Source organism: Pongo abelii, chromosome X (assembly GCF_028885655.2).
Source record: "Pongo abelii isolate AG06213 chromosome X, NHGRI_mPonAbe1-v2.0_pri, whole genome shotgun sequence".
Lineage (NCBI taxonomy): Eukaryota > Metazoa > Chordata > Mammalia > Primates > Hominidae > Pongo > Pongo abelii.
This window is the reverse complement of record NC_072008.2, coordinates 76,357,237-76,489,085: the sequence shown is the minus strand read 5'-3', so window position 1 is coordinate 76,489,085 and position 131,849 is coordinate 76,357,237. Positions and strand designations below refer to the sequence as shown.

At 44.3% G+C, this 131,849-nt stretch overlaps 3 protein-coding genes and 1 pseudogene across 7 annotated transcripts; 2 read left to right on the top strand and 2 right to left on the bottom strand.

The window, feature by feature from the left end:
* The first annotated feature begins 24,836 nt into the window (after positions 1-24,836).
* CXCR3 (C-X-C motif chemokine receptor 3) lies at positions 24,837-27,436 on the top strand. Its single transcript, XM_002831789.3, has 2 exons — positions 24,837-24,910; positions 25,891-27,436. The coding sequence occupies exons 1-2, from the start codon at positions 24,899-24,901 to the stop codon at positions 26,983-26,985; spliced, it is 1,107 nt and encodes a 368-aa protein (XP_002831835.3). The 5' UTR covers positions 24,837-24,898; the 3' UTR covers positions 26,986-27,436.
* Positions 27,437-29,768: 2,332 nt separating this feature from the next.
* Positions 29,769-65,173, bottom strand: GCNA (germ cell nuclear acidic peptidase). Of its 3 annotated transcripts, none has more exons than XM_024241167.3 (13): positions 64,617-65,173; positions 62,105-62,165; positions 50,832-50,878; positions 50,423-50,456; positions 48,615-48,661; positions 48,207-48,240; positions 44,931-45,019; positions 38,495-39,415; positions 37,420-37,486; positions 34,038-34,182; positions 32,336-32,474; positions 30,795-30,999; positions 29,769-30,492 (listed from the first exon to the last, which is right to left on the bottom strand). In XM_024241167.3, exons 2-13 carry the CDS (start codon positions 62,161-62,163, stop codon positions 30,372-30,374), a joined length of 1,908 nt encoding a protein of 635 aa, XP_024096935.2. In that variant the 5' UTR covers positions 62,164-62,165; positions 64,617-65,173; the 3' UTR covers positions 29,769-30,371. The 3 variants fall into 3 exon arrangements, with proteins under 3 accessions (XP_024096935.2, XP_024096934.2, XP_054400679.1); XM_024241166.3 differs by lacking the exon at positions 64,617-65,173 and adding an exon at positions 62,920-63,070; XM_054544704.2 differs by lacking the exon at positions 64,617-65,173 and adding an exon at positions 62,987-63,045.
* Positions 65,174-67,247: 2,074 nt separating this feature from the next.
* On the bottom strand, positions 67,248-111,743 carry OGT (O-linked N-acetylglucosamine (GlcNAc) transferase). Of its 3 annotated transcripts, none has more exons than XM_024240359.2 (22): positions 110,034-111,743; positions 107,033-107,183; positions 105,324-105,567; positions 98,808-98,876; positions 95,417-95,533; positions 88,809-88,888; positions 88,045-88,240; positions 87,339-87,479; positions 86,653-86,753; positions 86,328-86,481; positions 86,137-86,238; positions 85,760-85,939; positions 84,001-84,159; positions 83,749-83,838; positions 81,548-81,673; positions 80,431-80,601; positions 80,203-80,319; positions 79,949-80,119; positions 78,686-78,838; positions 75,672-75,924; positions 75,308-75,431; positions 67,248-69,531 (listed from the first exon to the last, which is right to left on the bottom strand). In XM_024240359.2, the coding sequence occupies exons 1-22, from the start codon at positions 110,068-110,070 to the stop codon at positions 69,357-69,359; spliced, it is 3,111 nt and encodes a 1,036-aa protein (XP_024096127.1). In that variant the 5' UTR covers positions 110,071-111,743; the 3' UTR covers positions 67,248-69,356.
* Positions 110,451-115,938, top strand: LOC112130730 (suppressor of cytokine signaling 6-like; annotated as a pseudogene).
* The last annotated feature ends 15,911 nt before the right edge of the window (positions 115,939-131,849 follow it).

The following is a 131,849-nucleotide window of genomic DNA, read 5'->3' as shown; positions in this document are numbered from 1 at the left end:
GAACATTTATACATTGCTGGTAGGAATGTAAAATAGTACAATTTCTATGGAAAACAGTATGGAGATTTCTCAAAGAACTAAAAGAATCTACCATTCAATCCAAGCAATCCCACTACTGGGTATCTACCCAGAGGAAAAGAAGTCATTACATCAAAAAAGACACCTGCACACATATGTTTATCACAGCACAATTCACAATTGGAAGGATATGGAACCAACCTAAGTGCCCATCAACCAATGAGTGGATAAAGAAAATGTGGCATACACCATGGAATACTCAGCCATAAAAAACGAACACAATAATGTCTTTTGCAGTAACTTGGATGGAGCTGGAGGCCATTAAGTGAAAGCTAAGCTATAGGTACACAAAAACGTACAGAGTGGTATAAGGGACATTGGAGACTCGGAAAGGGGGATGGTGGGAGGGGTGAGGGATAAAAATATGCATATTGGGTACAATGTACACTACTCGGCTAATGGGTGCACTAAAATCTCAGACTTCACCACTATATAATTCATTCATGTTACCAAAAACCATTTGTGCCCCTAAAGGTACTGACGTTTTTTTAAAAAGAAGTCACAAGGGAAATTAGAAGATACGTTGAAGCAAACAAAAATAAAAACACAACACACCAAAACTTATGGGATGCAGCGAAAGCAGTACCAACAGAAAAGTTTATAGCTGTAAATGCGTACATTAAAGAAAGATCTCAAATAAACAGCCTAACTGTACACCTCATAAAACTAGAAAAAAGAGAACAAACTAAACCTAAAGCTATCAAAAGGAATGAAATATTAAAGATTAGAGCAGAGATAAATGAAATAGAAAAACAATAGAAAAAATCAATAAAACTGAGTTTGTTTTTTGAAAAGATCTACAAAATTGACAAATGCTTAGCTAGATTAAGAAAAAAAGAGGAAAGATTCTAACTAAAATCAGAAATGAAAGAGGAAGCCTGGGAGCAGTGGCTCACACCTGCAATTCCAGCACTTTGGGAGGCCAAGTCGGGCGGATCACGAGGCCAGGAGTTCAAGACCAGCCTGGCCAACATGGTGAAATCCCATCTCTACTAAAAATACAAAGATTAGCTGGGCGTGGTGGCGGGTGCCTGTAATCCCAGCTACTCCGGAGGCTGAGGAGAGAGAATCCGGGAGGCGGAGGCTGCAATGAGCCAAGATCATGCCACTGCACTCCAGCCTGGGTAACAGAGACTTTGTCTCAAAAAAAAAAAGAGAAGAGAAAGAAGAGAAGAGAAGAAAAGAAAGAGACATTATAACAAATGTCACAGAAATAAGAGGTTTTTTTTTTTTTTTTTTTTTTGAGATGGAGTCTAGCTTTGTCACCAGGCTAGAGTGCAGTGGTGCAATCGCCGCTCACTGCAACCTACGCCTCCCGGGTTCAAGCTATTCTCCTGCCTCAGCCTCCTGAGTAGCTGGGATTACAGGCACGCGCCGCCACGCCCAACTAATTTTTGTATTTTTAGTAGAGATGGGATTTCACCATGTTGGCCAGGATGGTCTCGATCTCCTGACCTCGTGATCCACCCACCTCGGCCTCCCAAAGTGCTGGGATTACAGTCGTGAGCCACTGTGCCCGGCCGAAATAAGAGGATTTTAAGAGAATATTATGAACAATTGTATGCCAGCAAATTAGATAACCAAGAAGAAATTGGTAAATTCCCAGAAATGCACAGCCCACCAAAACTGAATCATGAAGAAACAGAAGATTTGAACAGACTGATAGTAAGGAGATTGAATCAATAATCAAAAACCTCCTAAAGGGCCTGATGCAGTGGCTCACACCTGTAATCCCAGCAGTTTGGGAGGCCAAGGCTGGTGGATCCCTTGAGCTCAGGAGTTCGAAATCAGCCTGGCCAACATGGTGAAACCCCGTCTTATTAGATGGGAGCACAGAGTGGAGATAAGGAGACCAGTGAATTCTCCCTATCTACACTCTGGAAAAAGGGAAGTCTCCTTGCCTGTGACAGTTGTCCAGGCAAGAGATGCTGGGGGCTTGGACCACAATAGACTATGGACTGGAGGAGAGGTGAAGTTTTCAAGAGATATTTAGGAAGTAACACCACCAATAGTTTAGAGAGAAAGAAGAAGGTAGACGTGACAGATTTTAGACCTGAGCGACTGAGAGAATTATGGCACCACTAGCAAAAATAGGGAATTCAGGAAAAGGAAGTGATTTGCAGAGAGAGAAATTTTTGCCTCGAATACATTAAATTTGAGGTGAGTGTAGGAGAGCAAGTCTAGCTGCCCTATAGGCAATTAGAAGCACAGGTCAGGAATTCTAGAAAGAGGTGAGAAGGTACCAATTGGGGAGTTTTCTCTTTAGAGGTGGTGGTTGAAACTAGGGGTCGACAAGCCAGGTGCAGTGGCTCATGCCTCTAATCCCAGCACTTTGGGAGGCCGAGGTGGGCGGATCACAAGGTCAGGAGCTCGAGACCAGCCTGACCAACATGGTGAAACCCCCCCTCTACTAAAAATACAAAAATTAGCCGGACGTGGTGGCACGAGCCTGTAATCCCAGCTGCTCAGGAGGCTGAGGCAGGAGAATCGCTTGAACCTGGGAAGTGGAGAGTGCAGTGAGCCGAGATCATGCCACTGCACTCCAGCCTGGGCAACAGAGTGAGACTCCGTCTCAAAATAAATAAATAAAATAAATAAATAAATAAACTAGGGGTCAACAAACTACAGCCCATAGGATAAATCAAACCAACTACCTGTTTTTAGATGGCTTGCAAGCTGAAAACAGGAGATAGATAGATATATATAATTTTGTTTTTCTTGAGTCAGAGTCTCACTCTATCACCCAGGCTGGAATGCAGTGGTGCCACCTCAGCTCACTGCAACCTCTGCCTCCCAAGTTCAAGTGACTCTTGTGCCTCAGCCTCCCAAGCAGCTGAGACTACAGACACACACCATCAAACCCAGCTAATTTTTTGTATTTTAGTAGAGACGGGGTTTCTCCATGTTGGCCAAGCTGGTCTCGAACTCCTGGCCTCAGGTGATCCGCCTACCTCGGTCTCCCAAAGTGCTGGGATTACAGGCTTGAGCCACCGTGCCCAGCCAGTTTTTACATTTTAAATGTTTATATGAAGACCTACAGAATTGCCTTGATTTTGCCTGTTGGCACTCAAAGCCAAAGAGATTTACTCTCTGACATTTAGGAAAAGTCTGCCAAGGCCCCTTCAAAACCATGAGAGTACAGGTGCTCACCAAGTGAGTGGTGTCGAGGGAGGAGCATCATGCTTGAGGAAGAGAATAGACACAGGTAAAACCACAATAAAGCAGCAGCGGAGATCAAGGAAGGAGAGTGTCTCAAAAAAGACAGGTGGGCCAGGGTGGCAAGGGCTACACAGAGGATGAAGACTGCCGCCTGAATTTGGGAGCCAAGAGAGGTCATCATGTTAGTGATCGTTACGTTGGTGATCAAATAGAGTGGTGGGAGTAGAAGTCAGATTGCAAGGGATTCACAAGTGAATAGTCTGTGAGCAGGTTGAGGAGCGTGTATAGATTATCCTTTGAAAGAGTTTAATGGGCCAGCACGGTGGCTCATACCTGTAATCCCAGCACTTTGGGAGGCTGAGGCGGGCGGATCACGAGCCCAGGAGTTTGAGACCAGACTGCCCAACATGGTGAAACCCCGTCTCTACTAAAAAGACAAAAATTAGCTGGGCATGGTGGCGTGCTCCTGTAATCCCAGCTACACGGGAGGCTGAGGCAGGAGAATCACTTGAACCCAGGAGGTGGAGGTTGCAATGAGCCAAGATCGTGCCACTGTACTCCAGCCTGGGCGACAGAGTGAGACTCTGTCTTGAAAAAAAAAAAAAAAAAAAAGAGTTTAATGAAGGAATAGGTCAGCATAGGGTGGTAGCTGGCGTGGAGCTGAGGTGTCTATAGAATGAAGGAGATCTGAGTGTATTATAAGCAGAGGGGAAGGAGATGTAGAAAGAACAACTGAAGAGGCAAATGAAATGTAAGATCATAGTTGGGGCAAAGCCTGGAGGTAGCGCTCTGAGGTGAGAGTCAGAGGACACTGTTGGCAAGGAACGGGATCATTCTTCCTCAGCCATGACAGGAGGAGGCCAAGGAGAGGCAGAGAGGCTTTCTGGTAATGAGAGTGGTTCCACAGCATAAGAGGGAAGGACTTTTTCTCCTGCAAACTTGGACATTTGAAAGTTAAAACAGTAAGCAGGGGGTTATCTGGGCCTGGAGACCACCCAGAGACAGGGAGTGCAGAAATGCAAAGTAGCAGTGAGCGCACAGTGAAACGTCTGGCCACGAAGTTCTGTCTTGGCAGAGAGGTGACTGAGACCAGAAAAAGATGGTCTGGGAGAATGAGAATGGTTCAAGGGGCTGGAACCCAAGCTAGAGACAGAGTGAGTTTGGTGGAAGGAAGATAATTGAAAGAACCAGAGGTTGGCCGGGCAAGGTGGCTCACGCCTGTAATCCCAGCACTTTGGGAGGCCAAGGCAGGTGGATCACCTGAGGTCGGGAGTTTGAGACCAGCCTAGCCAACATGGTGAAACCCTGTTTCTACTAAAAATACAAAAAATTAGTCCAGCATGGTAGTGCATGCTTGTAATCCCAGCTACTCTGGAGGCTGAGGCACGAGAATCGCTTGAAACTGGGAGGCAGAGGTTGCACTGAGTCAAGATCAGGCCATTGCACTCCAGCCTGGGCAACAAGAGCAAAACTCTGTCTCAAAGAAAAAAAAGAAGAAGAACCAGAGGTTATACTCAAATAAGAGGATTTCCAAGTTTAAAATCTTGAAACGAAACAATGATTGAGTGAAGAAGGCATCCTAAGTGTGATTAAATGTGTGGGAGGCTGAATGAGAGTCAAGATGGAGATGAGTGAAATTGAAAGGAACAGTTATAGGGTCTCATTTAATCCTCATCTCATACATAGGCCATAGAAATGAAAAAACTGAGGCACTGAGAATTTAAGTAACCAGTCCAAAGTCACGCAGCTAGGAAATGGAGGAGGTGAGCTTTGACCAGATCTGTAACTCTCAGGTTGAGTTGATCGTGTCATGAAAGGAAGATGGTGCTTTGCCCTCACTGGAGATAAGATCTGGGAAGGGGGTAAAAAAAAGATGACATGGAGAGGGGAGGACAATGTACTGCAGACGAAGGCAGGTCGAGGCAGAATTAAGCACGAAGTTAGTTTAAAGACTGGGAAAGGAATAGAGAGGATTTAATATGTATAAACAAGTTCCTAAATTAGGAACTTAATTTTTTTCATCTCTTTTTCTGTGCCACATTTAACTAACATGGTTCTTTGGAGGTTATTAGTGTGCAGCACTTTCACTTCATCTCTCGGTATCTGCACAACAGTCTCTGAGGGTAGCTATTATTATTTTGCTCACTTTACTGAGGAAGAAACAGCCTTAAAGACTGTGATCTGTCCATGATCATACAGGAAGTGACAGATACAGGCATGCAGTCCAGATATCATGTTCTTTTGTTGATCCATCTGAGTGAAAGCGGGACTTACTGCCTGCGCGACCCCTCTGGTGTTGAAGTCATCTCTAAGTCCAGTCCCTTAGCCTGAGGTAACTGAGACCAGAAGGAGGTGATCTGGGAGAATGAGGAGCGGAGCCCCAGGGCCTGAAACCAGGTCCTTGGAGAGAATCACTGAGAATCTTACAAGACGGTGGGAATGTAGAGCTACCAGGCATAGCCTGTATCTTCAAAGAATTCTTTAAGTGGAGGAGAAAGAATTGTTTTAAAAATTACAATCCAGAAGGCTGAGGTGGGAGGATCGCTGGAGCCTGGGAGGCAGAGGTTGCAATGAGCCGAGATCGTGCCATCGCACTCCAGCTTAGGCGACAGAGCAAGACCCTGTCTCAAAAAAAAAAAAAAATTAAAATCCAGTATCCAAAATTCTATTCTATGCTGGTGCAGACTGTCCTGTGGGAGCCCAAAAAGAAGCAGTCACTACTGTATTGGAGGTTTGAGGCCAACTTCTGAAAGGAAGAGATTCCCAATGGATAAGGCAACTGAGTTAGGACAGAGCACATGGGAACACACGCACAGAGGCATGGAGAGGAGTCTGTTGACTCATTTGGTGAACAAACTTGGCAGTATGCTTAGTAAGCGGGACTCTTGTTAAAGAGCCAGGCCACTGGGGCCTTGTGTGTCAGGCTCAGGGCATCGACCTATATACACAGGGCCATGGGGAAGAGCACTGTCGAGTTTTGAACAGGGAAATGATATGATTAGATTTGTATCCTGAGCAATCTTTCCATATCAAGGCAAGACTGGACACAGGGGAATCAGGTAAGAGGAGCTGTCGCAGCGGGCTGATAGAGAGATGCCAGCTTGAGCCTCGGGAGGAAGGGCAGAGAGGAGGGAACCTATTTAAGAACATACGTTTCTGAGCACTTGTGCTGGTAGGGTTGCTGAATCATCGCAGAGGCACCTGTTGCCTAGATACTACCCAGCTGCTCTCCAAAAAGGCTGCACCAATTTACGTAGGAAATGTTCTTTAGAGCACCCCAGCTATTTTTCATTCTCTCAGTCCTCCCATAATGCTATTGCATATCAACTGCCCTGTGAAGGAGAATCATATTATCTGATGTGGATAAAGAAAATCAAAAGCTTCATGTTAAACTTGTGATTCCCCGTGTATCATGCACAGCTCCCCCCTGCTTTCTCTTCTACTATGCCCAGGCTCCTCAGTACATTGAAAGGTGTATCTTTCTTTATTGTTAGTCATCCCAGACTATAAATCTAGGTATACAAGAAACATTGCCTCTCTTTATTGTTTTTCTACATCAATCTAATTTCAATTCTGCACTCCGTCTTGGCAGAGTCTGGGAAATTCACCCTGAGTCATCCTCACATTTCTTGTTTCCCTGATGTCAAGAAGAGGTCTTGGGACCTTTCACAGTATCAGACATCTAGGGGCAGAGGGGTAGAGGGTCTTGTTGTCTGTAAGTCTCTGCTAAGCCATTCATTCTACCCTGTTCATTGCTGCTTTTGTGGCTGAGGAAATCTGCCAGGCAGCTGGAAGGCCTGCAGTTTCCGGTGCATCTCCCTGCACACACCAAGGGACCACTCCTCTTTGGGGAATTATCAGCTCCTCAGAGTGTTACTAGGAAGCAGGGCCCAGGGACCCACAGCTCTCTCTCTCTCCTCCCTCTTCTCCTTCTACCCAGGCTATATACCTCTCCTGAGGCAATAAGGCACATAGCTGGCTTCATTTTGATAAGGTGTCGGGAGAAAGAAGGAAACACAAGGAGGGAAGATACAGGCTTCAGCCTATGGCACCTAAAGGGACAAACTGATTGTCTACTAAAAATACAAAAAAATTAGCCAGATGTGGTGGCACGTGCCTATAGTCCCAGTTACTTGGGAGGCTGAGGCAGGAGAATCGCTTGAAGCCAGGAGGCGGAGGTTGCAGTGAGCCAAAATCGCACCACTGCACTCCAGCTTGGGTGACGGAGCGAGACTCTGTCTCGAAAAAAAAAAAGAAAAATAAAATAAAATAACATGCCAACATCCAATCTAATGTTAAAATACTTAGGCCAGGCACAGAGGCTCATGCATGTAGTCCCAGCACTTTGGGAGGCCAAGGTTGGAGGATCGACACCAGCCTGGGCAACATAGTGAAACCCGGTCTCCACAAAAAGAAAAAAACCAAGCTTAAAATACTAAAGTGGGGGTGTAGCCCAACATCATGTTTTCACGGGAAATCTCCCAGGGGACGTTGCCACTTTTCCTCCTAGGATAACGACCCTTTTCTTCCTAGGCCTGTGTGGTAGGCAGAATAATTCCCCAACTACCAAAGATATCCACATCCACATCCTAACCCAGAACCTGTGTGTGTGTGAGATTACATGTCGAAGGGGAATGAAGGTTGCAGATAAAATTAAGGTTGCCAATCAGCACACTTGTGACAGGTATCCCTTCCCTTGGATTACCCAGGTAGGCCCAGTATAATCTCAGTGTCCCTATAAGTAGAAGAGGGAGGCAGAATGAACAAACCAGAGAGATGGCAGTGTGAGAAGGACTTGGCCTGACGTTACCAGGTTTTAAGATGGGGGAAGGGGCCATGGGCCAAGGCATCCAGAAGTTGGAAAAGGCAAGGAAATAGACTCTTCCCTAGAGCCTCTAGAAGAAACACCAAGCCTGCCAACACTTTGATTTTAGTCCAGTGAGATGCATCTCAGGCTTCTTTTTTTTTTTTTTTTTTTTGAGTCAGATTTTCATTCTTGTCGCCCAGGCTAGAGTGCAATGGCAGGATCTTGGCTCACTGCAACCTCTGCATCCTGGGTTCAAGCAATTCTCCTGCCTCAGCCTCCCCAGTAACTGGGACTACAGGTGCATGCCACCACAACTGGCTAATTTTTTATTTTTATTTTTAGTAGAGACTAAAAATATTATTTTAGTTTCACCATGTTGGCCAGGCTGGTCTCGAACTCCTGACCTCAGGTGATCCACCTGCCTCAGCCTCCCAAAGTGCTGGGATTACAGGCTTGAGCCACCGCACCCAGCCCGCATCTCAAACTTCTGACTTCTAGAACTATAAGATAATAAATTTGTATTGTTTGAAGCCACTAAATTTGTCATAATTTTTTACGGCAGCAGTAGGAAATGAATACAAGCTACAAAAAGAAATCATGGTTTTTAATTTCTTCTTATGATTTTCAGTGTAACTGTTTCCATTCTGGGGCTTGAAGGTAGCCCTGAGCATGGCTGGTATCCTGTTTTCTCCCACACCTTAGGGTGGTGGAGGATGGGGTTAGGACACATGGTCTGCCTCTGGCCCTGGCCTCGTGGGCTTGTAGAAATCCATGTCTCCCCTTTCCCTCTAAGCCATGTAAAAGCCAAGTCTTGACTAGAGATGAGCGTTGACAGCTGCTGGATCTACAAATAGGTCCTCCTTCCAGGCCTGTGGCGGGATTGCACATCCCAGGGAATCTCTTTAGAGTTAGGTGTGGACATGCCGCTTGCCTTTGCTAATGAAGCTTTAAGACACAGTGTACAATTCATCTCATTCTCATGCCACTGCTGCAGTGAGCATGAGAGAATGTGCCAAGATGGGGCCACTTTCAGTGCCTGGGTCCCCAGGTGACTACAGTAAGCCAAGCCTTCACTAACCTGTGTTGTACATTTAATGTGAATAAAAAATAAAGTTCTGTTTGATTAACACTCTGAGGTTTGGTACTTTCTGTTTCACAGCATAGCCTAGTCTGGCTTGGCCTGACAAATCTGGGTCTTTTTTTTTTTTTAAGAGCCAGGGTCTCAGTCTGTCACCCAGGCTAGAGTACAGCGGCACAGTCATGGCTCACTACAGCTTCAAACTCCTGGGCTCAAGTGATTCTCCTGCCTCAGCCTCCCAAGTAGCTGAGACTACAAGCACACACCACCACACCTGGCTAATTTAAATTTTTTTTTCTTTTAGAGACGGGCTCCCACTATGTTGCCCTGGCTGGTCTCAAATTCCTGGGCTCAAGCGATCCTCCCGCCTCAGCCTCCCAAGTACCTGGGACTACAGGCGTGTGCCACCACACCGGGCTCTGGGTCTTACCAGATTCTCTGTCTCCTAGTCAGCCTCTTCACTCATGTGGCCACGAGAGGCAGGGCTTGAGCTTTCCTCATTTCAGACACAAACATGTGCAACACAAACTCTGGCCCCAGCCTCACAATAAAAAGTGAGAAAAAAATATCTGCCCGGTTTCTCTCCCCAGGGAGCTGGGAGGCTGAGGGAGGTAGGCCCTGCACAGGACCCAGTAGAGAAATGAAGGAGCATTCCTTTACGGAAGTGCCAGCCTCAAAAGGGTGGAAGTAAATCCTTCGTGAGGGCTCATACCAGTTAGCCTGACTCTCACATGTACATTTAATACTTTGGCACCAAAAGCACTGGCCCATTCTAAAGGTCAACTTCTCTTGCAGAGAGCCAGAGGAGAGATACTGCAGTCCCTTGCCTCCAGCCTCAGCAGTCATGACAGGGTTATCCCAATCCCCCTGGGGCAGAAGGGAGTAGACACCGACCACTGGGCCTAAACCAGGGGCTTCCCTTTTAAAAAAACAAAAACAGAAACTAACAAACAACAACAATGGAAAACATCTCTTTCTTCCAGGCAACTCCTGGCAGCTCTTGCTAGTCCCCTACGTCTCCGCCGCCCCTGGTCCTGTAGTTTCCATGTAGGGGCTAAGGCTGTGGAACATCAGTGGCTCCAGGGACCCTTTTTCTCTTGTGATTTTCACTGCCCCTCATGCTTGCTGAGACTTTCTCCCCAGCACAGCCAGTGCTCCTGGATCTTTCACATTCATTATTATCTCACTGAGAAGGTCAAGAGGGTTAATTATTGATGTCAACGTTATGAAACTTGTTACTACTCTTAAAGATGATATTAACAGCTGTTTTGAAATTCTCATTGCCTCAGCACTATGGTCTAGTGGCTTTCCACTCTTGATGTGCATTACAATTACCTGGAGAGCTCTTGAAAACCACCCAGAGCCAGACACTTTCCCCGGCCTAATTAAACGAGAAGCACAGCATCCTCATTGCTCTCTATCAGGCATAATTACCTCTCCATGTCTTTGTGCGCTGTGGGTCCTAGTCCTTGACACACAAAAAGAATCAGCAGCAGCACTTGGTCAATATCCAGCCTCATCTCTCCCATCTTGAGGAGGGTCTGACAAGTGTAGCATTCTTTGAAATTTCCGAGAAATTGTTTCTTCCTGTACTCTATTCCCATCTCCACCCCATTCTTTCTAAAAGCCCATTTTCCTCAAGCCAACATTTCTCAGAATATATTCTGTAGAGAGAGCAGGGGAGCTGGGAAAAACACAGTAGTTAGTGACTGTGGTTGGCTGATAACGGCTCCCAAAGATAAGTCTGGTCCTAACCCCTGAAACCTGTGAATGCTGCTTTATTTAGGGAAAAGGGTCTTTACAGATGTAATGAAGTTAAATACTTGGCCATGAGGAGACTATCCTGGATTATCTGGATGGGACTTAAATGCCCTCACAAGCGTGTCCTTATAAAAGAGAGACAAAGAGAGAGCAGACACCCGGAAGAAGGAGAGCTCCCATGAAGATGAAGGCAGAACCTGGAGTGATGATCTCACAAACCCAGGAATGCCAGCCAGCAGCTGCCAGATGCTACAAGAGGTGAAAAATGGATTATCCCCTAGAGCTTCTGGAGGGAGCATGGCCCTGCTGACACCTTGATTTTGGATTTCCAGCCTTCAGAACTTTGAGACAATAAATTTCTGTTATTTTAAGCCACCCAGTTTGGGGTGATTTGTTACGGCAGCCTCAGGAAGCTAATACAGTGACCAAATGAGTTTGGTGACTCTGTCTATAGCAGAATGTCCTGAAAACTTTCCTATGCTGATGGGCATTGTTTTCCAAATACAGGCCCCAGACAAGTGCTCCACAGAACACACCCTGCAATAGGTCACACCTTAGCCAGGCGCCACGAACCAAGCTCCCAGCATCGCAGCTTGTATGTATGCAAGACCTTTATGCATGAGACTATTTATTCATTTTCTAACTCATTCAAATAAAGAATTATTTGTTGAATATTTATTTATTTATTTTGAGGCAATCTCACTCTGTTGCCTAGGCTGGGGTGCAGTGGTGCCATCACGGCTCTTTGCAACCTCTGCCTCCCAGGCTCAGGTGATCCTCCCACTTCAGCTTCCTGAGTAGCTGGGACTACAGGCTCACATCACCACATCTGGCTAATTTTCCGTAGAGATGAAGTTTTGTTACCAGAAAGGGGTCCCGATCCAGACCCCAAGAGAGGGTTCTTGGATCTTATGCAAGAAAGAATTCAAGGTGAGTCCATAGAGTAGAGTGAAAGCATATTAGGAAAGTAAAGGAATAAAAGAATGGCTACTCCATAAGCAGAGCAGCCCCAAGGGCTGCTGGTTGCCCATTTTTATTTTTATTTATTTTATTTTTATTTATTTATTTATTTATTTTGAGACGGAGTCTCCCTTTGTCCCCCAGGCTACAGTGCAGTGGCAGGATCTCGGCTCACTATGACCTCTGCCTCCCGGGTTCAAGCGATTCTCCTGCCTCAGCTTCCCGAGTAGCTGGGATTACAGGTGCCCACCACCATGCCCAGCTAATTTTTGTATTTTTAGTAGAGACTGCATTTCACCATGTCGGCCAGGCTGGTCTCGAACTCCTGACCTCAGGTGATCCGCCCTCCTCAGCGTCCCAAAGTGCTGGGATTATAGGTGTGAGCCACCAAGCCTGACCCTATTTCTTGATGATATGCTAAACAAGGGGTGTAGATTATTCATGGCTCCCCATTTTAGACCATATAAGGTAACTTCCTGACATTGCCATGGCATTTGCAAACTGTCACGGCGCTGGTGGGAGAGTAACAGTGAGGACAACCAGAGGTCACTCTTGTTGCCATCTCAGTATTCATGGGTTTTAGCCGGCTTCTTTACTGCAACCTGTTTTATCAGCAAGGTCTTTATGACCTGTATCTTATGCTTACCTCTTAACCTCTGACTAAGAATGCCTTAACCTCCTGGGAATGCAGCCCAGCAGGTCTTAGCCTTATTTTACCCAGCCCCTATTCAAGATGGAGTTGTCTGGTTTAAATACCTCTGACAGTTTCACCATGTCATCCAGGCTGGTCTCAAACTCCTGACCTCAAGTGATCTGCCCGCCTCGGCCTCCCAAAGTGCTGGGATTACAGGCATGAGCCACTGCACCCAGCCTATTTATTGAATATTTAAATAAATAAAAATGTATTCATTGAATGAGCACCTACTATGTGTCAGAAATGATTCAAGGCCCTGGTGACATAGTGATTTAAAAAACCCAAATTATATATCTTGTGAAAAGTATATTCTAGTGGAATAATCGATCAATAAGCAAATAAGCAAATAAGTAGCAGGTGGTGATGAATGCTATAAAGAATATAAAATGGGCCAGGCATGGTGGCTCACACCTGTAATCCCAGCATTTTGGGAGGCCAAGATGGTTGGAGCACCTGAGGTCAAGAGTTTGAGACCAGCCTGGCCAACATGGTGAAACCTCATCTCTACTAAAAATGCAAAAAAAAAAAAAAATTAGCTGGGCGTGGTGGTGTGCACCCGTAGTGCCAGCTACTTGGGAGGCTGAGGCAGGAGAATCGCTTGAACCCAGGAGGCAGAGGTTGCAGTGAGCCAAGATTGCACCACTGCAGTCCAGCCTAGGTGACAGAGTGAGACTGTCTCAAAAAAAAAAAAAAAAAAAAAAAAAAATATATATATATATATATATATATATACACACACACACACAACACACACACATATATATAATGGGCCAAAAGGATAGAGAGGGATGCAGGGTGTATTTTACAGTGGGTGATCAGAGAAGGCAAGGCATTTCACCAGGTTATTTACCCAAATTAATCTCATGTAATGCTCTCAACAACCATTTCATCATTATCATACAAAGTAGGTGTAATCTCTACTTTGTACACAAGGAAACTGAGGTTCAGAGAAGTGAAGTGATTTGTCCAAATCACACAGCTATGAATTGGTCGATATGGGATTGGGATTGAGACCTAGGCGGGTCTGACACCAAACAAAGCCCATTTACTACTACCATGCTACACGGTTCCTGTACCCGATTGGACTCCCATTGGAATCCTCTAGAGCCTGCCTTGGCCTTTCTACTACAATTGTTCACTGATTCCCATTGGAGTTTGGGAAATCATTGACTAATGATTCTGAGGGTAAGAAAGCTGGAGGCAGGGGATCAGATGGCAAAGGATACTTCTAGTCAGAGACTTGCCCTGCAGAATCGCTTCAACTTAGTTCTATATTTGGAAAGCAGTCATAGGGTACTGAAACTTCCTGCTTCCTCCCCTGGGTCTCCTCATCTCTCCTTTGTGTCCTGCCCCGTCACCTGGGGCCCTCAGGCAGAGCCACAGAGTCCAGCTAAAGAGACTTTTTATGCCTTTGTGGCTCTGAGCTGCATCTCTGAGTCCTGGATGGTGGGTGGGACTCAGGCAGACAGACCAGCCAAGCAGTGGAAGCTTGGAGCAGGTCTACAACAGCATGTGGCCCAGTTCAGCTGGAATATAGGATGCTCAAGACAGACTGGAGAATCAGGTTGGCCTGGAGGCTGGGGCCAGATCATGGAAGGCCTTAATGGCCAGGCCAGGAGAACAGCCTCCATTCTCTTGGCTGGTGTTTGCCAAAGCGTGTCCTGCAGACCACTCGTGTTTGGGGATAGTGATAGCAGTAACAGGAGGGGATCTTTTGTGAGAAGGTGAAGGTTCCTTGTTAAATAAGTTGAGGCTCAGTGAAAGTGAACAGATTCCTTTTGTGCAGGGTTTCTCTGACCTGGCATGAGGGTCAGAGGGCAAGCCAATGGGTCACGGTGAGTGCCATCCTCACGGCGAAGATGGATGGAACCCCGCTAGAGGCAGACTGGCCTGGGGGTGGCCAGTCAATCCTGTGGATTCGGCTCTTTATCGCCTCCTCTTTCCGCTCTCTGCCACCCTGCTACCTCCACTTCAACTAACATCCTCCTACCCTCTAAGTGGTCTCCCTGCACCTACCTGCCCCCATACCATCTCCCCTCTCCCAGACTTGCCTTTCCCTGCCCGCACCACAGCCATCCTCTGAGACCATCCCATTACCCTACGCCTCTTCACACGAAAGCACTTCCCTAGCTATTTTATAAGCTATGGTAATGGCTAAATACTCCAGGTAATTAGTTATGTGAAAGATCACTACTCACTAGCAAATATGCTAAAAATTCATCTGGAGTCTCACGGAGGGTTTGTCCTCAGCCATCCTTGAAAAAAAATTGACTTTTTATTTTTATTTATTTATGTATTTATTTTGAGACGGAGTTTCACTCTTGCTGCCCAGGCTAGAGTGCAATGGCACCATCTTGGCTCACCGCAACCTCCACCTCCCGCGTTCAAGCGATTCTCCTGCCTCAGCCTCCTGAGTAGCTGGGATTACAGGCATGTGCCACCAGGCCTGGCTAATTTTGTATTTTTAGTACAGATGCGATTTCTCCATGTTGGTCAGGCTAGTCTCGAACTCCCGAACTCTGATGATCCGCCCGCCTTGCCCTCCCAAAGTGGTGGGATTACAGGCGTGAGACACCATACCCAGCCTTAACTTTTTAAAAATATCGTTTGCTTTTTTTTTTTTTTTTTTTGGAACTAGACAGAGCTTTACCGCACTGTTAGTTTCCTTGGTAACCACCTCTAGTTCCTGACCCCTAGACCTCCTGTGCTCAGTCCCTAACTGCAGACTGTCTGAGGCGCTCCCACACTCCCCGGCTCCAGGAAGATACCCTGCCGTGGTTCTCACCCCAGTCCCTGCGCTATCTCAGTGCTCCACTCCAGAGCTCATCACCAGGTCCCGGACTGGGTGTCCTCAGCCCCTAAATTCACATCATGGTCTTTTCAAATCCAGTTGGGGGCAGGAAGGGTATTCACAAGATAAAACGTATTCCCAGAGACAGAAGGGTGGGCTGGTTAGGAGTGTGGACTTTGAAGCCAGAAGGCTTGGTTTGAAAGCCAGGATTTGTCACTTACTAGCCGTTTGACCTTGGGCAAGTGACTTAGCCTCTTTGAGTCTGTTTTATCATCCTTAAAAGAGAAATAAAAATAGAACCTTTCTGAAAGAGTTTTCATGAGAATAGATATGTGTAAAAGTGCTTTAAGCAGCACCTGGCACTTGGGGAGTGTTCCTGGTCAATATTATTGTTGTGGCCATCCATCTGTCCGCTCATCTTCAGATGTTTTGGCTTAGTCAGCAGTTAGTCTGGGATTTTGTGAGTGAGGAATTCCTGAGTGCCACAAGCGAGAGCATGTTTTTAATTTGGTGTCTCCTCAAGCTTTTTTTTTTTTTTTTTTTTTTTTTTGAGACAGTCTGGCTGTGTCGTCCAGGCTGGAGTGCAGTGGTGCGATCTCAGTACACTGCAACCTCCACCTCCCGCTTCAAGCGATTCTCCTGCCTCAGCCTCCCCAGTAGCTGGGATTACAGGCGCCCATCATCACACCCGGCTAATTTTTTGTATTTTTAGTAGAGACAGGGTTTCACCATGTTGGTAAAGCTCGTCTCAAACTCCTGATCTCACATGAGCCACCCGCCTCGGCCTCCCAAAGTACTGGGAGCACCCAGGCATGAGCCACTACACCCAGCCCTAGATTGACTCTTAATCCAGGAGACAGAGAGGTGAAATAACCTGTCCGAGGTCACATAGCTAGTAAATGGCAAAGCCAGGACCAGGAACCCAATCCAGACAGCCTGCTCCAGGGTCCGTGTGCTTACCCACTCTGCTGCCCTGCCTTGCATGGGACTAGCCATGCTCTGGCCAGACTGCCACTGATGCCTATGCCTGTACAGATGGCTGGCTGCCTAGTTGGAGAAATACGGGCTCCACTCTAAGAGGAGGCAGGGCCTGGGCCATGGCACCTCGGCACAGGGCATGTGGACAAAGTCCCCAAGGCCGACGTGTTGACGTTGGGATTGTAGAAAACGATTTTTGGCTGGTTGAGGAATTTTCCAGAAGGCCTGAGAGTCCAAGCAGGTAAAGTCCAGCCCAGAGTCGGGCCCACCATTAAGAGGCCTCGGGCAGGTCCTGAGAGGGCAGCTTCAAGCAGTATTGGGAGTCTCAGAAGGTACGGACCCAGGGAGGAACGTTACTTGGCAGCTTTGCTCAGTGGAGTGTCTTTGGGTTGGGCACAACGGTTTCCAGGGTGTGCCTTTCCCTGTTCCTGGAAGCCCAGCAGCAGCCAAGAGCCCCAGGCCATGCCCAGTCCAGACTACCTGCTCCTCAGGAAGGGGCCTTAGCCAGCTGTGCAGGCCCTCTTCAGTTTGGGAAAAAGAACTTCAGGCTCTCAGTTGGTGACACCTTCTGAATAACACAACCCCAAATCCCTTCTATTCAGCCAGTCTGAGCCAAGGATGGGGTCACCCCGGGAGCCTCTGGTGTGGCCTGTATTCCTTGAGGGGCCCTGAGTGGCTTGGAGAAGAAGCCCTCAGGCTGCTGATGCCTTGCAGCTGGAGGGCAGGCAGGCTTCCCTCCCTGGTTCAAAAGGCTGCAGGGGAAGTCAGGAGGAACTTGGCTGAGAGGTTGGAGGTAGCCAGACAGTGAGAAAAGGGAAGAAGCCCAGGACTCTAGAAGCACAAAGTGAGGCCACAAGCAGGAAAGGTGGGGACCAACTGAGTGAGGGAGAGGTGCTTTCCTGGGACTGGGATGAGGCCAGAGGCCACTGCCAGAGAAGATGTGTTCCCAGGCAGGCTTGACCCCACCTTCTTCTCACACGGCCTCTAAGCTGATTCAGGGAATAGCATCCGATATAAAACCCATCCTGCCTGAGATTCTTTTGATATATATATATTTTTTTTTTTTTTTTGAGACGGAGTCTTACTCTGTCACCCAGGCTGGAATACAATGGTGCAGTCTCAGCTCACTGCAAGCTCCGCCTCCCGGGTTCAAACGATTTTCCTGCCTCAGCCTCCCGAGTAGCTGGGACTACAGGCACGTGCCACCATGCCCGGCTAATTTTTGTATTTTTAGTAGAGACGGGCTTTCACTATGTTGGCCAAGCTGGTCTCAAACTCCTGACCTCGTGATCCGCCCACCTCGGCCTCCCAAAATGCTGGATTACAGGCGTGAGCCACCACGCCCAACCTAACTTTTATTTTGATATAACATAAAACTGATTAAGTTGGTGCAAAAGTAATTGTGGTTTTTGCAATTAAATGCGGTTTCTGCAATACTTTTAATTGCAACAACTGCAATTACTTTTGCACCAACCTAATACAAACAAGTTGCAAGAATAGTACAAAGATCTCCTTTATGCACTTCCTCCGTATCACCAGTTATTAGCATGCCGCCCCATTTGCTTTATCCTTTGTGCATTCTCTCTTGCTCTGCATATTTGGTTTCCAAGCCACACAAAAGTAAATTGCAGACATCATGACCCTTAACTTCTAAATACCTCGATGTGTATTTCCTACAAACAAGGACATTCTCTTACATTATCCAAATTAGCTAAATAGCAGGAATACAATCTAATCTCCAGGCCATATTCAAATTTTACCAATTGTCCCAATCTTTTAGCTTAATTTTATTCTTTTATCATTATTATTATTATTATTTTGAGACAGGGTCTTGCTCTGTCACCCAGGCTGGAGTGCAGTTGTGCGATCTTGGCTCACTGCAGCCCCAAATTCCCGGGCTCAGGTGATCCTCCCACCTCAGTCTCCCGAGTAGCTGGGACCAAAGGTGCGCACCACCATGCCCAGCTAATCTTTGTATTTTTTTTTTTTTGTAGAGACAGGGTTTCACTGTGTTGCCCAGGCTGGTCTCAAACTCCTGGGCTGAAGCTATCTGCCCACCTTGGCATCCCAAAGTGTTGGGATTACAGGCGTGAGCCACAATGCCCAGCTTATTCTCCTTTTTTTTTTTTTTTTTTGAGACAGAGTCTTGCTCTGTCACCCAGGCTGGAGTGCAATGGCGCGATCTCGGCTCACTGCAACCTCCACCTCCCAGGTTAAAGTGATTCTCTTGCCTCAGCCTCCTGAGTAGCTGGGACTACAGCACCTGCCACCACGCCTGGCTAATTTTTGTATTTTTAGTAGAGATGGGGTTTCACCATATTGACCAGGCTGGTCTTGAACTTCTGACCTTGTGATCCACCCACCTCGGCCTCCCAAAGTGCTGGGATTACAGGTGTGAGCCACCGTGCCCGGCCTTATTCTCCTTTTTGATGACTGTTTAATCACACAGCTAATACATGAATGCAGTCTCTGAATAAAACAATACAGACAAGGCAAAAGTAGTCCTCTTTGAACAGTACTCTCGCTCCCAGCCCCTCTCACCTTACACAGCGTCCCTGTAGAGTATAATGGGGGAAGGTGAGGAGCCTGTGCCACTAACTAGCTGTGTGACTTTGAGCAAGTTCCTTGAACTTTCTGTGTTTCTGTCATCTGTAAAATGAGGATGATGATGATAGTAACGGCCACACAGTTACTACATAGTTGTAGATATTAAATGAATTCATCCCAATAAAACCCTGAGAACAGTGCCTAGCACGTAGGTAATCAATAAATGTCCATCAGGCGAGGTGGCTCACGCCTATAATCCCAGCACTTTGAGAGACCGAGGCGGGCAGATGGCTTGAGTACAGGAGTTGGAGACCAACCTGGGCAACGTAGCGAGACCTCTGTCTCTACAAAGAGTTTAAAAATAATAATAATAATAAGTTGGGCGTGGTGGCACATGTCGATAGTCCCGGCTACTCAGGAGGCTGAGGCAGGAGGATCGCTTGAGCCAAGGGAGTCAAAGCTCCAGTGAACTATGATCACACACCCTACTGGGCAACAGAGTGCGACCATGTCTCTAAAAAACAAAAAAACAAAAACAAGCAAAAAAAAAAAAGAACCAAAAAAAGCCCCAAAACAAATAAATGTCCTCAGTTCTTATGACCCTGTTTGACCTCACCCAGTGGGGAAACCCAAGGAAATGCAAGAAGCAAACTTTATCAACACTCCCCTCTATGGCTCCAGCCCAGCCAAGTGGGTGTCCACCCTCACCACACAAGATGCCTGATTAGGGCTGTGTGATGAGAAAGGTGTGGCTCCTGATGAGTCCTTGAGCAGCAGGATGTTTGGAGGGCGGGCAGTGTCACACAGCCCTCCTGGCTGACTAGGCTTGGACAGATCACTTCACCTCTCTGAACCTCCATTCTGCAAAATGGGCGCAGTAGCCTCTCCCTCTCTGGGTGGCTGAACGGTTTAAAGGAGATCGCATGTATGAAAGTAAAGCCTTGCAGAACGGAAGTCGTTTTATTTAATAGTTCCCAGGGAACTGCCAGAGATAGGATGACAGGAAGGTCATTGTGCTTGGTGGTGGGGCTTGGGTCCTGAACTGCTTTCCAGCCCCCTCTACCCTCCTGCCGTCACAAGAACGTTCCGTTCTAACCAGTCTGACCACCCCTGGTGTGAGGAGCTCCTCCTTACTTCCTTGTCTTGGCACCTGGTGTTCCCCCAGCCTGAGAACAGCCTCGTCTCCCTTTGCCATGTGACAAACAGCAGCAACGTCCTCCAAGACCCAGCTCAAACTTCATCTCCCCTGTGAGGCCTTCTCCATTCCCCAAAAAAGCAGTGTCCCCACAGGTCTGGGAACTCACCCTCATGGGCTGGGGCTGTCTGTCCCACCTCCTGGGCTCCCAAGGCCCCAGCCCACAGCCACCAGCACTTAAAATGGACTTGCCTCCCAGGAGGGCTCAGAGCTGCAGGACATGGGCAGAGGAAGAGGCAGTCCCCAGGCCCCAGGTCTCCCTGTGACTTCAGCTCTCTTTCAAGGGAAATTCAGGGCCAGGAGAAGGAAGCCCAGGGTCCCGGCACTGTCTGGAGCAGATACACACCCCTGCCCAGGGCTTGGACTCTTCTTGATTTCACGTAAGAGAGTCTCAGCCCCAGCCTGGGCTACACGGGAACCTCAGGCCTGACTGAGCCTGCTCCCCTAACAGCCTGGGGCTGGCGGCCGAGTCCAGTAGCTTTTGGAGTAGTACTCCAAGAGGCATTTGGAGGAGCTGCGAGAGAGGTTGTGAAGCAGCCGACTCTGACAGAGAGGAGGAGGAAATGGCTCTTTTCCCGGGCTGGCCGGCCTGGCAGACAGCAGTAGGGGCCCTCCTTCCTGTGAGGCACTGGGCCCAGGCCTCAACCTTTGAGCCTCCCATCTCCTCAAACCACAGCCCAGAGGTGTGAAAAAAAGAAAAAAACAGGGGGAGGGGTGGCAGAGAAGAGCCAGGTGCACATTTCACACCTTGACCACAGGTGGGGCCCGGAGCAGCTTCACTCTGACTAACTTCCTCCTCAGGCTTCCCCGCCAGCTGCTCTGGAGGGCGGAGGCAGGAGGCTCACTGGCCAGAACTCTGATTGCAGGCCCTTGGCCAGGCAGCTGTCCCCTAAGCTGGGCCTGATTCTGTCCTGGTCTGGGAACTGTTTGGGACCAGAAAGAACCAAATTAGACAGCTGGTCAAGGGTTTGGCTCGGCCCCGTATCACAGGAACCTTCTAAGACATATTAGCTGTGCACGACGGCAGAAGCCCACCACAGACTTGCAATTGAGAGGTTAGGAGGCGTCGGTTTGGAAAGTTCCTAGAGCGGGAGGAGACTGCTGCTCACTAGGCACCTACCCTGCCCCAGACACTTTCTACACATATCATTTGCAGTCTCCAGAGCAACCCTATCAAATGTATACTATCCTTAGACCCATTTTTCAGATGAGGAAACCAAGGTACAGAGATTAAATAATTTGCCTGAGATTACACAGCTGGGCAGCCAGAGGATTCGCCTAGGACTGGCAAACTCACCGTCCCCCTCCACCCCCAGTTAAGGCAGGGGGTGGCCTCTCTGAAAAACCAGACCTCCGGTCAAGTCCACACCTGTACGCCCCACAAGTGCCATCCTCTATCACTGGCTCCCTTGATATGAAAGGCTCCTGGTTGCTCCGGGTTTGTAGCCAACATCTCTCTCACTCAACATTCTCGATTGCACCCCTACTAAGCTATGGGCCCTGTGCTAGAAGCCTACAGCCTTGGTTATTCCTGTTCATCTTTTTAACAACCCTGCTGAGGAAACTGGCTCGACTCAGCTATGTAATTTGTCCAAAGTCACACAGCTCAAACAGGGTGGAGTCAGGGCTGGAACTCAGACAAGTTTAGCATTCTTCCCACAACATCGTGGCCTCACCGGGAACAGCTCAGCCCCATAGCCCAGCTTGGGCTATCAGGGTGTCCGAGCTCAGAAAGGAAAGCTCTCTGCTCCTTTCCAAAGCTCTTGCCCTGCCTTTCTCTCATGTGTCCTTCCCAGCAACCTGGAGTACAGTAGCACGATCTCAGCTCACTGCAACCTCCACCTCCTGAGTTCAAGCAATTCTCCTGCCTCAGCCTCCTGAGTAGCTGGGACTACAGGCGTGTGCCAGCCTGGCTAATTTTTTGTCTTGTTTTGTTTTGTTTTTTGAGACGGAGTTTCACTCTTGTTGCCCAGGCTGGAGTGCAGTGGCATGATCTCGGCTTACTGCAACCTCCGCCTCCTGGGTTCAAGCAATTCTCCTGTCTCAGCCTCCCGAGTAGCTAGGATTACAGGCATGCGCCACCACACCCGGCTAATTTTTGTATTTTTAGTAGAGACAGGGTTTCTCCATGTTGGTCAGGCTGGTCTTGAACTCCTGACCTCAGGTGATCCGCCCGCCTTGGCCTCCCAAAGTGCTGGGATTACAGGCACGAGCCACCGTGCCCGGCCTGGACTTTTATCTTTCACATGCACCAGTAACATTTCAACATCTATTTAGAGCAGGGCTCCCCAACCCGTGGGCCATGGACCAGTACACTGGTCTGTGGCCTGTTAGGAACCAGGCTGGACAGCAGGAGGTAAACTGCAGGGGGAGGGAGCATTACTGCCTGAGCTCTGCCTCCTGTCAGATCAGCAGAGCACAAATCCTGTTGTGAACTGCGCATGGGAGGGATCTAGGTTGTGCATTGTTTATGAGAATCTAATGCCTGATGATCTGAGGTGGAACAGTTTCATCCCGAAACCATCCCCACTCCAGTCCGTGGAAAAATTGTCTTCCACGAAACCGGTCCCTGGTGCCAAAAAGGTTGGGGACTGCTGATTTAGAGGACTCACATTGGGTTGTCAACTTCTGCCATCACAAGATATTTCCAAAACTATCATCTATTTTCCCCATCATTTCATAAAGAAAAGGCCCTTTTGATACCAAAAAAAGGGGACAAATAACATGATTGCTGAATGTAAGACAGACCTTTAAATGGAACAAATGTGGTTTTCCGTGGTCAATTTTCTCATTTGCAGAAGCCCATGGAACTCAAACCTCTTCACAGGTCAGCACTGGGAAACTGTGGTCCCAGCTCCCATCCCTTTTCCACCACCATAGGTAGCTACTGGCCAAGTCCTGCTCATCCTAACTGGCCTGGTTTCTGGAATCCTTCCTGCTCCCTCCACTGGTACTGCTCCTGACCTCTGCCAGGCCCTCAGTTCCCTCTGGCCTGAACCCTGCAGGTGACAAGCTGTTTAGAGCAAGGAGAGTCACATCTGTCCACAGGAGGGGAAGGGCCTTGATGCCTTGCAAGTATGCATCATGTGAGTAGGTGTAAATTGAATTCCAGGCCCTAGCCTGGAGGCTTTGGTAGGGCAGTCTGGCTGAAAACTGGCCCCAAGACCATGGGCTAGCACTTGCTTCTCTCTCTCTCTCTCTCTTTTCTCTTCTCTCTTCTCTCTTCTTTCTCTCTGTCCCTCCACCCCTGCTTTCCAACTAGGGGAGAGAGAGAAAGAGGAAATTGCTTGGGAGAAGCAAATTACGGGCAGCCTTGCCCACTGGTAATGAGAAGAGGGTGACAGGGAGGGGAGAAGAGGGCAAAGGGGAGAGCTGAGGGCAGGTGGGGAGAGGAACTGTTCACCACTCTCCACCATAAAGTGACTGATGTGCTGTACCAAGGCTGCCTTACAGCTTTTCCTTAAGATCAAGAGGTTCCTATGGCCTCCTTCCCAACCCCATCCTCCTTCTTGCCCCAGAAGCAACTGCTTTTATGAATTTGTGGTATCTCCCGTCCCTGTTTTAAACCTTGAGAACAAACAGTGTTATCCAAAACAACATGGTATTGATTTTGCAGTGGTTTTTAGAGTTTATGTAAGTGGCATCAAACTATACATGGCATTCTGTAACTTGCTTCTTCTACCATGTGATCGTTGGCTTTTCTAGATGCATCCATGTTAAAATGTGTAGCTTTCGTTCATTTGTTTTTAACTGCATGAATATATCATAGCTTATTCACTTAAAAGAAACTGAAGACAGTGTTCATGAGTAGGAAAAGGAGAATCAGACAGCTGTGGGATCAATCCTCACGCCCACCTTTAATTGCCGTGTCTGGGGAAGGCCTGTCCCCTTTCTGAATCATCCATGCAGATAACCCCGCACTTCACAAGTGAGTGGTGTGGTTGAAATAAGGCAGTGTCGGAGAAAGCACCTAAAGCAATGTCTAGCACATAGCAAGTTCATTACTGGTAGTTCCCTTTCCTTTTCCCCACTGATTAGCAGGGAGGGGTGGTGGTAAAAAGCTAGATTTAGTGTAACGGCTTTTTAAAAAATATTTTAATTCCTTTTTTAAGAGACAGGGTCTCACTCTGTCACCAGGCTGGAGTACAATGGTACAATTATAGGTCAAGGCAGACTTGAACTCCCGGGCTCAAGCAATCCTCCTGTCTCAGGCTTCCAAGTAGTTAGGACTACAGGTACATGGCACCATGCCCGGCTGGCTTTTTTTATTTTTGGAAGAGATGGAGCCTCGCTATGTTGCCCAGGCTGGTCTCAAACTCTTGGCCTTAAGTGATCCTCTTGCCTCAGCCTCCCCAGTAGCTGGGATTACAGGAATGAGCCACTGCACCTGGCTGAAATTTTTAAGAAGGTGGATCTCCTCTGCAGACTTATTGCTCTACCCAGCCTTTACAGTCATGCAAAGATCAACTCAAGGCCAGGACAGATGAGTTCCAATCTATGGAGCACTGACCCTACCAGTGCAGGCAGCAGGGTTGCCCTTCACTTCTCAGCTGCATTGCTTCCTCTTCAGACCTCTCTTCTCAAAGGACCTGCCCCCAGCCAGTCATCCTCTGCCCAGCTTTTCTGGTCCCAAGCTTGTAGCCAGCTCCTCCAGAGAGATTTCACCCAGTCACGGAAACTCTGCGGTCTAAGGTTTAGGGAGGTCTGGTAGAGGTAACTCCCTGGAAGAGGCTGCTGCTGAGAACTGCCTGAAACTCCCACTTCCTCTGTGACTGCAGGTTTCCAACCACAAGCACCAAAGCAGAGGGGCAGGCAGCACACCACCCAGCAGCCAGAGCACCAGCCCAGCCATGGTCCTTGAGGTAAGTGCTGCTGGCCAGCCAGGCCAGGACAGAGTTCGAAGTGGAAAACCCGGGGCACTAGGGGAATGCCAGGGCTGGCCCACAGCCCAGGGTCACCACAGGGTTGGGTGAGTAGGTGGAGGCCACATGGGTTGTGGCAGAAACAGCACTGGGGAATTGGGAACCCAGCTTGGCCACTGACCCTGGGTGCCTATCCTCTCCTCTCCTCTCTGGCTTTGGTGTCTCGTCTGCAAAATGGGGGGCGGGGGGCAAGTAGACTCGAAGGTTCCCTTCAGGAGACTTGGAACTTTAACTCTTGCGTGCTGGATTGAATTGGCACTGGGGAGACCTGCAGGTCCGTAGTGCTGGGGGTGAGGGGATAAAGAAGATTCCTTCTCAAACTCAGTGGGGGATTCCCCTCGTGGACAGCTAAATGGCCGTGCAAGCATCAGTGTAGGGAGGGGGAAGGACTGGGCAGACCGCATGAATTTGGGGGGCGTGGTGACTTGTAGAGAGGCCACACGGGGGGGGGGGGCAGGAAGTTGGGGTCCCCGGACAAGGGCCGAGGAGGGAAGAGGAGGGTCAGTGACTGGAAAAGGGGATTGTGGAGAGGAGCTGGGGAGGAAGGTGGTTGAACTATGTGTTGGGGGTGGGGCACTGAGGACGCAAGGCAAGCCGTGAAGGGAGAGCAGAGAGAGAGAGGACAGTGGGCAGAGAGGGCTCTGGGCACTGGAGGGACGCTCTTCTTCCTGCCCAGGGGTCCCTGGGCCGATGGGATCACGCAGAAGAGTGCGAGAGAAGCAGCCTTTGAGAAGGGAAGTCACTATCCCAGAGCCCAGGCTGAGCGGATGGAGTTGAGGAAGTATGGCCCTGGAAGACTGGCGAGGACAGTTATAGGAGGAGCTGCTCGGAGTAAAACACAGACTAAATCAGACTCAATCACAAAAGAGTTCCTGCCAGGCCTTTACACAGCCCCTTCCTCCCCGTTCCCTCCCTCACAGGTGAGTGACCACCAAGTGCTAAATGACGCCGAGGTTGCCGCCCTCCTGGAGAACTTCAGCTCTTCCTATGACTACGGAGGAAACGAGAGCGACTTGTGCTGTACCTCTCCGCCCTGCCCACAGGACTTCAGCCTGAACTTCGACCGGGCCTTCCTGCCGGCCCTCTACAGCCTCCTCTTTCTGCTGGGGCTGCTGGGCAATGGCGCAGTGGCAGCCGTGCTGCTGAGCCGGCGGGCAGCCCTGAGCAGCACCGACACCTTCCTGCTCCACCTAGCTGTAGCAGACACGCTGCTGGTGCTGACACTCCCGCTCTGGGCAGTGGACGCTGCTGTCCAGTGGGTCTTTGGCTCTGGCCTCTGCAAAGTGGCAGGTGCCCTCTTCAACATCAACTTCTACGCAGGGGCCCTCCTGCTGGCCTGCATCAGCTTTGACCGCTACCTGAACATAGTGCATGCCACCCAGCTCTACCGCCGGGGGCCCCCGGCCCGCGTGACCCTCACCTGCCTGGCTGTCTGGGGGCTCTGCCTGCTTTTCGCCCTCCCAGACTTCATCTTCCTGTCGGCCCACCACGACGAGCGCCTCAAAGCCACCCACTGCCAATACAACTTCCCACAGGTGGGCCGCACGGCTCTGCGGGTGCTGCAGCTGGTGGCTGGCTTTCTGCTGCCCCTGCTGGTCATGGCCTACTGCTATGCCCACATCCTGGCCGTGCTGCTGGTCTCCAGGGGCCAGCGGCGCCTGCGGGCCATGCGGCTGGTGGTGGTGGTCGTGGTGGCCTTTGCCCTCTGCTGGACCCCCTATCACCTGGTGGTGCTGGTGGACATCCTCATGGACCTGGGCGCTTTGGCTCGCAACTGTGGCCGAGAAAGCAGGGTAGACGTGGCCAAGTCGGTCACCTCAGGCCTGGGCTACATGCACTGCTGCCTCAACCCGCTGCTCTATGCCTTTGTAGGGGTCAAGTTCCGGGAGCGGATGTGGATGCTGCTCTTGCGCCTGGGCTGCCCCAACCAGAGAGGGCTCCAGAGGCAGCCATCGTCTTCCCGCCGGGATTCATCCTGGTCTGAGACCTCAGAGGCCTCCTACTCGGGCTTGTGAGGCCGGAATCCAGGCTCCTCTTTCGCCCACAGTCTGACTTCCCCGCATTCCAGGCTCCTCCCTCCCTCTGCCGGCTCTGGCTCTGGCTCTCCCCATATCCTCGCTCCCGGGACTCACTGGCAGCCCCAGCACCACCAGGTCTCCGGGGAAGCCATCCTCCCAGCTCTGAGGACTGCACCATTGCTGCTCCTTAGCTGTCAAGCCCCATCCTGCCGCCCGAGGTGGCTGCCTGGAGCCCCACTGCCCTTCTCATTTGGAAACTAAAACTTCACCTTCCCCAAGTGCGGGGAGTACAAGGCATGGCATAGAGGGCGCTGCCCCATGAAGCCACAGCCCAGGCCTCCAGCCCAGCAGTGACTGTGGCCATGGTGCCCAAGACCTCTGTATTTGCTCTTTTATTTTTATGTCTAAAATCCTGCTTAAAACTTTTCAATAAACAAGATCGTCAGGACCAGGGCATGTTCGTGCATCGTTACAGTCAGCCCACCTGGGCTCCAGGGGCACTTCCTGGTTCTCCCTGCCTGGCCCTGGGTCTGTGCCAGCCCATCCTGCCTTCATCAATGTCTGTCTGCAGCTTTGTCTCTGCCCTCGTGGGCACTCCTGTTCTACTCACAGGGAAACACCCAAGTACATGGGTGCAGAGTGAGCAGTTAGGCAGCTGGTTGGCATAATTGGGGAAGGGGCCATCAGACATGAACATGAGAGCTCTGCACTCCGGCAGCTCAGGACAGGAGGCAAGATGTGTGCGAAACTAGCGAAACCCAGCAGCCTGGGCCATGGGGCAAATAAGTGGCACAGTGAACCCAGAGCTCAGGGCACTGAAGGCTGGAGCCATTTGGGAAGGCTTCTTGAAGACTTAAAGGGCAAATAGTACTTCCAGGCATAAGGGAGGGCAGTAGCAACGGTGGGAAGGCTGAAAGTAAGACTGGAAGGTAATTTGGGATCAGGCGATGGTATTGGAGACCAGTCAGAAGGCCCTACTGGTTTTTCAGGTGAGTGATACAAGCGCTTACTAGGGAAATGGCTGTGGGCTTGAAGAAAAGCAAGGCCAGATGACTTGCCAACAGTCATTAGCACACAGCCACCTGGAGGCGGGCTGTGGGGAGCATTTTTCCAGGGCTATCAATGAGGCTGAAGTGAGGGAAAGAAATAACTGGGGTTTCCCAGAAAGGCAAGTGACAGGGCTGAGTTAAAACAGAAGGTGACAAGGTGGGTCTACTACACTATCAGTGTCCCCTAATTAAGTCACCAATGTGCTAGGATCATTTCACAGGCCAGCTGCGCCCCTGCTGAAACTGCAGAAACTGCCAGAGGTGGGAATGGGGAGGAAGAATCTGAAGAGTTACCTGGGGAAGCTCATCCCACCACATAAACACACCATCCCGCTTTGTGGCCACTAGACACTCCAAGCTTTTACAAAATGAAGAAAGGAAGGGAAATGACAGAACGCACCCTGCCTAGAAAAAGTATCAGGGTAGTCAAGATGCTTGTGGCCGGCTGAAAACGTGGCGCCCAAGATGTCCCCGGGCTAACCCCCAGAGCTTGTGACTATGTTACCTTAGATGGCAAAAGGGAATTGAGGTTGCCAATCAGCTGACTTGAAGAAGAGGCTCCTGGATTATCCAGGTGGGCCCAAAGTAACCACAGGGGTCCTTTAAAAGTGAAAGAGGCGCCGGGAGCAGTGGCTCACACCTTAAATCCCAGCACTTTGGGAGACTGAGGCAGGCGGATCACTTGAGGTCGGGAGTTCGAGACCAGCCTAGCCAGCATGGCTAAACCCCGTCTCTAATAAAAACACAAAAATTAGCTGAGCACAGTGGTGCATGCCTGTAATCCCAGCTACTCAGGAGGCTAAGGCAGGAGAATCACTTGAACCCAGGAGGCGGAGGTTAAAGTGAACCGAGATCGCACTACTGCACTCCAGCCTGGGCGACAGTGAGACTCCATCTCATGAAAATAAATAAATAAATAAAAATAAAAGTGAAAGAGAGAGGCAGCAGGGGAGTCAGAGAGGGAGCTGTTGCTGCCTCTGGAGGACGGGACCATGAACCCAGGAAATGTGAGCAGCCTCTAAAAGGCAGAAAAGGCTGGGTGAAGTGGCTCACGACTATAATGCTAGCACTTTGGGAAGCCAAGGCGTGTGGATCACTCGAGGTCAGGAATTCCAGACCAGCCTGGCCAACACGGTGAAACCCTGTCTCTACTAAAACTACAAAAATTAGCCGGGCATGGTGGCAGGTGCCTGTAATCGCAGCTACTCGGGAGGCTGAGGCAGGAGAATCACTTGAAAGCAGGAGGCAGAGGTTGCAGTGAGCCAAGATCGTGCCACTGCACTCCAGCCTGGGTGACAGAGGAAGACTCTGTCTCAAAAAAACCAGAAAGGAAAATACAAGGCAACAGATTCTCCCCCAGAGCCTCCAGGAAGGTACACAGCCCTGTCAACACCCTGATTTTAGCCCAGTGACACCGGTGATGAACTATCTGACCTCCAGAACTGTAAATGTGTGTTGTTTTAAGCCACTATGCTTGTGGTAATTTGTTGTGGCAACCATAGGAAATGAATACAACGTGGATCCCAAACCGCATCCTGAATCACTCCAAGAAGTAGGGAGGCTGCTAAGTCCTTATGGGCAGTCACAGAAATCCAGAGAGAAACACGGAGTGTGGCACGCTCCTCTAGATGAGTCCTGGAGGGCTTCAGATGTTCGGAGTTTTGGACAAAAGACCAGAGGGTCTGTTCTGCTCTAGGTGCAGGGATTCAATGAACAGACTTTGCTAACAAGCGAGATGCAGAAAACTTTTATTTTTTGATTACATGGCTCAGATAGTTTCAATCAATACCATCAGCAACGAATTTTATGAAACACGTTTGACTTTCCTGTCTACATAGATGTCACAGTAGCCCTGGTGTTTAAGTGTTGCCTCTCAAACTTGTCCTCTTTCTAGCATTCTCCTCTCTCTCAACCTGCCACTCTTGAAAACTCACTTTTCTTTTGCATTTTGTCCTACATGTGAAAAATATGGAACTCAAGTAAGACCCAAGGTAGATCCCAAGGGCTTCAGAAATACCCTGTTAAGGGCACAGAATGGTTAGCAATAGAGTCCCTGGTTAAGGTCAATCATCGTTAATAACATGAATCTTAAATTCTAATATTACTTACTTAACAGTACCTAAATTCTAATATTCCTAACTTCACTAAACAAACTTTTCTAAAACTTCTTACCAGTAAAGGATATAGCTCACATGAATATACTCTCAGATAACCTTAAGAATTCTTCATTGCCTTGTAATTCCTGCCAAGTGTTTTTATCACATCCCCAAGGCTAATCCTAGCCATCTCCTGCATAACTTTTCTATAATACTTCTGCACATACACAGCAAATGGTCACACGTGGGGCACAAGACGGGTCCCATCTTTCTGAGTTGATGGCACCATGACCAGAGACCCCTTGCATTTGGCACAGGTGAAGCGGCTGGTGTCCAACGATTTGGTGTAGCGGCCAATCCTGGGAAGGAATGGAACAACACACAACAAAATAATCAGTCACTGCACCTCAGCATCAGCTCTGAGATGTTGGCCTTGGGCCCAAAGCAATAATTTTCTCTGGGTTGTCAGAGACCCGGGCACCAAGTGGCAGCAGTGGTCAGGCCGGCTCAAATTATGGAAGAGAAAGGAGAAAGAGAACGTGGAAAGGAGGAGAGAGGTTCTCCTCCTCAGTTCAGACAGCCATCTACTTAAAAAATCACTGAAGAGCCACTTGGAGGCCCCAGCGAAACGTAACTGGGAAAAGTCTGAGAAGAGTCTTACCTCGTTTTGCACCCAGTACATTCATAATGGACCTTGTAGTTAATCTTATAGTTATGGCAACGGGTGACCCTGGGCAGCTCCGGGTGTATCCTGTTGGATTTCCTGGCATAATACTTCCATGTGTCACCATGAGAATCATGGATACCATCAATCAGCCAGGAGGCAGCATGGCACATTTCATGGATCAAGGTATCCCGGATTCGGTCTTGAAAGAAGAATGAAAAGAAATTGTGAGCACTAAAACCAATCCTTTTTTTTTTTTTTAAGTAGAGATGGGGTTTCGCCATGTTGGCCAGGCTGGTCCCAAACTCCTGACCTCAGGTGATCCACCCACCTCGGCCTCCCTAAGTGCTGGGATTACAGGCGTGAGCCACCACACCCAGCCCCAATCCTCTTCTTATCTGCTACCCAACAACCCCTCGACTTTCAGCGCCACCAGACACAAGGCTATCTTAAAGAAGCACATGCAGGCAAGCACGAGTGTTACCTTCCCAGGATTCTCAAAGTTAATAGTGAACCTACTTCAACCCGACATTGTTTATGGCAAAGAGCCTTCAGTGAGCAGCTCCAACATGCTCATTTTTTTGTGAGGCACTACTAGAAAAACATCAGGACAAGATCTAGTTTCTGCCCTCCAGGAACAGAGGTGGACAGGGTGGGGAGCAATCGCTATGGCCGTGGGATTTGGTTAGGAGAAGCTCCATGGTGAAATTGAGATCTCAGGGTTTCTTACTAATTGATTGAATTTGCAAAGTTAGAAAGGCCATTCTGGGTGTGGCAAAACATGAGTATGTGGCACATTTTTAAAAACATTTTAGAGACTGAGTCTCGCTATGTTGCCCAGGCTGGAGTGAAACTGCTATTCACAGGTGTGATCATAGTGTACTACGGCCTCAAACTCCTGGGCTCAAGCGAGCCTCTCACCTCAGCCTCCCAAATAGCTGGGACTACAGATGTGTGCCACCACACCCAGCCTGTGGTATGTTTTGAAGGCCAGTGTGAAGAGAGCCTGTCTGGGGCATGGGCTAGTGGTAGAATACTGAGAGACAAGATTGGCCAAGCCAAACAGGAGCAGATTACAATGGCCTCAAAAGCCAGGCTCCAGGCCTTGAAAAGCCCTGGTTTCTCAGCAGGAAAGCAATGTAGTGGCATATGGGAGATCAAATGGAGCAGGGATGAGGGGCTGTCCTTGGATGGAGGCACAGATAGAGAAGGAATGGTGAGCTACCGTGAAGGAAGATTTGGTGATTGGCTAGACAGAGGGGACCTTGAACCTCAGCTCCTGAGAGAAGGAAGATGCCACTGCTGGCAAAGGGGAAATGCAGAGAGAAAGGCAGGCCTGGTATAAAGATCGATAGGTTTGATTCACAGGGATGGTGAGACATCCAATAACTATGTCCTCTAAGCAACACACAGCATGCCTGCCCACCCAAGAATGACAGTTCGAGCTGTGACACAGGCTACCAACTAGGAGTAATTTCACAGGCACGGTGTCAGAAAGAAAGAGCATGGTGGTGAAGCTGCCACACTCCTGCCATCACCTGCAGAGTCGCAGACTTTCAAGCTAATCTGGATCTTGGCAAAGCGCTGCCTCTTTGGGTACCACATCTCACCAGTGCTGCATAAGCCAGCAGTTTTCACCATCTTGTTATTCCAGCCTATGGGTAGTTTCTCTGGCAGCTGAGAATGAAACGCAAATGAAAGGAATCAGAAAGCTGTTTTGGTTTTTTTTGTTTTTTTGTTTTTGAGAAGGAGTTTTAGCTCTTGTTGCCCAGGCTGGAGTGCAATGGCGCAAACTCAGCCCACTGCAACCTCTGCTTCCCAGGTTCAAGTGATTCTCCTGCCTCCGCCTCCCAAGTAGCTGGGATTACAGGCATGCGCCACCACACCCAGCTAATTTTTCGTATTTAGTAGACACAGGGTTTCACCATGTTGGTCAGGCTGGTCTCGAACTCCTGACCTCAGGTGATCCACCTGCCTTGGTCTCCCAAAGTGCTGGGATTACAAGAGTGAGCCACCACGCCGGGCCCAGAAAGCAGTTTTAAGCAGACCAGAAAATATTAACTCCAGAGTTTTTTACCCTCTAATAAAAAGGAAAAGGAACCTTCTCCCCCAGGTTCTTGGCTCAGAGCAAGTTTGAGAAGAAGTTTATTCAAAGAATACACAAATCAAAACATTCTGAGGAGAATAAAAGCCACATTGACGTCTGGGTAAAGACAACAAACAGGCAATCAGGACACAAGGGAGACTGATAGAACACGTGAGTGCAGGACTTGGGTCTCTTGTCCTTAGGGCAGCCAAGGAGAGAAGGACAACCCTGCTGAGGTGGGCGAGGCTGGACTGAAAATGCAACTCAGAACACTTCAGTTTCCACCCATCTGATGTGACACCACTGTCATCCAGAAGGGCATCAAAGGCTGGGGAACCTTTAGGAATATGTAAGAACTTCCCTCCATAAAGTCTTGTCACCAGAGATGATAAAGTCTGAAAAATCTAATGACCAATAGGTCTCTCTGCCTCCAGATTTTCTCCAATCCAGTCCATACCCACAGGTTAGTGTCAGGTTAATTTCTTTCAGCAGGTTAATTTCATTCACTCCCTGATGCACCCCATCCCTGTGCAGTGGTGCCTACTGATGTAAATTTCACCTCCTCCAACCTGATTCCCAAGGCCCTCCAGTATCCAGTCCTACACTATCAAAAAATAAGAGCTTACTATGTCCTAGGCCCTGTTCTAGGCACTGCATGTGTATTAACTTATGTAAGCGTAACAATAATCCTATGAGGTAATACGTACCGTGTTGTCCCCATTTTACAGATGAAGAAACTGAGGCAAACTGAAGTCAAGTAACTTGTTCAAGGTCATACAGCTCTTTTCCATTATCCTTCCACAAGAATCCTCTCTTCCTGATTGTCGAGCCTCAACTCTCCCTCTCCCCCATCCTGTTTGCCACTTACCATCCTTTAAGAAGCAGAGTCTCACTTCCTCCAGGTAATCTTACTTCCTGGCTGTTGAGGCTCTCAGTGATTTCTCCCTCTGCTGATTTCCTGTGGTAACAGCCATCTGTCCTGTACATTATAACTCATACACATTCTCTATTGCTTTCACCTGTACCAGGGCTCATCTCCCGACCTCAACTGCCTCTGCTCAAGGGCAGGAAGCATACATGGTTAGCACACCTCACAGCACCAAGAGTACTGGTGTATAGCAGGTGCTCAATCAGTGCTCATTCATTGATCCTACCTTTTTATCACAGACGGATCTGTTAAACAGGTCGTAGATTCTCTGAACCAATTCATCCTTATTTCGCTGTAAATTTTTTCCAGAGTATTTCTTTGACTTTTCAAGGTCTTGCAAGAAACATCCAGGGACTTTGCACTTAGGAGTCCTGCAAAGATAAATTCAACTGAGGTTTATGTAGCTAAAGAGAGAGAAGGAATGCACACGTAAGCATCTTGTCAAGAGACCCTGAAAACCTGTCGCTCCCTCTTCCATCCAGCTCCTTAGATGAGGGCATTTCCCAAGCCTTCATTTGTAGCCTTTTCTCTTCTCTCTTTGCAACCCTCAGAGGTGTAAAGCCCATGGTTTCAACCTCAACGAGACTTATCCCCACATCTGTATCTGCACTCTGGAGCTCTCTCCTGAGACCTAGTTCTGAATTTACAATTGCCCAGTGCAAACTTCCAACTGATTAACATGAATGTATCTCCAGCTAAACGTGTGTTCAGTTATCAAACGTGTTACAATTGGCTGAAAAACCTCAAAGACATTTTAAAATTCCTCTTCTTGGCTGGGTGCGGTGGCTCACTCCTGTAATCCTGGCACTTTGGGAGGCCGAGGCAGGCGGATCACAAGGTCAGGAGATCGAGACCATCCTGGCTAACACGGTGAAACCCCGTCTCTATTAAAAATACAAAAAATTAGCTGGGCGTGATGGTGGGTGCCTGTAGTCCCAGCTACTCGGGAGGCTGAGGCAGGAGAACGGTGTGAATCCAGCAGGCGGAGCTTGCAGTGAGCCGAGATCGCGCCACTGCACTCCAGCCTCGGCGACAGTGCAAGACTCCATCTTAAAAAATAAAATAAAATTCCTTTTCTCTCTTTATTGGGCACAGAGACAGACTATCTTCTTCACACTGTCTCTTCCAGCCAGCCTCTCCTTTCCATCCCCCTGGTTCCTACTTTAGTTCAAGTTCTTGTCCTACCCTTTATGCCTAGATATGAGAACACTCCAGTGTTCCTTACCTCCAGGCTCTTTTCTCTTCTCATCCAGTCACACACACCCCTCCAGATTCATTTTCACAGGCCATGCTCCAATTAATGTCCCCCTCTGGTTTTTCACTGACTGCCTGGCCTGACATTCATGGCCAGGGTCAACCCTGTTGAAAGCTCTATTCCCAGCTACCACTGCCACTCTAGCCAAAGTGGGCAATTTAAATGTTCCCTGGACACAAATTGCAATTTCCCGCATTTGTGCCTTGGTACAGTCTATTTTCCCATGGCTTACAAGGACTACATCTCCACCTCTACTGAGAATAACTTTCTGTGTAGCACTTTATCATTTGCAAAGAACTTCTTTTTGCATTGTCATATTTAATCCTCACAACCGCCCTTCAAAGAAGCTGTTACTATTTTTACGATCTCCACTGGGCTCAGGGGTAAAGTGACCTGCCCAAAGGTCACAGAGACAGTGACTCTCCTGATCCAAATCTCATGGTCTTTTGATTAAACCACAATCGCTACCCCATCTTTCAAGGCCTAATTCAAATGGCACAAAGAATAATGCTGAACACATAAAGGACTCACGCCGTAATAACTACCATTTAAACAGAAGCATTTTTATCTTAGCTGGAACAGTCCACTAAGTCCAGAGATGAGCCCAAAGAGCTGGAAAGACAAAATGGGAGCAAATGCAGCAAGTTTCTGACTTAATAGAACTCCTAAGACTAAGATTTTGCCAGAACACTTATTAACCCTTAAGTCACAAACTAAACCCTACGTGAGGAAGTTGGACTGCAGAGGGGGGATGTACCAGACAAGACAGAGGTTACAGAAGGTTCTTCATCCCAAGCCTGAAATGGCGGACTCAAACATTTCTGCCTCCAGTTACTTAGGTCTGAAAGCAAATTTACATCAGTATTTAAGGTGGCAGATGCAAACCTGAACCCTCTGCAGACTTTGGCAGAGCCCGGACCCCTGTGTGTTTGTGCTCACAGAACGCTGGCCTTGTGGCTTAGCATACTTTCACCTCAAGGCCTGTGGCTCTTTACTGCAGGCTGAGCACCTTCACATCAGAGGAACCGACAAGACCCCAAACTGGGTACATCAGACACCATGACCAGCAAGCAGCCTACACAGGAACAATGCTAAGCATAACAGGAAGCCTCCAGACTGACACAGGAAGTGCTAAACAACAGTTAAGAGGCCAAACAGGCTAGCCTCCTTTGGATAATGCAGACTGACAATGACACCAAGGGACAGCTTTTCCCTTCTTTTGTCACGCTGTAGCAAAGCAACCTGGGAGTTACCCAAGACACACGTCCCTGGAGGCAAAGCAGCTTAAATATGTAGTTACGAGTCTGGAGCAGAAACCTTGCTGAAAGGGGATCCAGCTAATAGAGCACTTGGCAAGCTGCTACCGGCTGCCTCAGCCAGCGCAGAAACAGAGAGCCCTTCTGCTCAGGTCCGGGGTAACCTGGTGCCCCTATGCCTGACACATCAGTCTTTTTCCCCTCCCTTAAGATATACTTATTGTCCCCAAATACTCATTAAAAAATAACATATAGTCCTTCAAATACATTCCTTGTCTTGTGAGACAATTCAGATGTGAGTATACATTACTCTTCAATGAAAGTGAAAACAAAGAAAATTATGCTTACTATATCAAATTTTTAAGGGAAGAACTAACCCATTCCTGGAATCTAAATAAGAAAATATATTAATTTTTTGCCTTAAGTATTAACATGTCTTTGGTCTACAGGATCAGTGGTTGTTTTCAGTATCAACTATATATAGCTTAATAAAAATAAAGGAATGATAAGCAATCCATTTCATCCTAACATTTAAGCTTAAAAATTCATACAGATATACATAGTAGTAAGAGTAACTGGGTTCAGCCAAAGCACTAGAAAAACCTGGAAGACAATCTTGACCACTCTCCCTCCAATTCCAACAGATCAATGTGTTGCTTCCGCCTTCTCACCACTTCCAGTGCCTTTCCCTTGGTTTAGCGCAAACTGGTGGCCATGAGGCTGTATCCAGCCTGAAAAAAAGTGTCTTGTTTGGCTACACATTGTTCTTTGATCTGAGTTGAAGGACATAGGCAATCTCAGAGGCCAGAGCTGCTGTGGGTGCAGAAAGGCCCCCTCCACCCAGGTAACTGCAGGCACCTTGGCGGAGAGCCCATGCCCAGCCTCAGAGAGTGGGGAAAGAAGGGAGGAAGGAGCCAGTGGGTGGTATTCTCCCTTGCTTGGGCCCTCCTCCTCAAGGACAGAAACCTTGTCCCCCAGTCCCATCCCAGCCAGACTCCATCCCCTTGCAGACCACCCCCACCCAAGTGCCCAGTGGACTGCCCAGTGTGACAGCTGTGCAATAGATTCCTGTTCAACTGAACGCGAGCAGTACATACCTAGTCTTGCGTTTTTCAACTTTTGCCGCACCAGGTTTCTTCTTTGAAGGCCCACGCTTCTTATGTCCTTTACCAGATGAAAAAATAATAGGTTACTTGTACCCCGACAATTGGTACCATCAAGAGACCAACAGAAAGGTAAACCCAAAAGGAGCCCTCACAGCCAAGCCCAGTGCAACATCTCTAAACAAAACTGTCTGAAGTGGCATACTGCTGCCTTCATCACCAACGATCTCACCCACGTGAATCACAGAGCTGCCAGCAGCATGAGCTGGGCAGGATTCTGTCACAGGCACCAAGGACTATGAGGGTCCAGGAGTGTGCCCTTAGAAGCTAGGTGGTGTGGGCAACTGAAGCGTGCACAGTTGAAGGGGTGGTATGGTACAGCTCACACACCTGCTCCGATGAGTGGCTCATATTCTAGGCAGCACCTTCACTCAGTGTGCAGGGCAAGGCAGATCTTTGTGCCTTGGCCTAGGACCCATCCTGCCAGCTGCTCTAGCTAAAGGCTTATGTATCAATAGTCAGTGTCATTCATATATCTAAAAAATTTATTGAACCTCTATCACGTGCCAAGCACCAGGCCAAATCCTGAGAGAGACTAAAAGATGAGGACGAGTCCTCCCACGAAGAGGCTCACAGTCTACCGGGACGGGGTAGGGAAGGGGACAGACTCAGGAACGTATTCTAACAATGTGACTAGTGCTTTGGTAGAGATGGGCTCTAGAATTTTGGTAACCCAGGAGACAGGAGCCACCCTGACTCACGGCTTCATAGAGAAAGGGATAATTTCCTAAGAAAAATAAGATATCCTCAGAACAGAAGGTTCAGGGAGACAGCGCTCTAGGCTACTGAACAGCAAATACTAAGATACAGGAGCATGAGAAAGATGTGGGCATTCCTCCCCTGTTCCCAGAACCATCCTTGCACTGGGATGGATGCCTCCTTGGGCCACAGGGAAGTTGCTGAAATGGCACAGGGTTGAAAGGGAGGACAGGCAGACTGGATAACACAGGCACATTTGGCAGGCAAGGCACATTCAGTGGGACAGGCATACTTGGCATGACTGGCTTACCAAGTGTCACAGATACATTTCTGGTTTTTGCCTTCCTCTTCCTCAGTGGCTCCACTATATTTTCAGTCTTTGTCTGCCTTTTCCTCAGTGGCTCCACAATAGTTTTGGTTTTTGCCTTCTGTTGTTTTAGCGGCTCCACAATAGTTTTGGTTTTTGACTTCCTTTTCCCTGATTGTTCCACCACAGGTGCAGGCTCTTCCTCAGTTGGCAGCTTTCTCTCTGAAACTTCAAGGTTAGCCTCAGGATCACTTGGTGGTTCGCTGAGATTCTCACCAAGATCCTGCTCACCAGCATCATCAGATGAATCGTGCTGGGAGGCAGCAGCAGCAGCCTCATCCAGCTCTTCTTCATCTGAGGCAATTTGGCCTTCATTACACAAATCTTCTGCCGGCACAGGAACTTCCAAATCATCACTGTTGTCGTCGGGAACATCCGAATCATCACTGTTGTCGTCGGGAGCTTCCGAATCATCACGGTTGTCGTCGGGAGCTTCCGAATCATCACTGTTGTCGTCGGGAACATCCGAATCATCACTCTTGTCGTCGGGAACATCCGAATCATCACTGTTGTCTTCGGAAACATCCGAATCATCACTGTTGTCTTCGGAAACATCCGAATCATCACTGTTGTCGTCAGGAACATCTGAATCATCACTGCTGTCGTCGGGAGCTTCCGAATCATCGCCGTTGTCGTCGGGAGCTTCCGAATCATCGCCGTTGTCGTCGGGAGCTTCCGAATCATCGCCGTTGTCGCCGGGAGCTTCCGAATCATCACTGTTGTCGTCGGGAGCTTCTGAATCATCACGGTTGTCATCGGGAACTTCCAAATCATTACCGTTGTCGTCGTCATTGTCATCATCACTAATAACTATTGGAGGTTCCTGGATGGCAGGCTTCACATGACAACACTCCAGACTCTCATCTGAAATTCAAGAGACACAATCATATGTAAATATACTCCCTCCACCACCTCCTTTATAGTCTAAATTTCAGCAGATTATTTAGCACAAATTAAACAAGACAGGAACTGTGACATTTTCAGTAGCAGTTAAGAATCGGTTATTTTAAAGGAGACACCAACAAATGGAAAGATTCCATGTTCATGGATTGGAAGAATCAATATTGTTAAAATGTCCATACTGCCTAAAGAAATGTACAGATTCAATGCAATCCCTATCAAAATACCAATGACATTCTTCACAGAACTAGAAAAAACTATCCTAAAATTTATATGGAACCATGAAAGGCCCAGAATAGCCAAAGTTATCCTGAGCAAAAAGAACAAAGTGGAGGAATCACATAACCTGACTTCAAATTACACTACAGAGCTATAGTAACCAAGACAGCATGGTACTGGCATAAAAACAGACAACATAGGCCAATGGAATAGAATAGAGAACCCAGAAACAAATCCACACACCTACAGCAAACTCATTTTAGAAAAAGGTGCCAAGAACATACACTGGCGAAAAGGAAGTCTCCTCAATAAATGGTGCTGGGAAACCTGGATATCCATATGCAAAAGAATGAATCTAGACTCCTATCTCTTGCTATACAAAAATCAAATCAAAATGGATTAAAGACATAAATCTAAGACCTCAAACTATGAAACTACTACAAGAAAACATTGAGGAAAATCTCCAGGACATCAGTCTGGGCAAAAATTTCTTGAGCAATACCCCACGAGCACTGGCAACCAAAGCAAAAATGGACAAATGGGATCACATTAAGTTAAAAAGCTTCTGCACAGCAAAGGAAACAATCAACAAAGTGAAGAGACAACCCACAGAATGGGACAAAATATCTGCAAACTACCCATCTGACAAGGGATTAATAACTAGAGTATATACGGAGGTCAAACAACTCTATAGGAAAAAAAAAATCTAATAATCCAATGAAAAAATGGGGAAAAAGATCTGAATAAACATTTCTCAAAAAGAAGACATACAAATGGCAAACAGGCATATGAAAAGATGTTCAACATCATTGATCATCAGAGAAATGCAAATCAAAACTACAATGAATGACCGGACACAGTGGCTCACACCTGTAACCCCAGCAGTTTGGGAGGCCAAGGCGGGTGGATTATCTGAGGTAAGGAATTTGAGACTAGCCTGGCCAACATGGCGAAACCCCATCTCTACTAAAAATACAAATATTAGCCAGGTATGGTGGTGTGTGCCTGTGGTCCCAGCTACTTGGGAGGCTGAGGCAGGAGAATCGCTTGAACCTGGGAGGTGGGGGTTATACTGAGCCAAGATCACACCACTGTACTCCAGCCTGGGTGAGAGTGAGACTGTCTCAAACAAAACAAAAAACAAAACCTACAATGAGGTATCATCTCACCCCAGTTAAAATGGCTTTTAGCCAAAAGACAGGCAATAATAAATGCTGGTGAGAATGAGGAGAAAAGGGAACCCTTGTACACTGCTGGTAGGAATGTAAATTAGTACAACCACCCTGGAGAACAGTTTGGTGGTTCCTCAAAAAACTAAAAACAGACCTACCATACAATTCAGCAAACCCACCGCTGCATATATACCCAAAAGAAAGAAAATCAGTATATCAAACAGATATCTGCACTCCTATGTTTGTTGTAGCACTGTTCACAATAGCCAAGATTTGAAGCAACCTATGTGTCCATCAACAGATGAATGGAGGTCGGGCACGGTGGCTTGCGCCTGTAATCCCAGCACATTGGGAGGCCAGGGCACATGGATCACTTGAGGCCAGGAGTTTGAGACCAGCCTGGCCAAAATGGTGAAACCCTATCTCTACTAAAACTACAAAAATTAGCCAGGCATGGTGGAGGGTGCCTGTAGTCCCAGCTACTCAGGAGGCTGAAGAAGGAGAATCGCTTGAACCCAGTAGGCAGAGGCTGCAGTGAGCCGAGATTGCACGCGCCACTGCACTCCAGCCTGGGCAGCAGAGCAAGACTCCATCACAAAAAAAAAAAAAAAACAGATGAATGCATAAAGAAAATGTGGTACGTATGCACAATGGAGCAATGGAGTACTGCTCAACCATAAAAAAGAATGAGATCCTGTCATTTGCAACAACATGGATGGAACTGGAGGTCATTATGTTAAGGGAAATAAGCCAGGCACAGAAAGACAAATTTCACGTTTTTTTTCGTTGTTGTTGTTGTTTGAGACGGAGTCTTGCTCTGCCACCAGGCTGGAATGCAGTGGCGCAATCTCAGCTCACTGCAACCTCCGCCTCCCGGGTTCCAGCAATGCTGCCTCAGCCTCCCAAGTAGCGGGGACTACAGGCATGCACCACCACACCCAGCTAATTTTTGTATTTTTAGTTGAGACGGGGTTTCACCATGTTGGCCAGGATGGTCTCGATCTCTTGACCTCGTGATCCGCCTGCCTCGAACTGCCAAAGTGCTGGGATTACAGGCGTGAGCCACCACACGCATGTTCTCATTTATATGTGGGGTCTAAAAATGAAAACAATTGAACTAATGGAGATAGAGAATAGAAAAATGGTTATCAGAGGCAGGGAAGGATAGTGGAGGGGTGTGGAAAGGTGGGGATGGTTAACGGGTACAAAAAAATAGAAAGAATAAGATCTACTATTTAATAGCGCAACAGGAAGACTGTAAGTCAATAACTTAACTGTACATTTTAAAATAATTAAGAGTATAACTGGATTGCTTGTAATACAAAGGATAAATGCTTGAGGAGACAGATACTGCATTCTCTATGATGTGATTATTACATATTGCATGCTTGTATCAAAACATCTCATGTACCCCATAAATATATACACCTACTATCTACTCACAAAAATGAAAAATTATTTTTTAAAAAAGAAAGTTATTTTAGATTGTTTTTCCCCTATTTTTTATTTCACTGAGAGCAGTGACAGATCAAATAGCAACCAAACTCGTGGCAATTTTCAAATCATAGTCTCTAAGTAGCAAGATATAGTAGTTGCTTCGGGCTTCCCAAACACAGGTCTGCAGACTTGTATATTTTCACTGGTCCACAGCAAAATAAGACAAATTAGAATAATAAAGTGGTATTTTTCTCCCATCAAGTTAAATTTCTATAATTTAAAGGACTGTCCTTTATTTTGTGATTATGTCTTGGTTAAACTTTTGGTGTTCTTTACAAAATTACAAAGATAGTAAATGGTAGCTGAAGTTTTTTTTTTTTTAATTTCCTTCATTAGACAAATTAAAAATTGACAACTCTGTGTTGGTCACCAAAATTTCATTCTTTAAATTAGTTCATAAGTGCAAAGCTCTCAGAACCACTGATATGAGTCAGGAGTAGGTCCTGATGTCAGCACTCTCTGAGAGGCCTCAGGAACATTTGGAACATCACTGCCTGCACTGAAATGAAGGCCAATGTGTCTGACGCCACACACTCTTTGAAGTCTGTTTGGAGCTCAAGTTCTAGCTTTCTATGATTCTGGATGTAAACAAAAATCTAAAAATCTAAACCATGGCATAGGCAAGATGTGAAAGATATATTTATGGTGCAAAAACTCTTTATCCTAAAACTGCAGATTTGAGATATTTTGAGAGTCTTATCTGTTATTTGAATTAATTATGAAAAAACTTCAAATATGCAGTAAGGGAAGAGAAAAGGAGTAGATGTTCCTATGGTAAAAAGCCCTGCCTCCTTCCTAGAAAACTTAAAAGATTTGCCACCTGCAGTTGAAATTAAAAATTAGAAAAAGTAGGGACACACTGCTTACAATATATTTAAAAATGACTATGTACAGCGACAAAGGTTGGAGGTATGTTTTAGAGTTCACTGGGCCTTGTTTTCTGTAGAATTGCCTAAATTCATTATAACAAAAAGAAATGCCACGTAGAGAACAGCAAAGAAACGTACAAAGCCAGTCCTATAGGAGCATTCTTCATCCCTCCATCGCTGCGATGGATGCCCAAAGTTACAGTCCACAGGCCAGCAAGGTAAGAGCAGCCTTAGCTAAAAGTTCACCCTCAAAAGAATCTCTCTTCTGATTTAAGGAGTCAAGCACCTGGTGGCCTCCTGTTGCGAACTAGTTTCTGGCTCTGTTACTCCTGCCTGCCCTCAAGCTGCCTCCTTGGAGTTCCTTTCACATTTGAACAGCTTGTCATGTCAGACCCTCTACTCTGCACCCAGACCACTGCCCTGCTCAGGCACAGCCACCCAGAGCTAGAGAGAGGAAGCAGGGAAAGAAATCCAAAAGGATGGGTGGTAGAACAATAGGAGACTAGCGTTTCAAACCACCTCTCCCTTCCCTGCTCTGATATCCCAGGTTAGCTAAGCAACTCTGGCCAACAATAGCTCTTGGGTAGTTATCTAAGAAGTAGCTGGTGCTGGTCAGGCCCAGTGGCTCACACCTGTATCCTAGCACTTTGGGAGGCCAAGGCAAGTAGATTGCTTGAGGCCAGGAGTTCAAGACCAGCCTGGCCAACATGGTGAAACCCCATCTCTACTAAAAAAAAAAATTAGCTGGGCATGGTGGCGGGCGCCTGTAATCCCAGCTATTCAGGAGGCTGAGGCAGGAGAATCACTTGAGCCCAGGAGGCAGAGGTTGCAGAGAGCTGAGAGATCACACCACTGCACTCCAGCCTGGGCAACAGACCGAGACTCTGTCTCCAAAAAAAAAAAAAAGTAGTAGTTGGTGCTTTAAGGGTGTCCCATTTTCAGTTGAGTTCAGCTCAGCAAACATTAACTAAGTGCCCCACGTATCATGCCCTATACCTGTACTGACAGAACAAAGGTCAGTGAAATACTGTCCCTAATGCTTAAAAAGTTTCTAGTCTTCCTGTGTTTCATCCCCCACTGAGCAGGTAGGTTCTGAATTGAGTTAAGCTCCAAGCCACCCAGAAGGTTAAAGGGGCTTCTGATCCAAAGAGGTAAGGATCTGCCATGGGAACACACGCTCTAAAGAAACACAAAAATCTCTAGAAAATACAGAAGGACCGGCAAACAGCAAAGACCAGCAGCTCAATGGAAAAAGAATTTTCTCAACACGACACTGCCAGCTGGCCCATAACCACCACCCTTCAAGCTGGAAGGAAGAATGAGCCAGGCCTCTTACTCCTTTCCTCTTCCTCGTCATTCCCACACATAGAGGGGGGAAGAGAGGAAGAGGGAGTCAGAGAGCAGCCTCCATACTTACCAGCCTCAGTTCTTGACCCACCACCCCTACCCCGCTTCACTGATATAGCTCTAGGCAGGTAAGAACTCTACTGAGGGGGCTCCCAAGGTCTGAGGCAGCAACAACAGTTGCTGCTGCTGGGAAATTGACCAGGGGGTATAGGGAACCCGGCCATATCCACAGCCAGCACATACGAGGAAAGAAACGGTGGCACTCACTACTGAGGGATTCTAAATAGAAAGTCTGCGGACTCTGATCCTGAAACTACCACATGTGATGAGGCTTCGGAGCTCAGCTACTTATCTAACAAAGTAATATATACTTGCCGTCGCTGTTTATTTCCAATAACTTAGCTTTCTTCTCCTCATGGGTGTGACATTCCTCATCAGAATCAGAGTCAATCACTACCACGGAGCTGAGTGATGAAACAGGAGAAAAACAAGAGAGAAGTATGAATGCAACAGTCTTCTTTTTCATGGCATTTCTCACCTTTTCTGATCTTGACCACTTGTCAATTTTTTGTTTCCCACAGTAACTCTGTTCCCCTCCTTTGGAACTACTCAATCCTTCCATTCTACCTGATTTTCTATCTTTTTCTCTTTTTCTATCTTCCTACTACATCTTTCCATCTGTCTCACATCCTTCTAAAAGGAGGAGTCTGTCACATACTGAGAGTGATATGAGCTCTGTCAGATTTTATGTATTCAGATAGTTTTGGCACAGTGGTAAAATTGATCAGGGAGTTGTCATCTTTCTTTATCAAGTTTGAGATCCAGTTGTCTGAGAAGGGTAGAGGGCCACAGATGGAGAGAGGCAGCCTCAGAGTAGGGAGTTTCTCTGCAGTGCTACTCTCTGCAGCCCCAAACCAGCACCACCCTCTTGAACTGACGGACTGCTCTGGTAGGTGTCAAACTCAGCAGTGCACCTGCACCACCCAGGGTGCCAGTGGTAAGCACCCCCTGGGGTCCTCATCCTCGGCTGATCCTGGTATTTGGCTCAGAAGTTCCAGCAGGATGAAATTGGCCACCTTCCTGTCTCCAAACAGTGTATACTAAGTATAATATACTTTCATAATGAAAGAAAAATACTTAATACACTCTTTCAGGACATGTCTGCACCTGCTACAGACACACATGTTCATCTGCTTCTACCATGTTTACCACTTTGACACTGCCAAGTTGATGTGCCTTTGCTATCCTATTGACTACTCCATCCTTAAAACTCTTTTCTTGATTTCTGGGACAAAGTCGTCTTTTGGTTCTTGTCTCACCTTTCCATTCACTCCTCCTCACTCATCTTCCTCGACTCAGTCCCAGGACTTATCCCCAGCCCTCTCATGCCAATACAATCAATTATTAATTACACCAGCCCAATTCATTATATTGAGCCCAACTTCTCTTCTGACTTCTAGCTCCACAGTTCCAACTTCCTACCTGGATATCCTGTGAGCAGGGCTGATATTTAGTCAGTATGCAGAGGTACGGCCTTACCGATTTGTTTATTGATGGTGTCTGTCCTGACCAGCAGGCAATCATCCTGACTAATTCCTGCCTGTGCTCTGTTGGTTGTTAGAAAATTTTGATTATCAGCCCTGCCTACAGGCTCCTTGATTCTAGCATGCCCAAAACCAAACTCATCACCTTCCTCCCAAGTCTACTCTTCCTATGGTATCCCATATGTAGATGGCACCTGGGACTGGACCAAGACCTGTGGGCATTCCTTGCAGGTCCCTTAAAACTGATTTTCTTTAAACATTTGTTCACCGTCTATCTAGCAGAGGCTGGAAGAAACTATTTTTTCTATTTAAAACTCAGATACATTTTAATTATCAAATAAGGACTTCATTATGTATAATATTATATACTGGAATACTTTTTAGGAGCCATAATAGAACACTTAAAATATAAATAACAGCAATGGAAATATTCTGCATCTTGATAGTGGTGATGCTTACACTACCATATATGCTTGTCAAAATCCATCAAACTGTACACCTAAAAAGGGTGAATTTTGCCATATGTAAATGATACCTCAATAAACCAGACTTTAGAAATACAATTAACGAAACTGATCATCAACGATTAATAGCTTTATACAATACATTATTTGGCTCTAGAATTTCAGCTGATTGCAACTGCTGACTTTATTTATTTATTTATTTATTTATTTATTGAGAGAGTCTCACTCTCACCCAGGCTGGGATGCAGTGGCGCAATCTTGGCTCACTGCAACCTCCGCCTCCCAGGTTCCAGTGATTCTCATGCCTCAGCCTCCTAAGTAGCTGGAATTAGAGGCACATGCCACCACACCCCGCTAATTTCTGTATTTTTATTAAAGATGGGATTTCGCCATGTTGCCCAGGCTGGTCTCAAACTCCTGACCTCAAGTGATCCGCCCACCTTGGCCTCTCAAAGTGCCTGTGCCCGGCCTGCAACTGCAGATTTTAAATGACATTTCACACATTGGTGTGAGGAGTTGGTGGCTTACATGTTATAAAAATACTCAATACAGATAAATCAGAGATAGCCAGAACAAAAATTTTCCCACTTCACAGCACTATCTGGCTTGATGGGGGTAACAAAAATGACCAATTTGCATTTGTACAGTAATTCAAGGAGTCAATGTGGAAAACAGTTATGTAGCACCATACTTCATATTTACTCCAGCAATTTTTTTCAGCACCCCCTACAGTTTGGCACCTGGGAAACACCCCTCCATCAAGCTCTGGCTAGAGCAGAGGATTCATTAATAGGAACAGTAGCAGGTGAGGCTGAAAGAGAGATTATGGCCAGATCACAGAAGGCGTTAAATATTGGGGTAAACAGCTTGATTTTTCTATTATGAGCTATTTGAATTGGGGATTGATATGATCAAAGCAGTGCCTCAGGAGATCCAGCTGCAAGTGGTACACCGACTGGATCAGAAGTAAGAGATCAAGGTGAGGAAGCCACTTAAAAAGAAGAAACAAGCTGGGCACGGTGGCTCACACCTGTAATCTCAGAACTTTGGGAGGCCAAAGCAGGTGGATCACTTGAGGTCAGGAGTTCAAGACAAGCCTGAACAACATGGTGAAACCCCGTCTCTACTAAAAACACAAAAATTAGCCGGGCGTGGTGGCATGTGCCTGTAATACCAGCTACTTGAGAGGCTGAGGAGAAGAATCACCAGAACTCAGGAGGCGGAGGCTGCAGTGAGCCGAGATTGTACCACTGCACTCGAACCTGGTTGAGCAAGACTCAGTCTCAAAACAAAACAAAACAAAACAAAAAACTAAACTAAACTAATCTAAAAACAAAAATAAAAAGGAGCAAACACCGATAAGGGCTTAGACTCGTAGAGCCTGGATGTTAAGGCATAGTTCACAGAGATACCTCAAAGAAGAAAGTGACCAGTTAGATAATGGGTCAGGGATAAGGAATTTAATGTTTTCAACCTGGTTGTGATGTCAAACAGCCATCATGATCCTGCTGAGAACCACAGAGTGTCCACAGAGGAAATGTGAAGTTCACTCTTAAATTTCCTTAGACAGAGCATGGGGTTTTCCCCAATTAATTGAAAAAAAGAAAAAAAAAAAGTAAAGTTTCATTAATTCTCCTACTCACCTCGCCTGTCTCTTCGGAGCTCTTCTGGCCACAGCTAAATCAGAGAAAGAGGGCATTAGAAAACATCTGAAGCATGAAAAAATCTGGTTGCCTATGTCTTTAACTCCCTAAAACCAAAGTCTATAAATTAGAGCTGCTTAAAATTTACATCTCCCATGAAGGATAGAAAGGAAATAAAAGTAAGGAAAACCAGAGTCAAAAAAAAAAAGGAGGAAAGGAAGTAAGTTGGAAAAGAAGCAGAGAACCTCCTCCACTCCTGACAGTAGGGAAATTTCATTTCACCAACCTAAAGAGAGCCCTAGAGGTGACGAACTTAGAACCAACTTAGGCCAGACATCCCAAATCACAGTTGAGTCATCTCTACAAAGACACTTCAAAATGTTCCTGCTTTGAGTGGACTCTACTTACAAGACCCACTGGTGCCACCACTCCGTGACCGGACATTAAGGATGCAACTGCCAAAATAAAAGAGATACTTTATAAAAGGAGGGCTATCGACACCTTAAGCAACCACATATCAAAAATCCCAAATAAGTGAAGAAAACAACCAATCAGAATTCCTGAAATGCAAAAAGGTTTTATGGGCTTTAAGCCCTTAGGAAATTAGGATCACAACAGCACAAGTGAACAAAAATTGGAAACAATGAGCTGCTCAGTCTTTACTGCTGAATCAAAGAGAGGGGAAGAATGTTAGCTGAGTATCATTAGCTATCAGTGAAAAGCCTGTTTTCTGCCAAGTAATTTATTTCTATTTAAAAGTATGAAAGAGACGCCAGGCATGGAGGCTCACGCCTGTAATCCCACCAACTCGGGAGGCTGAGCAGGGAGGATCGCTTGAGCCCAGGAATTCAAGGTTGCAGTGAGCTATGATGGTGCCACTGCACTGCAGTGTGGGTGACACAGCAAGACCCTGTCTCTAAAAAAAAGTAAAATAAAAAATAAAGACATGAAAATGAGTCTTGAGAAAAGGGCTTCGGGGGAAAGGACTTGAGGATGAAGAGATTGCAGTCAAAAATTAAAGGGCAAAAGGGCAAGGAGGTCCCCGTTAAGGGTGTACTTCTTGGAGACAGCCTACTGTTTGGGATTGATATCTAGGTAAATGGACAACTACTGAACTCCGTTTCATGCAGAGCCAATGAATGGATGGTTTCAAAGCTGCTCCTGCTCCCTGCAGTGAGCCACGATGCTGGGGCCTCTTGCTTCTCTGTCTCATCTGCCAGGGGTCCCAGCACTCTGTCTCCGCTGCTCTGAGACAGGCTACTTTACCTCTTGCTATCACTTACCAGAGAGTTATGCAGCACCCCCTGAGGTGAAGCCAAGCACTTCCTGCTTGGAACCCTTCAGCTCGCCAGACAGCAGCCGGCTGGACATCCACTGTCAGCCAGATCCAAACTGCAGCCCAGAGGAGTCACACCACAGTGAGCATCACTTCACCGCCACTGCCACTCCTCCAATGTGGCGCTTGGCTACATCATAGGTCATCTTGTTATTAGTTATTGTGACACATAGTCCACAGTGGTTATCAAAATGCTAAAGGAGGGTGATGTAATAGCTATAAGGAAGTCCAGGCTCTACATACTAAAAGTTAGACTTAGGCCAGGCGCAGTGGTTCACACCTGTAATCCCAGCACTTTGGGAGGCCAAGGCGGGTGGATCACTTGAGGTCAGGAGTTCAAGACCAGCCTGACCAACATGGTGAAACCCCGTCTCTACTAAAAATACAAAAATTAGCTAGGCATGGTAGCGTGTGTCTATAATCCCAGCTACTCTGGAGGCTGAGGCAGAAGAATCACTTGAACCCGGGAGGTGGAGATTGCAGTGAGGTGAGATCGTGTCACTGCATTCCAACAGAGCAAGACTCGGTCTCAAAAAAAATAAAAATACAAATAAAAACTAAAGTAAACTAAAAATAAAACTAAAAGGGAGTAAACACTGATAAGGGCTTACACTAGTAGAGCCTGGATGTTAAGGCATAGTTCACAGAGATACCTCAAAGAAGAAACTGACCAGTTAGATAATGGGTCAGGGATAAGGAATTTAATGTTTTCAACCTGGTTGTGATGTCAAACAGCCATCATGATCCTGCTGAGAACCACAGAGTGTCCACAGAGGAAATGTGAAGTTCACTCTTAAATTTCCTTAGACAGAGCATGGGGTTTTTCCCCTCTTAATTTAAATAAATTTAAAAAAAGTAAAGTTTCATTAATTCTACTCACCTCGTCTGTCTCCTCAGAGCTCCTCTGGCCACAGCTAAATCAGAGAAAGAGGGCATTAGAAAACATCTGAAGCATGAAAAAATCTGGTTGCCTATGTCTTTAACTCCCTAAAACCAAAGTCTATAAATTAGAGCTGCTTAAAATTTACATCTCCCATGAAGGATAGAAAGGAAATAAAAGTAAGGAAAACCAGAGTCAAAAAAAAAAGAGGAGGAAAGGAAGTAAGTTGGAAAAGAAGCAGAGAACCTCCTCCACTCCTGACAGTAGGGAAATTTCATTTCACCAACCTAAAGAGAGCCCTAGAGGTGACGAACTTAGAACCAACTTAGGCCAGACATCCCAAATCACAGTTGAGTCATCTCTACAAAGACACTTCAAAATGTTCCTGCTTTGAGTGGACTCTACTTACAAGACCCATTGGTGTCACCACTGCTTGACTGAACATTAAGGATGTAACTGCAAAAATAAAAGAGATACTTTATAAAAGGAGGGCTATCGACACCTTAAGCAACCACATATCAAAAATCCCAAATAAGTGAAGAAAACAACCAATCAGAATTCCTGAAATGCAAAAAGGTTTTATGGGCTTTAAGCCCTTAGGAAATTAGGATCACAACAGCACAAGTGAACAAAAATTGGAAGCAATGAGCTGCTCAGTCCTTACTGCTGAATCAAAAACACATGAAGAATGTTAGCTGAGTTATCACTAGCTATCAGTGAAAAGCCTGTTTTCTGCCAAGTAATTTATTTCCATTTAAAGGTATAAAAGCAACACCAGGCATGGAGGCTCACGCCTGTAATCCCACCAACTCGGAAGGCTGAGCAGGGAGGATCGCTTGAGCCCAGGAATTCAAGGTTGCAGTGAGCTATGATGGTGCCACTGCACTGCAGTGTGGGTGACACAGCAAGACCCTGTCTCTAAAAAAAAGTAAAATAAAAAATAAAGACATGAAAATGAGTCTTGAGAAAAGGGCTTCGGGGGAAAGGACTTGAGGATGAAGAGATTGCAGTCAAAAATTAAAGGGCAAAAGGGCAAGGAGGTCCCCGTTAAGGGTGTACTTCTTGGAGACAGCCTACTGTTTGGGATTGATATCTAAGTAAATGGACAACTACTGAACTCCGTTTCATGCAGAGCCAATGAATGGATGGTTTCAAAGCTGCCACTGCTCCTGCAGTGAACCACGATGCTGGGGACTCTTGCTTCTCTGTCTCATCTGCCAGGGGCCCCAGCACTCTCTCTCCGCTGCTCTGTGGCAGGCTATTTTGCCTCTTGCTATCACTTACCAGAGGGTTATGCAGCACCCCCTGAGGTGAAGCCAAGCACTTCCTGCTCGGAACCCTTCAGCTCACCAGACAGCAGCCGGCTGGACATCCACTGTCAGCCAGATCCAAACTGCAGCCCAGAGGAGTCACACCACAGTGAGCATCACTTCACCGCCACTGCCACTCTTCCAATGTGGCGCCTGGCCACATCATAGGTCATGTTGTTACTAGTTATTGTGACACATAGTCTACAGAGGATATCAAAATGCTAAAGGAGGGGGACATAATAGCTATAAGGAAGTCCAGGCTCTACATATTAAAAGTTAGACTTCAGCTGGGCGCAGTGGCTCACGCTTGTAATCCCAGCACTTTGGGAGGCCGAGGCAGTTGCATTGCTTGAGGTCAGGAGCTCAAGATCAGCCTGACCAACATGGTGAAACCCCATCTCTACTGAAAATACAAAAATTAGCCAGGCCTGTTGGCTGGCGCCTGCAATCCCAGCTGCTCGGGAGGTTGAGGCAGGAGCATCACTTGAACCCAGGAGGCAGAGGTTGCAGTGAGCCAAGATCCACGCCACTGCACTCCAGCCTGGGCCACAGAGCAAGACCCCGTCAAAAAAAAAAATTAGACTTAGCCACTTCTTTAGGGCTTTTCATTTGGCCTAGAGGCTGATACTGTGCTGCCTGTATACTTTTCCAGTCTTTCAAAATACAGGATGGCTCAACTCCTTGATTAAACTTCCTATGCATTTCTCAACCACTGTACATTGGACTTACTCAGTAGTAGACTTCAAGTTTTTTTCTTTAATCAGGAAAGAAATCTTTTGCTGGGTGTACGGTTTCCCATGCATGGGTCAATATGTGATGTTAGTTGTCAGTAAACAGCACTATATATTATATAAACTAACAGCTGATTCAGACTTCATCCATCTTTTTACATACTTTTGTGTTACAAACACACCTATTTTTTTGAAAGGTCAGGCAACAGGAACAAAGGATCAACATGAGGCAAAAAGTTACATGACAGAGAACCCCACCCAAATCCCTAATGGCAAAATATCAAATTCCAGGTGGGATAGTAACCAACAAGTGAGGTAGTCCAAGGAAAGCACTAAGGAAGAAATACATAGTCAAAAAGAAGGCAGATTTTGTTTGGTATCTTTTCCAAGTAATATTCACCACCAGGGAACAAGTCCCTAGAATGTATTTCAAGGCTCATGTTACTATTATTAGAAAATATACGCAGGTGGCTGAATGCAGTGGCTCACGCTTGTAATCAGCACTTTGGGAGGCTAAGGCGGGAGGATTACTTGAGCCCAGGAGTTCAAGACCAGCCTGGGCAATATGGTGAAACTGTCTCTACAAAAAAAAAAAAAATCAGAAAACGAGGCTGGAGGGTTGCTTCAGCCCGAGAGGTCAGGGCCGCAGTGAGCCATGATAGCGCCACTGCAGTTCCCACCTGGGTGACAGGAGTGAGACCCTGTCTTAAAAAAAAAAAAGAAAATATATGCAGGCTAGCTGACATGTTAAGAATTGAGGAAAAGGAAAAAAGGAGGCTGGGTGCAGTGGCTCACGTCTATAATCCCAGCACTTTGGGAGGCCGAGGTAGGTGATCACCTGACGTCAGGAGTTTGAGACCAGCTGGGCCAACATAGCAAAATCCCGTCTCTACTAAAAAATACAAAACTTAGCTGGGTGTGGTAGCACATGCCTGTAGTCCAAGTTCTTCGGAGGCTGAGGCAGGAGAATCACTTGAAACCCGGAGGCAGAGGTTGCAGTGAGCCAAGATTGCACCACCGCACTCCAGCCTGGGTGACAGAGCGAGACTCTGTCTCAAAAAAAAAAAAAAGGAAATATATGCAGGCCAGGTATGCTGCAGTCCCAGCTATGCAGGGGGTAGGAGAGGACTGCATGAGCCCTGGAGTTGGAGGCCTCAGTGCACCATGATCACACCTGTGAATAGCCACTGTACTCTGGCCTGGGAAATACAGCGAGAACCCTCCGACCATACCTCGTTAAAAAAAAGAATATATACATTGAAGGAAGAAGAACCAGAACTCTATCATGAAAGGACTAAGAAATAACATTGGAAGGCTTTAAAGATACATTTAAAAAAAAAAAAAAAAAAAAAAACCTCAAAAACTATAGAAGAGCTGGGAGCAGTGGCTCATGCCTATAATCCCAACACTTTGGGAGGTCGAGGCCGGAGGATCACTTGGGAGCAGGAGTTCAAGACTAGTGTGGGCACCAGAGCGAGACTCTTTGTCTTTACAAAAAATATTTTTAAATTAGCTAGATGTGGGATCCTCCTAGCTACTCAGGAGGATCCCTTGAGCCCAAGAGTTCGAGGCTGCAGTGAGCTATGATGGCATCACTGCACTCCCACCTGGCTGACAAAAAAAAAAAAAACAACTTAAAAAAAAAGTTATAAAAGATCCAAAAAAGATCTATTTTATTTTATTTTATTTTTTTAATTTATTTATGAGACAGAGTCTCACTTTGTCACCCAGGTTGCAGTGCAGTGGCGCGATCTTGGCTCACTGCAACCTCCACCTCCTGGGTTCAAGTGATTCTCCTGCCTCAGCCTGTGGAGTAGCTGGGATTACAGGCGTGTGTCACCACGCCCAGCTCATTTTTGTATTTTTAGTAGAGACGGGGTTTCACCATGTTGGCCAGGCTGGTCTTGAACTCCTGACCTCAGGTGATCTGCCCGCCTTGGCCTCCCAAAGTACTGGGATTACAGACGTGAGCCACCACGCCTGGTCAGATCTCTCCTTTAAAACTTTAAAAGACTATAAATCATAAAGATTATGTATGCTTTTATATGACTACAGAAAAATCTCTAGAAGAAATACTGCCAAATTATTCAAAATTATTACCTCAGAAGAATGGGAGGATGCATGCATGTGAAGGCACTTTCACTTTTTACTTTATATGCTTGCGTACTGTTCATTTTCACCACAGACCTATATTCCCTTAGTAATTTTTACAACTCAATAAATATGTTACAATATGATTAGGATATCTGTGGTTCATTCATTCACTAATTAGACATTTATCAAGCATCTGCTATATACTTGGTACTGGGGCTACAAAAAAGAAAAAAAGAATGACTTCTAGGGATCTCACAGTCTAGTGGCAAAGACAAAAAAACAAATAGACAATATTCATGAGCCTTACTCTAGAACAACAGGAATCAGAAACTGCATTTTTGGCCGGATGCAGTGGCTCACACCTGTAATCCCAGCAATTTACGAAGCCAAGGTGGGTGGATCCCTTGAACCCAGGAGCTCTAGACCAGCCTGGCCAACATGGCGAAATCCCATCTCTACTGAAAATACAAAAATTTTAATAGCCAGGCATGGTGGCGCACACCTGTAACCCCAGCTACTGGGGAGGCTGAGGAACAAGAATCACTTGAACCCAGGAGACAGAGGTTGCAGTGAGTTTGCAGTGAGCTGAGATTGTGCCACTGCACTCCAGCCTGGGCGACAGAGCAAGACTGTTAAAAAAAAAAAAAAATCCAAGAAACTACATTTTTAACAAGCACCCCCAGGCAATTCTGATCCAGGAAGCTGGCAGACCACACTTCCAGGAACACCAGTTAAGTGTGACAGCCTTCTTTTCCTTGAAATCAGGAATTGAAAATATCAATAGAATGCTAATTAAGTAACTTTGGCATTGTCAATAAATTTAAAACATAGCCAACCCACTAGGTGACCCATTTGCTTTTCTGATTATTTTAAATTCAGCCTAACAGGATAATTTTTAAAATATAATATTTCTGCATATCATCAAGGCTATCTTGTAATAGTATTGACAAAACAAAGAATCTTGCTTGGGCTAAAAAAGACTAGTCGGTGGGCATCAGAGAATACTAATTAGGCTTATCAATGAAAACCAGACCCCCACCTCTTGCATTATGCATTTCGGTACAACTTCTGCCTTTTAAGTGCCAATCCCTCCTTCCCCACCCCCTTCACTGTGTTAATGACCTTGTGTCATAAGACACTAGGATAATGGAAGCAATCAGCTAGGAACTCACTCATCCTCCCACCAAGAAATCTCCAGAACTAACTGCAACCATACTAGACTCTCCGCCTTCTCTATCACTAACAACGGAACACAGTGTCCCTACCACTATCAAAGACCAATCCCTCCCTTGTACTTAGGACCTGTCTCCTCTAGCCTTCTCAAGGATTGTACTCCGGTAGTTCCGGCACTCTGTGCTGCATCATTCTCCCCTCTCTCCTGAATCATTCATGCTACTAGCGCTAGACTCCATGTCCCCAACTTTACATTAATAGCCTTGAGCTCTTCACTGAACTCCAACTGTCTGCTTGACACCTTGGATATTTATTAAGTATTTAAAAGGTAACATGGGCCAGGCGCAGTGGCTCACACCTGTAATCCCAGCATTTTGGGAGGCTGAGGCAGGCGGATCACCTGAGGTCAGGAGTTCAAGATCAGCCTAGCCAACATGGTGAAACCCCATCTCTACTAAAAATACAAAAATTAGCCAGGTGTGGTGGCAGGTGCCTGTAATCCCAGCTACTTGGGAGGCTGAGGCTGGAAAATCGCTTGAACCCAGGAGGCGGAGGTTGCAGTGAGCTGAGATCACACCACTGCACTCAAGCCTGGGCAACGAGAGCAAAACTCAGTCTCAAAAAAAAAAAAAAAAAAAAAAAAGAAAAGAAAGTAACACGGCCAACAACACAGAACTCTATTTTCTCCCTCAATCCTGTTCCTATCCCAGCCCTACCCATCTCAGTCAATGGCACCACCATCTACCCAGTAATGCCAAATAACTGAGGAGTCATCCTTGATTTCTTTCTTTCCCTCACCTCCCATATCCAACCCATCTGCAAGACCTGTTGGCTCCACTTCTCTAATATATTTCATCTAAGACACATTATTATATATACCTCCTCCATGAAAGAAAAAAACACTACCAAACTACAACCTGCCATCAAATGTATGATACATGCCAATTTCAGAAATGCAAAAATGTGAAAAGACATCTGCGAATTTATGAACTACAATATATTACATATTCATCCAAATCTCTCCAACTCCACTAGTAGCACCCTACTCTAAGCCACCATCACTTCTAGACTTTCATAATACCAAGTTCTTGGGCCTCAGTTGAAAAAAAAAAATTTTATTTCATAGGGCTACTGTGGAAAGTAAACAAGATCCTATCTGCCCTCCTCTGTACTCCTATGGCATCATGCACATCTGCCCCATCGCAGCGTTTATCACACTCTACTGTAACTACCTGTTTACATGTTTCTAACCCCCACCCCAGACAGTAAGCTATGCAAAGACTTGGAAGTGTATTCGTTTCACATTGTTCCATACAAAGTCAGGATTCAATAAGTATTTTTTAAATGAATGAATGTATGAATGAATCTCAAAGAGTGATTCCAAAGATCCCTTCTGTTATTTTCCACCCCCTAAAAAAACCTCAAGTTGTGAAAGAATTCTGCCTACTAGATCTCACTAAGTAATAATTTTCTGTGTGTAAAAATGTAATTACACATATATGCCCATCTATGTGAAGGTTCGAGGTAAAGAGTCAGCCCAAAGTAAAAAACAAAAAAGCTAACAATCTTATCTTCGTTAATGAAAATACAATGCCCAGATCAAGGGAAGCAGCAGTCCCACTTTGGAGCTAAGATGGGTTAGAGACTGGCAGGTTGGTGTCTGGCCTCAAGGGCTATCTCCAACCAGAAGCCCAAGATCTGCTTTTTGGACCTGTAGCTTCAGAAACTCAGATTTATCAATTCTTCATTAAATGCTAAAGGCATGACTCCTGTCAACCAAATTCACAAGGGGCTAATAATAACACATAACCCATTTACCTCTCAGGACAACTGAGACTAACGATCCACCCCAGGCACTCCCTATTTGAGGGCAAGTGACTGAGGGTCATGGAGCTGCAATTTGACCTTTTGCTTTTTTTTTTTTTTTTTTTTTTTTTGAGACAGGGTTTCACTCCCATCGCCCAGGCAGAAGTGCAATGGCACGATCTCAACTCACTGCAACCTCCACCTGCCGGGCTCAAGCAATTCTCCCGCCTTAGCCCCCCAAGTAGCTGAGACTACAGGTGTGTGCCATTGTGCCTGGCTAATTTTTGTATTTTTTTTTGTAGAGACAGGGTTTCACCATGTTGGCCAGGCTGGTCTCAAACTCCTGGACTCAAGCCATCCGCCTACCTCAGCCTCCCAAAGTGCCAGGATTACAGGTGTGAGCCACTGGGCTCAGCCACCTTTTGCATTTTTGATCACACACGATTTAGGAGACTGAATCAATAATAAAAAACCTCCCAACAAAGAAAAGCCCAGGATCATATTGATTCACTGGTGAATTCTACCAAAAATTTAACGAAGAATTAACACCAATCATTTTTCTTCTTTTTTTTTTTTTGATATGGAGTCTCGCTCTGTCGCCCAGGCTGGAGTGCAGTGGTACGATCTCAGCCCACTGCAAGCTCTGCCTCCCAGGTTCACGCCATTCTCCCGCCTCAGCCTCCCCAGTAGCTGGGACTACAGGTGCCTGCCGCCACACCCGGCTAAATTTGTTTTTGTATTTTTACTAGAGATGGGGTTTCACCGTGTTAGCCAGGATGGTCTCAATCTCCTGACCTCGTGATCTGCCCGCCTCGGCCTCCCAAAGTGCTGGGATTACAGGCGTGAGCCACCGCGCCTGACTATTAATTTAATTTTTAAATTAAATGCTATGAGGCCGGGTGCAGCAGTCACGCCTGTAATCCCAGCACTTTGGGAGGCTAAAGCAGGCAGATCACTTGAGCCCAGGAGTTCGAGACTAGCCTGGGCAACTTGGCGGCAAAACCACGTCTCTACAATAACATACAAAAATTAGCTGGGCATGGTGGTGCATCTGTAGTCCCAGCTACTCTGAAGGCTGAGGTGGGAGGATCGCTTGAGACCAGAAGGCAGAGGTTGCAGTGAGTCATGATCATGCCACTGCACTCCAGCCTGGGTGACAGAGTAATACCGTCTCAAACAAACAACAAAAAAAATTAAATACTACGAAAAGCACCTTTGGGCATTTAATTGGCTTCATAAAGTGGATTTTCCTATGCTTGGTTGCCAAAAATCAAATTACTCAATCAAAAGTATGTCCAGCTGCGCACAGTGGCTCACACCTGTAATCCCAGCATTTTGGGAGGCCCAGGCGGGTGGATCACTTGAGGCCAGGAGTTTGAGACCAGCCTGGCCAACATGGTGAAACCCCATCTCTACTAAAAATACAAAAAAAAAAAAAAAAAAAAATTAGCCAGGAGTGGTGGCACATGCCTATAATCCCAGCATTTTGGGAGGCCAAGGCGGATGGATCACTTGAGGCCAGGAGTTCAAGACCAGCCTGGCCAACATGGTGATCCCATCTCTACTAAAAATACAAAAAAAAAAAAAAAATTAGGCGGGTGTGGTGGCATGCGCCTGTAATCCCAGCTACTCAGGAGGCTCAGGCACGAAAATTGCTTGAACCCAGGAGGCAGAGGCTGCAGTGAGCCAAGATTGTGCCACTGCACTCCAGCCTTGACAACAGAGCAAGGCTCTGTCTCAAAAAAAAAAAAAGAATCTAATAGTATGTCCAATTTTATAGCTCTTGGTACATCTGCTTAATCATTTCCAAAGGGTTGTGTCAGTTTATGATGTCAGCAGCATTACTATAATATGATTAAATATTTAAAATTTGCTAATAGGTAAATGATTTTTAAATTAGCATTCCTTTTTATTACTTGTTAAGACGTATATTTTCCAATGTTGGCGTCATTCTTTTGCTAATCCCCTCCACACCCCCCGCTTTTTTAAACAAAAAAATTGAGATGAGGTCTTGCTATGTTGCCCAGGCTGGTCTCAAACTCGTAAGTTCCAGCATTCCTCCCGCCTCAACCTCCCAAAGTGTTAGGATTATAGGCGTGAGCCACCCCACCCCCTACCCACATTTTTAATGACTATGGCAAAATAATGTTTACCAGGTCGTTTTTTTTTCTAACTGATAAAGAACTCTGAAAACAGCAGTGAGTGACACTCTGTCCTTGCTCTTCCCAGAGACAATGTATCTTATTTATCCTTCTAGAAAGTTAAGTGTAAGCACACATCAGAACAAGTACACACACCATTTTCTTTTTTTTTTTTTTTTACAAATAATATTATGCTATATGCATTGTTCTGCAGCTTGCATTTTTCACTTTATATTTCTTAGCAGTCTTTTCATTATCAGTACACTTAGCTCTCACCACATTTTTGCAATGAACCCTATTTATTCAAGTAGACCCTTAGGACCTTTCAGCTCTTTTCAAATTTGTGCTATTACAAACAGTGCTGCAATGAATGTTCTTGTACATATTTCTCTATGTACTGGTAATTAAATCATATATCCTTCTTCCACAAAAGTGAACAAAAACCAAAATAATCTGTAAATGTCTATATATGATTACATGAACATAGAGAAAAGTATGGAAGGCTAGCTACATAAATATTTAGCATGGGTTACAGGGAGAAAGGCCATGGGAGAAGGGGGAAAAAAAAGTCAAGAAAAAATAAGACTGAATTACAATTACTGAATTACATGTATGATATAATCACATTTATGCACTCATGTATATGGGAGTACAAGTATAAAGAAATTAAATGATTTTAAAAGAAAAAGTCTCAGTAGTGGAACTGCTACTTCAAAGGACATGGGCATTTAAAATGTGATACTGCCAGACTGCCCTCCAAAAAGGTTGTACCAAATATATACTCCCACAAAGAATGTAGGAGATTTTCTGTTTTCCTATAAATTGGCAACACTGGGTATCATCAAACTTTTTGCAAATATATAAAAAATGATATCTCATTTTAAAATTTATCATTTCTTTACTTTTCCAAGCGGGAGAAAAAAAATAAATGAATAAGATTTATCATTCCTTTAATGAGAAGCAATATAATTAAAATTTATCACTTATTTAATGAGAAGCAATATAATTAAAAGCTGATTTTTTTTTTTTTTTTTTTTGGAGACAGGGTCTCGGGTTGCAGAGGCTGGAGTGCAGTGGTGCAATCTTGGCTCACCGCTGCCTCGACTTCCCGGGCTCAGGTGATTCTCCCACCTGAATCTCCCGAGTAGCTGGGACTACAGGTGCAGCCGCCATGCCCAGCTAATTTTTTTATTTTTTGTAGAGGCGGAGTTTCATCATCTTGCCCAGGCTGGTCTCAGGACTCAAGCGATCTGCCCACCTCTGCCTCCCAAAGTGTGCCCGGCCAAAGCTGAAAATTTTAATGTCTGAGGTCTGTTTGTATTTTTTTTTTTTCCCAGAGAGCTACCTTCTAATATTCTTAGTCATGTTCCATGCGTTTGTTCACCTTTTTCTAAATTACTGATTTATAAAAAGCTTTTTGTTAAGGAAAATAGCCCTTTATATTTGTAATACAAATATTTTTCCAGTTTATTTACCATATTTATGTTTTGTTTGATATCAAACTTAGACCTTTCTACTCCAAAAACTATTGGAAACAAAATCCATCTATTGTTTTCTAACATTTTAATGGTTTCATTTTTTATTTTAAAATATTTGATCCATGTGTAATTTATTTTGGCATAAGCAATAATAAGGTAAAAACCCAAGTCTCATTTTTTTCCAAATGGTTAGCCAGTTATCCTCAAATGGTTTGTTGACTAATCCATATTTTTCCCCATTGATTTGAAATGTTGAAATGTCATTTTTCTTGTTTAGTAAATTTTCTTATGTTCTTAGGTCTATTTCCAGACTTTCTGTTGGTTTGTACCTTTCCCCATATCATACCCTTACATGCATATCTGTGAGGGAAGAAAATAGGGTAGTGTTCCAGAAGAGAAAAAACTTAGAGACAGGCAGCTATCTTAAAAATAGCTCCTGATCACATCACTGCACTCCAACCTGGGCGACAGAGCAGACCCTGTCTCTCACACACACAAAATACCTCATGTTGGAAGCTCTCTGAACCTTTATTGGTTCAGGGTGCATCTCCATAAAAAATTTTAAAACAAAAACACCTTGTGTTATCATGGAGAAGAAAAATACTTGTGTACCTCTAGAGGCAGCACTATCGATACTGGCATGGAACAACAGGTTCTAATTGCATCAGAATGAAGAACTTTCTAGAAACCACATATATTCAACGATGCACTGTTGCCTCAAATGTCGTCATTTCCTGGCCACTAACAGAGAAATTATATAGCGGATTCAAGAATTTCATAGGAGGCTGGACTCCTAGTTTGTAAAATCCTTCTTTACAATTCTCATTTTATAACAAACCAAGTTATACGCTCTACAGATACTAAAGGAAATGAACATACTTCTCGAGAAAGCTGTTTTGCCAATACGGTAACACTAAACTAAAAGAAAACAGAACTTTCCAAATCTCACCAATCCTCGTCCTCCTCCGGCTCTTGCAAGCGGGGCGGTTCTTCTTTGTGCCCATCCATGTCTGTAGTGAAGACAAAGATACACTTTCTTAAGAAAGCCAGAACTCGGCCGGGCGCAGTGGCTCACGCCTATAATCCCAGCACTTTGGGAGGCCGAGGCGGGCAGATCACGAGGTCATGAGATTGAGACCATCCTGGCTAACACGGTGAAACCGTGTCTCTACTAAAAATACAAAAAATTAGCCAGGCGTGGTGGCAGGCGCCTGTAGTCTCAGCTACTCGAGAGGCTGAGGCAGGCGAATGGCGTGAACCCGGGAGGCAGAGCTTGCAGTGAGCCGAGATTGTGCCACTGCACTCCAGCCTGGGCGACAGAGCTAGACTCCATCTCAAAAAAAAAAAAAAAAAGAAAAGAAAAAGAAAAAAAAAGAAAGCCAGAACTCAAAACCAGAGACATCTCTACATTTACATTCTGCATTTATCTTTGGGTATCTTCCCCACCTTAAAGCCGAAACTTTGCTCTGCAAAATGAAAAGGATTTAAATTTGTTTTGTTGCAAACTTTTCCCACTCAGGCCTCTACCACCCCAATCCCTTCCCACCCTGCACCCGCCCCGCCCCCACTTCCCACTCCCTCCACTCCCACCTCAATTTGCCAGTCTTCCACGTATCAGGGCTCGACCACCCCCACATCCCACTGGCCCTCCACCTCCCTACACCTTCAGTCCCCCTACTCCTGCCCCAAGGAAGTCTCCCACCTACCGGGTGTCAACCTCTCCCCCTTCCCCTACCTCCTTACTCCCCACTCTGTCAATCTTACCCAGAATAGGCTACCACCGCCCCCTCATCACCTTCTTCCTTCTGTCCAACCTCCACTGCCCCCTTACCCCTCGCCACTCTGTCTTCTCACTGGTCTTATACGAATCCGGCCACCCCCTCCCCGCTCCCTATTCCTGCCTCCAGCCTCTAGCCAATCTTCGACCAAACAGGCCTTGACCCCTCCCCAACTCCTTCCTCCTATCAGGTATGGACCCTACCCTCACCATTCTCACCTCAGTCTTCCACCAATCAGGCCTCAACCCCACCACCCCTCCCCCACACTCGCACATCCAACCACCTCCAGCCACCTTCAACTGCTTCCAACCGGTTTTCCAAGCAGGCTTCCACTCCCCCACACCTCTATCCAACTTCTGCCCTACCCCACTCCTGTCTCCCACCACCACTCAGTCCTCAGCCAAAGATACCTCGACCCCCACACGCACACCCCTACCCACAACCACTAGCTCCCACCTCCCCCCAATGCTGCAACGGGCACCCCCACTTCTCCCCACTTCTCCCCACAGCCACTGGCACCCCCATCTAGTCCTACGCCGCCACTGGTGCTGCCACTGGTGACCCCACCTCCCCCAACGCTGCCATGGGCGTCCCCACTTCTCCCCATGCTGCCACTGGCACCCCCACCTGCTCCTACACCACCACTGGCACCCCCACCTCTAATGCCGCCATCAGCTTCCCCACTTCTCCCCACGCCCACCAGCACCACCACGTGCTCTTAGGCCACTTCCGCCACCACCAAGTGCTCCTACGCTGCCACCAGAACCCCCACTTCCCCCAACGCCCCCATTGGCACCTCCACCTTCAATGCGGCCACCAGCGCCTCCACTTCTCCCCACACCACCAGCGCTATGTGCTCCTATGCCACCACCAACGCCACCAAGTACTCCTAGGCCGCCATTGGCGCCCCCACCTCCCCCAACGCTGCCACTGGCACCCCTACTTCTCCCCACCCGCCACTAGGGATACCATCTGTTCCTACACCACCACTGGGGCCCCCACCTGCCCCCAGTGGCGCAAGCAGCGCCCTCACTTCTCCCCGCGCCGCCACTGGTGCCACGTATTCCTACGTAGCCACTGGCGCCACCACATGCTCCTATGCCGCCACCAGCGCTCCCACTTCCCCCAAGGCCTCCAATGGTGCCCCTACTTCTCCCCACGCCGCCACTGGGGCTACCACATGCTCCTACACCACCACCAGCACCCCCACTTCCCCCGACGCCGCCACAGGCACCCCCACTTCCCCCAACGCCGCCACTGGTGCTCCTACTTCTCTCCACCCGCCACTGGCACCAACACCTCCTTCTACGCCACCACCAGGCCCCCCACTATCTGCAATGACGCCACCAGCGCCCCTTCTCCCCACGCCACCACCGGCACTACCACTTGCTCCTACGCCGCCACCAGCGCCCCCACCTCTCCCAATGCCACCACTGGCGGTCCACTTCTCCTAGCACCACCACATGGTCCTACACCACCACAGGCGGCCCCACCTCCCCCAACGCTACCACTGGCGCCTCCACTTCTCCTCACACTGCCACTTCCTCTACTCCCACCTCAGGCCTACACGGGCAACCAGAGTCCAAGGTATACGGTGGTCCTGATTTTCATTAAGTCACTCGATTAGGATTAACCTCTGGACCACTTCAGCACCCATCTCAGTCCGACCAGCCGGTCACCTACCTGGTGTTGCAGCCTCTAGCGTGGCCGGCAGCAGCTCACCTCCAACTGCCTGTGGAGTGCGTGCAAAGATTCCGAGCAACTGCGACGAACAACGCCAGGCGCAGGCCCCTTTATAGCGCCCAGACCTAGGGGGCGGTAGGAATTCACGTGTGCTCGCCCGCGCTCCCCTGTACCCACCTATCACAGCGGTCACAAGGCAAATTTGAACTTCGCGCCTGTGAACTTGGCGCCTAGCTGTAACGCTTCCGGAATCAGGTCTATCGCTTTCCACTCCCACGGATGTTGCTTATTTGTCCCAAAAGCGCCATTTCAATACTAGAGCGTGGGCACCCGAGGCCAATTCTGTGATTAAAAGTCCCTAATAACTTTCTGATAAAGAGAAACCATGTGAAATCCTTCCTAACAAACTTTTATCCTGCGAGAACTTGGAGAACCGAGACTTGTTCCCTACTTGAACTGTCCAGACCTCTAAGTCCGTTATTGCAACCACTGGGAAAGGGCGCGGGGGGAGGGGTGGCGGCACGGGAACTGGGGCGAGGGCGCGGGAGTAGGGGCGTGGACGGGAACACGGAGGGGAGGGCGGGGCGCGGGGGGAGGCGGGAGCGCAGGGGGGCGGGGGTTGCAGGGAAGGCCATCTAGACCCCTAGATAAGAGCAAGGCAGCAACTCAACAGCGCCTGGCAACGGCGAACTATGATGTTTACTTCCAGAACCCTCCAAACCCTGGAGATAAAAAAAAGTTACTTGAGGCTTTTTGGCACTCACTCCATATACACCAAGAAAAACAAACGGGGAAAACAGCGCTTTCTAGATTGTGCCAGTTTCTCCAGCAAGCATCTATATATTTCGTAATGTATGCCTTTGGGTAACAGAACACAAATAAAATGTCCCTGCGTTTGATATTATTTTGTGCTAAGCATTATTCCAAGTGTCTTACGACTTAATTCATACAACACTTTAAAAAGTAGGCAACTGTTAGCACTCTCATTTTAAAGATCACACAGCTAGAAAGTGGCAGAGCTGGCCGGGCACAGTGGCTCACGCCTGTAACCCCAGCACTTTGGGAGGCTGAGGCGGGTGGATCAGGAAGTCAGGAGCTGGAGACCAGCCTGGTCAACACGGTGAAACCCCGTCTCTACTAAAGATTAAAAAAAAAATAGCCGGGTGTGGTGGCCCGCGCCTGTAATCCCAGCTACTCGGGAGGCTGAGGCAGGAGAATCGCTCGAACCTGGGAGGTGGAGGTTGCAGTGAGCCGAGATCGTGCCATTACACTCCAGCATGGGGACAGGGCGAGACTCCGTCTCAAAAAAAAAAAAAAAAAAAAAGTGACAGAGCTGAGATTCAAACACCAACTCTAGTTCCAAAACCTGCTCTTAAGCACCAGATTGCCTACCTAAATACAGATACTTTCTCAGTTGATAAAAAAATTGGATAAAGGGGGCTGATTACTCTCTCTCTGTACAATGAAGTTGCAAATTAACCTCTACAAGCCTCTTTATAAGAATGCAGATTACATAACTGTGCCTCAGAGGTTTGGGCAAAGAACCAAAATGTTAGCTATAATTGAGAGGCATATGCTTCAAGTAAAAGAATGGCATAGGTTTGGAATCATATCTTAAAATGGGCAGTTAAGAAATTACACACATTTACTCAAGGTGTGCAAGCAACTCCTTTAGATTGAAGGCAGGAGGAGCTGAAGTAGACTGGAAATAATGTAGATTTTTTCAACAGAAGCGAATGGGAGTAAAAACTTTTGAGTAGGCTTTCTTCCCATAATAATCTTTTAGGAAACAAACACCAATCCACATGAGGGCTTTAAGACGTTGGGAAGTAAATTATGCAAAATTTTACTGAAAAAAATCTTCCCTCTCATTTATATCTCTGAGAAAACTGGCAAACAGCATTTGCCATGATATCAATTCATTATTGATATCATGAATTGATATCTTCCTCCCTGATGCTTGTGGCAGAGTTCGACCACTATACAGAGCAGGAAGGAAAATAATTTTGCCCCCAAGAGCCAAGAAAAGAATGGTCCACATGAAGACTGAGACTACAAGGGTAAATGAAAGCAGAGAGGTCACAAACAAAGAGGAGCAAGCATGAATGGGTGTGTTGGGGATCACAGGCTTTGTCTTTTTTTGAGATGACATCTCACTCTGTCGTCCAGGCTGGAGTGCAATGGCACGATCTTAGCTCACTGCAACCTCTGCCTCCCAGGTTCAAGTGATTCTCCTGTCTCAGCCTCGCATGTAGTTGGGATTACAAGCGTGTGCCACCACTCCCGGCTAGCTTTTTTTGTATTTTTAGTAGAGACAGGGTTTCACCATGTTAGCCAGGCTGGTCTTGAACTCCTGACCTCAAGTGATCCACCTGCCTCCGCCTCCCAAAGTGCTGGGGTTACAGGCGTGAGCCACCACACCCAGCCACTTTGCCTTCTTAATGGATCATAAACTAACCCCACTCTCTACTAGACCTGGCTGAGAAAACAATTCCTAATATCATAGCTACAGTAGGGAAATTTGGTCCTTTCATGCTGTTTGGAGGTGTTTAAATACAGGTTTCATCATTGGATGACCCTATTCTTCAGTCCAACACTCAATATAACAGGATACAAAATACATCAGCCGTATTAAGGGGAAATCATTCATTTATTGTTTAAGGATCGCAAGACAACATCTTAATTTCTGCAGCACGATTTAAATGTTTTACTTCTTTGATAAAGCAGAGTACAATAGAAAAAAAACAATTAGTTTCCAGTAATATCTATATCTCTAATCAGAATTAAGTCTTCCACAGACATGTTACCTGGAAATAAAAGCCTGTTACAATAAGCAAAGCTTCAACCAGAGCGGCTACTTTTCGTGCCAGGAAAAAGTTCATCCCTATAGGAGGAATGATGTGCTATGTAAAATGGCTGTAAGGTCACAGCCTTGAGGGCATTGGAAGTATATTATCCTATTCCACATTAAGTAGTTCGGCGAATTTCAAACATCAGTTTATCTGCAACCATGCTGGCAACCTTTAACTGATATTTCAATCAACCGGTAAAAAATAAATTAAGAAATCCCTTCACGGATATTCCGTGATTTACACTGTTAAAAGGTACACTGTTCATTAACATGTAATTCTGGTTCAGAATTACCTTTGAGACTCCTTGCTCAAAATTTGGTTAACAGTAAGAATCTTTCAGAAATTCAAGTTCTTATTAATCAATAATTTGTCAGCTAGGATACATTCAGGCATCAGCTGCAACTACAGAATAGGTGCACAGCCTCAGCGCTTTGGAAAGACATCATCTAGAACACTACTAGCAGACAAAAAATTACCTGCAACTGGATAGCATTAAGTGCAGTATAGCGAGACAAAACATATATTCATATGTTGGCTTGTTTAAGCCTCAAACCCTCAACCCTTTGTTGAGATCCCATAATTTTATTCCTATGATTTTAATAACTCAAGTTCCAGGAGGACTATAAGTCTAATTTGTACTCCAAACCAAACAGCAGTGCAGTTCGCTACTACTGAGGCTGAATCCATACAGACTTCAAGACCAAGTCCAGAAGACAGTTATTATCTAAAAAATAATTACTTGAATACATAGATGATCCTTCAGAGATTTTACCTATAACCTATTTCTTGATGAAGGTTATTTAATGCACTGGAGATAACTGTGACTTACTGATCAAATACTTGAATACTTATACTTACCTGGGATTTCATTTCTGCTGAAAGAAATAGGAAGAACAGGACTCACTTAAAAAAAAAAAAAAAAAAAACTTTAGAAAGGAAGGTAAAAATCTTACACACACTATCACTTTTGGAAGCAGCATAGAAGGGGCAGTCAAGGGTAAAACACTGGTGAAACAGGTCAAAATTAGGGGAAAAAAAACTATATTATTATCAATGACAGTACCACAACTGTGCCCTTGATAATTAGTAATCACTCCTAAAAATCTTCATTTGGCACCAGATGGTGTGTTTAAGAGCAACACCCTAGGATGTTTTGAATCAGGCTTGATTTTGTTAGTTGAGTTACAGGAGAATTTTAAGGGTGGGGGTATGGGGGTCAAGGAAGAGAAGGAAATGGGAAATGGACCAGAAAAAATCTTGAGTCATCATCTAAATCAACAAAGCACTGATAGCTCCAAATATCAGGTCAGACACTAAAACGACTGATATAGGCTCAAGTGGTTTATAAAACCTATAAAAAGACTACACCAGCAAAGTCCCTGTCGATTTGTCAGAGTTCAGAAACTAAAACAGGGAGTAACATTTTAGCTTAAAACCTTATCTCAAGAGAATCATATACACTTCACATGAATAAAAATACCTGAAACCAAACATTTTTAAAAGCTCCAGTACCCAAAATAGAAAGAAAAAAGTTAATCCAGAAGACTGAATCAATCCACGGAATCACAAAGCGGCCGGACAATCTATATCTCCCCTCCACACTAACCATCCCATGGAAGACCAAGGGAGATCAGACCTTCCAGACCTATGCACCATCTGGTCGCCGCAAAATTCTACAGAGATTCCTTGTGGAACAGCAGTTTCCCATCTCTTGTGTCTCTCCCTACCATGCAGGAAGCAAGTCTGGCTGTGCTATTCTATTACCATTATATATCACCCATCTGCAACAAGGTCCTGTACAGACAAGTAAGAAGTATGTTATCTAGTTCCCTTTCCCCCAGAAGGTTGAGGCTCAGGTATAGGGGTAATTCTCCTGTGCAGTCTTTATTTACGCTGACTCAGTGACTTCAACAGGCTTAATCATGTGGTCAGGTTTGTTGCCAGCTGCATAATGCTCCCACATCTGTAGATAGAGCCGCTCTAGTTCCATTGTGTATTGTTTGGTGTTGAACAGAGGGCTAGATATTCTTTGCTTCCAGACTTTGCCACGAATTTTCTTCAGGCTGGGTAATAAAAAACGAGAACCCAGTTCACAAATCAGAGCAGAAACTCAGAAACACACCCTATAAATACCTAGTCACCTTTGTGGCAAAAAATGCATGACCAAACTCTACACTATCTCATTTATTGATTGGCTTCCTGTTAAAAAGGGAAGGGTCACATCTTACATAATGCTAACACTGAAACGAGCTCAACACCATATACTCTGAAAAAACTTAGTTCTTTCCTAGACAAGTATATCCAAGGGATACCACAAGTTCTCCATTTCGTCTTATTTCTACCTTTAAAATAACAAGAATTGACAACGGCACATGACTATTCCTATGTACTGTTGCTTACCTTTTTGGTAAGCAATTTAGCAATGTATGTATTAATCTTAAATGTTCATAACCCTCTGGCCTAACAGTAACATTTTTAAATCTATTAAAAAGAAATAATCAGATGCAAAAACATACAGGACCATGCAAAGATATTCATTGAAGCATCATTTACAAAAGTTAAAGCATAAACATAAGATGAAGTATTCGATTTATGGTCATTTTAATGAAACAGAAAACCACTCAAGGGGAAAAGAAATACAATAAGTCTACTCTTGTAATTTTCCACTTGTACCTGAAATGAGTTGTTCAGATTTTTAAAAATTGCTAATATCACCAAGAGTATGGTTCTGTTCAGAAAAATAAAAAAGTAATTGATTCTTCAGGAAACACAGGGGAAAAGATTTCTACTTCCCTTTTGAATATATTATTTTTCATGAGATTATTCTTAGATGAAGGGATACTTTAGAACCAGAAGCCAGAACATTTCTGTGCATTTTTAAAAGTAATAATTTTTATTTATTTTCTTTTAATTTTTGAAATAGAGTCTCACTCTGTTGCCCAGGCTGGAGTGCAATGGAACGATGATGACTCACTGCAGACTGAACCTCCTTAGCTCAAGCAATCCTCCTGCCCCAGCCTCCCAGGAAGCTGAGACTACAGGCACGCATCACCACACTCCGCTATTTTGGTATTTTTTGTAGAGATGGGTCTCGCCATGTTGTCCAGGCTGGTCTTGAACTCCTGGGCTCAAGCAATCCTCCTCCCTCAGCCTCTCAAAGCACTGGGATTATACGCATGAGCCACCACGCCCAACTCTGTTTTAATGTTTGTTGTGACAGAAGTAGTAAAATGGTTGTACATATCTGTTGGTCTCAATACAACCATGTCCATATTAATGCTACGCTCCAAAGAGAAAGACCTGTGCACTCTATTTTTTTAAAATTCTATGCCAATAGGAAAATAAACTGTAGTACATACATACAGTGAAATACTACTCAGCAAAAGAAATAAACTTGATGAAAGAAGCCTTTAGAGTGCATATTGACATAGTTCCATTTGGATAAAATTCTAGAAAAGCAAAACTAATTTATGGAAGGGAAAAAAACCCTCCAGAACAGTGGCTGTCTCTGGGGGTTGGTGAAAAAGACTGACTGAAAAGGAGCATGAAGAAACTCTCTGGAGTGATAATGTTTTTTGTCTTCATAGGAGTTTGGGTTACAAAGGTATTTCTCGGTTGGGCACTGTGGCTCATACCTGTAATCCCAGCACTTTGGGAGGCCGAGGCAGGTGGATCACAAGGTCAGGAGATCAAGACCATCCTGGCTAACATGGTGAAACCTCGTCTCTATTAAAAATACGAAAAATTACCCGGGTGTGGTGGCACATGCCTGTACTCCCAGCTACTCAAGAGGCTGAGGCAGGAGAATCGCTTGAACCCAGGAGGCAGAGGTTGCAGTGAGCCAAGATCGCACCACTGCACTCCAACTTGGGCAACAGAGCAAGACTCCGTTTCAAAATAAAAAAAAAAAAAGGGTTATTTCTCAAAACTCACTGAATATTTGTGTATATCACTGTATATAACCTTCTGCCTCAAAAGAAAAAAATGGCCAGGCGCAGTGGCTCACGCCTGTAATCCCAACACTTCGGGAGGCCAAGGCAGGTGGATCACTTGAGGTCAGGAGTTTGAGACCAGCCTGGGCAACCTGCCGAAACCCTGCCTCTACTAAAAATACAAAAATTAGCTAGGTGTGGTGGCTCACGCCTGTAGTTCCAGCTACTCAGGAGGTTGAGGGGAAGATTGCTTGAGCCCGGGAGGCGGAGGTTGCAGTGAGCGGAGATCGTATCACTGTACTCCAGCCTGGGCAACAGAGGGAGACCCTATCTCAAAAAAATATATGTATACTGAACTCCAGTTAATGACAGCCATTCTGAAGTATTTAAGGAGAAGTGTACTGATGTCTGCAATTTATTTCAAAATGTGTCCAATAAGATGGATTGGCAGATGAATAAAGGGAATAAATGGATGAATAGATATGTAATAAAGCAAGAATAGTAAAATGCTAATGGTAGATTCTAAGCAGTAGGTATGGATGTGTTTATTATAAAATTAAAAATCTTGAGAACAAAAATGTTGGGCAAAAGCATTGTATGAACCAAACTAAGTACCAAAGAGTCTAATAAAAATTTTAAAATGCACCATAGGCTGGGTGCAGTGTCTCACGCGCCTGTAATCCCACCACTTTGGGAGGCCGAGGTGGGTGGACTGCTTGGGCCCAGGAGTTACCAGCCTGGGCAATATTGGTGAGACCCTGTCTCCACAAAATATTTAAAAAAAAAAAAAAAGCCAGGCATGGTGGCATGTGCCTGTAGTCCCAGCTACTGGAAGGCTAAGGTGGGAGGATCACTCGATCCCAAGAGGCAGAGGTTGCAGTGAGCCGTGATCATGCCACTGCACTCCAGCCTGAGTAACAGAGCGAGACCCTGTCTGAAAATAAAATGCACTACATTTTTTACTATAGTTATCTCTGGGCTAATGGACATGAATCTTATTTTTTTTTTAATGCCTGGGCTCAAATTTCTCACTTTTCTTAGACATATGTGATGTTCTATGGAGGAAATTCTGAAAACAATAAGTAGCTAACATCTGCTGAATGTTTACCAGATACCAACAACTATTCTAAGTACTTTACATGGAATGCCTTTTTTAATCCTCACATCATCTCTGCAAAGTAGGTACTAGCATTATGCTCCATTTTGCAGAAGAAGAAACCAAGGCATAACACAGAGATTTACTTGCCCAAAGTCTCAAAGCTCATAAGTAAGAGAGCTTGGGGTTCACTCAGGTAGTCTGACTCAAAAAGTATGTTTCTTTAATTATTATGTAATATACTACTTCTCAGAAAAACACAAAGAAAAAACATCACCCATTATACCGAAAGAAAAACCTCATTTAAGAAATACCCGCCGGGCACGGTGGCTTATGCCTGTAATCCCAGCACTTTGGGAGGCCGAGGTGGGTGGATCACAAGGTCAGGAGTTCGAGACCAGCCTGGCCAACATAGTGAAATCCAGCCTCTACTAAAAATACAAAAATTAGCTGGGTGTGGTGGTGGATGCCTGTAATCCCAGCTACTCAGGAGGCTGAGGCAGGAGAATCGCTTGAACCCGGGAGGCAGAGGATGCAGTGAGCCGAGATTGTGCCATTGCACTCCAGCCCAGGCAACAGTGCGAGACTCTGTCTCAAAAAAAAAAAAAAAAAAAAAAAAACAGCTGGGCGCAGTGGCTCACGCCTATAATCCCAGCCTTTGGGAGGCCTAGGTGGGTGGATCACGAGGTCAGGAATTCGAGACCAACCTGACCAACATAGTGAAACCCCACCTCTGCTAAAAATACAAAAAATTAGCTGGGTGTGGTGGCAGGCGCCTGTAATCCCAGCTACTTAGGAGACCGAGACAGGAGAATTGCTTGAACCCGGGAGGCAGAGGTTGCAGTGAGCCGAGATTGTGCCATTGCACTTCAGCCCGGGCAACAGTGCGAGGCTGTCTCAAAACAAAACAAAACAAACAAACAAAAAAAACGCCAGGCACAGTGGCTCACTCCTGTAATCGCAGCACTTCGGGAGGCCAAGGTGGCTGGATCACAAGGTCAGGAGTTCAAGACCAGCCTGGCCGACATGGTGAAACCCCGTCTCTACTAAAAATACAAAAAATTAGCTGGGTGTGGTGGCGTACACCTGTAGTCCCAGCTACTCGGGAGGCTGAGGCAGGAGAATTGCTTGAACCCGGGAGGCGGAGGTTGCAGTGAGCCGAGATCGTGCCACTGCACTCCAGCCTGGGCAACAGAGCGAGACTCCATCTAGAAAAAAAAAAAGGAAAAGAAAAAAGAAATACCCAGCCTGGGCAACATACTGAAACTTAATCTCTACAAAAAAATTTAAAAATTAGCCAGGCATGGGGCACGGTGGCATGTACCTATAGTCCTATAGTCGCTGCTACTCAGGTGGCTGAGGTGGGATGATTGCCTGAGCCCAGGACGTGGAGGCTGCAGTGAGCCAAGATCACACCACTGCATTCCAGCCTAGGCAACAGAGTAAAATCCTGTCTCGACAAAAATAAAAGAATGAAGGAAATACTAGTTTATTGTATGGATAAATCCTCACTCATCTAAGCATCACCCCTCTAATTCCTACTCATTTTCAGGCATTTAAGTTATGCTTTTTTTATTTCTTACACCGACTGCAGTGAAGAAGTGACAGTATTAGGGTCAAAGATCTAACTTTTTTTTTGAGACAGAGTCTCGCTCTGTTGCCCAGGCTGGAGTGCACTGGTGCAATCTCAGCTCACTGCAAGCTCCGTATCCTGGGCTCATGCCATTCTCCTGCCTCAGCCTCCCGAGCAGCTGGGACTACAGACGCCCACCACCATGCCTGGCTAATTTTTTGTATTTTTAGTAGGGACGGGGTTTCACAGTGTTAGCCAGGATGGTCTCCATTCCTGACCTCGTGATCTGCCCGCCTTGCCCTCCCAAAGTGCTGGGATTACAGGCGTGAGCCACCGCGCCTGGCCCAAAGATCTAACTTTTAAGGCTCTAAAAACTCTGAGGAAGGGCTGTACCAATTTATTCACCAATGCATGAAAAGGCTACTTCTCAATGCTACCTCACTGATACAAAAAATCTTTTTATTGTATAGGCAAATAATGGATATACCTCAGGTTCTTTTTTTTTTTTTTTTTTTTTTTTTTGAGATAGAGTCTCACTCTCTCTGTCACCCAGGCTGGAGTGCAATGGTGCGATCTCGGCTCACTGCAACCTCTGCCTCCCGGGTTCAAGCGATTCTCCTGCCTCAGCCTCCTGAGTAGCTGGGACTACAGGCACATGCCACCACACCCAACTAATTTTTGTATTTTTAGTAGAGACAGGGTTTCACCATGTTGGCCAGGCTGGTCTCGAACTCCTGATCTCAAGTGATACACCCGCCTAAGCCTCCCAAAGTGCTGGGATTACAGGCATAAGCCACCACATCCAGCCTCAGTTCAATTTTAATTGGCATTTCTACTACAGAGCCTGAAACACTTTCTTGTTAACCTTTTGTATTTCCACTTCATTGAGGTGTCTAGTCATTTCCATTTTTACTTTCCTATTAGGGGATTATAAAATTTAAATGTTCTGCAGTCTTTACATTGCCAGGTAATTAATACTTTGTTATCTGAGACAAAAGATTTTTTTCCCCTCGTTTGCCTTTTAATTTTCTTGAATATACTTTATTCAGCCATTTACTTTTTACATAGTAAAACCTATTGATCACTTCATTTCTAAGAGTTTAGAAGTACTTCTCCCATCCAGAGGGCATACAACTAGTTCACCTATTTTATATTACACTTATTTTATGGTTTCATTTTATAACAGCTATATTCTCTCTACTTTACCAAATAATTTGTTCAAGGAAAAGTTTACTTACTATTCTAGATCAGTTCCCAGCTTCACAGCTATGTCTTCATATTCTTGTCTGTTTTTAGCAATAAGCTCAAGACAACCTAAGCAAGTGAGCTGGGAAGCTGCAACTCGAGAAGCAAGAGTCTCTCCTGTAATACAAAAGGTAACAACTGCACATCTGAGAACGTAAAACAGCACAGAGTTAATGTTATTTATGTTAAGCCTCCACACAACGCAGATGAAGAGAATGAAGTGAGAACAAGTCTCACTTTCTATCACCTTTCCTTTAATGTTGCTCCTAGTACATATAATTTCACCTGGAAGTTTCTCCCCCAAACGGAGATTTTCAAAAGAACAATGAAGATTCCACTGATTTATCAGCAACTTACCTGGCATAGTCACCATGGGGGTCCCTGCCCAGAGGACATCCATCCCTGTAGTGTGCCCATTACAGAGTGGAGTGTCCAAGCAGACATCAGCCAGCTGGCCTCTCCTGACGTGTTCCTCTTTAGGAGCAACAGGTGAAAAAATGATACGGTTCTGGGGCAGGCCCATGTTTTGTGCATACTGTTGAATATTAGGTTCTCCTACTGCTGGAAAACGCAACAGCCAGAGTACACTATTGGGAACACGCTTCAGAATCTAAAATAGGGAAAATAAGAATAATTATTAATAGCAGATCTGCCTTTTTCAACAGACTCCCAGAGGTCTCTAATAATTCTATCACATGCTATTCTTTCCATCCAGATAGAAGCCTGCTGTGAACTTAAGTCTTTCCTTCACAGAGATGAATGAGATCAATTGAATTATCCCTCTTCTGCTTAGCTGTCCTCAAAGTGAGTTCAAAGAAAGACAGGCAAAATCTGAGGCAGCTACCTCCTGTGGGAATTGACACAGGCAGTGGGTTTTGTTAAGAGAGAGGAATTTTGCATTCCAAATTTCAAATCCCCCACTATGATACAACCAAGAAAGTTACCTCACACTTGCCTAACTTTATTTGCCTAATATAAATCAGTCTTTTCTGTAAAGGGCCAGATAGCAAATATTTTTGGCTCTGTGGCCACACAGACTGTCATAGCCGCTCAGTTCTTCTGTTGTAGCTTGAAAGCAGCCACAGACAACGTGTAAACAAGTAGGCATGGCTATATGTCCGTCAAGTTTTATTTATAAAAACAAGCAGTGGGCTGGATTTGACCCACAGGTCATAGTTTGCCAACTCCTGATTTAGATTTACATCTACTCTATGTACCATGTAAGTTCAAAATCCCTTTCTCTGAAAGCTATGAGAACAGATAAATTTCCAAATTCAGAATATTTCAGATTTTAAAAAAGTAGTACTCTGTGTGTGTGTGTGTGTGTATTACATAACACCCTCAGCAGCAACTTCCTATAAACGTATTAGTACCTCTGCACTGAGATGCAGGAATAGTCATACTAAATGGAATAAATAAAAGACTACAAATAACCTGACATAGTTTGACTGTGTCCCCACCCAAATCTCTCTTCTTGAACTGTAGTTCCCATAAGCCCCATGTGTCATGGGAGGGACCCAGGGGTAGGAAACTGAATCATGGGCGCAGTTATTCCCAATGCTGCTGTTCTCGTGCTAGAGAGTGAGTTCTCACAAGATCGGTTGGTTTTATAAGGGGCTTTCCCCGCTTTGGCTCAGCACTTCTTCCTGCCATCACGCGAAGAAGGACATGTTTGCTCCCTTTTCCGCCATAACTGTAAGTTTCCTGAGGCCTCCATAGCCACACGGAACTGTGAGTCAATTAAACCTCTTTCCTTTATAAATTACCCAGTCTCGGGCAGTCCTTTATAGCAGCATAAGAACGGACTAATACATACCCTAATGTTAGTTCAGGTAGTTTTGCTGCCAAACAAATTTGCCACACACTTATGAAAAAGCTTTTGATTTTCAGAGTTTTTGTGAACATCAGGAAGTAAGGATTAAGGACAGTAGACCTGTACTCATCTGCTTCCTCTTCTCTTCTATCCTCCCCTCTCCTCTAAACATAAAACAAAACAGATATCGGGGAAAAAATTAACCAAGGAATAATCTCCAGATTACCTAAAGGTAAAACATGCCATTTTATTTTAGTTCTATGGATTAAGAGCCAGTTACAGCTATCCAATATCCCACTTATGCAAACTTGTCTGATGAACTGAGAGATAATCGTATATACAGATCGACTCCTTCTTGGTTATAACTACAATACTACAAGAATGTTAAAAATGGGTGGATGTATATGACAGTATACGCTATCAGTTTAGACCAGGGGTTGGCGAACTACACAGCCTGTGAGCCAAATCTGGCATACTGCCAGTTCGTATAAATAAAATTTTATTGGAACACAGCCACACTCATCATTTACAAAATGCCTATGGTTATTTTTGTGCTACAACAGCAAAGCTGAGTAGATGTGAAACAGCATGGACTACAAAACTGAAAATATTTACCATCTGGCCCTTTAAGAAAAAGTTTGCTGACCCTTTAGACAGAAGAATGCTTTGAATATGTAAATTTAAAAGGTTCACAATGTCATATTTAGACACTGGAAAGAGAAACCAAAAATGCCTGAAAAATCTACATCTCTTGAAGATTATAAATGAGCACAAGGCCAGGCGCGGTGGCTCATACATGTAATCCTAGCACTTTGGGAGGCCAAGGCGGGCAGATCTCTTGAGGCCAGGAGTTGGAGGCCAGCCTGGCCAACATGGTAAAATCCCGTCTACTAAAAATACAAAAAAAAATTACCCAGACATGGTGGCACATGCCTGTAATCCCAGCTACTTGGAAGGCTGAGGCACAAGAATCACTCGAACCTGGGATGCAAAGATTGCCATGAGCCAAGATCACACCACTGCACTGCAGCCTGAACAACAGAGTGAGATTCTGTTTTTTAAAAAAAAATGGCATAACCCAGTTGAATCACATGTAAATAAATAAATTTTTTTTTAAGTATTTTTTAAAAAAATTTTTTTGAGACGGAGGTTTGCTCTTGTTGCCCAGTCTGGAGTACAATGGCACGATCTCGGCTCACTGCAACCTCCACCTCCCTGGTTCAAGGGATTTTCCTGTCTCAGCCTCCTGAGTAGCTGGGATTACAGGCGCCTACCACCATGTCCGGCTAATTTTTTGGTATTTTTAATAGAGACGGGGTTTCACAATGTTGGTCAGGCTGGTCTCAAGCTCCTGACCTCAGGTGATCCACCCGCATCAGCCTCCCAAAGTGCTGGGATTACAGGCGTGAGCCACTGCACCCAGCCAAAAAAAATTTAAAAAGAAATGAGCAAAACAGCTCCTAAATGGGAGTGGAAAGTACCATCTTCGGCAAGAGGCTCTAGATACAAAATCTTTATTAGTCTCTAACACGGTAACAATGAGTCCATGCATACTCACGTTTGCCCACATCTGCAAAGTAGAAGGGTCAATTTTATACAACTGATTAAAGTTACAGTATACAATGGCATCTTCTGGTAACCCGTACTGAGAACGGGTGGTTACAATAATGGTACGGGGAACCTCCTCTCCAGTTGCAGCCTTATTGTTGATCTAGAACAAGAAAAAGATGATAGTTATATTTAAAGGCAAAAGGAGTCCAATATTTCAATCCATAAGATCCAAAATGGTATAACCATTAAAAGTCACTGAACCATGAGAAAATATTCATGGTATATGAAGTTTAAGAAAAGGCAAACCGTTGCAGCATTATCTTAATTTGGGGGAGACTGCACTATGAAACTTCTTGCTCTAACCAAAAAAGGTCTCAAAATCCTATTAACAATCCAACAGCTTTTGATCACTCTTTTCTTCATGAATGAAATGTCCTTTTCTAAATCACATCTACTCTTCAAGGCTAAATTACTCCTCCAAATGGTCTCTTCTCCCAAGAGTGTCTCTCTTCACATTGATCATCACCGTTTCTGAGCTTCTACATACATAATTAGTTTAATTAGTTTCATCTTGTAATTCTCACACATTTGAGTACTGCCTTACATTGTTATATAACTATTCTAGGTGTGCAAGGACATCTACAACCTCTAGAGGTCAGAGATCTTTGCCTTACACTCTCTTGACAGAGCTACTTATTTAAGCATGCAATATATTATTTATTGAATACATACTACATTACTGTGATTAAGACATGGGCTCAGTAATTCAATTCAGTAGAGGATACAAACACAGGGAATTATCATCTGTTGTGCTGTATGTAATGATATATTCCAAACATTACAGAGGTATAAAAGACAGGTACTAATGAAGTAGGGATGGAGACGTTAGCGGTAAGTACGGAAATGGATTCCTGGAAGAGCTGTCTGAACTGAACGTTTGGGTAGGATTTAGCTAGGGAAAGGATGGGTTTACAGAAGCAAGAAACTGTATGGTATCTACACATAGTTCATCATATAAGAGAGTAAAAGCCACAGGCAGGGAATAACAAGATATTAACACAGCAGTTTCTCAGTAAGTAAAAATCTGCTGGCTGAATCCAGGAGACTTTTAAAATCAGACACACCTATATAAGATGCACGTTTCCACTAAACTCATTTCCTCATCCATAAAATGGTGATAATGATACTTGACTCCTAGAGTTATCATGAGGTTAAGGGAAATAAACGCATACTTGGCGGGACATATAATGGTGTATTATTATCTTCTCACCTGAGTAGTTGCCAGTCCATTGCTAATACTGAATCCATTAATTGTTATTTGAATCTGTCCTCTGTTAATCATTTCTATAACTGCTTCTGCAATAGTATTCATAGGAATAACAGGCATATTAAGAGCTGTGTTACTGCTATCTGCATTGTCTCCTCCATCAGGACACTTCATCTAAAAAAAAAAATGCATCATTAGGGAAAAGATTGTGAATGCAGTTAACTTTATTTCAATGACAATACTGACTAGGTTCTGACCTTGACAATTTTCACATCTGGTAGACTATCAAGAAATGCTTTGAGGTCGATGCCATTCAGAACTATCCGATTGTCATAAATGTGCCCATTGGACTTAAAATCGATGACTGCTTTTTTCTAATGGAAAAATAGTTTCAGACATGTCTTTTAGGATTTACATAGACAACAGCAAGGAAATAAAAAGCTACAGTTCTTTGAAATTCCTCCATAGCACTGTTTCATACCTACCTTCAGGTGAGGGAACATATTAGCATGATCACCAATAAAAAAAGTGTGGGGCATATAAGCCAATTTCTCAGAATACTGCTCGGCAACTTCAGCTGGCGAAGTTTCCTGATCAGTGATAATATAATCCATGAAAAGCGCACCACTTGTCCCAGGGTATCCCAGCCACATTGCCTTAAAAAAATCAGATCAAAAACTGATTAAGAACTTTAATCAGTACACTTATCTCTAAATTCATCAAGTCATATACATTAAATATGTACAACTTTTTGTATGTCAACTGTACCTCAATAAAGTGGTTTTTTAAAAAAGAACCTAAAGGTGCCAAAATTAAATAAGTAAATAAACAAGGAGGTCTAACTCTTTTTTAGAGACAGGGTCTCACTCTGTTCCCTAGGCTAGAATACAGTGGTGCAATCGTAGATTACTACAGCCTCAAACTCCTGGGCTCGAGCAATCCTTCTGCCTCAGCCTCCAGAGAAGCCAGGATTACAGGCACTTGCCACATGCACAGCAAGGCTGACTTCTTTAGCCGAAAGCAATGAAGTAGTTCTATAAGAGAGACTCTCACTCTGTCACCCGGGCTGGAGTGCAGTGGCACAGTGATAGTTCACTGCAGCCTCAAACTCCTAGGCTTAAGCAATCCTTCCACCTTAGCCTCCCGAATAGCTGGGATCACAGAGGCACACCACCACTCCGACTAATTTTTTAATTTTTTGTAGAGACAGGGTGTTTTGTTTTGTTGCCCAGGCAGGTCTCAAACTCCTGGTTTCAAGAGATCCTTCTGCCTAAGCATCCCAAAGTGCTGGGATTACAGGCGTGAGCCACCATACCCAGCCTGTATTTTAGATTAACTTTCAAAATGCTAAAATGTTCTTCAAATCTGCAAGACAGAGTAACGGTTCATAGCCAACCATGAATTGCATGTCTCTATATACATGTACCTATAAGCATTGTGCTCTACACTCTTTTTGTTCTGTGCATTTCAACAACTTAAAAAAATTAAAAGTGTGTCTGCCCTACAGTTTCAAATATCAGTTAACCAGAGGGAGGAAAAGCAGCACATCACTGTCTTCTTAGCCAAATACATGTTATAAGTGATGACTGTTAATTTGTTTACCTGAATAGGAGCTGGCCTGAGAGCAAAAAGCTCATTTCGAGCACCCTTAGTATAGCCATTCATATTTACAAGGATATGAATTCCATCCTGATGGATGCGATCAGCTGCTTTTCCATTGCATGGAATCTACAGAATACAAAATAAGAACTATGTATAATCTCAGATGAATTCCATTAGTTTTAATGGCATTTAACATAATTCAGATTCCCAGATGGAAAAGAGGTAAGAACACAAATTAACTACATTAATTCGGGCACAAATATGGTTGAGTGCCATTAAAATGGGCCCAAAGCATTAGAGAAACAGAATACAAAGGAAGGAGAGTTCACTTCTGGATTGAATGTATGAGTAACAACATTTCATAGAGAAATTGGTATTTGAAATTTGTAATCTTTTTTTTTTTTTTTGGTAGGGACGGGGTCTCACTATGTTGCCCATGATGGCCTCAAGCAATCCTTCCACCTCAGCTTCCCAAAGGATTATACACGTGAGCCACTGCACCCAGCCTAGAATTGGTATTTGAAAATAGGTCTTCAAAGACGAATAGGAGTTTGAAGTTCAACAGAATACAATCTCAGTAGAGAACAGTATGAATGAAGAACTAGAGTAAAGTGTGAGGGAGTTTAGAAAATGGTGAGTAGGCCGGGCATGGTGGCTCACACCTGTAATCCCAGTCCTTTGGGAGGCCAAGGAGGGTGGATCACCTGATGTCAGGAGTTCGAGACCAGTCTGGCCAATGTGGTGAGACCCCATCTCTACTAAAACTACAAAAATTAGCCGGGTGTGGTGGCAGGCGCCTGTAATCCCAGCTACTTGGGAGGCTGAGGCAAGAGAATCGCTTGAACCTGGGAGGCAGAGATTGCAGTGAGCCGAGATCGTGCCACTGCATTCCAGCCTGGGCAACAAGAGCAAAACTCTGTCTCAAAAAAAAAAAAATAAAGGGGGTGAGTAATTCACTTCTATCTAGTATAGGGTATACAAGATGTTGAATGGTGAGTTAAAGTATTGACAAAGTTGTGGCAAACAGAGAAAGGTTACAAAAGCTATGCTGAAGAGTTTAGACTGCAATCAATCAGCAGTGAGTCCCTAAAGGTCTCAGAGGTAGAAAGAGGTATGCTTCTTGGTCACAAAGAGTCCAACTGTGTATCAAAAATGGCCAGGCATACTTTTGAAGCAACAGCTATATTGCAAAATTTGTCAGTACATACTATTTATTAAATGAGAAGTCTCAAAACCTTTCTGCGAGGACTTCAGTGATTCATATATATACACATATACACATGTATATTTTTATCTCTATGCATACATACCATACCTGCATGTGTATGTACATACATACATGTGTGTACACACACACACTATATAAAGAGTATATTATCTCTATTAGTCAAAGTGGCTAATAGAGTCTACAAAGAAAACACTGTAGCCTACATACTCAGCAAATTAATTCCCCCACAGGTTTCAATCTTAATTTATCATAAAACTTACGCTCCTAGAGGATACAACAATAGAACAAGTACAGAAATAAAGATAACCAAAGGCAAAGGCCCATGGAAACTGATGAACCACAGTTCATCTATTTTTTCTTTTTTTTTTTTTTTGAGACGGAGTCTTGCTCTGTTGCCAGGCTGGAGTACAGTGGTGCGATCTCAGCTCACTGCAACCTCCGCCTCCCGGGTTCAAGCGATTCCCCTGCCTCAGCCTCCCAAGTAGCGGGGATTACAGGAATGCACCACCACACCGAGCTAATTTTTTGTATTTTAGTAGAGACGGGGTTTCATCATGTTAGCCAAGATGGTCTCATCTCCTGACCTCATGATCTGCCCGCCTCGACCTCCCAAAGTGCTGGGATTACAGGCGTGAGTCACCACACCTGGTCCTATTTTCTTTAAAAGACCTATTTATTCTTCTCCCAAGTCACCATTTTGTCAATATTTATTAAGTATCTTCTGTCACAAGTGCTGGCTCAATCTCCAGAAAAGTTGTATGTCCAAGCACAAGCATAACACATTTCTGTTTCATTTGCAACCTTGGAAAAAGCCATGCTGATTAACATAAATGACCAAGGAAATAAGATCAACACAATTGCCTATATGTGGTACTATAGCATTTAATACTTATCATCAAAAATAAACTATATGCTAATAGTTTTATTTAAACTTGTTCAAAATAAAAAGTTAAAGTACGAGAGTTTCATCTACCTGAGAAAGATCAATGAAATGATTGGCTTCTGCCATCACCTTCACTCGGAAGTTTGTGCCATCATCTGGGCTCAGGGCATAACAGAACACCTGAAAGGCAGCATATGGCATATTTAATAACATTGGCTCAAATCTTTCTGGCTCAAATCTTTCCAAAAGACACTGGGTTTCCATGCCTCATGGTGACAAGCCAACATTGTGGGTTTTTTCTTTTTTAAACAAATAGTGATTCTAGAGAAACACCAGTCTTACCTCAAATTTATCAGGATTGTGCATGCCTGGAATAGACTGCATAAGGTGAGAAGTAGGATGATTCCCAAAGTCGGAACTCACATATCCTACACGCAGCCGACCATCACTGAGCTTCAAGTCTTTTGGATGTTCATATGGTGGTTTATGAAGAACATTAATCTATCAACAGAATCCAATGCTTGTTAGTAAAATCTACATAAATTTTCATCTAGGAAAACTGACGAAAAACACATCAAACCTATACCTGGCACCTGTTGAAAAAGGTCTGCCCAGAGCATTTACTTAATATTGCCAGAGAGATGCAACCTCAGCACTTTATGTAATATGCTTCATATTTTGACCTGCTCCTGAGATCTATAAAGCATGAGCAAATCCCAGCACTCTGGGAAGCCAAGGAGGCGGATCGCTTGAGGTCAGGAGTTTGAGACCAGCCTGGCCAACACGGTGAAATCCAATCACTACTAAAAAAAAAAAAAAAAAAAAAAAAATTAGCTGGGCGTGGTGGCGTGTGCTTGTAGTCCCAGCTACCTAGGAGGCTGAGGTGGGAGAATCGCCCAAACCTGGGAGGTGGAGGTTGCAGTAAGCCAAGGTTGTGCCACTGCACTGCAGCCTGGGCAACAGAGCAAGACCCTGTCTCAAAAAAAAAGTGCAAGCAAATCTAAAACTTGTAGGTATGAAGCAGTATGGACAGAGTATGGTTTCCTCCCGCATTTTAGAAAATCCTATAGGGAAACATTTTCTAAAAACAAAATTATGGCCGGGGGCAGTGGCTCATGCCTGTAATCCCAGCACTTTGGGAGGCTGAGGCAGGCGGATCACCTGAGGTCAGGATTTCGAGACCAGCCTAGCATGGCAAAGCCCCATCTCTACTAAAAATACAAAAATTAGCCGGGCGTGGTGGCACATGCCTGTAATCCTAGCTACTCAGGAAGCTGAGGCACGAGCATCACTTTAACCTGGGAGACAGAGGTTGCAGTGAGCTGAGATGGCACCACTGCACTGCAGTCTGGGTGACAGAGACACTCTGTCTCAAAAAAAAAAAAAAAAAAAAAAGTACACCTAGCACTCCAATCTATTATTCGACCTTTGATCCAATCCTTGATCAAGTACTGCTCTAATTCTCAAAGGTGAATACAAAATACCAAGCACTCCATTAAACATGATGGCTGGCCAGGCACAGTGGCTCACACCCGTAATCCCAGCACTTTGGCAGGGCGAGGTGGGCAGATCACTTGAGCCCAGAGGTTGCAGACCATCTTGGGCAACATAGCAAAACCCCATCTCTACAAAAAATACAAAATTAGGTGCGGTGGCATGCGCCTGTAGTCCCAGCTACTTGGGAGGCTGAGGTGGGAGGATCACCTAAGCCCGGGGAGGTCGAGGCTGCAGTGAGCCATGATCACACCGCTGCACTCCAGCCTGGGTGACAGAGCAAGACCCCGTCTCAAAAAAAAAAAAAGGAAAAAAAAGATAAAAGATAAAAGAAAAAAAAAAATTATGGCTTTCAACTTAAAGAAAAGTACCATCAGTCTATCATTAGTGTTTAAGTGAAGGAATTAAGGATTCCATCTTATGAAGTGCAGGGGGTTATACTCAGGACACAATGGAAGGGGTTCTGAAGTGGCTCACAAAAGTTTTATTTCTCAACTTGGGTGGTGTTCACTTTATAATCGTTCATTAAGCCACAGATTTGATTTGCACAGTTTTCTGTATTTGTGTTTTAGTTTACAACAAAAAGATTAAAACAAAAGAATCACACCTTATCTAAGCACAGGTTGCCGTGCCTCTCAGCAATAGCCTTCCTGAAGCCATGAGAAAGAGGATATAGCATACTATGATGAGGATGCACAGAAGGCAACCTATTCTTCTCTAACTGGTCAGCCACAATACTGACCAACTTCTTCATTCGCTCATCATAGTCTGTCCAATCACAGACAATCTAGAGAAAGCAAAAAGAAGTTATTATCCAGAAAGCCCTATCCCAGGATTTAATATTTGATATGTCTTTGGCCTAAAGTAATGTCAGATAGCCTATTAAAAATACTATTTCCAGTCAGGCTTGGATTCTTTATGGCATACAACAATTAAAAAGCTATTACAACACTGAGAGCCAATTACTGGCCTGTTATTCTTTACCTGCAGGCAATGAGCCAAGTTACAATAAGCATCAGGAAAATCAGGCTTAAGTTTCAGAGCTGTGCGGTAAGAAGCTATAGCTTCTGGAATATTCCCTGAATCCTGGAAAATAAATAAAGCAGGATGGTAAAAAGTTTCCAAAAATTAAATTTTAGGTGTTAAACTGCACATATTATAATAAACAGTAGTACCTTATGAATGGAAGCCAGATTGCTATGCGCATCTGCAAATGCAGGATTAATTTGGATGGCACGCGTATAACACTGCAAGGCTCCCTGAACATCCTGCATCTCCTTTAGAGTGTTTCCCATATTAGAGTAGGCATCAGCAAAGGTAGGACTGATTCTAAAAGAGAAGCCAAAGGTTTTATTCCTCCAATACAAAAATCTTTAACCCACTGTAATGCTAACTTATTCTGTTGTTATTTAAAGCCATTTTAGCATCTGCAACGTGCCGAATGTCAAACATTTTAAAATTAAAAATAATTTTAAAAATAAGGCTGTTAGTGTCTCTTACCGAATAGCCTCCTTATAATGCATCAGAGCTTCCTGCAGTTTTCCCTGCTGCTGCAGTACACTTGCTAAATTTGAATGGGCAGCAGCAAACTCTGGGAAGACCTATAAAGAGTCAAGATCATAACTGAGGTTAAAAAAATTGCTAAAGCAGCAGTAATAACTCACCACAACCTTAAGAACTTTGCTCAAGTATGTTTAAACCCCTAAACTTGTCTCTATCTTTTCCAAGTCTATTCATTCTCAAATTCTACCTCTTCCTCTATTTCATACCTCTTCTTGTTTCAAACATAATGAGGTACACGTCTTCTCCTCTTAGTTTATCCTGACCACTCCAACACCACTGAAATCTCTCTCTGCTAAACTCCTACCACATCTACTAACCACTACCATACAGCCATCAGGCACTAAGATTATATACTTATAAGTAACTTCTCTCGAACTGTGGGTTAATGTTTAATTTTTTTGTACAGATCTTATCCACAGAATAATGAATTCTGAATGCAGGGACTTTCTGGAATGTCACATAGGGCCTCACATCATACCTTAGGTACTCAATTATTATTTCAATGAATAATCCTCTTGTAAATGATTCAACCACTATTTTTACAAAAGAGGTGGATGATGGTAAACTTAACTGCTTTCCCTCTACTATCACGCTAAATGCCCAGCTACACCACCCTCACATACTTCTAATGCTTTACGATACAAGCGAACTGCCTCTTCAATGTTTCCCTGTTCTCGTTTGATATTGGCTAGGTTATTCAGAGAGTCTGCATGGGTGGGACACAGACGGAGAGCTGTATTATAACAATCTTCTGCTTCAGCAACCTAGAAAACAAAACAAAGTCTTCAAAAACTGTAGAGAATCATAAAGCCTCCACTGATACTGTTCTAATAATTGCTTAATTAAGCCTAATGGCTGGTAATGCTACAGAAAATTGATATTTTTTGGTATTCTTACCCTCAACCAAAACTCTAAAGTAAACCAATATACCATCTCAATACTTGTACAAAAGACTTTCCTTTTTTGCTGTTTTTTGGTTTTTGTGATTTTTTGAGACAGAGTCTCGCTCTGTTGCCCAGGCTGGAGTGCTGTGGCACAACCATGGCCCACTGCAGCCTCAACCTCCCAGGACTCAATCGATCCTCCCACCTCGGCCTCCCAAGGAGCTGGGACTACAGGTGTGCACCACCATGCCCGGCTAATTTTTGTATTTCTTGTAGAGACAGGGTTTCGTCATGTTGCCTAGGCTGGTCTCGAAACCCTAGGCTCAAGCAATCCTCCCATCTCGGCCTCCCGAAGTGCTGGCATTACAAGGGTGAGCCACCACACCTGGCCAGAAAAGACTCTTAATCCTACCAGATAACAAATAGAATGAGTAAAAATCCTTACACTGCCCTTCTCTTTGAGAGCATTGGCTAGGTTGCAGTAAGCATCAGGGAAATGTGGTTGTAGTTCGATAGCCCGCCTGTAGGTGTCTATTGCCAGATCTATCAGGCCTTGCTCATAGTATACACAAGCCAGGTTGCCGTGCACCACTGCGTGATTTGGACTCAAACTTAGGGCACGAAGATAAGCTGCCACAGCTCTGTAAATAAACACACACACACACACAAAATGTAACTCATTCTTAATGGATGGTTTGTTACAACTCATTCAAGCTGTACTATATCAAAACACATCAAGTCATTGTAATTAATTACATAATTCATGCTGTATTATATTTTAGCCTCAAACCAAAATCACACCTTTATAAAATGTGTCTTTACACTGGGAAATTTTCTACTCCCACATAAAAAATAGACTTTCCTTTGACAACAACAACAAATTTAAAAGTCAGGATTTACTTTGCTTTCTAAATCAGGTCAAAGGAATAATTTAGTCTAAGAAAGAACCATTTCAACCATTTTAACAATAAAAAAATTTCAACTAAACTCCCAATAAGAAGGATAACGGCTTTGAGGAAAGCCAACAACAGAAAGTCAGGCAACAAACAACATCCATAAATAAAAGGCAACACAGGACATGGGCAGAGAACAACGTACTAGAAAAGGCAAATATGTTTCAATGGACTACTGTCATCATTTCGGTCCAAACTGTCAAGTGTCAATACAACAAAGATTCAAGAAAATTTATTAAACAGAACATTGTCTCACCTGTCAAAAATGCGTGCCTCTTTCAAGACATTTCCTAAATTGATATAAGCATCCAGAAAGTTTGGGTCAAGGGTGACAGCCTAAAAATTTCAAGACAGTTAGTTACTCAGAGCAAGTTAGGATTTCACCAGATCAACTTCCCAATTACAAATTTTTACTCCAAGGTCCTTGCAGACTTTCAATTACATTTCATTTTAATAAACCAATTATTTATTTAGTGGCTTCTCATTATTTTTACAAACCTCAACATTATCAAAATAACTTCTCATGCCTCATGTTCTCATGAGCAAAATGGGTCCTGAAGAGAAAAATTAAAAATTGGGCCTGCTCCAATTTCATTAAACTGAATACTTCTAATGATTGGCCCTATTTTATTCACAATTAACCAGTCTAACTCTTCTGAAAAATAGTGGCAAAAGAGGCAGCAAACTCTTACTGAAAAGGTAAATATATACCTCAGTTGTATGCATACAAACTACATGCTCAGCAAGACCTTATGAAGACATGCAATTACAGCTGTATACACAGTAAGATACAATACTTCAAGGAAATACTAACCATTAAACGGTGTCATCCAAATAGCTGTCATGTTGTCTAGAGCAGTGATTCTCAACCCTGGCAGTATATTAAGAATTTACCTCCTAGAAAAGGTACCTAGGCTCTATCACAGGCCAATTAAATCAGACCCTCTGAAGATAGGGTCAGGATATCCAGATCTTTTATAAGCTCCTCATGCGTAACCAAGGAAGAGAAACACTGATCAAGAAAGATACTGCTACAGTATGGTAAATGCAAACTTCAATCAAAACACCGGCCGGGTGCAGTGGCTCACACGTGTAATCCCAGTACTTTGGGAGGCCGAGGTCGGACCACTTGAGGTCAGGAGTTCAAGACCAGCCTGGCCAACATGGTGAAACCCCATCTCTACTAAAAATACAAAAATTACCTGGGCATGGTGATGTGCAACTGTAGTCCCAGCTACTCGAGAGTCTGAGGCATGAGAATGGCTTGAACCCGAGAGGCAGAGGTTACAGTGAGCCAAGATTGCGCCACTGCACTCCAGCCTGGGCAACAGAGCAAGACTGTGTCTCCAAAAACATAAAAAAACACAAAAAAAACACACACACCGAAAAGGTATTTGATTAAGACACTGAGTAATTGTATGTTTATAAAAGACTGATAAAGAACACTTTATCTGCTGGGCGCGGTGGCTCATGCCTATAATCCCAGCACTTTGGGAGGCCAAGGCGGGCAGATCACTTGAGGCCCGGAGTTCAAGACCACCCTGGCCAACATGGCGAAACCCCGTCTCTACTAAAAAATACAAAAAATTAGCCGAGCATGGTGGCTCACGCCTGTAATTCCAGCTACTCAGGAGGCTGAGGCAGGAGAATTGCTTGAACCTGGGAGGCGGAAGCTGCAGTGAGCTGAGATCGTGCCACTGCACTCCAGCCTGGGCGACAGAGCGAGACTCTGTCTCAAAAAAAAGAAAGAAAGAACACTTCATCTTCACTTGATGACAACTCTGTAGTAAACACGGCATGATGCATTTAATTTAGACTGTCTATAGTGATAGACGTCCACCTCAAGAACTTTTAAACTTTATAATAGAAATGTTTAAACATATACAAAAGCAGAGGAACATCACGTCCAAGTCTCCATTATCCATTTTCAACAATTCATATATCATGTTTGATCTTATTTAATCTATACTCCAACTTACTCCCCCTCTTCGCACATCATTTTGAAGCAAAGCCCAGATATATTCCATTAGAAAATACTTCAATATGTATCTCAGGGACAACACAAGCATGCTTTTTCCTCCCAACCTAACCACAATACCATTATCATACCTAACAGAAAAAAAAAAAAGACAGCAATTCCTTCATATTAAATATCAGCTGGGTGTGGTGGCTCATGCCTGTAATCCTAGCACTTTGGGAGGCCGAGGCAGGCAGACTGCCTGAGCTCAGGAGTTCAAGACCTGGGAACATGGCAAAGCCCTGTCTCTACTAAAAATACAAAAAGTTAGCCGGGCGTGATGGCGCACGCCTGTAGTCCCACCTACTCTGGAGGCTGAGGCAAGTGAATCCCTTGAGCCCGGGAGGTGAAGGTTGCAGTGAGCCAAGATCACACCACTGCACTTCAGCCTGGGCGATCGAGTGAGACCCTGTCTCAAAAAAAAAAAAAAAAAAAAATCCATTCAGTGCTCCAATTTCTCATTAACTGAGTCAGGATCCAAATAAGACAGATATAATTTGTCAATGTGCCTCTCTGAGTTTCTTTTAATCCTTTAAAAGTTTGTGTGTTTGTTTATTTTTGGAGACGGAGTGTCACTCATTATTTATTTTTGGAGACGGAGTGTCACTCATTCTGTCGCCCAGGCTGGAGTGCAGTGGCACGATCTTGGCTCACTGCAACCTCCTCCTCCTCCTGGGTTCAGGCAATTCTCCTGCCTCAGCCTCCTAAGTAGCTGGGATTACAGGCACACGCCACCGCACCCGGCTGTTTTTTTTTTTCTTTTGTATTTTGAGTAGAGATGGGGTTGCACCATGTTGGCCAGGCTGGTCTGGAACTCCTGACCTCAAGTGATCCACTCACCTCAGCCTCCCAAAGTGCTGAGATTACAGGGGTGAGCTACCGCACCCAGCCTAAAAGTTTAATTTAAATCTCCATTTTTATTACAATTTGTTGAAGTAAGAAGGTCAGCTTCCCAAAGTTTGAATTTTGCTGACTGCATCCCTATGGTGTCCTTTAACATGTTTCCTGTCCCGCATATCTCCTGTAAATTGGTAGGTAGAACCAGAAGCTTAATTAGGTTTGTGTTCTTTTCTCTTTGTGCAAGACTACTTCACTGGTGAAATTGTTTACCACAAGGTACTTAACACCTGATTGTATCTCGTTTTTCTCACTGATAAATGCTTTAACTTTTTTTTTTTTTTTTTTGAGATGGAGTCTTGCTCTGTCACCCAGGCTGGAATGCAATGGCGCAATCTCAGCTCACTGCAACCTCCGCCTCCCAGGTTCAAGAGATTCTCCTGCCTCCGCCTCCTGAGTAGCTGGGATTACAGGCTCCTGCTACCATGCCTGGCTAATTTTTGTATTTTTAGTAGAGATGGGGTTTTGCCATGTTGGCCAGGCTGGTCTCGAACTCCTGACCTCAGGTGATCCACCTGCCATGGCCTCCCAAAGTGCTGGGATTACAGGCGTGAGCCATCACGCCCGGCCTAAATGCTTTCACTATTAATGGTGATACTCTTATCATTCCTTCTTCACTTATTAGCTAGAACGCTTTTATAAAGAAAAGCTTCCCCCATCAACTATTGGGTTACTCTATGGTCCAGTTCATACAGGAGAGGGAAGACAAATGCTTTATTCTTTTAATTTTTAAATTTAAAGTTGATATATAATTGTGTATATTTATGGCATACAATGTGATGGTTTGATCCATGTATACATTTTAGAAAGAGTCAACCAAGCTAATTAACATATCCATCACCTCACTAACTTATTTTTTTGTGGTTGAGGACATTAAAAACCTATTCTTTTTGCAATTTTGAAATATACATTATTAACAACTGTGGTCACCATGCAGTACTATAGATCACTAAAACTTATTCCTCCAGTCTAACTGAAACTTTGTGTACTTTGATCAATATCTCCCTTTTCCTCATCCCTCCTCCACCCCCCAAGCCTCACCACCCTTCTACTCTCTGTTTCTATGAAATAAACTTTTTTAGATTCCACAAATAGGTGACATAATACAGTATCTACTTTCTGTGCCCGGTTTATTTCACTTAGCATAAAGCACAGATAACGAAAGCAAAAATACGCAATGAGATTGCATCAAACTAAAAAGCTTCTGCACAGTAAAGGAAACAATTACACAGAGTGAATAGGCAACCCCGGGTTAAAAGAAAGCATTTGCAAACTATACATCTGATAAAGGGATGAGGAACTCAACTCAGTAGCAAATACGCCCATTAAAATACGGGCAAAGGATCTAAACAGACATTTCTCAAAAGAAGAGGTACAGGCCAGACACAGTGGCTCATGTCTGTAATCCCATCACTTTGGGAGGCCGAGGTGGGAGGATCACTTGAGGCCAGGAGTTCGAGGTTGCAGTGAGCTATTATGGCGCCACTGCACTCCAGCCTGGGCAACAGAGCAGGACCTCATCTCAAAAAAACAAAACAAAACAAAACAAAAAAAACAAAACAAAACAAAACAAAAAAAACAAATGGCAAGCAGATATATAAAAAATATGCTCAACATCACTAATCATCAACGAAATGCAAAATAAAACCATGAGTTAGCATCTCACACTTGTTAGTACAGCTATCATCAAAAGGACGAATAATAAGTGTTAGTGACGATGTAAAGAAAGGGAAGCCTTGTAACTGATGGGGGAAGCATAAATTGGTACAGCCATTTTGGGAACTAGTATAGAGGTTCCTCAAAAACTTTATTCTTCTCTTTTTAACCAGTTTTCCAAATTAATTGTTCCTTATAAGTCTTCCAAAGATGACCAATGAATTTTTCAGCATAATTATGAGCTCATAGATTTAAACATATTTGATAAGTTTTAGTATATTTCAGTTATTATTCCTATTGATGCTCAAGTCTGCATCTTCAGCCAGTGGGAGCCTCCTCAAGTTGCTTCCTGAGTCCTTTTGAGGCAAAGTAATATGTCAAAGCTTCCTTGCTTTCTGGTATGACAAGACATTCCAAAAATTTTTTTTAAATTCCTGCCCCAGACCTGGAATCTGCCTTTTCACCAAGAAGCCCTGCTTCTTTAAAGCCCATTTATAAAAATCATTTTTAATTACTAAAGTACATTTTTTTTTGAGACAGGGTCTCACACCGTCGCCCAGGCTGGAGTGCAGTGGCATGATCACAGCTCACTGCAGACTCAAACTCCCAAGCTCAGGTAATCCTCCCATCTCAGCCTCCCCAGTAGCTGTGACTACAGGCGTGCACCACCACGCATGGCTACTTTTTGTATTTTTTGTAGAGACAGGGTCTTACTATGTTGCCCAGGCTGCTCTCAAACTACTAGGCTCAAGCAATCCTCCCACCTCAGCCTTGCAAAGTGCTGGATTACAGGTGTGAGCCACTGCACGCAGCCTAAAGTACATTTTCAACACAAAACTGGAAACTGCCATACCATGTACTATCCAGCAAACGCTGCAATAAAGATGTTTCTCAACTTAGGATGGGGTTATATCCCGATACACCCATCATAAGTTGAAAATATCTTAAGTCAAAATGCATTTATAACACTTAGTGAACATCCTAGCTTAGCCTAATTTTTTTTTTTTTTTTTTTTTGAGACAGGGCCTCACTTTGTCGCCCAGGCTGGAGTGCAGTGGTGCAATCTGGCTCACTGCAACCTCCAGCTCTCAGGCCCAAGCAATCCTCCCACCTCAGCCCTACAAATGGCAGGGACTACAGGAGCACACCACCACACCCAGTTGATTTTTGTAGAGACAGGGTCTCGTTATGTTGTCCAGGCTGGTCTTCAACTCCTAAGCTCAAGCAATCTGCCCACCTCGGCCTCCCAAAGCACTGGGATCACAGATGTGAGCTACCGCACCTGGCCCGCCTAGCCTCATTTTAAACATGCTCAGAACACATTAGCCTACAGTTAGGTAAAATTATCTAATACAAAGCCCTTTTTTAAAACTTTAATATGAGTTTTATTTTAATTCCAACATTTATTTTAGGTTTGGGGTACACATGCAGGTTTGTTACATGGGTAAATTGTGTCACAGCAATTTGGTATACAAATGATTTTGTCACTCAGGTAGTGTACATAGTACCTGGTAAGTAGTTTTTGTACCCTCACACTCCTCTCACCCTCCACCCTCAAGTAAGCCCCACTGTCTATTGTTCCCCTTTGTGTCCATGTGTACCCAATGCTTAGCTCCCACTTGTAAGTGAAAACATGCAGTATTTGCTTTTCTGTTCCTGCATTAATTCACTTAGGATAATAACCTCCAGCTGCATCCATGTTGCTGCAAAGGACATGATTTCATTTTTGATGGCTACATGGTATTCCATGGCATATATGTACCACATTTTCTTTAGCCCACCGTTGATGGGCATCTAGGTTGATTCCATGTCTTTGCTATTGTGAAGTGATGAACATATGCATGCATGTGTCTTTATGGTACCTTTTTATTTTTTAATCTTAGAGACAGGGTCTCACTCTGTCACTCAGGCTAAGTACAGTGGCATGGTCATAGCTCACTGCAGCCTCAAACTCCTGGGCTCAAGTGATCCTCCTGCCTCAGCCTCCTTCTTATTTTATAATAGTGTGTTGGGCATCTCATGTAATTTACTGAATCTTATACTGAAAGGGAAAACCAGAATGGCTACATGGGTACTCGAAGTATGATTTCTATTGAATGTGTATCTCTTTTGCACCATTGTCAAGTTGAAAAAATATTTAAGTCAAATCATTGTTTTCTGTAAGTCACGTACTGCCTATACTGCCAGAGAAACAAAGATATAATGTCACTGGTTAAGACCTATTATTTAGTTCTAGTAAAAACACTACATGCGTAAGCACTTCAAAAATACCAATTATTAATTTAATGACTAACCTTTTCAAAGTGATGAATTGCAAGCCAAATTTCCCCTTGTGCATTGAAAACACAGCCAAGATTACTCCAAGCTACTGCAAAGTTCGGTTGCGTCTCAATTGCTTTCAAATAACATGCCTTAGGAGGGGTTAATGAAAGAAGATGGGAGGGAAAGGAGGTAAAGGGAAAGGGGAAAATTTGTAAAGGGAAAAAAAAAAGATTGGGGGGAGGGGGGGAAGAAGGTGATATCATTATTCCTTCTCTGACCAGCCAAAAGTGACCCTGCAGCATAGGCTCGCTTGCGCCAAAACTAATGCGCTGCCACAGCTGGCTGCTCCTGCGCCTGCGCCACCAGAACCCAAGTGCAAACCACCATGTTCAGTTCTGCCAACCAAAGACCAACCCTTACACTGGGACTTAACTGGGAAGTCAGTTGCTATAAGGCTCTATGCTGGAGTTCTCTTATCCAAACAACTACGGGCCCTTGTCATGTTTTCAAGTGCTATCTAGAGGGCGCAACTTGAGGCCGAGTTTTCCTACCTCCACTGTTTCCCAAAGTGTGTTCTATGAGGTGTTAAGAGGTATGGCTGAAAAAAAAAGGAGTTCATGATCAAATAAATTCGGAAAATAAGTTTCTTTACTGGACTTCCCTAAGCCTTTAATAGTATAACAGGGTTTCCTGAACTTAGTTGACCATGGAACTCTTCTTTCATTGGGCATTTTATTAGAATACTATGAAACACATTTTGGGAAATGCTGCTCTTCAACAATGTTCCTCACTAACACCAAAACTATGCTACTGAGGAGAAAAATGTCTTCCTGCCAAGTAGGATATCATAAAGCCAGGCTTTAAGTTACATTCTCACAATGCCCCTGTCTCCCAAGGAGGACTGAAGCTGAAACCTCACATGACAGGATTGCACCTAGGTTGAGGTCCCTGTAATGCAAGCGCAAACATCGCTTGCGCAACCTAACAGCATCGCACTGCGCAATCGCTGCGAACTGCTGCGCTACATAGAACACCCCTAGACGCAGCAAACGGCCAACCAGATCCATTAATCTACTAGACAGGCCCATAGAGAATATTCATTTAATGAGATTAGTTGGACTCGAGGTATGTTAAAACCCAATTTTATCCAAAAAGGCTACAGAATAGGACTGAGGGAGCCAGTCAATCAGATTACTCATCTAGTCAACCGTTCACAGGGGTTCATTCGCACGCAATGCGCATTAACGCTGCGCAGCCTTTGCGCTACTGCAGGGTCACAGCGCATCATCAGAAGAGCAGAATGCTGCAATCCAAACAAAGAAGAAAAAAGGAAAAAAAATGAACAACAAGAAGAGTTAGAAGCTTTTACTAAGTAAATTATCTCTAATAATTTTTAATATCAATTAACTTTTACTTATCTTTGACAGAATTGTGGCTATAGTATAAAACATTCTCTTACATAACTTGCTTGTAAATAAAATTATTTTAAGCTGTTTCTGAAGCCACAAGACAGAAGATTCAGGCATGGAGGCAAATTGTTTTGCTGTGGCAGTTACAAACCCGTTACCATATTTCTCATCATGTGACTTTTCGGTGCGTTCCTTGCTGGAAGAGGAGGAGGAGGTTGTGTGTCTGCCCTAGATCCAGGCCTCGAGCTCCCTTCAGCGAGGCACCTTACGCATGGAATAGGAGGTTTCACCCACCTGAAACCTTCTAAATACAATATCAATGGTGAAAAACCAAAAACAAGAGAGAAAATAAAAACAAGATCATTAGTAAAAGTTCAACAAAGCAATTGAAATTCTTTGGATGTCTATTACATATGGGAATGAGGACAGTCTCAAGTCTGTAATATGGGAAACATGCAGAAGGGAGAGGGTTAATCAGGGCTATTGCATACAGCAGGGATTTTTGCTGGAAGAAAGGCTCTTCATTTTCTACAAAGACAACTTAATTTTGCTTCCAACTACTAGGAATATGCTGGCTTGAATTTTCAAATGCACTGATTACAAAAGAAATACATTGCATTTCACTCAAGAGTATTTTCTTGTTTACTAAGTTCTCACAAAAAAACAGAATAACATTTTTCAAACTAGGTGTCTCCAGAGCTCTGAAATAAAGAAGTCAGCAACCTAAGGCAGGCGCAATGTCTCAGCCTAAACCGATCTCTAAAGCTGCAGTGAAGTGCAATTCATGTTAGCTGTCCGCTTGGTGGGGTGACAATTAATAGGAGCTTATCAAATATTTGTTCTATAAATTACCAATTAGATTTATCAGCTAAGATTGAAATCAATTACAATTCATTAGCTGGCAACCTACATAAGGTTAATCCAAAATGTCAGCAGAATTTATGAGCTGTGCACTTAAAACTAGTGCCTTTTAACATTAGATGGTGCTGAAAAGCCTTCTCCCTCCCTGGATGAAGCAGTCAAACAGACAGCTACGCTGCGCATACACTCCACGCATTAGCATGCGCGTGGGGCTCAGAGCAACAGGTGGGAGTTTCAGAAGCATTCTGGTTTCTCCCCACTCCTCACCCCTGCAGCGCGGTTGCGTAAGGTGGCTTGTAACAAGACAACTGCATTTATAAATTTAATTTTAAATTATACCAAAAGCTTTAATTAACCCAACCTGGTGTTCAAATTCATTATTTGGAAACACAGAATGCTAAAAGCCACCTTTCCACTTTGGCAAGTTTTCTTTCGATCAGTCCATTTCCCAAACAAACCAGCTTTGTCCTTCTGACCTTTTTTTTTAAGGGGTTGGGGTGGGGAGGAATAAAAGAAGGAAATGAGGAAGAAAAGAAGGTAGACAACTAGGATTGGAAAAGAGGAAAAAGGAACTTGGGAAGGGAGTGGGGACAAGAAGGGACAGGATGTTCCAATTATTAATTTGTAATCATTTTAACAGCCTTTCTTCCACTGTAAAAAGGGTGAGGAAGATGAAGGGAGGAAGGTTAAATAAGAATTTTAAATGCCAGTATTACAGGGTAACATTTGGATGAAATTCTTCTCCACTTACAAGCCACAAAGGACTTAGAAGAGCAGCATTTTCAATGGCACCTGCATCATATAGGAGTCTTGAGCCAAATCACAGGCGCTCTGCTTGTCACCAGCAGGCAAGCCTCAGATTTGAAGGAATGTTATTTATTCCCACATAAGATCATGACAGAGCCCAGTGTTATAAAGATGGTCTAGCTCAGCAGAAAGGCTCCAAAATGTTCAGGTTCTTGCTTTACCCCCAGATTTAGAACAGATATGCCAAAGCCTGGCCCTGCTCTATTCTGAGGCGATTCATGCCGTCAGTTTTCCTCAGTTTCAAAGGACTGTTTTGTGAAGATAGCTCAATGAAGAGTTGAAGACTTGGCAAAAAGTACAAGTTTTCATAATACTGATGTTTAAATGTGTTCTATCAAACACCTACCTTGGCTTCTTCCAAGCGACCCAGGGCTTTGAGCAGGTTCCCCAGGTCACTGCGAACACAGTACAAATCCTAGAAACCCAGAGACGCTGTCATTAATTATACTCTGCTTTGTCAATTAAAAATATCTTGAAATCACTTTTAAGCATCTAGCTCCCTGCCATTTTATTCTATCAACTAAAGATACTGCCTGACAAACTTCAGTGCAGGACCACAACCCCTCATCCACGATTCCAAATCCCAAAAAGTTCCAAAAACTCATTTGAGGGTTAAACCTGACTTGAGGTGACATGAAACTATTTATAGAATTTAGTTATCTCACTTAGTATGAATACTATCTTTTGCTTCAGAAATATAAATGTGTTTTACTAAAAGGTGCTGCTCCAGACTTTTCTGGGTGTTTTATATATGGTATTATCTTTCTAATATCCTAAAAATTCTGAATGTTGAAATGCATTTGGCCCTATTAGCTTCACATAAAATACTATGGGACCTTACTAGAGCTTCTTTCTCTCCTCTTCAAATGTCAGCCACATTAAAAATATATATATCAGGCTGGGCGTGGTGGCTCATGCCTGTAATCCCAGTATTTTGGGAGGGCGAGGTGGGAGGATCACCTGAGGTCAGGAGTTAGAGACCAACCTGGCCAACATGGTGAAACCCCATCTCAACTAAAAATATGAAATTAGCCGGGCATGGTGGCGTGTGCCTGTAATCCCAGCTATTTGGGAGGCTTAAGCAGGAGAATCGGTTGAACCCAGGAGGCAGTGACTGCAGTTAGCCGAGATCGTGCCACTGCACTCCAGCCTGGGCGACAGAGACTCTTGTCTCAAAAAAAAAAAAAAAAGGAAATATATATATATATATACACACACACACACACACACACATACACACATACACACATATCTCAAATATTTGTCCAACTATATTACTCAAGGTTATGATGAATCACTTCTGTATCAAGGACCGAAAATTTTCCAGAGTGGAAAAAAACATATTTAGCAAATGACTACCTATGAGCAAACCTACCCTTAGGCTGTCAGGCATATTTAGAAACTCTGACTTCATTTCACTATTGGGCAGAAGAATTATCCAACCAAAGCCTCAATCCTGGCACCTGCCACTAGATTACTCATTAGTATTAAATTAAGTGCCATTAGAGTTGAGTGGGTGAATAATGAAAAGCAGTTGACTCTGCTTTTTATTAGCAGCTCAATTGTGCTGCTAGTCATCTGACTCATCAGTCCGTTCATCTGGATGAGACACTCATCACAACAGTGAGCTTAAATTTTTATTTGCCCTATTTTGCCATTGTCAGTCACATCTACCAGTCGACAGGCAGAAACAATGACAACAGGAAGTATGCTTATTATTCCAAACTGTTCCATGGGTGAAAGAGACTTAAGTCCCAGAAAGTGAAATTTTGTCAACTGTGCCGAAAAATCATCATATATATGATTTGCTCTGGAACTATATTATGGTTTCCAAAATCACTTAATTCTACTGATAAACAGCTTTTGTGGTTGTATAGTATCATCCATCAGGTGAACCAAAAAGTCTGCCAATAAAGTACAGGCTGCCACACAACAATCTTACGTTCAGCCATACTGGGTCAGTTCCATGATCTCCCTGACTCAATACTGTCCTTCAAGCAATGACTGATGTTCTAGAGAGTAAGGTTGTCTCCCATCACTTCAAGCACAAAAGGCTATACTAATCTTCAAAACATCAAAGGTACCATTAATCTTATTTGACTTCTCCTCTAACTAGCCTAAGCACTTTTTAACACTATACTCTCAGAAGTAATGAATTATATAATCTTGCTATCTACTTTGTATGGTTATGTTTTTTTCTAAACTGAAAGGGTTTACCCCTGTTTTGGCAGACCATGACTGCATAATCCAATCCATGCATACAAGCTCCTTCTACTACTTGATAATTGTGGTTACACATGTTGGACTTTTACCAATTCCTATGCCTTTTCTAAGTCATAATAATCAAAAGTCTTGCAATAATTCTCCAACAATGACTGTAATGGCCATACATAGTAGCCAACTGTTGCGTAATTTTATTACCCTCTAGTTTCTATGAACTCTTGGATGGATGCCACTTAAGTCCTGACAGCGTATCTATATTTTGTTATCATCTAGATCCATTACAGTATACTAAATCAAGTTAACACAATGCTCATAGTTAAAAATACATTATCTTCAAGATTACTGTAAGATAATCAATAAGGCAGTTTCAGGAAAAGCTAAAACATCATATTAAATGTAACGGTGAAATCCAATTCTCCTGTTTGGGGATCCAAACCTATGTGCATGAACAGCTAGTTTCTAGAAAACGCAAGGGCACCACCATTCTCCCAAAAGTTCAAAACCCAAGACATCACTTCTGCTTCATCTGTCAAATCAAAATGTTTTTGACAATTATATTTCTCAAAACTAGCCCATTTTATCCATCCCAGGTTAATACATTTCAGGCAAACTGTTACTCAATTCAATAACATGCCTGGAACTGTAGGGAAAAGATATAGAATCCTTATCATCAAGGGGCTTACAATCTACGTGAAAAGACAAGGCACACACTAAATGCCCACTCAATAGTAAAGAATTTTAAGAGAACTAGATGATGAGCTCATAAGAGAAGTTTAAGCTGGGCCTTGAAGGATGAGTAGGGTTTTAATAGACAAAGGAGGAGGGCACTGTATACAAGGGAAAATCGTGAGAATAAAAGGAGATGGAAATGAGCAAGATTTTCCTGTAGAACTATTTCTCCTAAGATTGCATCAGTTTCCTGCCTTTCCTCCTAGAGCCTCCCACCCCCACCAGCCACAACATCTAGACACGTACATACATATGAAGTAAAATCAGGTCGATAAAAACCTACAGTAATTCTCAATTGCCTCTCAAATTAAATTCAAACTCCTCAGCCTCTCTATTCTTTATAAATTTTCCAATTGACTCTCCTCTACTACATTCACTTCTTGTTACTACTTGACTCACCACTTCAGCCAAGGAAGTCTACTTGCTATTTACCTTCCTACAGAATGCTTAGGTCATAAGCACCCACTCGAGGAAATCTTCTGATTAATACTCTCCAACAATTATCATCCGAAGAACTCATACCATTTTTTCCTTTATGGGTCAGGTCCTGTCTTATATTATAACCCGCAACTTCCCCCACAACACATCTCCCCATTTCCTAACAAAGCATTGTATGCACAATAAGCACTCACATATTTAAATGTGACATTTGCACAGCAACCTTAACAAAAAGCAGAACAGAGAAGAATCGAAATGTATGGTTTTCTACAGTGCAGCTGTATAAGAGAGGCTCAGCAGTAACAAGTAACAAATAACATGACAGGAACACACATGATGGCCAGGATGCCAGCAGCTCTCCGTTCTGTGCATCCACAATCAAAGCACAAGCAACAATTCAACAACCTATAGATTCAGAAACAGACCTGTTTAAAACAACTCAGGGTTATAGCCGTTACAGAAAGGACAATTTTATACATAATTTGTAAAAGGAATTGCCAGGTATAGGCAACTCTAGTGAGTCATCATGTAAAAGAACATGTGCTGTCACTGCAAGGTGCTATCTGCAATAACACCTTCAAATACAACAGACTGGCCAGGCACAGTGGTTCACGCCTGTAATCCCAGTACTTTGGAAGGCTGAAGCGGGCGGATCACCTGAGGTCAGGAGTTCAAGACGAGCCCGGCCAACATGGTGAAAGCCTCTCTACTAAAAATACAAAAAATTAGCCAGGCATGGTGGTGGGCACCTGTGATCCCAGCTACTTCAGAGGCTGACGCAGAAGAATTGTTTGAACCCAGGAGGCAGAGGTTGCAGTGAGCCAAGATCGCGCCACTGCACTCCAGCCTGGGTGACGAGGGCAAAACTCCGTCTCCAAAAAAAAAAAAAAATACGACAGACTAAAATCTTACCAAAATTATGAAAACACCCAACATTATAGAAGATAATTCAGAATGAAAAAAATGAGATAGCTGTCTCAAAGATAATTTCTATAATCAAGTCACAGAGAACTTCTAAATTGACATATCTATTAACTTAAAAAGATAAACACTGTTGAAAAAAGTTACCAAGGTTACCAAAGATACTACCTTAACATTCTACTCTTTCACTGCTGCAAAACCAAAATAACCTGAGTTTCTTTAACCAGTTTTCATAGAATGCCAACTACATCTATGATTCAGGCACACAATGTACTAATGATGTATTCAAGCACTGTCAACAAGAACATAAGGAACAGACGCAAGATTCTACCAGTACTGAACTGACAACAGGCATTTGACAGGAAGTTGAAATCTAGTTAAGACTTTAGATATCCTGAAATAAATTAAAATATGATCACTATGGCATGTTTAGTTGAAATCAAGGGAATTTGCACAATCCCATTTTCATTCTTATTGGTAAAAACAGTAATAAATAAGTAAAGCAGCACCGTCCACTAGAAGAAACAGAACCAGATGACAACACATGGTCATTCAATGCATTCAAGAGGTAATCCCATCATTTATTTTAGTACTATCTCACTTCCTTGGTAGGGTACAACAATAGCCTTCCTGCTAACAGCAGGTTAGATATTAAATAGCATGGTTCTATCTCTCACTTTAGTTTTCCTTCTCAGCATAGTCCTACTGCTTGGGTACACTATCAGTAGCAATGACTGCTCTGCTATACACATAGGCAACTGGAAATCTGAGCCAAGGGCATTAAAGATGGCAAGAACCACAGCTGTGTAAGAGGGTACACTATCAACAAGAGTAGGATAGACCTGATTAACAAAGGGAAAGAACTTGCTGTGACAACTGGGTACAGAGGTGAGCCCTGAGCCCCGGGAAAAATGGGGTCCAAGGCCCAGTGGCAGCACATACCGGGCTCCCTAAAACTTTATGTGGGTAACTAGCTAAATTAGTATTGCAATAAAACTTACAAAAAGTCACTCAAATGTACATATATATATACTGAGTCTCTCAGAAAAGATAGACAAGAAATTAGTTTCATTTGCTACCTCCAAGAGTGCTAACTGGAGGTATGCACTGTATCCATTCAAAAACCAATAAATTTAGAAGCTGGGTGTGGTGGCACACACCTATAGTCCCATACTCTGGAGGCTGAGGCAGGAGGATTGCTTGAGCCCAGGAGTATGAGGACAGCCTGGGCAACATAGCAAGACTCCATCTCTTAAAAAAAATTTTTTTAAAGCAATGGATTTTTTAAAAAGGACACGTTTAAACTCTCAAAATTAACTACAAAAATTGTTAATAGATGTCATCATGAGAAGTGACTTCGGATCTTTGAGCAAACTACTAAATTTAGTTTCAGTTTCCTAACCAAAAAATAAGGGACAGCAGGATATGATCAATGGTTTTTTAACTGTACTCAAGAGCTGCTTTGATGGGTGAGTGCCCTCTGGGCACATCATCCCACTTTTATTTCTTCTCACTTCAACATTTGCTTTGACGATATTCAGACTCAGGTTTTAATGTCTATTAATACTTCACTACTAGCTTTGTCCCCAAGAAAGCCACATAACCCTGAGTCCATGGTTTTTTTTAATTGATAAAAATCAGAAATAATATCATCTATTTTGAAGAATTATTGTGAGGATTAACTAAGACCAATCATTTGAAGCTGTCAGTAGAGTGTCTGACCACACAGACTTTCAGTAAATGGTAGCTAAAATAAACTATTAGCCATTTCCAGGTTGGTTACAAAACTGAATGTTGACAGTGTAACTTGGGAACTTTTTCTAGATTTCTATAACCCCACTATCACTTACCTCTTAAGTTTACATCTACTTTCTCTAACTACAACATAAGTTCTGAGGGAAAGTCTTATGTTTTTGTATCTTTCGGAGACCCTAAACACAGTATGAATTTAAGGTCTGCCAGCTGAGCCTTACTTGTTCCCAGAACACATCTGCAACTTAGACAAAAAAAATTTTTAAACTAATCAAAAGCCCAGTGTAAGTAGTGTCATCTAAATTCTATGACTTCTAATTACATTGAAAGAAAAGAGAATAGGATATTGAGGAAGAAATTTTGTAGCCTAGTTTTCACATCATTCCATATAGTGGCATCTTGTTTTAAACTATTTTATATTACAGATTTTACAGATTAAGACCCATTATCCACCATTCCTTGAAAATCAATTAACTTGCAAACACTTATCAGAATTTATCCAAAGTTAATCACAACAGAAAAAAAGTCATGTGCCCTGTACTTTATAGGTGTTATCTTAAAATTGATGTAGTTTCTTGCAATAAGAATTTTTATGCTTTTTAATATAACTTGCTAAATAAAACAAATATTTTAGCATAACGCAGACCAGCTAAAAGCAATTTCACCATTTTAAGGACATATGCATTTCTAAACTTTTGACTTTATTCCATGTGAAAACCTACTTTAGTGTCTGAAATATCACACTATGTTTCTTTCTGGGTTTCTAGGAAGGGAAAGTAACCATTAAAATTTTACTCACAGGATTGTACTGAAGAGCAGAGACGTAAGCTTGTACTGCCCCTTCCATGTCACCCGCTGCTACCAAGGCGGCTGCCAGGTTAATATAACCATCGATGAAATCAGGTTTGAGACGCAATGCATGTCGATAATGCTCAATTGCCTCCTGCAACTGCCCTCTTTCCTTGTATACATTCCCCAAATTCGAATAAGCTTCTGCCAGAAGGGGGTTCTGTTTAATTGCCAGAGTGCTAAAGTGAGCAGATCTGGAAAAGGCGACAAGTGTTAATGCATGGGTATGCACGTTACAGAAAAGAAGGTATGGCCCATATGCAACTCAAACAGTTTGAGATCTGTGCTATTGCTCATTATATAATACCTTATCTTTTAACTAGTGCATAGCAAGAAAAATTTGGGAAATCAAAGATTTTCAAAAGTGGAGGTATTCTAGATTTCAAAATGAAAAGCTTTTTCTTATTAAATAAAATTATTGGCCAGGCGCAGTGGCTCACGCCTGTAAATCCCAGCACTTTGGGAGGCTGAGGCGGGAGGATCACCTGAGGTCAGGAGTTCGAGACCAGCCTGGCCAATATGGTGAAACCCCGTCTCTACTAAAAATACAAAAAATTAGCCACACATGATGGCAGGCGCCTGTAATCTCAGCTACTCGGGAGGCTGAGGCAGAAGAATCGCTTGAACCTGGGAGGCGGAGGTTGCAGTGAGCTGAGATTGCGCCACTGCACTCCAGCCTGGGTGACAAAAGCAAAACTCCATCTCAAAAAAAAAAAAAAAAAATTCGAACTAGAGTCTTGTTACAAAACTACCACATTGGCCAGGCGCGGTGGCTCATGTCTGTAATCCCAGCACTTTGGGAGGCCAATGCGAGCAGATCACCTGAGGTCGGGAGTTCAAGACCAGCCTGACCAACATGGAGAAACCCCGTTTCCACTAAAAATACAAAAATTAGCTGGGCGTGGTGGCACATGCCTGTAATCCCAGCTACTCAGGAGGCTGAGGCAGAAGAATCGCTTGAACCCAGGAGGCAGAGTTGCGGTGAGCCGAAATGGCGCTGCTGTACTCCAGCCTAGGCAACAAGAGCGAAACTCCGTCTCAAAAAAAAAAAAAAACCCACCACATTGGAAATCATGATCATTAAGATGAAAAATGAAAAGCTATGTGCACGAGTCTCATTTTCCATTTAAGATTTAATGATGCACACCTTTAAGTGTCTAAATATGCCAGAATGACAATTATTAAAAGGACAGGAACACAAATTCTTCCCTTTTGATTAATTCAACTAATTAACTAAAAGCAACATACCATAACAACTTAATGAAACTTCAGGTATGCATCTCCTGCCACAGCATACATAACCATCATTTCTGAGCATTTCAGTCCCTCAAACTGACAGGTCTCATGAAAGGGAGACTGGATGCTCAGATATACATTGATAATAATTTATTACCTGAACAGAGTCTAGAAAGCAGCAGACCCAGATAGAAAAATCTAGAAAAGGTCCCTAGTCATACTGATAATATAACCACCACCACAAAAGGAAGGAGAAAAACTGGCAGCTGGGCATGTCACAAGTGGGCAAGAGAGCAGATGTGTGTTGGCGGCTCAGTTGAAACCCGGTACTGGAAAAATTTCAAGTTCAAATATTTAAGTATCATTTTTCAAGCTCAGCACCCAGAGGCAGCAATCACGAGCAGGTACCCCAACATCTCCTACCTGTCCAGCCTTCGACACTGGAAGTGTATAGATGAAAGTAATAAAAGCACACCAGTATTGTCTGGCTCTTGTCTCCAGAGCTGCATGCAGTGTCTCTCAGCTGCCTCAAAATCTCCTGCCTGATATTCTCGATGTGCCAACTCAGCTAACCCTTGGAAGGAAAGCATACGTTTCGTTGGTTCTGGAGAATCATCAAAACATTTGAGGGAAGGAGGGGGGAAAACAAAAAGTTAGAAATGTAAACCAAAAAAATGTAAAAATATGGTATATTTAACTTAAAAATGGAAATGCTTGAAACTATGTAAAGCACTAGAGTGTTCTGCACGTTATTTATATCTCCAAGTTAACATCAAGTGCAGAATTGGCATTTTTAGAATTCACCCATTAATACTTTCTTTCCCAAACTAGAAAGGAATATTTACTTCCATATGAGATTACATTTTATGACCAAAAATACTTTGTACTTTTAAATTATAAATCATAGGTAGCATCTAAGGATTCACTGAACATTATTCCTTATACCTTAGTTAACATACAGAAACAAAATATTAAATGTGTGATTTGCAAGGTCACAAAGACTTAATAATATCAGAATAACATATTGGGAAGCTTAATATTTTGTGCCATATTTCAGGTTGGATTTTTTGAGGTGGAGTACTGGTAACTATCAATCTTAACCTCAGTGAGGACACCAGATGTGTTAACTCTTTAAATTATATCAATGTTTGTATATTTCAGAATTTAATTCTTTAAAAGGACAAGTAGAAACGAGCCTAAGGGAAAAACCAAAAAGTCAAAGTGCTATTTTTAAAATAGCTGATAAACAAGATGTTTGTCATTTCACAACAGCCAAAATAGTTAAAGGGGTCATCAAACATTTTAAATAAAGACCCAAGATTACACTGCTTCTCTACCATCCCAAACTCACAAGGAGACTAAATTGGCTAAATCCCACCCACGTTGGTTTAGCACTAATATTTTCCAAACAGCTCCGGTATTGACTAAAGGATTAAGAGACTGCAAACAAGCCTATATAAACCAGGCAGTTACCTCCAACTGCAATGGTCAAAACTTTGGGAGGGAGGGAGGATGGACGCTAAAATATATTTGATAAAGCGCAACATAATGAATAAATAAAAGCACTTCGCTGCAAGTGACTTAATCCAGATACATAAAGATCTTTAAAGGATATAGCTAAAGCCCAGAGAGGGGAAAAAAAACTGCTTGTCACAACTGTAAATACTTAAACTGGGAATTCGACCGTAGCACTTCACTAGCTGGTTGAAATGGGAAACCATGGACAAATTATTTAATTCTACCAAGGTTAAGGTGACTAGTTCAAATTTGAGCCCAGCTCCCCAATCATTAGAGCTGATGAGTGTTCCGGATACTGAGGAAAGCAAAGTAAATTTCCTGACAGAATGCACAGCTGACCACCAACACAAAGAGCATTGAGACTTGCATCCACATCTGGGAGAGGTTATATCTTTAATAGAAACTAAAACTACATTTTAGCTAAGTCTCTAGAACTTCCTAGCTCCTTGTTTTCACACATTACTTTGTCACTTTTCAATGCTGCTTATCTGCTATTTTAATACTTGAAACGACAGCTTCCTCAAATAAATAACACATTAAAAAGGGCAAGCTAGTACAGAATCCAGTACAGAATCTTAAACCTTTGAAAATCACGGTGGAGACGTGGGGAGAGGAGCACGGACTAATTATTAATCCCACTCCCTACAATTAGGGACAACATACTATTGACGATTCACCTACTACTTACAGCACAACTTCCAGAAACAGTAACTAAAACTCTCCACACAGCTCAGCTGAGAAACAACCAAAAAATAACCTCGCGGGAAACCTCAGAAGCGCAGCCCAATTCCCCACCCCCTTCCGCCCAAATCGCCTCAATATGGAAAGGCAGCTGAAGGACACTCCTACAATTTGGTTGTTTTCGTATTTTTAGTACCAAATGCTCGCGACTGAAGTGTCTAAAAGGGCAACTGCCTTGTACTTGTGCAGCTACACTCCAGTTGCTTTACAAACTCTTCAAGCAGGGATGGAAACTTAAAAAAATATTACACCCTGTGAATAAAGAGATACTGGGCTGAAGAATGGGGATGGCAGACCTAGAGGCGGCGGCGGAGGAATACATCGAGAAAGTAACACAAAGCGAGAATTGGGCGGGCAAGGTGGTCAACGCCAAAGCAGCAGCATCGGGGTGGTTTCTCCCCCAAGGATAGGAAGTGAACAGGGCTGGCAACCTCGCGAAGGGAAGGGTGTGGTTCCCCGCGGACAGGGTGGGAAATCCAGGCTGAGGGCAGCGGTGGAATTGGGCGATGGCAAAGGAAACCCCTGGAAATTTCCAATCTAAACCGGGACCGCTCAACCGAAAGAACACCAGAAAGGCACTACCCAGCGGGGTGCTGCTCAATGTCCCCTCTTCTCCAGGTGACTTGTGGCACCATCGACGAGCTTTTGCTCGTCCTCGGGTGATGCAAAGTGAGGATATGATTACATCGGAACGGCACCCCCGCCCTAGATTGGCAGAGAAGGACCAAATCTGGCCAAGGGGAAAAGACTGGAGGGGGGAGATGAAGGGGGAGATGGAGGGGAAAAAGGAGAGGCGATGAGCTGGAATTAGGGGAGAAAACCGCTGCAAAGGAGTGAAAGGGCAGGGATTCCAATGCAGTCCATTCCACGACATTCCAAGCGCGCACGTGTGATAGAAGCGCCCGGAGACAGTGGAATGCTAGAACATTTACGAAATAAAAACAAAGCAAGAAAGGCAGCAAAAAGCAAGCAAGGGAGGAGGAGGAAATGTTCGGGAAGCGGACGACAGCGGAAAACCCGATGTGATCAGATGCCAGTAGACCACGAAAAGCTCAGCAATGTCACTGATGTAATGGGGATGGTTCGAGGGAAGGAGTGATACAAGGTAGAGGACGGCGCGAGACCCCAAGGGGGCATCTGCCAAGGTAGAACGGGACACCGGTACCTGTGCTGTCGGCCACGTTGCCCACGGAAGACGCCATCTGGAGCTTCTCGAGGGAGAGCAAAAAAGAGGTAATTGGTCCTGCTGCCGCCACTACCGGCAAGAACGTATTTGGAGGTAGTAGTACAAGGGCAGCAGCCGTAGCAATGCTCTGGAGGGCTTGAGCGGCGGCAGCAGTTACAGGCTTCGAACCCTGGGAACTCTAGTTGGCCATCTACCTAGTACGGTCTTGAAATGGCGGCGACGGCTCCTCGGCCGAAACAACATGAGCCGGAACTACTTTCTGTTACAATCAAGTGCCCGCGCGGAGGTAGCCGGTAACCAGCCCCGCCAACAAAATGACTTCAAGCTGCAAAGTGAGATTCCATGTAGTCTTCCGCGCAGCGCCCATTGCGACAAACACCACGGTGGAGACCGCGCATGCGAGTAGCCCTGTCAACCCGACTCGCGGTTAGGACACTCTCTGGGGCGGAAGCGGCCAGGTTTCTTAAGAGTGTAGCGGAAGGGTAAAAACAAACACACACACGGGACGGCTACGTTTTTGCCACGGCGATTAAGAAGAGTGTTTGTTACTTAGCAGGTGGTGTCATTTTAAACATAAATGCCAAAGGCGTCTAAAAAAGTTTATCAACTGTATTCGTACAAAAACGGATGGTTACGACTCTCACGGCTCAATTCTGAGCCAGTCAATTCAGAAGATTGCCTCTCAAAGACAGCTGCTCAAAACGAGGAGGGAGAGGGTTCTGATTTGAGCCCGTCTTCATTGTGACTCGGCCATCGATTTCAGCACTTCGATGAAAAAGACTGAAGCTTTCACAGGGCCAGTTGAATGCAGACACCTCCAATGTTGGCCGTATAACCTGAAATTTCAAAATCGTTTTGGTATTCAGAATACTCCTGCCCACGGTGATAGGGCAAATGCTTAATAACTCAGGGACATGCCGGGCGTTTGCACTCTGGAGGCAGCCATAAAAATGTTAAAGGTGATTCACGTTCGTCAAAATCCATGACTCTCCTCCGAATTGTGACTTCATTTCAACCAACTAGCTCTGCACATTGTCACAGTCGGCGATTCCACTGAGCTCAAAGCAGATCGACAGTGATAAATGAATTCACTTGCCATCCGCCTAAACCACACGTCTAGATTGAGTCATGAATTGCCTCCACTTCCTTGAACAAATTGGTTGTTACGATCTTCTTGCAGTTTCAAGTCTACTGTTCAGACATTTTGTCACATTGGCATTTATACCTCACCTCTTGTTCTAGAAACGATTTAAGGTAGCTTGCCACATCAGCAAGAAATTATTACAAGCCACTGGAGGCTACAAGTTGGATCTCTGAGAGCCTTTTTATTTCAAAAAGTCCTTGATCTAAGAAAGCAGGTCAATGAATTTCTTCAAAAACTTTTTGCTACCTAGCCCCTTCACTACATTTTTTAAAAAACTAAATCCTCAAATTCTGCTTAAATTTCTTCAAAACAGTCAACAAACAATTAATTATGGAAATGGCACAAAGAAAATTCATAATGCTAATTTCTTCCATCCCATAATCAAGAGTCACATCATGCAGTGAAAAAGACAAAGATCACTACACAAACTATCCTGAAAATTGGGCACCAAACTCTTGTAATTTGATTTAACTGGTATAAACCTCCCCCCTCACACACACACCTACTACAAGTTCCCCATCTGTGATGAATAAACTCAGCTTTTCAACTTTTAGAAGAGACTTCTCAGATTCCACTGGCAGATGTTTAGGCCTTGCTGATGAGCGGGTGCTAGCTAATTAACAAAAACTCTTTTTGTTGTTAAATGCAGGTCATGTTCCTAATTCTTCAGCCAATAAGTAACATTTACTAGAGTCTCTATGTGCAAGGCACTGTGGGGGGCACAAAAATGAACAAAACAAATCTTCGCCTTCAAGGAACCTGAAGCCTAGTTAGGTAGACACAAAAAGCTACTAGAGAGCAATACAGAAGACTATTTAGCTGATAAAATATATTACTCTATATGAATATCTAGAGAGGAGACAGGTAAGGTTGGAGGGGGTGACAAAGAAGCCTTGATCTGGACATTGAAGGAAGTGCTTTTGTGTGTTTTTTATTGTTGTTCACATTGGTTTCTGGGTTTTTTTATGTGCAATTTTAAATTTAGAACCAATTATAATTAAATCAGCTGGGTCTTCAACCCCAATCCCAAACTTTGTCACCCAATAACACCACTGATACTACATTACTTTTTTGCTGCTGTGTAACAAAGTATCAAAAATACAGCTGCACAAAACAACACACATTTCACAGCAGTAGCACCAGCGCTGGATGAGACCCCGGCTGGTGGCTGCTGTTGCACTGCTGCTGAAAAAAAGTGGCTCCAAAGGTTAAATGAAGCCAAAGAAATACACAGATGTGAGAGGAGAAGCCAGCTGGATTTCCTGGGTCGGGTGGGGACTTAAAGAAATTTTCTGCCTTACAAGAGGATTGTAAAATGCACCAATTAGCACTCTGTAGCTAGGATTGTAAAACGCACCAATCAGTGCTCTGTGGCTAGCTAGAGGTTTGTAAAATGTGCCAATCAGTGCTCTGTAAAAATACACCAATCAGTGCTCTGTGGCTAGCTAGAGGTTTGTAAAATGGACCAATCAGCACTCTGTAAAATGGACCAATCAGCGCTCTGTAAAATGGACCAATTAGCACCTTGTAAAATGGACCAATCAGCACTCTGTAAAATGGACCAATCAGCAGGACATGGGTGGGGACAAATAAGGGAATAAAAGCTGGCCACATTTCCCCCCCCCCCCCCCCCCCCGCTGCCCCCACACCCACCAGGCTAGTACCCCGCGCCCCCACTGCCCCCACACCCACCAGGCCAGTAGCAGCAACCCTCTCGGGTCTCTTTCCACAGCGTGGAAGCTGTATTCTTTCCCTCTTCACAATGAATCTTGCTGCTGCTCACTCTTTGGGTCTGTGCCACCTTTAAGAGCTGTAACACTCACTGTGAAGGTCCGTGGCTTCATTCTTGAAGTGAGCGAGACCAGGAACCCACCGAAAGGAACCAACTCCAGAACCACCTCCAGAGGGAGATGCAGCCGCACAGGCTCTCCAGGGGTGTGGGGCTAATATTCCAGAGAGAAATTGGTCCCCTGGATGAAGTAACCAGTCACAAAGACTAATTAAAATTGATCTTAAAACCTTCCAGAAATCTTGTAACCTGAATAAAAGTAAAGAAGAAACTGATTTCATGGTAGTACAACAACCATCACTAGCTAGTGAATGTGGAAAAGATGATTTCTTATTTGGCAGCTGCACTGGTAAAGATATGGCCACCTGTGATATCAACAGTGAAAGATGAAAAAGGTAAAAAAGGAACAAACAATGAAAGCCTAATGAGTACATTGAAAAAGGCAGCTTTCTGCAAAACAAAAGCAGAATAGCAAGGGGAGCACACCCTGTGGGAGTTCTGCCAGATGAGGATACTTTTTCTCTCAGCACCAACAGTCTTTAAAGATGTGAGAGCTCAAAGACCAATAAGGTCCACTTCCCTCCACAATCCTCACTGTAGTCCTCTCCTTGGCTTACAAACTTAAGGAGACGCGTATCAAAACGGAGATGAGACGATGAGACTCAAAGCCTTGGTTCATTCTTCCAATCCAAGTCTGGCACGGATTTTCACTATCTTCGGCCTGAAGCTGCATACAAAGAACAAAATAAAGAGTTCAGAATTTCAGAATGGAGACTTGCATCTTCACTTCGAGGAACATGTGCCTGTACTTATTGGACTTATGCCTCAAGACTATATTCAGTATTCTATGCCTTTAGATGAAAGGCTGTATCCTTTGCAAGGGTGTCATGCTGTTGTCTGGACAGTTCTCCCATGGAAGTGAGAGGTGAAGCCAGACTTCTGGGTTGGGTGGGGACTTGGAGAACTTTTGTGTCTTACAAGAGGATTGTAAAATGCACCAATCAGCACTCTGTGTCTAGCTAAAGGATTGTAAATGCACCAATCACCACTCTGTAAACACGCACCAGCTGGGCGCAGTGGCTCACGCCTGTAATCCCAGCACTTTGGGAGGCCGAAGCAGGCAGATCACGAGGTCAGGAGATCGAGACCATCCTGGCTAACATGGTGAAACCCCATCTCTACTAAAAATACAAAAAATTAGCCAGGCATGGTGGCGGGCACTCAGGAGGCTGAGGCAGAAGAAGGGCATGAACCCAGGAGGCGGAGGTTGCAGTGAGCCGAGATTGCGCCACTGCACTCCAGCCTGGGTGACAGAGCGAGACTTCGTCTCAAAAAAAAACAAAAACAAAAACAGAACACACCAATCAGCGCTCTGTTTCTAGCTAAAGGATTGTAAATGCACCAATCAGCACTCTGTAAAATGCACCAATTAGCGCTCTGTGTCTAGCTAAAGAATTGTAAACACACCAATGAGCACTCTGTAAAATGGACCAATCAGCACTCTGTAAAATGGACCAATCAGCAGGATGTGGGCGGGGACAAATAAGGGAATAAATGCTGGCCACCCCCAGCCCCAGTGGCAACCTGCTTGGATCCCCTTTCACGCTGTGGAAGCTTTGTTCTTTTGCTCTTCATGATAAATCTTGCTGCCGCTCACTCTTTGGGTCTGTGCCACCTTTAAGAGCTGTAACACTCATCGTGAAGGTCCACGGCTTCATTCTTGAAGTCAGCAAGACCAAGAACCCACTGGAAGGAACCAACTCCGGACACAGATGTTTCTGGGAATTCTGTCCCCAAAGCTGAGAATCAGGTAGAGCAGGACCTGGTCGTTGCCCCAGAGATCTTTGTGGATCCATCTCTGAATGGCTTGTTCATTGGTACCTGTAGGAGTTACAATGCAGAGCCCAAGAGCAAGCCATGAAGACATTCCTGAAGACACTTTCATCATTACTACCTCCAATACAGAACAATCAAATCTAAAGGAACTTCCGTGGACTCACAGGTGCAGTTGTCTATGTGTCTGAAAGTATCCACTGTCATTTGAATTCTGATTCTGACTGTCCTGGGGTTGCAAGAGTTGATGATTCTGTCCAAAGTAGTGACACTATGGTTGTGACAAGCCTTACAGAGGAGCTGAAAAAACTTGCAAAATAAGGATGGTGCTGGGGCCAATCATACACTGACAGGCAGAAGAAAAGTGAGCAAATGTGCTAGATGGTTTTTTTCTTGTCCCAGATAGCCATAATGACCGTTATCGTTCAAGCTCGAGCTTTTGCTCCCATGGTAAAACACTTCACACTAGAATTGAACACTCAAATGGTAGGTTTTGCTTTTATGAACAACCAGATGTGAAAGGACAATTAGTTGATCTAATTGAACATACAACCAGGGACTCTGGAAAATAGAGTTTTTTGTTATTCAAGGTCTCAGTTACCTGGATCTGCAATTTACCCTGTAAGACTGACCAATCCAATATTACAATTCATACAGGTTTGTTCTTTGCAGCACCCATGTCATTTGTTTCATGTCAGCGTACCAGAATAGACTTATTTCAAAAACTGCCTTTGCCAAACAAAACGAAGGCTTATTTGCAGGAGAAGCATTGCTAAAGGATTATGAAAACCCTGCATCTTGCACTTTGGAATCAAGAAAAAGAGACTGAAATACAGTTTTACAAACTTTCGTTGCTATCAATTTTGATGCCATAACTGTTTCAGTTTTATGTGTAAAAGAGTAATCAATTTGTTGAGAGGTGGGGAAGTGTTGGCAAGGTGTCTTGAGTTTATTTTGGTCCTTTAAAAAGTAAAGTCTTGAGTTCTTAGAAATGTGAATTATCTTTATCAATTTCCAAAATAATTACAATAGGAATTCTCAGAGTCTCCTTAATCTGCCGCAACTCCTCCTCCACTGCTACCCTCACTCCTTTGCTGCTGTCCACTATGATTTTTATGTATTGAAAGCACATTTCATATGTATTCAGTCCCAAGTAAAGTTGAATGAAATTTTTCTTTTCTTTTTTATTTTTTGAGATGGAGTTTGGCTCCTGTTGCCCAGGTTGGAGTGCAGTGGCACGATCTCACCTCGCTGCAACCTCCGCCTCCCAGGTTCAAGCAATTCTCCTGCCTCAGCCTCCCGAGTAGCTGGGATTACAGGCACGTGCCACCACACCCAGCTAATTTTTGTATTTTTAGTAGGGATGGGGTTTTGCTATGTTGGCCAAGCTGGTCTCAAACTCCTAACCTCAGGTGATCTGCCTGCCTCAGCCTCCCAAAGTGCTGGGATTACAGGTGTGAGCCACCTCACCCTGCCTGAATGAAATTTTTCGAATGAAAATTGTTGTCTTTATTTTCGAGACAGGGTCTTACCCTGTCACCCAGGCTGGAGTGCAGTAGCACGATCACAGGGCATGGTGGTGTGTGGTAGGAGGATCACAGTGGGAGGATCCTGGGCTCAAGTGATCCTCCCACCACGAGCCACCACACCCAGCTAATTTTTTTTTTTTTTTTTTTTTTAGAGACTGGGTTTCACTATGTTGCCCAGGCTGGTCTTGAACTCCTGGCCTTACGTGATCCTCCTGCCTTGGCCTCTCAAAGTGCTGGAGGTTACAGGCATGATGGATGCCTGTAATTACTGGCCTAAAAATTGTTGTCTCTTCAAATGGCCCATTTTCAAAAGCTAGTGTTGAAGAGACATACCTATGTGATAAAACACAGAATTTACATATACCTTGTACATTAGATTACATATTTTTAATCTTACACTTTAGAAAGATTTAGAATTATACATTGATATAATCTTAGACAATAGAACACAGATCTGCAACATATCTTTTAGAACATCCTTTTCCAAATTATTTTAAGGTTGCACTAATTTTTTGGTTGTGAAAAGTTGAATTTTTCTGTTGCCTTCATTTTCATCTGTGGTTTGTCCTCTTTTTAAGTGGCCTTGCACATAAAAATCTTAAATTTATCCTACCAATATAGACATTGTTGCTTTTTCTGTTATTAAACTCTGCTATAAATTGTCATAACATATAAAGACAACTAGAACTATTATTTTTTTAAGTATTAGATGATCTTAGATTCCTATGACAGTATTTTTTGTGTTATCTATATTTTCCTTTGGCAAATGTTTTATCTTGATCTTGTTAGATTAGTAAACATTATCTTGGTTAGAACTTGATTGTACAATTGGTCTTCGTAAGTGATTGTATTATCTTGCAACATTAAAATTTTTATAAAGTTTGAATTGGTTTGAATAAAAAGAAAACATTGTTTAAAAAAGAAAAAGCATTGAAGTTGGATTTATATTTTTCTTTAATGTAGTCACTATTAAATATGCTACATTTGACCACTGCCCTCCCCACTTCGCACAAAAAAAAGACTCTGCCAGATTTATGGGAGTCTTATTGCATACCATATATACTGCCATTTAAAAAATAGTTATTTTGGGGGGAAGCACAGTGGCTCACACCTGTAATCCTGGCACTTTGGGAGGCCAAAGCGGGAGGATCGCTTGAGCCTAGGAGTTTGACACCAGCCTGGACAATATGGTGAAACCCCATCTCTACAAAAAAAAAATACAAAAATTAGCTGGGCGTGGTGGCGCTTGCCTGTGGGCGCAGCTACTCAGGAGGCTGAAATGGGAGAATCACCTGAGCCCAGGGAGGTGGAGGTTGCAGTGAGCCAAGATCACACCACTGCATTCCAGCCTGAGCGACCAAGCAAGACCCTGTCTCAAAAAAAAAAAAAACAGTTTTTTGTTTGTTTATTTTTATTTTACCTAAGTCTCAAGTAATTTGGAACCATTAATCTTTTTATTCTCTGAATCAGTAGTCATTGGAGGTGGTTATCCCCAATAGTTTTCAGTTATTGTGAAATGCAGTGTGTGTATTCATTGCACAATGCTGTAATGTAGTGTTTTTGTATTGCCTTGTCCAGAAGATGTTTCCAGTTACACAGCTTTAAAGGAAAATGTTTTCATCTCACATAAAACATGTAATTCAAGGTGTTTCTTCCTTTGTCTTTTACAGTTTTCCTATCTCTACCCTCATTTAAACACAGAGGTAGGGCTGGAGGTGGTGGCTCACGCCTGTAATCCCAGCACTTTGGGAGGCCAAGGCAGGCGGGTCACCTGAGGTCAGGGGTTCGAGATCAGCCAGGCCAACATGGTGAAACCCCCTCTTTACTAAAAATATAAAAATTAGCCGGGTGTGGTGGCGGGTGCCTGTAATCCCAGCTACTCTGGAGGCTGAGGCAGGAGAATTGCTTGAACCTGGGAGGTGGAGGTTGCAGTGAGCCAAGATCACACCACTGCACTCCAGCCTGGGCAACAAGAGTGAAACTCTGTCTCAAAAATAAATAAATAAATAAACACAGAGGTAAAGGTCTTAAGTCAAACTTAATGGCTTTGTCATTCAAACATATCTGTATCCCCACTTCTTTTCTTTTCTTATTAATTTTCCTTTTTTTTTTTTTTTTTGAGACAGAGTCTCACTCTGTCGCCTAGGCTAGAGTGCAGTGGTGCGATCTCAGCTCACTGCAAACTCTGCCTCCTGGGTTCAAGTGATTCACCTGCCTCAGCCTCCGGAGTAGTTGGGATTACAGGCAACCGCCACTGCGCCCGACTAATTTTTGTATTTTTGGTAGAGATGGGGTTTCACCATGTTGGCCAGGCTGGTCTCGAATTCCTGACCTCGTGATCCACCCTCCTTGGCCTCCCAAAGTGCTGGGATTACAGGCGTGAGCCACCACACCTGGCCTTTTTTTTTTTTTTTTTTTTTTTAGAAACAGGATCTTGCTCTGGCACCCTCCCACCTCAGCCTCCCAAGTAGCTGGGACTACATGTGTGCACCACCACACCCAGCTTTTTCTCTGTTTTTTGAAATCAGACTGAGATATCATCAGAAAAGACACAAAGCCATAATATCATGGTATTATGCTATTTTGACTTAAAGGGGAAAAGGTACTTAATTTTGGATAAACGTTGGTTGTACCTTGTTAATGAAGACTCATTTTCTGATATATTTTCACCTAATATGACACGATATGGAATGTGTTGTAATATGTGTTCACTATAACACTGTAAGAACTATTACAGACTGGATGAGGTGGCTCACATCTGTAATCCCAGCACTTTGGGAGGCCAAGATGGGCAGATTGCCTGAGCTCAAGAGTTCAAGACCAGCCTGGGCAACATGGCAAAACCCTGTCTCTACAAAAAAAAATTAAAAATACAAAAATCAGCTGGGTGTGGTGGCATGCTCTGGTAGTCCCAGCTACTCGGGAGGCTGAGGTGGGAGGATTGCTTGAGCCTGGGAGGTCGAGGCTACACTGAGCCGTGTTTGTGCCACTGCACTCCGGCCTGGGTGACAGAGCAAGAATCTCTAAAAAAAAAAAAAAAAAAAAAAAAGAACTATTACAGTTTTGAACTTGTTATCAAATTCGTGCAGACATTTAAACTACTTTTTTGGCAAAACTGTTTATATGTAAACAATTTAAAATATATCTAGGGTGAGTTAAAAGTTCCTGTGCATCTACATTAGGATGGCAGGTATTGTCAGAGAGCCACTGTATGTTAATAGTAAATGTTGAAATGGCTTCTTCTTGTTTCGAGAAGCACTTACTTGTGCTATTTGTGAAATCATGGTGCACAGAGATCTTTGAATTGCCCTGAATCCCATTGTATCATGTGAACATAGCTTGTCCCCTGAGTTTTCCTTATGATACTATGTGTTTAAGATCTAGCTGTTTAGTGTCAAGATTATTCAAATTTTCATCTAAATGTTTTTAAAGTTGTATTTTATGTTGTTTTGGAGAACAAATGTAAATACTGTTCTCTGTCATAAAGTAAATATTTGATGTGCTTTTGTATAGCCATAATATATTTAAAGAAATATACCCTCTCATAATACAATTTGAAATTGTTAAGTTTTGATTGCATATTAATGAAAATAAAAGTGTTTGCCAAGAAATTAACTGAATTTACAAACAGAAAGAAAGGAGTATTGCAATATTTTCTGCTTTTGTATGGCAAGATAGTCATTTGACATAGGTAGCACAACATTATGTGAAATATTAACTTTATATGATACTAAAACAGTCTGGTTAAAAATGGAAGGGAAAAGAAGAAATAAAACTTCATTCTGTAGTTTGGTCTAAATACATTTTGATCATAGTTTTGGATGGTAACTGAGATGACATATGGACACAACCTATAACCGATTTTTTTTTTATTTGAGAGGGAGTCTTGCTCTGTCTCCAGGCTGGAGTGCAGTGGTGCGATCTCGGCTCACTGAAACCTCCGCCTCCCGGGCTCAAGCGATTCTCCTGCCTCAGCCTCCTGAGTAGTTGGGACTACAGGCGCACATCACCATGCCCAGCTAATTTTTGTATATTTTGTAGAGACAGTGCTTCGCTATGTTGCCCAGGCTGGTCTTGAACGCCTGAGCTCAGGTGATCTGCTTGCCTCGGCCTCCCAAAGTGCTGGGATTACAGGCATGAGCCACTGCATCCAGTCTTATACCTGATTTTTAAATATGTGCTTCTAAAAATCTAAGCTCAAAGGAAAAAAAAGGAAAGAAAGAAAAAAGAAAAGAAAGAAAACAGGCAGGAAAGCTCTATCCATTTGCCATGATAAATAGATCAGAGGTTTTTTTAAATCAAAAGTTTTATCACAAAATATGATGAAGACCTGAGTTATTGTCAAGTCTTACTAGGACACTATTATACATTTCTACAAATAAGAACGCTATTGAAAGAACACTAAAGTTCTCATTCCCTCTTTCTCAGAAAAAAAAAAAAAGAAGAAGAAGAAAAGAGAAAAAACCTATTTTCTTTCTACTTGGTGCAATATTCTGAAATTTTAGAAGGTCAAAATATTTATCACAGGAAATTATGATAGAAATAAAATAGTTTTCAAGGAGACCAACTGCACAGGGCAACTATCTTGCTCTTGAAGAAAATCAAGTGTCATCTAGGAAGTAAATTATAAAGTATACATTATAGTTTCTGAGTCAGTATTATTAAAACAGGATAAAAGTTACTAAAATCTTTTTTTTTTTTTGAGACTGAGTCTCACTCTGTCTCAAAATCTCAGCTCACTGCAGCCTCTGCCTCCCAGGTTCAGGCAATTCTCCTGCCTCCCCAGCCTCCCGAGTAGCTGGGATTACAGGTGCCCCCCGCCCCGAACGCCCAGGTAATTTTTGTATTTTTAGTAGAGACGGGGGTTTCATGATGTTGGCCAGGCTGGTCTTGAACTCCTGACCTAGTGATCAGCCCGCCTCGGCCTCCTAAAGTGCTGGGATTACAGGCGTGAGCCACCGTGCCCGGCCAGTTACTAAAATCTTAAATGGGTTATGAGCAATCTCTCCGTTAATGCTACATCTCAATATTTTCTTTAAAATGCCTTCAGTTACAAAAAATTAGCCGGGCGTGGTGGCAGGCACCTGTAGTTCCAGCTACTGGGGAGGCTGAGGCAGGAGAATGGCGTGAACCCGGAAAGCAGAGCTTGCAGTGAGCCGAGATCACACCACTGCACTCCAGCCTGGGCGACAGAGCGAGACTCCGTCTCAATCAATCAATCAATCAATCAATCAATAAAATACCTTCAGGCCAGGGGCGGTGGCTCACGCCTGTAATCCCAACACTTTGGGAGGCCAAGGTGGGCGGATCACTTAAGGTCAGGAGTGCAAGACCAGCCTGACCAACATGGCGAAACCCCATCTCTACTAAAAATACAACAACAAAAAAATTAGCCAGGCATGGTGGTGGGCACCTGTAATCCCAGCTACTCTGGAGGCTGAGGCAGGAAAATCGCTTGAGCCCGGGTGGTAGAGGCTGTAGTGAGCCTAGATCGAGCCACTGCACTCCGGCCTGGGTGACAGAGCTAGACTCTAGCTCAAAAACAAACAAACAAACAATAAATAAACAAGGAACAATTGCCAGTTCCATAAATAAATTTCTAAAATAAAGTATTGGTACACTAGCAATCACAAATTTAGTTTTTTATAATACTTTTTAACCTTTTTATAAACATCCTTTTTATTTATTTATTTTTTATTTTTTGAGATGGAGCCTCGCTCTGTCGCCCAGGCTGGAGTGCAGTGGCGCGATCTCGGCTCACTGCAGGCTCCGCCTCCTGGGTTCACGCCATTCTCCTGCCTCAGCCTCCGGAGTAGCTGGGACTACAGGCACCCGCCACCATGCCCAGCTAATTTTTTGTATTTTTATTAGAGACGGGGTTTCACCATGTTAGCCAAGATAAACATCCTTTTTATTAATCAATTATAACATGGCAAAATATGTAGTTGCTGTTTCTGAAGAGAGTGTTCCAAACTCTACATTTAGGAGTAATGAAAAATTATTATTATTTTTTTTTTTTTTGAGATGGAGTCTCGCTCTGTTGCCCAGGCTAGAGTGCAGTGGCTTGATGGCCGGCTCACTGCAACCTCCGCCTCCCGGATTCACGCCATTCTCCTTCCTCAGCCTCCCAAGCAGATGGGACCACAGGCGCCCGCCACCACGCCCAACTAATTTTTTGTATTTTTAGTAGTGACGGGGTTTCACCGTGCTAGCCAGGATGGTCTCGATCTCCTGACCTCGTGATCCATCCACCTCGGCCTCCCAAAGTGCTGGGATTACAGGCGTGAGCCACCGCACCCGGCCAGAGTAATGAAAAATTCTTACAGAATTTTATAATAAGTAGCCGGGTTCAGTGGCTCACGTCTTTAATCCCAGCATTTTGGGAGGCTGAGGCGGGCAGATCACGAGGTCAGGAGTTCGAGACCAGCCTGACCAACATGGTGAAATCCCGTCTCTACTAAAATACAAAAAATTATCCGGGCATGGTGGCACACGCCTGTAGTCCCAGCTACTCGGGAGACTGAGGCAGGAGAATTGTTTGAACCCGGGAGGCGAAGGTTGCAATGAGCTGAGATTGCGCCACTGCACTCCAGCCCAGGTGACAGAGCCAGACTCCGTCTCAAAAAAAAAAAAAAAAAAAGAAAAGAAAAGAATTTTGTAATAAGTATACATTGGATTAAAGAAATTTTATAGTCATGTTGGAGTGTTATGAAATTAACACTTGCAATCAGACTTCTGTAATTAACACCTTTTCTCTGTTTCAAATCAGGTGTGTACCATTTGTATTTAGAATCCCACAAAATTATCCCAATTCCATTGATTTCAACATGTTTTGGTTTTGTAAACAAAGTGATTTCTTGGCCTGGCACGGTGGCTGACTCCTGTAATCCCAACACTTTGGGAGGCTGAGGTGGGCAGATTGCCTGAGCCTCAGGAGTTGGAAACCACCCTGGGCGACATGGTGAAACCCCGTCTCTACTAAGGTACAAAAAAATTAGCTGGGCATGGTGGCACTCGTCTGTAATCCCAGCTACTTGGGAGGCTGAGGCGGGAGAGGCTTGAGCCCAGAAGGCAGAGGTTGCAGTGAGCCAAGTTCATGCCACTGCACTCCAGCCTGGGCAATAGAGCAAGACTCTGTCTCAAAAACAAAGTGATTTCTTGTACACTTCTGGAAATTAATTGTATAAGAATTTATGTATCTGTTTCTAGATATAGTCTATATATATACATTTTTTAAATGGAGATGGGAGTTTCACCATGTTGCCCAGGTTGGTCTGGAACTCTGGGCTCAAGCAATCTGCCTGCCTCAGCCTCCCAAAGTGCTGGGACTACTGTGCCCAGTCTTAATTTTTTTTTTAATTTTTATTTAAGGGTACAGTAGTGTGCACTTGTGGTACCAGGTACTTGGGAGCCTCAGGAAGGAGGATTGCTTGAGCCCAGGAGTTTGGAGCTGTAATGCGATATGATCACACCTATGAACAGCCACTGCACTCCAGCCTGGGCAATGTAGCAATACTTTATCTCTAAATAAAAATTCATTTAAAAAACAATAAACCCTCCCCCCCACACACACACATTTATTTTCTTACACTTTCCATGGATCAAGAATCCAGGCACAGGTTAACTGGGTCCTCTGCTCAGGGTCAAGGTGTTGGCCAGTCTTCAAACTCATCTGAGGCTAAAGGTCCTCTTCCAGACTCATGTAGTTGTGGCAGAATTTAGTTCCTTGTGGCTGTAGGACTGAAGTTCCCATATTCTTGCTGGCAGTTGGGGTGGTGGGTGCTCTCAACTGTTAGAAGCCACACATATTCCTTGTCTTGTTTTGTTTTTTAATTTTTAATTTTAATTTTTGTGGGTACCATGGTAGGTGTATATATTATGCGGTACATGAAATATTTTGATACAGGCATAAATGCATAATAATCACATCAGGGTGAATGGGGTATTTGTCACCTCAAGCATTTATCCTTTGTGTTACAAACAATCCAATTATATTCTTTTAGTTATTTTTAAATGTACAATAAATTATTGACTATAGTCACCCTATTGTGCTATGAAATACTAGAACTTATTCATTCTATCCAACTATATTTTTCTATCCATTAACCATCCCACCTTTCCTCCCCCTCCACTACCCTTCCCAGCCTCTGGTAACCACCTTCTACTCCCCACATTCTGGTGATGTGGCCTCCTCCATCTTCAAAGTCAGCAATGGAGAATCTCCCTTGTGTCAAATTCCTGTCACGCTTTGAATCTTACAAGAAATAGCCCAGTTCCCTCCCACCCTTTTAAAATTGTGGTTAAAAAACACACAACAACCTGTAATCCCAGCACTTTGGGAGGCCGAGGCGGGAAGATTGCTTGAGCCCAGTAGTTTGAGACCAGCCTGGTCAACATGGTGAAACCACGTCTCTGCTAAAAATAAAAATAAAAAAAATTAGATTAAGAAAAAATGAGCTGGGAGTGGTGGCGGGTGCCTGTAGTCTCAGCTACTTGGGAGGCTGAGGAAAGATAATCACTTGAGCCCAGGAGGTGGAGGTTGCAGTGAGCCAAGATCACACCACTGCACTCCAGCCTGGGCAACAGAGCGAGACTGCATCTCAAAACAACAACAACAGCAGCAACAAAAAACCCCACAACATAAAATTTACCACCTTAACTTTTTTTTTTTTTTTTTTTTTTTTTTTTTTTAAGACAGGGTCTCACTCTGTCGCCCAGGCTAGAATGCAGTGGCATGATCACAGCTCACTGTAGCCTTGAACTCCTGGGCTCAAGTGATCCTTCTACCTCAACCTCCCAAAGTATTGGCATTACAGGCATGAGCCGCTGCATCTGGCCCATCTTAACCCTTTTTAAGTGTGCAGTTCAGTAGTGTTAAGTAGATTCACATTGTTGTGCAATGGATCTCCAGAACTTTTTCATCTTACAAAACTGAATCTCTATCCATTCAAAAACAGCTCAGGCTGGGCACGGTGGCTAATGCCTCTAATCCCAGCACTTTTGGAGGCCGAGGCTGGCAGATTGCTTGAGCCCAGGAGTTTGAGACCAGCCTGGGCAACATGAAGAAATCCCAACTCTACAAAAAAAAAAAAGCAAAAAATCAGCTGGGCATTGTGGCATGAACCTATAGTTCCAGCTACTCGGGAGGCTAAGGTGGGAGGATCACCTGAGCCTCGGAATTCAAGGCTGCAGTGAGCTGAGATTGCACCACTGCATTTCCGCCTGGGTGACGGAGTGAGACTCTGTCTCAAAAATAATAATAATAATTAATAAAAATAAATTTTAAAAAAACTCCCTCCCTCCCCCAGCCCCTGTTGGCAACCCTTCTACTTTCCGTTTCTATGGATTTCACTACTTTAGATACATCCTATAGGTGAAATTATACAGTATTTGTCTTTTTGTGACTGAAGAGCCCAGTCCTTTTTAAGAGTTCACTTGATTAGGTCAGGCTTACCCAAGATAATCTTTACTTCTTAAAATCAGCTGACTTAATTACATCTGCACAATCCCTTCACAGCAGTTTCTAGATTCATGTTTGACTAAGTGACAGGGAGAAACTATATACACCGGGATGAAGGAATATTGGGGATCATCTTAGAATTTTGCCTACTACAAACAGCAATGAGTAACCCTGAAAAAGGAGGGAGAGTGCTAAGTGGGGGTTGGGGGAGAGGGTCTGTCGGTTTCATATACTGAGTGTAACTTTCATATATAGTGTTAGCCCTTTCAATTTGTCACATACGAACCTCTAGGCAACAGAGCACTGAAAAAGAAATAACCTGATTCCATAATGTTCAAGGTATGAAATTCTTGCCTCAGATTAACTGAAGGATTTGGTAGAGAGAAACAAAAGCAAGTAAAGAAAAGTAAATTAGCTGAGACCAAAAAGCTTTGGATAATTTCATCCCCTGCCCTATGGAGTGGGCATAGCAGAGATATTAGTGATAAGGACCCCATCCTCAAAGGTCTGAAGGCTGCCTCTGGGGTGAAGAGCTGGGACATTAAAGAGCATAAACTGAACGGAAAAACCTACCAGGCCTCACATTGCATGCTGAAAATAGGTGAAAGGGTGTAGAGCTGCAAGAACACATGTGGGATATCAAAATAGCTCTGGAATTCATCCTCCAATTCCACTGCCAGTGCCACGCCCCTCATCCTGGCTTGGGCAATTGCAACAGCCCTGCAACTGGTCTCTGGGGCTCTATTCCTACCTGAATCTAATTTTCCACACTTGACCTTAGAAAATCTAAAATACAAACAAGGATTAAGTCAATACTCAGCTTAAAACCCCTCAGTGGCTCTGCATCATTTGGTTTAGTGCACAAGGCCCTCCATATGTCAGCTCTGCCTACTAATCCAGTCTCATCTGCTGCCACATTCCTGTACTCACACTTAGCATCACTCATACTGGTTTTAGTTCCCTAAAAAGATCAGGCTGTTTCACACTTCCAACCATGCCTTTTCCCAGTCTCCTCCCTCTAGCTAGAATGGCCATCCCCTCCATCCCAGTCTGCCTAGCAAATTCTTACATATCCTTCACTCTCCTCTTTTTAAGTAAAGATACTGGCATGTGGCCCATCATCTCCCTCCCGACTCTTAATTCCTGACCCTTTTACGAGGGGATCTCATTGTCTACGAAGATGACACAATCAACAACTTCTCATTTCCTTGACTCTCTCAATTACCTTCTCTGTTGCACTTCAGCCACACACAAAGCACCACATCTTGAACTTTATTGTGGTCTGGAACTGCTCACCTCTAACATCTATAACCCCAGTGTTTCATTTGAACCACAGCACCCTCTCCTTTCTGCTCCCTCAGGCCCCCACCTACATGTGAGGTTTTTTTTTTTTTTTTGGTTTAGTTTTTTAACCTCTTATGGACTCCTCTAGTCCTTTAAGCCCTCTTTTTCCTCCCAGTCTGTCAGTCCCTCCTGGCCTCTTTTCCTTCCCCTCTCAATGGTTTTTGTTTTGTTTGTTTGTTTGTTTTTCTGAGACAGGGATCTCACTCTATCACCCAGGCTAGAGTGCAAAGGCACGATCCTAGCTGACTGCAGCCTTGAACTCCTGGGCTCAAGCGATCCTCCCACTTCAGCTTCCTGGGTAGCTAGAACTACAGGTATGTCCGGAATTCATTCCTTCTGGTGGGTTCTTGGTCTCGCTGACTTCAGGAATGAAGCCACGGACCTTCACGGTGAGTGTTACAGCTCTTAAAGGTGGTGCGGACCCAAAGAGTGAGCAGCAGCAGGATGTACTGTGAAGAGCAAAAGATCAAAGCTTCCACAGTATGGAAGGGGACCCTAGCAGGTTGCTGCTGCTGGCTGGGGGTGGCCAGCTTTTATTCCCTTATTTGTCCCTGCCCACATCCGGCTGATTGGTCCATTTTACAGAGTGCTGGTTGGTGCATTTACAATCCTTTAGCTAGGCATAGAGCGCTGATTGATGCGTTTTTACAGAGTGCTGATTGGCACATTTACAATCCTTTAGCTAGACACAGAGCGCTGATTGGTGCATTTACAATCGTTTAGCTAGACAGAAGAGTTCTCCAAGTCCCCGCTCAACCCAGGAAGTCCAGCTGGCTTCACCTCTCACAGGCATGCACCACCTCACCTCGCTAATTTAAAAAAAAAAGTTTTTATAGATGGGGGTCTCACTATGTTGCCCAGGCTGGTCTTGAACTCCTGGCTTCAAGTCATCCTCCCGCTTTGGCCTCCCAAAGTGCTGGAATTATAGGCATGAGCCACCATGCCTGGCCTCAACCTTTCTTAACCCCATGCTTGACTCTCTGAACTACTCCCTCACTAGCGCCCTCAATTCCCTTTCATCCCTGTCTACCACACCAGCCCCACAAACCTCTAACCTTGGGTGGGTACAGCTAACCACCCTTCTCCCCTTCTTCATCTGGATGTTTCTACCCTACAAAACAATACAAATCAGTGCCGCTAGAAATACACGGTCTTCAGCCTCAGTGAAACAACTACAAGCAACACTACATTTACATCCATCCCTATCTCCATTCCATCTTCCTGTTCAAGGTCCACCCATCCCCCTGTGTCCCAAATGCCATCTTTTTCCATCTCTTTCAGCAGCCTGCTCCATGAATTACCCATTCTCTGATTTCAACCTGTGGTGTCTGCTCCTCAGCTTTAAACACATTAGGGCCTCACTCATTAAGAAAAAAATTACAAAACTCTCCCTTAATCCTGAATCTTAATCAGGTGCCAATTACTTTCCTTCTCAGCTTTAAGCTTCTCCAAATAGCAATAGTCTGATTTGCAGTCTCTACTTCCTGAAATCCATTCATATCCCTACCTACTGTACTGGAAAATGGTTCCACTGAAATTGCTTTTAGCAAAGTGACCTCCAAACTGCCAAAGTCAATAGCTACTTTTCACTCTTAATGTTGCTGGACCTCTCTAAGCGTTTGACACTGCTGATCATTCCTTCCTCGTTGAAAGTTCTTATTCATTGACTTTCATCACCTTGAATTAATTCAGTTTCCTAGTTATTCTGTACGTACTATGTACTTTTTTTTGAGATGGAGTCATGCTCTGTTGTCCAGGCTGGAGTGCAGTGGCACAATCTCGGCTCACTGCAACCTCCACCTCCCAGGTTCAAGCAATTCTCCTGCTTCAGCCTCCTAAGTAGCTGGGACTACAGTCATGAGCCACCATGCCCAGCAAATTTTTGTATTTTTAGTACAGACAGGGTTTCACCATGTTGGCCAGATTGGTCTCGAACTCCTGACCTCAAGTGATCCACCTGCCTCGGCCTCCCAAAGTGCTGGTGGGATTACAGGCATGAGCCACCGCGCCTGGCCTATTCCGTATGTACTTCTGACCATTCGTATTTGGTCTCCTTTTTGATCTCCTCTTCCTCTTTCCACCACTTAGATGTTAATGTCCCCCAGTGTTTTGTCAAGAACTGTGAAGGGTCTGAGATACTCACACAACGAAGTACTTTGTATGTGTGAATACTAAAGAAATGTGAGGCATCTGGATCAGAAGAGTTTTTTGTTTTGTTTTGTTTTTTGTTTTTGAGATGGAGTCTCGCACTGTCGCTCAGGCTGGAGTGCAGTGGCGTGATCTCGGCTCGCTGCAAGCTCTGCCTCCCAGGTTCACGCCATTCTCCTGCCTCAGCCTCCTGAGTAGCTCGGACTACAGGCGCCAGCCACCACGTTCGGCTAATTTTTTGTATTTTTTAGTAGAGACGGGGTTTCACCATGTTAGCCAGGATGGTCTCGATCTCCTGACCTTGTGATCCGCCCGTCTCGGCCTCCCAAAGTGCTGGGATTACAAGTGTAAGCCACTGTGCCCGGCCCCCTTTTTTTTTAGTTTTTTGAGACAAGGTCTCATTCTGTCACCCAGGCTGGAGTGTGGTGGCACATCTCAGCTCACTGCAGCCTCTGCCTCCCAGGATCAAGTGTTTCTCCCACCTCAGCCTCCTGAGTAGCTGAGACTACAGGCGTGTGCCACCATGCCTGGCTAATTTTTTGAATTTTTAGTAGAGACAGCATCTCTCCATGTTGCACAGGCTGGTCTTGAACTCCTGAGCTCAAGCAATCCACCCACCTCAACCTCCCAAAGTGCTGGGATTACAGGCATGAGCCACTGCACCCAGCCATAAGTTCTTTATTAATACTCATGAACAGAGCAACAGCCAAAGTCACACTGTCATGTAGGTTCCCTACACCTAGACCCACAGGTGATACGATGAGAACTGTTGGAAACTTTCTGGGTGAATTACAAGTTTCACCCCATAAAGGAATGAACAACAGTGGATTTTCTCCATTTATACATAGGAGAGAGACGGCTGTCTTGCTCCCTTCCAAAAAACCTTTCACTCCTTGAAGATGGGATTGAAATGATCCTGGTTCTTACCTTAACCTTTTATAATGTAGACACATCTTTCCAAGGGCCAGATTTGTGTCTCCAGCTTTTACAGCCTAGTGATGTCTCCAAGGTCTGGGTTTCATCCCTTTTGAAGCATAAATACCTAGGAAAATAGTGATCCAGTGGTCCTGGCCCCTAGGGACCTAGCCCTGGCTATAAGCATTTGGATCTCTTGGGGAGAAAAGTTTTTTCTTTTTAGAGCAGGGCAATTAGCTAGACAAATGGCTGCTACAGATATCATCCTCATGGTACGTGAAAAGTGAAATGTGCCTAGGGGAAGCGAAAACAAACGTTCTCTATATTGTGTATATTCCTGCAGCCCAGGTGGCTAGAGCTTTTTTTAAATTTTTTTTATTTTTGAGACAGAGTTTCGCTCTTGTTGCCCAGGCTAGAGTGCAATGACGCGATCTCGGCTCACCACAACCTCCACCTCCCGGGTTCAAGCGATTCTCCTGCCTCAGCCTCCCAAGTAGCTGGGATTACAGGCATGCTCCACCACGCCCGGCTAATTTTGTATTTTTAGTAGAGACGGGGTTTCTCCATGTTGGTCAGACTGGTCTTGAACTCCTGACCTCAGGTGATCCGCCAGCCTCAGCCTCCCAAAGTGCTGGGATTACAGGCGTGAGCCATCGCGCCCGCCAGCTAGGGCCTTTTATAGGGGCACCAAGAATCCAGGCAAGCTTTCTTTCCCACACCCAGGATTCTGTTTTCTTTCTTCTTCTCATCTCAATCTACATGCTCTCCCTGGACCATCCTACCCATTTTTGTTGTTTTAACTGCTACCTGAACGCTAAGGACTTTAAATATCCCACCACCTGCTAGACATCTATATCTGAATGTTCTACAGACACCTGAAATACCACATGTTAAAAATGGAACTTCTCACTCCTGCCCCCAAACTCTTCTATTCTCTACATTGCTTGATAGCGGCACCATCTGCGTCACACTATGGCTGCCCTCAGAATTTGAAAAGCTTTTCTATATATGGAAGAATGTCCATGTTATGAGCCCCAGCTCCGCAGTGTAAGTCAGAGATATTTGCCAGTCTCCCTTGTGACCTTGTGAGGAAACCTGCTCTATGTGGATATGTGGATATGTGGAGTGTGGAGCTTCTCTTCCTTTTTTTTTTTTTTTTTCTACTAGGGAATTTCCAGTGTTTTCAAGGTTGACTTCTCACAGCAGTAGGGGCACCTATATCATCCAGCCACTTCTGCAATGGTTTGAGGCATTGTTCCTGAAAGCTTAGCCTCTGACCTGATTCTCCAGCTCTCCCAACAATTGTGGGAGCTCCCCAATATCCTTTTTTCTTTTTAAGAGATAGGATCTTGCTCTGTCAACCAGGCTGGAGTACAATGGCATGATCATGGCCCACTGTAGCCTCAAATTTCTGGGCTGAAGTGATCCTCCTGCCTCAGCCTCCTAAGTAGCTGAGACTACAGGTGTGTGCCACCACACTCAACTAATTTTTAAAATTATCATTATCATTATTATTATTTTGAGACAGAGTTTCACTCTGTCACCCAGGCTAGAGTGCAGTGGTGCAATCTTGGCTTATTGCAACCTTTGCCTCCCAGGTTCAAGAGATTCTCGTGCCTCACTCAGCCGCCTC

Coding starts and splice junctions, on each gene's coding strand:
- GCNA (XM_024241167.3), bottom strand. CDS start 62,163: ATGGATGGGCACAAAGAAGAACCGCCCCGCTTGCAAGAGCCGGAGGAG. Junction 45,020..48,206: donor GCTCCGAAGAGACAGGCGAG/GTGAGTAGGAGA, acceptor TTCATCACTCAG/CTCCGTGGTAGTGATTGACT. Junction 34,183..37,419: donor GTTGAAAAACGCAAGACTAG/GTATGTACTGCT, acceptor TTATCTTTGCAG/GACTCCTAAGTGCAAAGTCC.
- OGT (XM_024240359.2), bottom strand. CDS start 110,070: ATGGCGTCTTCCGTGGGCAACGTGGCCGACAGCACAG. Junction 80,602..81,547: donor TCAGGCCAGCTCCTATTCAG/GTAAACAAATTA, acceptor GATTTTTTTAAG/GCAATGTGGCTGGGATACCC. Junction 80,120..80,202: donor CAGATGTGAAAATTGTCAAG/GTCAGAACCTAG, acceptor TTTTTTTTTTAG/ATGAAGTGTCCTGATGGAGG.